The following is a 144179-nucleotide window of genomic DNA, read 5'->3' on the forward strand; positions in this document are numbered from 1 at the left end:
GAATATTAAACAGATTATTTGAAATTAGGCGGAAAAAAACTTTTAGATCAATGATTAAATTTATTTGACTTCAACAAAATTTATTAAATCCAAAGAAATATTTTTTTCTGTATATTAAGAATATCTCTTTAGAAGATTTTCCTCTTAACTTAAGAGGATCCTCTTGGCGCCTATTTTAGTGGTATATATTCTAAAGATAAGTGGCATATTCTTAAGTTAAGAATACAATTTTTTCGGTGTACTCTTAGTGGTACTTAATTTTCAGATCTGATAATATTTATTCATATATGATATCATATATGACTATATTTGGCAAAACATAATTAGATATTGACAAAATCCATATATGGCCAATTTTATATGGACTTTCTTTTCCCGGGCATGATACCGCTATATATAAATTATTACAGAAATATAACATAGCAACATTTAAATATCATTTCTCAAGTATGTTTACGACACTATCTTGAAAAATGTTTTTGTAACATTTTTTAGGATAGTGTCGTAAACATTTTATATCAAGGTGTCTGAATGCGGACTTTAACTGTTTATGCAATGTTTCTAAAACGTTTCTGCATGCATCTCCGAAACATTTCATGTTACAAAGTAATGTTTCCGAAAACTATCTGATATATTTCTTTGTATAATGGGGAACGTCTCTTTCAAATATAGTGCTGGCAGGGTAAGAATCAGTATTTCATTGATTTCCAGTAGAAACGATTATTTTTTGTCACTTTATCTTATATCACGCTAATTATAGTCAGTGAAAGTAACATTTCACTGTAAAATCAGTAATCGCTAGTTCGTTCATTTATCGCTACGCGGTACGCTATTTTTCTCGTACTTAAGCTTTAGACATGAGACCTATATAAAGCTTGCAAAGGGTGACAGATAAAATTAAAAGTATTACTTCGATTTAATTTCTGATACAATCTCAATAGAGGAACTTCAGATATTAAATCGATTTTATAGTCGGACAAGTAAATGTCCGGCCAATAAACGAAAATGATCCGTTCATTATCTGTTTAAGTAAAATAAATCATCATCTTTTAAGATGCATGTTCAATATGCATGTAAATATAAATAAAATTTTTAATTTTATATAAAAGGTAGATAAATTACAATTTAATATTACTGATTAAAACAGTCAATATTACTAATTCTTTTAGTGAAATATTATTGATTTTACAGTGCTATAATAACTTATAACTTGTATCAGTGATTCTATTTACTGTTTTCACTGATAATATACTGATTCACTTTAAGAGAGTGTGTATGAATGCATTATTTTATTAATTCCATGAGAAAACAAACGTTTAACGTTAAAAAAACGTATTTTAAACGTATAACGAACGTATAACAAACGGTTAACGTAAAAGAGAAGACGTATTTTAAACATTTTTTAAATAGTTTTTAAACGTTTTTTTATCAGAAAAGAAACATATCTCTTAACGTTTTTCAAGTGGACATTTTAACCAACCAGAAACGTTTTCAATAGTCGGTTATGAAACGCTTCGAAGAAACATTTGTGACATTTTTGAAACGAATATGTGTTACCTGGGTAGTAAAAAATAATAATTTAAACACTCAAATGTTAACAAAATTTTAATAATGATTAACACCGAGGAATTTTATTGTATAGATTATTAAATTGCGATAGCGCATCCCATAGATTTTTTCGCGATCTACCTCGTATTCTTCATGGTAAATCATTGCGTTACCGCACACTGTTATTTCCGTGACGATAATAGAAAGCGTTGCATTTAGATTAGAACGATCGGAAGATTTTGTTCTCGACAGCGATATACGTTTTTCCACTGCGGTACTCTGTAAGAACGACGAGATTCCGTTTTGCAACAAAATGACTTCGGAGGGTACGTTGGATGATCTAGGCTCGACTAATTGGGCGCCGGAAGTGCCCACTGTACAAGAAATCAGCGAGTCGATGCAGAATTTTGGTGCGTTGGATTATACCGTGTTCGCGATAATGCTAATTGCCTGTGGCATCGTCGGCATCTACTTTGGCTTCGTGAAGAAGTCCTCGGGTGAAGACGAGTACCTGGTCGGCGAAAGGAATATGAAGATGTTTCCGGTCAGCCTCAGCCTGATAGCGAGCTTCATGTCGGGTAGAGCTTTATTTTCGTATTTTATTAGTTTTATTTTCTCTTGCGATTACTAGAGATAAAAAATCAAAACGTGTGTATAATGAACATTTATATCTTGATATAAAATAAGAAAAATAATTCGGAAAAAGTTTGCATGTTGTCAGTTTTCTCCAATTTATTTATTTATTAATTTCTTCGATTTATTTACTTTTATTTCGAATTTATCTGTATTTGTGAAGCATGATAAAAAATATATTAATATTACATAGTGCTTCTCTTTATAGGTTTCTAATTATGTGAGAATCCCAGTTTTTAATGCTGCATCTTTATATATATTAGGTGTACAAATTAGTTCTGACTCCTCCGAATTAATCAACTGTAACTTTATTTTAAATTGAAATCTTTTTCCCGTTGCTTTGGGGGTTCATAATACCAATCTTTAACATAAAAGAAAACCGCATATGAAAACCTTGCTAGACGATATAACCTCACAAATCTCAAAAGTGTGCACGATGTCGTCCGACGACCATGTGAGGCACTGTATTTTGTGCTATACTTTGAGTTGCTAAAACCCGGGGAAACTATAACTTCTGAGCGTTATCAAGAACAATTAATGCATTTAAGTAACGAAATCGAACGAAAACGACCATATACTGGCAAGGGAAGTCGACAGGTAATACTGTTGCACGATAACGCACGGCCCCATGCGGCGGTAGCAACCAAACAAGTTATCGATACTTTGGGCTGGGAAATTCTCCCTCATGCGGCTTATTCTCCCGATATGGCCCCTTCAGATTTCCACCTCTTTCGTTCTCTGCACCATCTTGTTGTTACGCACTTCTGAACATCCGAAGAGATCCAAAATTTTATTACCGAATTTGCGGGATCAAAACCACCATCGTTTTTCCGAGCAGGGATTTGCCAGCTGCCCGAGAAATGACAGAAGTGTATTGAAAGTGGTGGAGATTATTTTCAAGACTAACATGCATTTCGATTTTGTATAAATAAATATTAATTTTTTGTAAAAAAGAGTCAGAACTTATTTATAGACCTAACCCAGACAGCACAAAAAGGCCAAAAGATGTCTTAAAGACGTCTAGAGGAATTTAAGACATCTTTAAGTTGTCTTTTAGATGTCTTTTGGACATGTGTGCTGTCTGGGAATATATTTATATATATATTTGCCATATTATATGTTGCATATGCTTATGCATGATGGAAAATTTCCATCTAATCACGATTTATTATTGTACGTATATATAATTTCGGGGATAAATTCGATTTGAATGAATGTAATTTAAGTCACAATAATTATTCAATTTTGGGAAATATATTATGAGATAAGTTTTTCTAAAATTGATCATTGAACAACACAGGTACCATATTACTGGGAATCTCGACGGAGATATATGTGCATGGTGCGAGTTACCTTTTCAGCGGTTGCACGTTCATCGTTATCGGTTTCGTCATGTCCATCGTATTCCTACCAGTCTTCCATGATCTCAAGCTCACTAGCATATACGAATACCTCGAAAAGCGTTTCGACAAAAGAATCAGATTGCTAGGCTCAGTCCTCTTCGCTATATCTATGGTAAGTAAACCTTCGAGAAAAAGAATTGCACGCATAAATTTTTTTTTTGGCAAATTCACTATCTTGAACAATCCAAATATACAGGGTGAGCCATTTTAATTAACGCACGCAATTATTTCGGAAACAAAGCATTTTAGAAAAAAATATTTCAGACAAAAGTTTTATGGTTTCGAGGGGGCCATAAGATGGTATCATTGGTTTGACCTTGAAGAGTTATTTGAAGGTCACATGAAGGTCACCTTCAATTTCTTAAATGGAACCTACTATTTGTCATTGCATATTCTTGTAGCTTATCTCGAGAGCTTTCCAAAACACTATAATTAAGTACCTTTTCGTTAAGTACTTTTTGAGTTATGAGGCTTGAAATAATTTCTTAATTTTACATAAACCGTAAAATATCTTGTAAAATATTCATTTTTCGATTATCTTACCTTAATACTTTTACGTACAAAATAATGAGAGGAATCAACTGGTGTAAAGAAAACACATAGTTGTTTTGAAGAAAAAATATATAATTTGCAATTAACAATTCCATATTTTTTCTTAAAAACAACTATGTGTTTTCTTTACACCAATTGATTCCTCTCATTATTTTGTACATAAAAGTATTAAGATAAGATAATCGAAAAATGAATATTTTACAAGATATTTTACGGTTTATGTAAAATTAAGAAATTATTTCAAGCCTCATAACTCAAAAATTACTTAACGAAAAGGTACTTAATTATAGTGTTTTGGAAAGCTCGCGAGATAAGCTACAAGAGTGTGCGAAAATATATAGGGTGTTCCATTTAAAAAAATTGAAGTGACCTTCATGTGACCTTCAAATAACTCTTTAAGATCAAACCAATGATACCATCTTATGGCCCCCTCGAAACCATAAAACTTTTGTCTGAAACATTTTTCTCTAAAATGCTTTGTTTCCGAAATAATTGCGTGCGTTAATTAAAATGGCTCACCCTGTATATGATATTTTTTTAGATGACCTGGCTCCCGATTGTCATCTACGTACCCGCATTAGCCTTCAATCAAGGTGCATCTTTCGCAAAAAAGTTTAATAAGAAATCAAAATTAATTGAATTAAAAATTAATTAAATTGACTTGCAAAATATGAGAAACTATGCGTGAAAAATCATTTCCGGCAACTTTATTTTCAGTTACGGGAGTGAATGTATACATAATCACGCCTTTCGTGTGCATTGTTTGCATATTCTACACCTGTGTGGTAAGTAGTCGAGATTTAAGAGAAGAATATAAATGCAAGACAAACTCAGATACGGACGCGAATATTCAATTTAAAACAGAATATACAATTGTGTTTGTCTTGTACATACATTTATTTTTGTTGTAAAAAGAATATATGTAGAGTATTTTAAAATCACACCAAATCTTTTTTAACAGCAGATTCTTTGATCAATTAGTCAAAATGTTTTTCATTTTTTGCAAGCTTTTAACTATATATTTTTTAAGCATTGAATTAAAATTCTATTAAAGAAAATTTTATCTAAAATTAACTGAACAATATTTTTAAAGTATAGTTTATGAAAAATCCCATTTTTCAATCGCTTTTATAATTCGGAAATTATTCCCTCCATATTTTTGCTAAGAAAGAATCCTGTTTAAAATCGATCAAAAAATCTGCTGTCCGGTTTAAGATGTCTTATATGTACATATTTACAGGGTGGCCCATTTTAATCCATCCAGTCGAATATCTCGAAAACCAAGCCCGGGAAAGAAAAATGTTTCAGACAAAAGTTGTTTGATTTCGAGGGAGCCATAAGATGGTACCATTGGTTTGACCTTGAAGAGTTATTTGAAGGTCACATGAAGGTCACCTTCAATTTCTTAAACGGAATCTACTATTTGTCATTGCATATTCTTGTAGCTTATGTCGAGAGCTTTCCAAAACACTATAATTAAGTACCTTTTCGTTAAGTACTTTTTAGTTATGAGGCTTGAAATAATTTCTTAATTTTACATAAACCGTAAAATATCTTGTAAAATATTCATTCTTCGATTATCTTACCTTAATACTTTTACGTACAAAATAATGAGAGGAATCAACTGGTGTAAAGGAAACACATAGTTGTTTTGAAGAAAAAATATGTAATTTGCAATTAACAATTCCATATTTTTTCTTAAAAACAATTATGTGTTTTCTTTACACCAATTGATTCCTCTCATTAATTTGTACATAAAAGTATTAAAGTAAGATAATCGAAAAATGAATATTTTACAAGATATTTTACGGTTTATGTAAAATTAAGAAATTATTTCAAGCATTATAACTCAAAAAGTACTTAACGAAAAGGTACTTAATTATAGTGTCTTGGAAAGCTCTCGAGATAAGCTACAAGAATGTGCAAAAATATATAGGGTATTCCATTTAAAAAAATTGATGTGACCTTCACGTGACCTTCAAATGACTCTTCAAGGTCAAACCAATGGTACCTTCTTATGGCCCCCTCGAAACCAAACAACTTTTGTCTGAAACATTTTTCTCTCCCGGGCTTGGTTTTCGAGATATTCGACTGGATGTATTAAAATGGGCCACCCTGTGTATGTATATATATCCAACTGAATTACATTTCATAGTCAGATTAGATTAATCCAACTAATGAATTCCATTGATAGCACTAGGGAAATAATTTAATCCTTTTACTGAAAGAATTTCTTTATTGCATTCAGGGCGGTCTCAAGGCAGTAGTGTGGACAGATTCCATTCAGACTTTCTTCATGTTCGGCTCCATGTTGTTAATTGTAGTTAAAGGCACAGTCGACATTGGTGGAGTATCTTTGGTGATTCGGAGAAATCTAGAATCCGGAAGAATCGAATTACCTACGTGCGTGCATTCAATGTTAATACAGAAGTCCCCATTATCTTGACATTCGAATAAGTCTAGCTTTATATGAAAGAAAAAAATTGGAGATTTATAAATGATATAAATTACAGTTTTGTAAATATTGCTTAGAGAGACAGATGTTTTTTTTTATTTCATAAAACACCCGAATGATTAAAAATATTGTATGTTAGTTGAAATTAAAAATACACACTCTAGACTAATAATTTGGAAACGTTTTTTAAAAGTCGATATTTTTAAGATTACTCACACAATATCTATATATTTTATTTTATATAACTTTTTATTTTATTTATTATGCTCTTTATTTTGTATATTTTTTGTTTTTTTGTTTTTTGTATATTTTTTGTTTTTTATTTTTTGTATATTTTTTGTTTATGTTTTATGTAAATCAGTTTTCATTAATAAATAAGTCTAATTTAATTTATCTGTATTTATTTATCGATTTCTAAATTTTTGGAGTATACAATTATCTCGCTTAACAGGACAGATTGGAGCCCTTTGACAAGACATACAATTTGGGCGCTCACGATAGGCGGTTTCGTAGACTGGTTGCAAATCGCTACTATCAATCAAAATATGATTCAACGATACTTGTCCCTTCCTACTGTACAATCAGCTAGAAGGTAATATTTTACTTTTTCATAAATTAAAATATAAATAACATTTTTCACAAGAATAACATTATGTTTACCTTTAATTTACATAATTATATATCAATTTAAATTTATCAATTATAATTATTATTAATTATTATAACTATTATATAAAAATTTTTGTGTTTTTAAATTAAATAAATAAATTTATTTAATGTGTCTTATATACAATTGATAATTATAAATATGTATTATACATGACATGTAATAAGTTATATAAATTAATTTCTACGCTTTTTTATATGTGTATACATATAGCTTCGTTTTTGACAACTATGCGTTTTAGAGCACTCTGGTGTTTTATAGTCGGAGTTTTAACTATGATTGGCATGTGCGGATACGCCGGTCTACTGATTTACGCTTGGTATCATGAATGTGATCCACTCACGACCAAGGTAACGTTTATTTAACCCCGAACACTGAACATCGATTAACGTATATAATGCATGACACAGCTAGCACGTGCCAAAGATCAACTGCTGCCACTGTTGGTCATGAACGTTTTAGGAGAATTTCCAGGATTGCCCGGTGTTTTTGTGGCCGGCGTGTTCAGCGCTGCACTCAGGTATTCACATTTATAATTAATCAAAATAAAATAAAAAAATCTATATTATAATTATACTAAAAGATATTAGAAGAAGATATTAAAGAAGATGCTTATAAATATATTAGAAGATATTGAAAGAAGATGTTAAAAATATTTAAAAAAGTCAAGATAAGACGTGTATATTTTTGAATACATATTGAATTATATTTGAATATATATATATATTCAAATATAATTCAATATGTATTCAAAAATATACACGTCTTTTCTTGACTTTTTTTAATATTTTTAACATCTTCTTTCAATATCTTCTAATATATTTATAAGCTAATATATTTATAAGCTAATATATTTATATATATATATATATTAGAGAAGACGTGTAATTATATATATTCTGGAAGATATTAAAGAAACTCTACTAGAAAATAAAAATGTAAAACAAATTATAGCTCTATCTCTTTTGTTTTTAGATGTATATATATATATATATATATATACATATATATATATATATATATATATATATATGGCTCTGACTGCCCGTTTAAATTTAAGTTTATGTTTTAATTTACAGAGCTTAATTTCTTATAGTTACTTAAATTTCACGCCGGCGGAAGATGGCGTTATTCTTCATTTTAATATATATTTGTAGACGACCGAGAAGTATCGAGTTGAAGGGTCTGAATAGCTCAGTGGTAAGAGCAGTCGCTCGGCAAGCGAAAGACTCGGGTTCGATTCCCGATTCAGCGACTTTCGGCCCGATATTTTTCTCGCCTACAACACTACAGGGGGGGGGGGGAAAGAGGGATAATAATTAAATAAATTCTCGAATTGAGAATTATTTAAAAATTTGCTTGGTATCGTACCAAGAAAATTTGTGCCCTGTGTACACAAATAAGTTTCAACGAAAACTTAATTCTCGTTGAACTTACGCACTACCATCCGCGTTTGGCTCTGACTGCCCGTTTAAATTTAAGTTTATGTTTTAATTTACAGAGCCTAATTTCTTATAGTTATATATATATATATATATATATAATATTATTTTGGATTTCTATTTAGCTCGTTGTCAACCGGTTTAAACTCCATGTCGGCAGTAGTACTGGAGGATTTCGTCAAACCTTTCATTAAAACGCCGTTTACACGTAAAACCGCCGATCGCTTCATGAAGCTTACGGTCGTTGTTTTGGGCACGATCTGTGTCGCCCTCGTTTTTGTTGTCGAGCAAGCGGGTCTTCATGTGCTCCAGGTAAATAAGTCGGAGGTAATCTGTTAAGTAATGTAAACCGAATTTTTTGTCTCTTGTACTCTTTTATAGTTAACCACGAGCCTGGCCGCTATCACTAACGGACCGTCTCTCGGCATTTTTATCATGGGAATATTGTTACCGTGGGTTAATGGCAAGGCATGTGTTCTAACGATAATATAATTTTATAATACTTTAACTTAATGAAAATTATATTATCCGAATCTGTATCCCTAAGAATAAAATAAAAAAAGTTCTCCCGCGTTTTCAATTTGCTAGGGTGCCCTGATCGGAGGACTCGCAGGTCTGAGTTTTATGGGTTGGCTGATCCTTTCCGCTGAAGCGGCCATCGCCAGTGGACAAATTAAGTTAGTATTAAAATTGTCATAAAAATGTCCCGAAAAAGTACTATTTGTATGTATATCATGTTGTTTCCTTTCAAAAAATACAATCACACATTTTTTTGCAGATTCGATGTAAAACCCGTCACTACGGAGGGGTGCACCTATTCGTTTCCACAAGTGGAAAATTTATTACTATCTGTACCGCCGGATTCGATTCTGGATGACGCGAATGGAGAGTAAGTTTTAGAGAACGTCATTAAATTTGATTATACAGGATGTTTTATTGATTTCTTACACCTCAAATAACTCCGTTACTTTTACATATACGAAAAAATGGTGAAGGAAGAAGTTGTATGAATTAAAAAGGCAAACACGATAATAAAATTAAAAAATCGTATTAAGATCATTTTAAATGTTATTTCAAGACTGATATTTTTTTTAAATGGAATCATGATTTTAGGTAGCGATGTTTTAACTAATTTCCAAAGGAATCCAACCATGTGTATGTATAATAATAAGCGAAATTTAGGTTTTTACAAAAATCTTTATTTCTTAATTATTACAAAAAGCAGAGTAAGTATCTGATAGATTTTTTGTCGCAGAAGACAAATTTGGAATTTTACAAAATTTCCCTAGCAAGTCAGATTTTTGAGTAATTTGTGGTTAAATAGTATAATAATGGCTATTTCGACCAATTTTATGAATTTATTACGGGGGAACTTAATTTTTTGAAATATTTTTGCCAATTGCATCATATAATACTTGTTTTCATCTTTCAAATCTATTTTCTATTGATTCCGGGCGATTTTTTTTCACTGAGATATACAAGTTATAAGACTGTATAGGAGTGCAATAAACCATTCCAAGTCAACCATGCTATCCTTCTGTCTCATCACGAATCAAATTTTGGGTAGAAGCATAAATTTTTGCACACCGTATGTCATTTTTCGAAATTAAAAATGGCGCATCCAATGTAGGCAGAACTACAATAAAAAAGTATAAAATTTAGAAAAATTCATCAAAAAGTGTAACAACTGTATTAGATATATTTTTATAAAACTTTTTTCGAGAATCGGACCTGACAGAAGTGAACCTGGTCAAATTTCGAAAGGGCGGATTTGCCATATTAATGCCTATGTAAATTTCTTTTAACATAAATTTTCTTATATAACTTCATATCTTATAACTCCATATTAACTTATAGCTTCTATATCTCAATAAAAAAAATTGTCTGAAGACAGAATTGAAAGATAAAGACTAGTACTATACTATGCCATTGATAAATTATTTTAAAAAATTAAGCTCGCCTATAATAAAATCATGAAATTTGTCCAAATAGCAATTTTTGGATCATTTAACTACAAATTATTCAAAAACCTGACATGTTGGAAAAATTTTGTGGTCAGATTCATTTTTAGCGTCAAAAAAATCTATCAGATTTATCTACTCTGCTTTTTGTAACTAATTCTCTCAAACCTGTGTAATTAAGATTTATTGTTCATCCCACGTTATTATGGTGTGAATTTGGAGCATGAGATTATTTGAAGCTTATGTTATTATACATACATGATTGAATTCCTTTTGAAATCAATACAAATATCATCTGCCTAAAACTATATAGTTTCATTTAAAAAAATATCGACGACTTTGAAATATTGTGCTTTCAAGATGTTCGTGTCTTTTCTTTTGATTCATAACTTCTTCTTTCACCATTTTTTCATATGTATAAAGTGGCCGGTAATGACTGTATCAGCTCTCGTGTGTAGAGCATGTTAAACTGACAATGAGTAGATAAGTCCTCTACCATTTTATGATTTTTGCAACAATTAATGAGAAATTAATTTTAAAAAATCGATTAATTCGTACGAATGAGTACAATGAAACAAAAAGAGACAGTACGCTGTTACGTGATTCCTGACGAGAGAATCAAGCATTATGCATAATTTATGTACGTAATTATTGTCATTTGAAAAATGCCTCTCTCATCACTTCGTTATGCGCCTAATAACCACATGACAATGGGCTGTCTCTTTTCGCCGCATGCTAATATTCGTATGAATCGGTCGATGTTTATTATTAATTTCTTTTATTAATTATTGTGAAAATAGCAAAACAGTACAGGACTTCTCTATTCAGTTATTTCTTAATTTGCTCTACCTGCACACGAGAGATGATACAGTTATTACTGGACACTTTGTATAAAAGTAACAGACTTATTTTTGGTGTAAGAATTAAATGAAGTACACTGTATATCAATTTGGCGTAGGTGGATAACTAATAATTTTGTTCAGCTTATTAAGATAAAGAATTAAGATAGGATCGTGCGATTTAGAATAAAATATAAACGTTTTATAATAAAATATATAATAGGGAACCATGGGCATTATACCGTCTCAGTTATCTTTGGTATACCATGACCGGTGCCTTAATGACTATAACTGTCGGACTTATCGTAACTCTCATTACTTCCCAAAATGTTGAAAAGTTAGATCCAATGCTCCTGGCGCCGTTTATGAGAAAATACTTGAAGATTTCGAGGAAAGATGTTCCGTCTGAAGAGCTTCAGAAGGTATTATATTATTTTTTTAAATTAATTTATTTTATCATTTTTAAATAAATCTCTTCTGATTAAAAACAATGTTTCGTGTCAGTCTACTTTCTGTTCAAAAATTCTGCTGATAATTATCAATATATTGCTAGCAATATATTGGTAGTTTATTTACTATCGGGAATATGGATTGTGTGTTTTAATACAGGGCGATCCTGAAAAACGTTATGTCTGTAAAATGACGTATTCCTGACACCATTCTAAGACAATTTTTCCTTTACCAAAATTTGATTTGAAGCGTAGTTTTTGAATTATTAAAGGAAGTAGTTAACGTATGACGGGTCGAATACAAGAGGCAGGCAAGGGTGGCGCGATTCACCGTCAGACGCGGGTGCTTACGCGGGGCGCCTGCTGTGATCGCTATATACATACAGACACACATGCGAACACATACATTCTCTCTCTGTCTGTCTGTCTGTCTCTCTCTCTCTCTCATTCGCTCACTCACCTGTAATTTTTTTTTTTTTTTTACGAGAGAGGGGAAAATGCATTTTATGCATACCCACCGGTCGATCCAGTGAGTTATGTGGGACTCGAGTACCAAATCGAATTACCAACTCGGTACTCCCTATCCACTAAAAACCCCTCTCTTTTCATGAATTTCCTTTGACACACTGTCCCTCTGACTTCCCGAGATCTGTTTTCACATAACGTCAAAAAATAGTTATCATTACCTTGTTCGATGACTTTTGATGTATTGCTGTAATTGCTTGAAGGAGAAATGAATTTTCCGATAGATCGTACGTTCTCAAATTTAATGTAGATATCACGTTGCAAAAGACAAGAAATCCACACTAAATTATTAACTGAAAGTTTTTCTTCTTTCATGAACTGTATTCTTTTATAAACTTTAACGTAATCACATTTATTTACTCACTCGATGAGACGAGAAATTTACTAATGACTCTATCACTAATCACTATTAATCACTGTCGAATAATAACTGTTGGCGATTAAAAATCACTCGATGAAAGAAACACGCGCGGACACGTTACTACACGACGCGACGACGCGACAATGCGACGATAATTATTCCGTGACTGCAAGCAGTTTTTTGTCATGGTAGGTTGCGGTAGGTTAATATACTACTGGCGCTATCGAACGCGATCATGTGTTCGATTGAAGAATGCGGTAAACATAATAAACATTTAACATATTAATATTATTATTATCATGAATGTGTGTGATATCCATACATCGTATGATATCTATTTAAAAATTAATTAGATTAAATAAGTGTTTTTAAAATATTTATTACTTTTACTATTATCATGTAAAATATTAATATTAAATATTTATTTAATATTAATATTTATTTATTTATTTATCTATTTATTTATTTATTTATCTATTTCACCTATTTATTTTTAACTATTTATTATCAATGACCGATTTTCGATCATAAAATAAATAAATAAACAAATAGATAAAATAGTTAAATAAATATTTAATATTAATATTTTACATGATAATAGTAAAAGTAATAAATATTTTAAAAATACTTATTTAATCTAATTAATTTTTAAATAGATATCATACGATGTATGGATATCACACACATTCATGATAATAATAATATTAATATGTTAAATGTTTATTGTGTTTACCGTATTCTTCAATCGAACACATGATCGCGTTCGATAGCGCCAGTAGTACATTAACCTACCGCAACCTACCATGACAAAAAGCTGCTTGCAGTCGCCGAATAATTATCGTCGCATTGTCGCGTCGTCGCGTCGTGTAGTAACGTGTCCACGCGTGTTTCTTTCATCGAGTGATTTTTAATCGCCAACAGTTATTATTCGATAGTGATTAATAGTGATTAGTGATAGAGTCATTAGTAAATTTCTCGTCTCATCGAGTGAGTAAATAAATGTGATTACGTTAAAGTTTATAAAAGAATACAGTTCATGAAAGAAGAAAAACTTTCAGTTAATAATTTAGTGTGGATTTCTTGTCTTTTGCAACGTGATATCTACGTTAAATTTGAGAACGTACGATCTATCGGAAAATTCATTTCTCCTTCAAGCAATTACAGCAATACATCAAAAGTCATCGAACAAGGTAATGATAACTATTTTTTGACGTTATGTGAAAACAGATCTCGGGAAGTCAGAGGGACAGTGTGTCAAAGGAAATTCGTGAAAAGAGAGGGGTTTTTAGTGGGTAGGGAGTACCGAGTTGGTAATTCGACTTGGTACTCGAGTCCCACATAACTCACTGGATCGACCGGTGGGTATGCATAAAATGCATTTTCCCCTCTCTCGTAAAAAAAAAAAAAAAAATTACGGGTGAGTGAGCGAATGAGAGAGAGAGAGAGAGAGAGAGAGACAGACAGACAGAGAGAGAGAGAATGTATGTGTTCGCATGTGTGTCTGTATGTGTATAGCGACCAGCTGATCGCAGCAGGCGCCCCGCGTAAGCACCCGCGTCTGACGGTGAATCGCGCCACCCTTGCCTGCCTCTTGTATTCGACCCGTCATACGTTAACTACTTCCTTTAATAATTCAAAAACTACGCTTCAAATCAAATTTTGGTAAAGGAAAAATTGTCTTAGAATGGTGTCAGGAATACGTCATTTTACAGACATAACGTTTTTCAGGATCGCCCTGTATATAAATATATTGAAATGTTTTTCTATTAATAAAATATTTTTTAAATATAATAATATTTCTAAAAAATAATAAAATAATTTTTTAATACATTTGATTTATTGTTTCTATTATAGATTGCAAAATCTGAAGAGGATGAAGAGACGGCATCTCGCACTATCAATGAAGATGATAAATTATTAGAAGCGAATTTGACATGATGTGTAATATAATTAAATTACATTAATTGTATTATTGAATTTCCGAGTGTATTAAAAAGATAGTACATAATTCGACACTAATGTGGCATATCGTTTTGTGTACTAAAGTGTAGAATTATACTAATAGAAGCTTTGTACAAAGTTTGTACATGTTATCAAGCGACGCGGTAGCGTCGCGACGCCAAGTACATAAAAAAATAGATCCGAGCATTGAGAGTCACTGTTCTCGATAAAAGATTGGATCCGAGCATTGAGAGTCACTGTTCTCGACGCGGCGCTACCAAGTACCTTATCCGGAATTTTGGATCCTATAAACTTTCGATTAAGATATCTCAAGAACTAAAGCTGTAATCATAAATCTAACGGCACTTTTATTATATAATATGAGTATAGACTTTTGATTGCGACCAGTTTGAATAAGATTGGTGCAGTCAATCCCGAGAAATAATGATCGCATATCAGAATTGTGACATTTTTCGTTTTCCATCATGTTCATTTTCAGGTTCAGACTCACGTACATATGCTCGCACGCACACACGTAAAGCGAGTTTGTCCCTCAAGGCGCGTTTGCAGCGCTCATGTCGATTAATCTGTCGAGTGTGCAAATACGCCTTAAGAAATAAGATTAAATGTATATGTGCGTGCATACACGTGTAATACGTGTGTATGTGTGTGTATACGTGGGCGAGATTAATTTATCGTATAGTAATTTTCAAAAATCACCCCTTGGGAGATAGAAATTAATATCTCAGGAACGTAAAAATATGGAACTTATTTGATTAAATAAAATTTCTAAAAAAATAATTGTCATATAATAACAATTTTGAAAAATAGTAATAATTTAGGAACAACCCCTTGGGGGTGAAATCTAATATTTCAGAAACGGTGCACCACAAGAATATAAAACCTGTACTGTTAGTTAAAATTTCTACAAAGATTAATTTAACGTATAATAATAATTTTTAAAAACCAACCCTTGGGGGTGAAATTTAATATTTCAAAAACGATGCACCACAAAAATATAAAATCTGTACTGTTAGTTATGACTTGTAGAAAGACTAATTAAGCGTATAATAACAATTTTTAAAAACCATCTCTTGAGGGTGAAATCTAATATTTCAGAAACGGTATACCACAAAAATATAAAACCTGTGCCGTTAGTTAAGGTTTCTACAAAGACTAATTTAGCGTATAATAATAATTTTTAAAAACCACCCCTTGGGGGTGAAATCTAATATTTCAGAAACGGTGCACCACAAAAATATAAAACCTGTGCCGTTAGATAAGAATTCTAAAAAGACTAATTTACCGTATAATGATAATTTTTAAAAACCACCCCTTAGGGGTGAAATCTAACATTTTAGAAACGGTATACCACAAAATTATAAAACCTGTGCCGTTAGTTAAGATTTCTACAAAGACTAATTTAGCGTATAATGATAATTTTTAAAAACCACCCCTTGGGGGTGAAATCTAATATTTCAGAAACAGTGCACCATAAAAATATAAAACCTGTACTGTTAGTTATGACTTGTAGAAAGATTAATTTACCGTATAATAACAATTTTTAAAAACCACCCCTTGGGGGTGAAATTTAATATTTCAGAAACGGAGCATCATAAAAATATAAAACTTATGCTGTTAAATAAGACTTATAAAAAGACTGATTTACTATGCAGTAACAATTTTCAAAAATAAAAAGATATCCCTAAAAATAATATGCAAATATTTTCCCCCAAAAAATAATTTGTAGAAAGGGTATAAAATTTTACAAAAAGGTGTGAAATCCCTCTAAAAAAAACCTTACAAAGGTAAAAAAAATACGCCAAGTACATAAAAAATATTCTACTTTGTATGCATCTTTAATAAAAAAATTCCTTAAAAATAGTTTTTTACAGTAATTTTCCCTCAAAAAATCATTTTCCTAAAAAACAAAACCTTAACAAATAATTTTCATAAAAAAATATTAAAAAATAAAATATCAAAACTAAATATGAAATCAATAATTACTATTAGCCAAGTACTTAAGAGCAATTTGTAAATTTGATATAATATTTGCCGTGAAATATCAATTTTATACAGTAGAAATATTATACATAAATTCTCCCTAAGAAATTAAAACGCATTTTATATTTATTCAGAGAAAATTGATTTTTAAAATATTTAATGAGAATTAGGATTCTTTTAATTCTTAAAACACTTTTTATATAATGTATATAATTTAAAAAAAAAGTTTTACGCAAGTTTTAAATCGCACAGTCTTTAAATCGAAGTAAGTTATGAAAACTTGGCGTACCCGGATCGTAATCAAATACAGATTAAATATTTAATTACATAATGTCTAATATTTTACATTTTATTGGAGATATATTTGTTTATAATGTAAACAATCCGGGCACGCCAAGTTTTCATAACTTACTTCGATTTAAAGACTGTGCGATTTAAAACTTGCGTAAAACTTTTTTTTTAATTATATACATTATATAAAAAGTGTTTTAAGAATTAAAAGAATCCTAATTCTCATTAAATATTTTAAAAATCAATTTTCTCTGAATAAATATAAAACGCGTTTTAATTTCTTAGGGAGAATTTATGTATAATATTTCTACTGTATAAAATTGATATTTCACGGCAAATATTATATCAAATTTACAAATTGCTCTTAAGTACTTGGCTAATAGTAATTATTGATTTCATATTTAGTTTTGATATTTTATTTTTTAATATTTTTTTATGAAAATTATTTGTTAAGGTTTTGTTTTTTAGGAAAATGATTTTTTGAGGGAAAATTACTGTAAAAAACTATTTTTAAGGAATTTTTTTATTAAAGATGCATACAGAGTAGAATATTTTTTATGTACTTGGCGTATTTTTTTTACCTTTGTAAGGTTTTTTTTTATACTATATATTCTTGATAGTGTGTTGTAACATTTATATTGTAAAAATTGTTATAGGTCGTTGTGCATATTGTTTTTACTTAAACGCTGTAGTAAATAAGGGTACAACGAGAGTGTATATAGTTTTACTAATTATTAATAGATTTCATTAATTTTTTATTTTAAATTATACAATGATTCAAAAAAATACTGGAAAATATTAATATGATAATTGTTTCAGTATTTTCCAAAAATAAATAGAATTTTGAATGATTAAAAACAAGTGTTTTTATTTTTTTCTTTCTCTTTCTCTTTCTTTTAATATATTATTGAAAAATCTAATTATTGCAGATATTAAGTAAATAAGATAATAATAAATAATAATAAATAATATATACTCTCGAAGATGGCTATTTCCGAATTAAAATTCGCGGTTGCATCTTGGTTGCATTTGCGCGCTGTCTTCAATCGACGAATATAACACACGAGTTGTTCCATCTATGTATAATCAGTGATATGTGTTTTACGCATTTTGTGACGGATAGGTTAGTGACAAAGGGAAAAAAAATTTTTTCAGTGTTTATGTATGTATCGATTTAAATTGATAAATGCGTTTCGAATGTATTGGTATTAATCATCGTGAAACAATCGTAATGATAGGTTTTATTATCGTCGCGTATTTTTACGACACGTTATGCAACCGCACGTGATAGAACACTTTATAGGTTATATCCGACATGAAGGTGTTTGTCAATCCCTTTCGGCGGTCCACCCTGCTTCATGGACTTTTCTAATTTTACTCTAGGGCCAAGTGTCATCAAACATTTTTACCAAATAAGTGCCTCTTGACTGCAATCGAGGATCATCATAAATCCATCTCGCGAAATGGCAGACGAAATCGAGAACGTCAATCAAGATTCTGACTTAGATGGTGAGTAAAAAAGAGAGAGAGAAAGATTACGTACATAAATTTAATACATTTATTATCATTTTAATGACACACTGCATTTCATATACATGATGTCTCACTATTTCAGACATGCATTCTATGTGTCGATCTTCCTGTATACATAAGGATTTCTGTGAAGCTAGCCATTAATAGAGTTTTGGCTCCTTTCGCCTAAAAAGTAAGGGTGACGTCCCATGTCGCGTATCGCGATATCGAGCGTATCAAACTCTGTGACCAATCACAGATGTTCCGCTTTTCAATACGCGGGAGTTTGATTTTCTACTATCCTATGGAGCGGATTATGCAGTAGCGGATTCAGTGGATCGCCAATCACGGGATTATTCTGAAAGATTACGTCGAAACAGTCTCATAATTGATTCGCTGATTCCGCTTCCGCGTAATCCGCTTCATGGGACAGTAGGAACCAAACTTCGGCATACAAGCATACATGCATCTATAAAGTGAAGTCTTCAAAAGTTTTTTCCAAATAATTATTATTAATCTTAGTAATCTGATGAAATAAGATTGTTTTTTTTCTATCAGAAACAAAATGAATTCCAAAACTGTGCTACTAGCCATTTTTTATTTTGTAAACAAATTTAAACGAAGTTATAGTATTTTTTGTCAAGAAGAATTACGATACAAAATATTCCGAATGTATGCATTGTATACAATTTTAGTAAATGAAGAAAAATCTAAAAAAAAGCGACGATTTTGGATGCGACCTATATTTACTGTATATCGGCGATTATTACAAGGAGCAAGTAACAATCTCGTAAAAGAAATGGAGATTGAAGACAAAAGAAAATTTGTCAATTATTTTTGAATGAATCCTATCATATTCCAAGAATTACTCAAATTAGTCGGTCCTTTCACAATATGTGGTTCGAGATCCAATTCCTCCTGAAATGCGTTTACATCTTAGCGATCCGCTCGAATAATGAATTCAGCGGATCATCAGCGTATCAAAAACGGCGGATCGTCTGTCATTGGTCGGAGCTCGATATGCCCGATACGCACGTATCGCGATATGCGCCATGGGACGTCACCCTAAGGACCTCCGCACAAGGTGCTCCGTAACGCGTTACGTTAAGTATTGATCGTAAACTTAAACTTCAGTCAACGCACAGAAAAAATCATAACGTAAAGATAGTAGAACTGATTAGAAATATCATTATATATAAGGTAAGTATATGACATTTTGTATAAAACAAGACTTATAAATATTTCTTATATATAAGAAATATTTATAATTTACGTACGGAGTACGTAATTATGTTAAGTTTACGATCAATACTTAACGTAACGTAATACGTTACGGAACACCTTGTGCGGAGGCCCTAACTCTCGAGTTCCTGATAACAACGAATTCTATTAATTAAATATTGATTAAAAAATAGAAGTCTGAAGATGTGAAGTATTAATTTCATGTTTGAAAAAATTTGCGACTTTTTTTATTTAAAGATTTTAGAATCAATTTGAATTCTAATGTTTTTCGATAAAACTCTTAAGATACTGTTTAGAAATTTACAAAAAATATACTTAAAAGAAACTTGATTCGAAAAATGAAAAATGGCAAAAACTTTTTAATTTCGATTTTATACTGATTCAAGCCTGAAGAATAATCATTAAAATTATTAATATAATAATCTAAAATTTTGAAGAAATAATTTGATTTCTTAGAAAAATCCTTTATTTATGGGAGTTTTAAAAATCTTTATTAATAACAAAAAATGATGAGAATATTATAAGTTTCGATTTTATCGGACCAGAATCTTAAAAATAATTATTAAAATTTTTGGGGAGCTATTTAGGATTCCGAAGAATTTGATTTATTCGATTTTCGAGAGAATAATCTTTCATTTATAAAAAATTTTTATCTGAAAAAATGGCGCGAATTCTTTCAATTTCGGTTTTATTAATTCGAACCCTGAAAAAAATTATTAAAAATTTCAGACAATTATCCAGAATTTCAGATAAATTGTTTTCGATTGATGAAGAGAAAGAATTTTCACAAATTTTTTAACTCTTGAAAATTTTTCAAATTTATCTAGAAAATCGGAGAATTTCTTCAGGATGCCAGAATAGAAATGAATTGAAATTAAAAGTCTTAACGATTATTCGTGCTAGAATTGCAGTTAAAAAAATTTTTTTAGAAATTGTCTTTTCCTAAAATTCTAAATAGCATAAACAGAGTTCTACTGAAAAATATCGCGACTCAAATTAATTTCTATTGAAATAAAAAAGTTGGTCAATTTTCGTGCTGCGGAAACGTGAAATTGAGGTACTCCATAGATACTTCACAAATGCTTCTTCAGATTCTTATTTTTGTATGTGTATTTAATCGATAGAACTCTTTTTAAAACATAGGGAATTCTAAATTGTTTGTGGAAAAAGCAAAATTCTATTAATTATAGCGAAATGTTGGAGATGGATGTTAACTTCACAGAAGATAGGATATTTTAAGATATAAGTAAAACAAAGCATAAAAGAATTTGATCATTTATTGTCAATATCATTTTTTGATCTCTTCCATTAGTAGAAAAGTTACATCACTTATGGCCATCACACATAAAATTCCATAAGCACGTAAAACATAAGCGTAAGAAAATCGACCAATCACGGTCGAGTATTGGCTCCTTGGAGGGGCCAATACCCTCCAAGGGGCCAATACTCGACCGTGATTGGTCGATTTTCTTACGCTTACGTTTTACGTGCTTATGGAATTTTATGTGTGATGGCCATTACGGAAAATATTACAATAAAAATACACATATTACAATGTTGCTAATGATCCATAAATCAAGGAGTGACAAGATTCAAGAGAAATGAAATATTTAGAAATTAATGCAATGGCTGATCGATTCAATTTCTGATTCTAAATTTCTTATATACTACAATATACTTGATACATATAAATAAATGTTTATAGATTTTTTGATTAGTTAAATATTAATATTGTCAATGGTTTTCCAACGAGACAGATATGAGAATGGATTCCTCATTTGAAAATTCGTTCTTGTATTATTATATATTTCATATAAAAATGATATCCCATGTGCGAAATTATTCTAAGGACATACCCTTCTTATCATATTCGACAATTTCCGTTTTTACGACACATACATAGTACGATCCACAGTCTATTCCTGCTGTGGGAGTTGAGATTCGCGATTGTGCGAGCTTATTTTTTAAAATTTAAAACATCAAGTATCTTTGAAAAAAGTTTAAAAATAAATATCTATAAAGAGATCGAATCTTTGTGATGAGAATATTCGGCGTTGTTATGTGCGAGTAATAATCTCTTGTCGTTGTAGAAACATGCGTTCGATAGAACACAAAAATGTAAATAAATATCGAAAGGCTATACTGACTACCGATTGAGTACTGCTATGTTGCCCACTCGGGGAACTCCGATAGATTGAATACATATGATCCCCACTTGGAGAATGCTCCCACAGTGATGACGAGTGTAATGATGCTGGGTCCAATACCGGCGATCATAAAGTCCTTTGTTTTTATATGACCTGCGGCACTGGCGATCGCGTTCGGTGGGGTACCTACCGGTAGATGAAATGAGAACGAACAGCAGATAGCTGCCGGCAGCATCAGAAACAAAGGATGTATTGTGATGGCTATACACTGAAAAGAAAAAAAAGAGGGTAAATTTCTATAAAAAGATCTTTACCTTTCGGTAATCTAAACATATATTATGTATCTAGAGCAATAAATTCGGACATTTTAAAAACGAAATAATAGTAGCAATTTAATTGTGTCAATATACTTTACTTTTGTAGGCAAGTTAGCACTGCTATCCGTTCGATTTTTTTAACTTAATTGTTGATCAACAAATTCGATATTATATATTCTTATTGTTAGAGTAACACACAAATTAAGGAAACATTTTAAGACCGAAATAATATATAGCAGCAATTAATTTCGTTAATATACTTGTATTGTTAATATACTTACTCTTGTAGACAAGGTGGCACGGCCACTCGTTTATGTTGATTTTTTTAATTAAATTATAAGCAATAAATTAGGAAATGATTTATTTTGGGAATATTTAACCCATTCAGACCTGAATTTTTTCTGGTAATGTAAACAATTATATATTATTATTATTATTATTATTATTATTTTATTATTATTTATTATTTTTTATTATTATTATTATTTTTATTATTATTTAGTCCACCGAGAGATCGCAGGGAAACTAATTCTAAAAAATAACTATTTCACATGATTTTAAAATTTTTGTGCATAATTATGTACATAGGGTCTGAATGGGTTAATGCAGGAAACAATATATTGTAACGAACTGATATTGTTAGCCACTTTTTTTTTAATAATTTTACTTTTATATGTGTGTAATATGTCATGATAGTGTACTTTTAAAAATGTAATATTTTAAAAATTGATTTGTATCTTTAAGCAACTAATTAGCAACAAATTCTAGTGTATTTGTTTTTTATTTGCGATTCTTTATAAAAGTTTTTCGGAAGTAGAGATGCTAATTTAATGATAAGCTAGTACCCTCATCCTTAATATAATTTTCCTGCTAATGGATAGAAGCAACAAATTTGTGCTTATAGCAACAAATTAGCAACAAATTAGCACTTAATTATGCATTATATCTGAACTTGATTTTTCCCTAAGGGGGTGCCAGATTAATAGGGGGTCTTTTAAAAAGTTTTCCTCATTTTAAGTATTCATTATTAAATTTTATTAAATTTATTTTATTTTATTAAATTTTATTCACTTAGAGATTTAAAAATGTAAATACATATCAGAGAGGGGGAGAGGGGAGGGAGAGAGAGGGAGAGGAGGAGAGAGAGAGAGAGAATTTTCTCATCTATTTCAAAGTTTATATAAGTTAATGTCAAGGTTTATGGAATTGAAATATGGATTCACGATTTTTGTTTTCTTGCAATACTCATTGTCAAACATTGTCCGTGAATTGTATATTATACTACAATAAAAATATAATAATAAGTAAATAAAATACTATATAAAATAAGTAAAAAAAATATTGAGGACTAAAAAATCTGTTAAAGAATATTGCTCGTACATAATATCATTAATAATATACAGAATTCTGTAAAAATATTGATATATTATATATAGATTTTCTGCTATCATATAAATCAAGGTCATATAAATCAAAATTCTACATTTTTTGGATAAAATCTATGTCAATGGTAAAAAATATTTTCCGGAAAAAACATATCAAAATTGGTCGTTTTTATTAAAACTATTAGAAAACTTTTTTATATTTTATATTCATCAATTGAGAGAATATTTTTTAAGCTTTATCCAAAATAAAATCCGTAATAAATTAGGAACTATCGTAACAAATAAAATGATTTATTGTTAAAAGATGTTGAAGGTGACCTATCTATATAATCTATATATCTATATAAATTGGTAAAAATTTTTATATATAATTCTGCTGCTATTATCTTTTTTCTTATTAAACTAAAAATTAGTATAAAATTTAGTAACATTTATGTTTCTAGCTTTTATTTTAAAAACTTTACATAATAATTTGAATTAAAAAAGACTATTATATTATTATATTGATTTCATTTTTTTAAACTATAGTGATTAGTATAATTTATTAATTAAAGCAAAAAATATTAATTATAATTGACATTAATTAGAAATTTTTTAAAAATTATTTAAATATATTTTAACCAGTTCACTAGTAATGGCCCATATATGGCAAAAAAAAAAGTGCCACAATTGGTAATGGCCCATATATATCCACTATGAATAACTTTACCAATTTTCCAATGGATTTGCATGAAACTTGATACACCCACATTTTTCGGGTCGCTGATGACAAATTTGGGATCGAAATTTTAAAATTCAAAATGGCGGATTTAGTATGGTGAATTAATTTTGTTATTCTATTATTATATTTGTTATTCCATTAGAGAAGATTCAAATTCGATATGTTCAAGTTTGAATGTCTTGAACTAATCCGTTATCTGCGACCAAAAAACGTACCGAGTGTGATATATTTCCATAATGGAATATCAAAGTTAATCACTAGAAACCACCGTATTGGAACTGCCAGTTTAAATTTTGCAATTTTGTCTATAGATTCATCATAAGAGACTCGAAAAACGCGAACATATCGAATCTTCTCCATAATGAAATAAAATTAGTCCGCCATATTGGATTTGCCATTTTGAATTTTGAAATTTCGACCCTTGATTCGTTACCAACGACGCAAAAAATTATAGATAAACTTATAGATAAACTTTCATGTAAAATACGAATTTATTTGCTCTCACCAATTTTGGCACAAAACGTTGTTTTCGGGTGTACCAGTGAACTGGTTAATATCATATATATTATTAATTATTTCTATAGTTTTTGTCAGTTTATTTCATTGGATAAAGTCCAGAACAATAAAAACCGAAGTTTACCATGGTTTTTTCTATTAACTGGACTTTTCTGGTTAACTCTGATATAATTTTTTTTTTATAACATAGAAGATATTGATTATTTACGAAATATTTTTCTATTGCTGACTTTGTTTGACTCACCATTTCTGCTAATACTGGCAGTATAATATTCGCGACAGCCACGTTAGCTGTCAATTCCGTCACATTCTCAGCAAAGAAGCAGACGATCAGCAATATCGCCAATTTATTGATCTTCTGCAAACCAATTAAGGACTGACCAAGCATCGCTGATAAACCCGATGTAGTACTACCTGCGGAGATGGCGAATCCACCGCCTAGTACAAATATCAGGCTCCAGTGCATTTTTTGGTTGATCATCTTCCATGTTATCAGGCCAGGAGACGGTTTCGTGGGCCGTTTGTGTGGATTTTTGTCAAACGCATGCAGAAAGTCGAGCTTTGATGGAATGATGAAGAACAATATCGTCACGCACATGGCCGCTGTTGAATCCTTGACAGGTCTACAAATTTTGCAGAAGTTGCAGTTATTTAGTATTTCTTTACTAATTTATTATCTTTCCTTTTTATTATTATATTTTTATTATTTTTATTACATTTGTAAGGTTTCTCTAAAGCTAAAATTGTAAAATTACAAATCTTTGATCTTTGAAATTATAAATCTTTTTTTTACTTTGAGAAATGCGAGAAAAAATAACAAAAAAATTTTCAATTATTTTATGATTTTTCAATTATATAATAATATTATAATATTATGATATAATAATAATAATATATATATATATATATATATATATATATATATATATACTTACTGAAATTATTAATTATAAAATAATTAGGTTATATATAGCATATATAATTTTTTTTATATATGATGTATACAATATGCATATACAGGGTGTCCGATTCATAAGTGACCAAACGAAAAGTAGTAGTAGATTGGGTCAAACTGAGAAGAAAAGCGCTCTACCATTTTGCAAAATTCGCAATAATTATTAAAAAATAAGCAAAAATGTCTCGGTAGATGAGAAGCGGTGAACCGCTTGTAGTGTGTGATTATTAAGTGATCAAACGAAAAGTGGTGATAGATTGGGTCAAACTGAAAAGAAAAGTTCTCTACCATATTGCAAAATTCGCAATAATTATTAAGTTATAGGCAAAAATGTCTCAGAGTATAAGAAGCGGTAGACAGATCGCTTCTCATGCGCTGAGACATTTTTGCCTATAACTTAATAATTATTGCGAATTTTGCAAAATGGTAGAGGACTCGTCTTTCCAGTTTGACCCAATCTACCACCACTTTTCGTTTGATCACTCATTAATCGGACACTGCGAGCGATCTACCGCTTCTCATGCGCCGAAACATTTTTGCTTATTTCTTAATAATTATTGCGAATTTTGCAAAATAGTAGAGAACTTTTCTTCTCAATTTGATCCAATCTACTACTACTTTTCGTTTGGTCACTCAGGAATCGGACATCCTGTATATGTGTGTGTGTGTGTGTGTGTGTGTGTGTGTGTATGTGTGTGTGTATTATGTCTAAATAATATATATTATGTTTATTTAGACATAATATACACATTATTAATTAAACAATAATTAAAATAATATGAAATTATATTTTTATTCTTTTATATTTCAATTATGTACATAACGCATAATAAAGTTTAATTTGACGTATTCGTACGTCATATTTCGTACTATAAATACGATAAATACTCACAAATTCGTGATATAAGCAGCCCAGCCTGGCATGAATCCGGGGCTCCTGAAGAACCATAGGAGCACCACGAGAATAAATAAAATACCCACTGAGGATTCATGCCATGTAATCGATCCGAGTTCCTTGTATCTCTTCTCGATGACCCTCGTCGCGACACGCTCACCCTGCTGACCAATGTCTATAGCGCGGGCATCCTTGCTCTTTGGCCTAAAGAGACCCATGTACATCACTTGCAGCCACAGCCACGTGAGGAAGCTCATTAACAGCATGGGTGGTACTGAGTATAACATCCAGGCAGCGAAATTTATGCCGGGGCTGTTGGGAAAACGTCTGAAAAAAAACGAAAGCAAATCTTACATTTTCCTCAGAGACATTTAAATTTTAAAAGAGATAGAGTGAAAATTCGACAGAAAAAGGAAACATTTAACTCTTATATTAATATATATATATCAAGCGACGCGGTAGCGTCGTGACGCCAAGTACATAAAAAACTGATAAAAAATTGGATCCGAGCATTGAGAGTCACTGTTTTCGACGCGGCGCTACCAAGTAGCTTATTGATCCGGAATTTTACATCAAATTGACGTCAAATAAACTTTCGATTAAAATATTTCAGAAACTAAAGCCGTAATTAAAAATCTAACGACATTTTTCTTATATAATGTGAATACAAGCTTTCGATTGTGACCAGTTTGAATAAAATCGGTGCAGTCATCCCGAGAAATGATAATCGCATGTCAGAATTGTGACATTTTTCATTTTCCTTCATAATAAGGTTCAGACTCATGAACGTATCTTCGCACGCATACATTCAAAGCGATTTTGTCCCTCAAGCTGCATTCATACCGCGCATATATGATTATTCGCTTTAGTGTGCAAAAATGCTTTAAGAAACAAAACCATTTATGTACATGTGTGTGCATACGTGTGATATGTGTATATGTGTGTGTATACGTGTGAGAGATTAATTTATCGCATAACAATTTTCAAAAACCTCTTGGGGGTAAAATCTAATCTATCTCGAAAACGGTATCACAAAAATATAAAAACTGTGCCGTTAGATAAGACTTCTAAGGAGACTAATTTATCGTATTATAACAATATTCAAAAACCACCCCTTGGGAGTGAACTCTAATATCTAGAAAATGAAACCTTGTAAAATACGACTTACCCTTAGTAAAGATTTTTAAAAATGCATATATATTTCTTGCAGAAATAATATAAATTTTTACAAAAAGGTGGTGATATGCCTCTAGAAACAACCTTATAACGGTAAAATAAAATACGTTAAGTATATAAAAAAATATCTTTAAAAAATCTAACATATATTTTCTGTAGAAATAATATTTTTTACAAGAAACAGTGAGATCCCCTAAAAAACCTTATAAAGGTAAAAAAATACGCCAAGTACATAAAAAAAATCAAAAAATCTAAAAGAGTGATAAAAATAAAATATTTAAAAACCGATATGAGATCAATACTATTAGCCAAGTACAATAAATTATGTGATATTAATTCGTAATCGATACTAAATGAGTTAAGATTACTTTAATTCCTAAAGCATTTTTTATATGATGTATATAATTTAAAAAAGTTTTACACAAATTCTAAATCGCATAAATGACCTTCAGGTCGAAGTAAGATATGAAAACTTGCCGTGCCTCCCCTCCCGCTCCGTCGTTTATATATCTTGAATAAAATAAAAAATTTGATTATACAATCTACATATATACAATATATATATGTTAATCCTTTCATTTAGTAAGTACAATTTACATTTTTATAAAATAAGCTTCAGACTACGAATGTGCAACAGGCAGCCTGTGGATCAGAAACGACCTGCGAAGCTTTTCAATCCGACTTACAACAATTAAACTTTACTTGCAGAGAAAATGAAAAAACTCATAAAAAAAGAGATTTCACTTTGTCTAATCTCTATGTGATGATTTCCAGGTAATACAGAGGAGACAAGATATATATGTAAGTTCGAAATTTAGCTACGCGCGTGCGCGGTCCGTAGTGTAATTTTAAATTTTACATTGGGCCCATCAAAAATCTAGCTTTTTCCTGTTTTAAACTATATGATTTAAATACGGGGCACGCCAAGTTTTCATATCTTACTTCGACCTGAAGGTCATTTATGCAATTTAGAATTTGTGTAAAACTTTTTTAAATTATATACATCATATAAAAAATGCTTTAGGAATTAAAGTAATCTTAACTCATTTAGTATCGATTACGAATTAATATCACATAATTTATTGTACTTAGCTAATAGTATTGGTCTCAAATTGGTTTTTAAATATTTTATTTTTATCACTCTTTTAGATTTTTTGATTTTTTTTATGTACTTAGCGTATTTTTTTACTTTTATAAGGTTTTTTTTAGGGGATATATGTATATATATACACTAAAAAGAAAGAGAATATTTTATATATATATATATATATATATATATATATATACAGGGTGTCTCAGATCACCCATACACCTTTTTTAAAATGAAAACAAATGGCTTTTATCAAAAATCGCGAACAATTTTTAAATAAATCGGGTACGCTCTATCAAATGGTGATATTTTCAACTTTTGGTTCCGACCGGAAATACGCCATCCGGAAATCAAAAGTTGAATTTTTTTAGGGGAACATGGTACTTTTTATTACAGATTCGAATTGTACGTGAAAAAATAAGAATTGTATCAAACGTTTTTACACACATCCTTGTCATTAGTTGCGTCACAGGAACATTTGAAGTTCATTATTTCATCACAGTTACTTTCAAGGTCAATTTTAAGATTGACAGAGGCCCTTTCAGAAAAAACGTTTGATACAAAAGTTTCTTATTTTTTCACGTACAATTCGAATCTGTAATAAAAAGTACCATGTTCATCTAAAAAAATTCAACTTCTGATCCGGATGGCGTATTTCCGGTCGGAATCAAAAGTTGAAAATATCACCATTTGATAGAGCGTACCCGATTTACTTAAAAATTGTTCGCGATTTTTGATAAAAGCTATTTATTTTCATTTTAAAAGGGGTGTATGGGTGGTCTGGGACACCCTGTATATATATATATATATATAATATTTTCTCTTTTTTTTTAGTGTACACATTAGTGTGTAATATAAATATTTTAAGATACGCTGTAAATTGCACACTTGTTTGATTTTCGATGTACGTACTTCTCCAGAAAGCCTTTCAAAGTTAAATTGGTGCCGCTGCCAACAATGGTACCGATGCCACCTAGACTGGATGCATAAGCCGCGACGAGATAATACACCATGGTGCTGTGCGTCGGTCTTTTATTTCTAAAAAAAATTTGCGCTCGAATGAAATATATATGATTGTGAGGAGTTTTATTTTTGAATATTTTTGATATTAATATTCAGAAATCAAATATATTTAGAAAATGAGAGAGATGAAGAAAAAGAAAAGAGATGAATATACGATTGTTTACGTTTCCGCGTCTTCCTCGACTGCATTCTCTCTTTGGATGAACATATTCCCGAGTCCTTGCTGAAGTGAATTTATGAAATTATTCTCTTTTGCGTTTCATTAAAAGAAAATGAAAACTTACCGCTTCAAGTTCTATTAGAACCGTTTCTATTATGGGTATCATCATAGCTGTGGCAGCGGTATTCGAGATCCACATCGAGATAAACATTGTCACGAAAAACAGGCCCAATGTTAGCCTGAGAATTTATTTAAAATTAATTAATTGTTTTATTTAATTAAGAATCTTTATTTATTAAAAAATTAAATTTTATTTTGAAATTTTAAATCAAGAAAAAATAAGTGAATAAGTATTATTTCTAGAATTATTAAAAATAATTTCGTATTATACTTTCCCGCGTACTCGTTACTAAATCAAAATAACGAAAACGACACATTCTACAATATTTTTGAGGACTCAATATTCGAGAAATGAATTTTACGGGATTCACGAATGAGCTTGAGAAACCAAACAGTTTCCGCATGATTTAATTAACGAAAAATACCTTCGATGACTACAACCGACAGTCTTGATGATGAGTAGCGCTACTCGCATGTGCAAACCGGAGTTCTCGATGACCACTGCAATTACCAAACTGCCCAGAAACATCATCGTGGTATCGTTCATATAGCACAGGCAGGTCTCATTGGTGGACATGATGCCCATCAGTGGATACAGGACCACCGGGATCATGCCCGTAACGGGCAATGGTAAAACTTCAGTCACCCAGAACATCGCCATCAACGCAACAACATATAAACATTTCATCGCTAGAGGCTGCCTCCGGAAAAAGGGAGAATGATACTTTAAATCTTTTGAGATTCTCTCGGTTCTAACAAATTAAAGTAATAATTTGCACATGCAATTCTTTTTTTTTTTATAATATTGCGTACATATACGCTCTGTTTATCTTTAATTAAACGCGAGTTATAAATTAATAAACATACCTTTTCATTCTCGAATGTCAGTATCGGGATCAGAATTAATGGCCATATTATCACGACAAAGGATCGCCAATAAACGGCTAAGAACTTTAGTAATAATCTGCCAAATCCGATAGTTTTTCTAAAATTACAAAAAAAATGTTGAAGTATTAGATATTAGAATAAGCATTAGATATTAAAGATACAATCATGCCTCACCCTCTTTCTCTTTCCTTTCCTCCGGACTCAGTAATCTCCGGGTATGGATCTTCCGATCTGGTGGCCATTGTCTCTTACTGAAATTAAGTTGCAAAAGTCTTAAAATATGTTTTTTCCCCTTGCTTCTCCCTTTCTCTCTCTCCTCCCTTTCTCTATACACACATACACACACACACACACACACACACAGTGTGCAATTTTAATTGCTCTAAGCAAATATATCGAGAAATATTGGAGATACAGAAAAATTTTTAGATAAAAGACGATGGGTAAAACACCTGATTTTGGCTGTAGCGATGGAACCTTCTTTATGCATGTTTTCTTAATTTTTTGATGTGTTAAATGATTATCAAACGTTAATTTCAAGCTGATCTGATGGGAAAATAGCGAAAATCGCATTCAAAATAACAGATTTGTAAAAATTTGAACAAAGCCAAACAACACCAAGTCAACTGTTAGTTGACTGTCAGTCGGCAGAAGAAGTCAACTTCAAAGTCAGATTGAATTTATGTCAACTTATAGTCGACTAATGAATAGCCGACAAATGACTCGACTATAGTCGGCTATTAGTCAGCTAATAAGTCGACTTAGAAGTCGATTTTATGGATTATAAATTAATTTTCAATCAATTTAATGTCATCTATATGACTCACTCGGTGTGTAATATTTTTGAAACATTGCAATATATATATATATATATATATATATATATATATATATATATTCTATTTAAAATATTAGCAATATTACAAAAATATCATGATTATTTCTGCAATATTTCTGCAATGTTTCAATGTAATTATTTCAAATGCAATCTTACTGAAAGATTTCAGTAATATTTCGATAATATTATCGAAGTATTAGTCTCTCGTATGTGATAGATGAATATTTTTGAAACTTAAAAAAATATATAAATACACTCGTAAGAAGAATATTTTAATATATGCAATAAATGGGCTATTTTCCATCTATCCGTTTAATTTCAAATAATTTGTTTAATATTCTGAATCCGAATAACGGATTCAGATTATTAAAATAATAATGGATATATATTCAGATTATTAAAATAATAATAATAAATTATTTTAAAGTCAGTTTATCAGAAATTAAACTGACTACAAAGAAGAAATATACTTTGGATCTTATGTTAGTCCTTTATATATATTTCATGATAAAAAATTGAATACGAGTCAGTTAAGTTTGATGTAGCGCCGTGTAGCGGCAATACGAAGAAGTATATACAATATTACAGAACATAGAAATATGAAACTTTCTTTAGGATGTATGTTTTCTCTTTTTTATCTTCCTAAAAGATTTCAGAAATATTACAAGTGCAATATTATAAAAAATGCAGGTTTTTTTAAATATATTTCAAATGCAAAGTTACAATTGAAATGTTGACGAAATATTTCTGTACCGTTTTTGAACATTACAATATTTCAGTAATATTATTATATGCCGAGTAGATAACTGTTAAATTTTTATTTTAATAGTGACATTTCTCAAAAAGTTAATCGATTTAATTTTATTATACTTCAATTATATGATATTGTTACATATAATACAATTAAAGAATAGTGAAATTAAATTAACCAAGTCTTTGAAAAGTCCAATTTAATTTAAATAATAATTATTATATTTGTATATACATACATATTAAAAAACGATTGGTTATGGTTGAATTTGTTTTTATATAAGCTACACCACTGCATTAATGAAAATATGCCATCCCATTTACAAAAAATTTTAATGACTTTGAAATCTCGTAAAGGGTAGCTGTAAAAAAAATTTTTGTTTATCAGAATATTAATCCCTTTGAATCAAACAATTTTTGTCCTTTGACCTTTGTCATATCGTCAAAGGAAACAGAAATATTCTAACTACTAGAGTTAGAGGAAACACCCTGTGTGTATATATATTGTATATATGTATATACAGGGTTTTCAAAAAGTCCCGTAACGCTAAAATATCTCGAAAACGATCAACTATAATGAAAAATATGTAAGGAACAAAGTTGTAGGACTAAATAAAATGTACCTAATGATGATAAGAATTTGACCTCGGATGAAGTACTCAAGGTCATATGAAGGTCAAGTTGATTTTTTAAAATGGAACTCCCCATTTTTTATTACATATTCTTATAGCTTATTTCAAGAGCTTTCCAAAACACTATAATAAAATATTTTTACCTCAAGTACTTTTTGAGTTATAAGGCTTGAAATCATTTCTTAATTTTATATAAACCGTAAAATATCTTGTAAAATATTCATTTTTCGATTATCTTACCTTAATACTTTTATGTAAAATAATGAGAGGAATCAATTGATGTAAAGAAAACATAGTTATTTTTAAGAAAAAATATGTAATTGTTAATTGCAAATTACATATTTTTTCTTCGAAACAATTATGTGTTTTCTTTACACCAATCGATTCCTCTCATTATTTTGTGCACATTTGATAGAGCGTACCCGATTTACTTAAAAATTGTTCGCGATTTTTGATAAAAGCCATTTATTTTCATTTTAAATGGGGTGTACGGGTGGTCTGGGACACCCTGTATATATATATATATATATATATATATATATATATATATATATATATAAAACTATTTTATTATATTATAAAAATACTATTTTATTATAAAAGAATTATTCTCTTATAATAGTTTTTTTTAGAAAAAAGAATTCTATTTATGAAACATTTCTTTTTTGTATATAAAAAATTGCGTAGAAATTTAAAAGAAATTAAAAAATGTTGACCTTTTATTTTTTGTTATTTTTAAGTCTTATTGTTCTACAATAAGATTTAAAAGTAATGAAGAATATGTAAAGTTAAAGTATAATCATGTTTAAAAAAAAAACAGCATTCGTATTGAGATTTTAACAGTTTGTTTACAGCGTTATAAAAAAAATATTTTTTTCTTTTCGCTCTAAAAAATTGTATTTTCTTCGAATATTTTTCAATCTACCCAATATTATGTGTATTTTACATAAAAAATTACTACAGGTACTACTACTACATAATATACTATATTACTATATATTATTATTCTATTTTTTTTTAGATCTAATCTAATATTTTCAAGATTTTTGAGACAATAATAGAAAAAATTTATATATGTGTATTTTATTGCACATTAATTACGAGTTTTCAAGAATGCTAAATTTATAGAAAACGTAACGATATTTTTTTCTTCTTACTTTTCAAAATTTAAATGAGGGAGAGAGAGAGAGAGATTTAATTCTATTTTAATTATGTTTTTCTATATTTCCTTCAATACATTTTTGTTTATTTTTTTTTACTATTTTTTACTTTAATAATTTTTTCGTTCAGTTATTCGGCGATAATAATGCCGACTTAATAAAGCTCAAGCACAAAAGGCTTGAATCGGATCGAGGACCCCGCGGCATTGTTCTCCCACGGCCTTCGCGATGTTTGCATATGTATGCAACTACAACGTCGCTTCCGTTTATGCGACGTAGGTTATGCGACTGCCTCTCCTCGTAAACGTTTAATCGAGGTGATACAGTGTCATCCATCCAGATTCTCTTTCATGGTCATTTAACCCTGCGCCATTTACATCAATAATAATATACGACGTCATTTTGGGGGTCATGTGTTTTATTGTGGATTTCTTTGATTATTGTACACTAATATTGAACATTTAAGGGTACATGTTATGCGATATCGAAAATATACTAGCGCACGTTGAATATATGTTTACAGATTTTTCAACCACGCTGTGGAAAATTAGATACATAAAATATTATTAACACGATAAAACAGTGTGCGATATATTTTATTTTTTCCCACAATTTGGAAAAACCAAACATCAAAATTTTAATTATATATATATTTTTTAAATTAAATATATACAATACTCTTTTGTTTAAATAATCTTATAATCTTTAAATAAAGATAAAATATATATAAATGTATTATAAAATGAAATGAAGAAAAGATGATCCTATTTTAAATTTATTTATATTATAAAATATTTTATCTAGATAATTTTAAGATAATAATACTTATATATATATATATATATATATATATATATATATATATATATATATATACATACACATATATAAAAGAATAATTTAAGATATAAAAACAAATATGCTCTTTTACATTATTTTTTACAAATTTTATTTTCTAAAAACCAAAACTTTTTTAAGTATGTTATTTGATAAATTTTATCTGAAAGATAAATTTATAACTGAAAAAACATTGATGTAAAAGCATACATTTAAAAATTTTATATATTTCCTGCGATATGGATTAAATTCACTTCTAAGTTTTGTCTTAAAAGAATTTGAAGAAGATAACACTTTTTTAAATCTTAGATATATTATATATATATATATATATATATATATATATATTTTTTTTTTTTTTTTTTTTTATAATCTGTACAAAGATGGAATGAAGCAATTATACCATCTAGATAATTGTCTGTATTTTATAGATTATCTTTATATAAATAACAGAAAACACGGTGCATATTTCGAGAACTTTTAAGGTGCGATTTACAGAAGATATACATAAATTCATCGTAATTTGGACAAATATTTCATGTAGAAAATTTCAGATCAGTTTCAAATCGATTTTTCCTCCTCTATATGTAATAGACATTAATATATTATTTATAAAGAAATATATTAATTATATTATTATAATATAATAATAGATATAGAATATATTATTTATAAAGAAAGATGTAGTTTTTTCTTTTTTTTATTATTTTATTATTTTTTATTATTTTTATTATATGAGATGATTTTAATTATTTCAATGCCAAGTTTTCGAACTTTAATATTTCTGTGTAATAATGTTTTACGATATGTTTTAATATAGTGTTTTAATGTTTTACGATATGTTTTAATGTAGTGTTTCTGATTGATTGCGGCCAATCTTTATGCGAAATCAAACGGCAATTCTCATGATGTTAATCTTTGAACAATAGAAAAAAATTGATAAGCATTTTATTCTGTAAAAATGTAACGCCATTGCTAAATAATGAATTAAATCTCTTTTATGCGAGTCTTTGAGTAGCCCTGTAAAAAAGAGTGCAGGTACGATTGCAGCATTTATTGTAATAGATCGTGAACACATCCAAAAGATATGGGAAATAATTTAATGCGCTTCGCGATTGAAACGCAATTAAAACGATGATATGCATATTTATGCTTGTATTATTTTTTAAATGATCCTTTTTATTGATCCTCTTAAAACATACATTCATAAACTAATGATTTGCTTTTCATGCTTATTTTAGACTATGTTTATTAAATTAATAAAATTAAAGAAAATTTAAAAACAAGATTTAATAAATTTTCTTTTAAGAAGATAAACTCAATTTCGATATTAATAATCAAGTCAATAGCAATAGACAATCAATGTAAAGATATTTGTCGACAATCTATCTATAATCATATAAGAATAGATTAATGGATTTATTCGAAATTAAGCCAGAATTACATAAACGTATATGTACACGCGCGCACGCACACACGCATGAAAGTATTGAGGTAATCGAAAACTGAATATTTTATGAGATATTTTATAGTTTATATAAAATTGAGAGAGAAATTATTCCAAGTCTCATAACACACACACTCTCTCTCAAAAAGTACTTAATGAAAAAATATTCTATTATAATGTTTTGAAAAGCTCTCGCGAAATAAGTTATAAGAATATGCAATGAAAAATGAGGATTCCCATTTAAGAAATTAGAAGTGACTTTCATGTAACCTTCAAACAACTATCCGAAGTCAAATTAATGTCACCATCAGATGTGCCCCTCCGAACCTTACAAATTTTGTTTGAAATATTTTTTGATAAAGATTACTTTCTGAGCTATCGAGTTGTTAAGAGTTAATGTGGACCATCATATATATACAGAGTGTTACAGAGCGACTATATCAGATATTTTTTTGGAAAAATACACATTTTCGTGAAAAATGTTCCATACAAAAGTTGTAAGGTTGTGTTTTAAAAGATCTATTTACTAGACTTATCAGTTCGACCTTCGATTATCAAAATCAGATCAACTTAATTTAAATAGAACATCAACGTACTTTTTATTACATATTCTTGTACCTCGAGAAAACTTTCCAAGATACTATAATAAAGTATCTTTTCAGTAAGTTCTTTTCGAGTTATGAGGCTTGAGATAATTTCTTAATTTTACATAAAGAGATATTTTAACGAAAACTTAAAAAAAATTGGACATCCTATATATATATACAGGGTGTCTCGAAACTAACGCTTGATATTTTAAAGGCAGATTCTCTGGCCAATTTAAAAACGATTTTTCCTCAGCGAAAATGTCGCGGCACTAATAGTTTTCGAGTTATAAACGATTGAAAATAAAGCGTTTTTCGCAAACTATGGCTTATGGGAATAAAATATTAATAAAGTCACATTCTTTAGTTAATTTTAGGTAGAGTTTACTTTAATAGAATTTTAATTTAAGGCTTAGTTAGAAAGATACATGATGACAAAAATTGGAAATATGCAAAAAATAATGATCTCCCTCGACATTTTCGCTGAGAAAAAATCGTTTTTAAATTGGCCAGAGAATCTGCCTTTAAAATATCAAGCGTTAGTTTCGGGACACCCTGTATATATATATATATATATACAGGGTGTCCCGAAACTAACGCTTGATATTTTAAAGGCAGATTCTCTGGCCAATTTAAAAACGATTTTTTCTCAGCGAAAATGTCGAGGGAGTATATATATATATATATATACAGGGTGTCCCGAAACTAACGCTTGATATTTTAAAGGCAGATTCTCTGGCCAATTTAAAAACGATTTTTTCTCAGCGAAAATGTCGAGGGAGATCATTATTTTTTGCATATTTCCAATTTTTGTCATCATGTATCTTTCTAACTAAGCCTTAAATTAAAATTATATATATATATATATATATATATATATATATATATATATAGTTAATGAAAACAGTACATTAATTCTCTCCTTTTCTTCGAGCATTACATTCCAGAAAGTATTCGCAATAATGTCGCTCATAAATCTGCATGTGTTATGGTAAGAAAACTGTAATGTAATTGCATGATTAAACATTCATGAACACATTGCATTACTGTTTTAATTTACCGATATGTTTTGATACTTCATTAAATAATATTTTGAAAAAATTATTATACACAAAATTCCTTCATATATAAAAAACATTATTTTTGATAATAACTATATATATATATATATATATATATATATATATATATATATATATATATATATATATATATATATATATATATATATATATATATATACAAGGTGAGTCAAAAGTATGTTTTAAAAATTTGTGAGCGTGTTCCTGGATAAAAAGGAAGAACAAATGTTCATATGAACATATGGTCGCAAATGCTTTGTTGTCGAGATAAAACAAAAAAAAACAAAAGAACAAAAAAAACAAAAAAAAACAAACAACAATAACAAAATTGTAAACGTTCAAATAAAGCATTATTTGATACTGCTGATTTATGTCCATTATCTCGACAACAAAGCATTTGCGACCATATGTTCATATGAACATTTGTTCTTCCTTTTTATCCAGGAACACGCTCACAAATTTTTAAAACATACTTTTGACTCACCCTATATATATATATATATATATATATATATATATATTTGACGCTGATTTTCGAATCTGCTTTAAATTTTTTTCTATATTCAAATTAATTTGAGGAGAAATTCAAAGGAATTCAATTTTGTGTCTTGTGTCTCGAAAATAACCCATAGATGCTCGTATTATTTTTAAAATAAATATAGAGAGGAGTTTCGTATAAATCTATTAACGAAAATAGATTCACCGCTAGTTTAACTTTACACACATCAACATATTATCAGGAAAGTCAAAGATCTTCTTCGTATTATTCGATAATTTTATTATCAATGATGCTATTGCTTTTATTTAATATACTATGTATATCAAATTACTTTGGGAATTATGACTTTTTCATTCCATATTTTCTTTTATAATGTCATATATTTTATTTAAATATATGTATATATTAGCTATTTTTGTATTGTTTTTTGTTTTAGTATTCAATCGATAAATTTCAATGATACGAATATTATCGCATGTTTTTATATATGCGAAAAAACTAGATTTGTAATAGAATTAATAGTAAAAGATCGTATCGGATGCAAAAAGAATGCAAAATGATATATTTAAGTAATTAGATAATAATTTTACGCGGAAAAACCGAGAAAACTAGAGACAAAAACTGGACTGACACTTCACTAATGTTATAATTGATAATGACACATAAAATTACGTCATTCAATTACTACTCCTTCTCATCTTCCACATCTTTGTCTTCAATTTCACGATGAATATTTACTCGATACGAATAAAAGGTCGATAATGATATTTATCAGTTTTTAATTATAGGAAAGAAATGTAACGCGTGATAACGAAAACCAATATAATTACATACGTACATATTACGTGATTATATATGCATGCTTTGGATATTCGGATGCGAATACAGAGTCGAGTCGTTATCGTAGGCGATGTTGTCAAATGATGAAAATGTTATGAGTAAGGCGATTACGAAGTAATGTATCATAAAACGTTCAATGTATATAATTCGCAATGGAAGGATTATATCACGATTCCGAGTCGGATTTTGACGTATCTCGAAAAGTGCGATTCTTTTAGAGCCATTATTACACATCATTACTGCTCATGATCTCCCTCGCGTTTCAGACGTGTTAAATATAGAATCGGGAATCGTAGGAAAGGGCGATAAAAATATTGAATCAGCGGCAGTCGTGATCGCTTGTTTTCACTATATTTTGTAACATTTTGCACGCATCATGCGCATTTATATATATAATATGTAATAATTTATATATATAATATGTTAATAATGAATATTTATCCAAAAAATTTCTTTAAAAAATATTTATTTCTTCTAAATAATTTGATTCGGGATTAATATTTTCTTCGGATGGAATTTTCCTTGTAAAAAAAAATATAAAAAGATATTTTTAAGAAGACATTCAAAAATAAGGAAGATTATATATACAATATATATATATTTATCTTTTCGCGAGAAAAATATCATCCACAAAAATATTGATTCCGAATAAAATTATTCAAAGGAGAGAAATATTTTTAAAGAAATTTTAAATAAATATTTATTATGTAACATTCTAAAATATATATTATTCTAAAATATATATTATGTAAGAAAAAATTTTATGTTCCGATTTTTATCGTGTTGTTGATGATGAAAAGATGACTAGGCACGTACAAGATATCATAAAATCGTTTCCGCATCGTTGATTCGTAATAGATATACCGAATGCGAATTATTGAACATGATCGTCTTATTCTCATTGAATCTCTCTTCGAGAGCATCCGTGATTAAATATCGAATGCTCGGATGCATACCGAGCAAATGAATATCAGTGAAAAAAGAAACATTAACTTAGAATTAATAATTTTGCAACAAAAATTATTTTACACAATACAAAGTTTTATGAAAAATTATCTAAAAAATTTTTTTTTTAAATTAGTAATTGACGCTTTTTTTCATGCACGTTAGTGATCGTTCACATTTATTGTTAGTTTATGCTCAGTCTTAACTCAGATTAATATATCGTAATTTACGCGATACCAAGTGTACTTAATCTTTTCGACGAATTGTTGGGGGTTAAATTCTTCTTTTCATTGTCATCAATACTCGCACATAAATTTAATACATAAAAGTATTAAAATATTAGCGATGTCGTCTGTCGTCGTCATGTCAAAAATAGAAGCCAAAGTGTATTCTATTTTGTCCCTTTTCTTCGGACGAAAATACTTAACATCTTACCGTCATTATAAAATAATTTGTGTGATAAGGTTGGGAAAAAAATGTTTATAATATATATAATAATTAAAGTTATTATATTTAAATTTATATTAATATATATAGAAAGTGGCGTTAACAGTTTAATATTTCAAGGACTATATTATTAACTTTAATCATTTTGATTTCAAATTTTATAGATATCAGGAACCTTTAAATCTATGTCAAACTCGATTTCTTCACGGTTCTCAAAGGATAAACTTTAAAATTTTAAATACTTATGTAAAATCGATCATTTCCTGTATTAGATAACAAACAATTTTTATCTAAAACACTATTTTGTTTTTATCTTTTTAAAAGTTACAAGCATTTAAAGTTCAAAATTAGATGATTTGATTAAATCGGGGTTGATTGAAAATGATAGTGAAACACAAAATAACATTATGTCGTTTAATTTATATGTGAAATATAAGAAAGGAAAAGTAATATTTGAATAATAGATTAGAAAGATGATGTAAAATGAAATGTAAAAGAAGAACAAGTGTATCACAGTAATTCGAAATGTTGCCACGAGTTAAATATAATTTTATTCTTAAAATATATAAACAAATGTTTACATATAAACGATCAACATGTTGAACATTAATAAGTTCTTGTTGAGATAAATTCATAATAAGTTCTTGAGATATATTAAATTGTTAATAATTATATGGGTCATATATATTCTGTACAATATAGGAAGAGAAATACACAGATGGATCACGCATACAATTGGTATGTGTCCATCTCCAGTACCTGTTCTGTTGCAGGTAGAAAGAAATGGGCCAAAAATGGACAAAAAATTGAATGGTGTGAGAATATTTATTTTACTATTGATTCATTTTTTTCATAAGTGCAATGATGCACCCGAAAATTGCAATTTCAATTTTTCCTTTAATAAAATTATATATTTCCTTGCATACATAGATTCTTCAGAACATTCTATGTATAAAAATATTGGGGTGCTTAAAAAAGAAATATTTAATGAGGCATATGCTTTGAAATTTCTGAATGAGACATATTCTTTAATATAAAATATATTTAAAAAGAGGTTCAAGAATTCCATCATTATATGGTAAACATTTTGTAACCTGTTTTAAAATGTTATTCATTATAGCATCGAGATAATCACTATTTATGTTTAAAGAATTTCAACTTTGACCTGTATCATTTTTTTCTATCTTCAATGGAACAAGTGCTAAAACTTGTTCCAATTGCATGGTCCACTCTGAATATATTGTAAAAAATATAAAATATTTATAATATTTGTAATATAATGATTGAAAGATGAATTATGTGATACGAAAATGTGATGCGATTTTTTACTTGTAGACTTTGTAGATTTGTAGACAATAATTTTGTTAATGTGAATAGAAATTAGAGTTTTTTTAGCATAGGTTTTTTTAAATTTTATCAATTTATATATATATATATATATATATATATATATATATAAAATTATGATTATTTTAATTATATATATATATATATATTCACAATTCCAGCGCACACTTTAAATTATCATGCAGTTGTTTAAATTCCATGTAATGTAACCTCTTGTAATCACACTATAATCACCCTTTAACCACACTTTAAACAATATATGCCCATATTGCGATCGCGCGTTGCGATAATATAAGTGCTTGTACAAAATAAGAACGAAACGGAATGAATCTGTCACATCGTTACCACTAATTCGAATTGATTATAGCAATAGGATTTCCCGTAAATTACAAGAATAAAATTAATTAATTTTATAATAACTCGACGAAATTTTTCTTATCACACGAATTCACCTCATTTAATGTTAATTTCATTAACTCTCTAGTTCGTCACGAGCGTTTTCGGCCTTACGTTCCACGCACACTGACCGTCCAGGCCGAAGGCACGCGAAGTTAAAGTCTACACAATTCAAGCCTCATCCCTTCTCTTCTTTGACGCATCCTCTTCTCAGTTTGTGTCTTCCTCTCTCTGCCAGCTCTGCCTACTCTGGCTGCAGCAATATCTCGAGCTCCGGGACTTCTTTCAGTGAGGATCTTAACCTGTTAACGAACGGTCGACAGAATTGTGACCGGATCCCTGAAGATCCTCGCGAGAGGTTTACACAACTAATTTTTACTCCTTGAAGCAAAAATACGAGAAGTTGTGGCATAATGCTCGTAATTGTTTGTTGGAGGAGAGTCACTTGGCGCGGTTTTTGACTCCCACAGGATTTTCAAAAAATAATTTTTTGTATTGTATGATCATTAGGAATATTAAAAATAATCATTAGACGAGAAGAAAAATTCGATCCAAAATTAATTATTAGTCTAGTTATATCAGTATGATACTTAAACCCTTTTCATAATTAATAAGTGATTAATAAAATATTTTCGCTCATTATATTGCTCTGCTATCAGATGCTATTAATATCATTTTTAATTATAACATGTGTCATCCTCAAGATAAATAGCTCATAATGAAAAAATTAATTTTTTATTCTTGATATATGGGTAATCATAATAATAAATAGATGGCTGTACATAGGATTCTATTATACTGTATATAGGATTCTATTAGTTGCCTACACACTTAGGCTTCTACATCACGTCAAGGTTGTGATCATTATTGAAGTTTTATTATTTTTTATTTTTTATTTTATTATATTTTTTTATCTTGTTTTTTCTAAATTTTCTTTATTTTTAAGTATATATAGCAAGTGTTTTGTGGTATCTAGACTATTCTAGATATAATTATTATGCTATTTTTTACCTTGAAGATGATATATGATGTGTAATTTTACCTAAATTATCTTGAAGGTGATATATGATATATAATCTGAAATGATATTAATATGATGACAGAGCAGTATAATGAGAATATTTTATTAGTTACTTATTAGTCATGAAAAGGGTTCAGGTATCATAGTGAAATACCTAATAATTAATAAACTAATAATTAATTAATAATTAATTTTGACCTTATGGATCGAATTTTTTTCTCATCTAATAGTTATTTTTAACATTCTTAATGATTATACATAAAAAAAAAATTGTCTGAAAATCCTGTGGAGGCCAAAAAACGCATTAAATAACTCCTCCTTTTTACAGTCCGAAATTCTTAAGAGTGATTGGATTTTTTTCGAAGACCTTTGCACTATTGAAGTTCTAAATATGGGCTTATGGAAAATTAAGTTAACACTTTGGTTCCAAAAACGTTCTCTCGAGGCTCATACGTTCTCACGAACGGCAATCTTCGAATTCGTATCGATACTAAAAAGTCTGAATATACGATTAGTTCTAAATATATGTACGCAAAATTTATTTTTCCTAATGTCAGAGATTTTTTGGCAACAATTATCTTCAGAATGTATTCAGTTTACGTCATTTTGATATTATATATAACGATATTAATGATAATGTTGCAATTTTGTAAAACAGAAATCGAATAAAATAGAGCAATAAAATTATTTTTGTAAAAAATTCAAAATCGGGATTTGTTGATTTATCTTTTAATCTTTCTTCCGTTTATACTTTTTAAATAATTCTCTCTCTCTTTCTCTCTCTTTTTCCTCTATATTTTACTTCGATTAAATCTTAGATGTTTTAGTTTTATTATTAATTATTTATTTAACCTATATAATTAATTTTTTATTTTAATGAATGATCTTAATTATATTATGTATTGAAAAAATTGTCTTGTATTTAATCCTTGCATCCTGAAAGATTAAGTTGTATTGGATGTGGTGTGCATGTACAAGCGAATCCTACTTAAGAAAGCCAGGTTCGCAGATTACATCTTGCCTCGCTAAAAAAAAGAGGAAGAGAGTGACTTGAAATGTGCTATGGCAACAAGAAAATCTACATTTCTTCATCTCTTCGTATACACGGAGAAAGACACGCAACTGTGGATGCGTACGCGTATAAAATGTAGAAAGATGTAAATGTCAAAAAAAAAAAAGATATCGAAACGAATATGTATTTTATTCTTTTATCACGATCCATGTTTTTTTCCTCCGGCAAATATTCGTCCAATAATTAGAGAAAAACTATGCAATCTGATCGCAGCAAATATTTGGCATTTGATCATGTTATGGAAGAATTATTAATTAATCGTAGGTAGACAAATGAGAGGAAAAAATATGCAGGGAAAATATATAATGTAAAAGATTGTTTTTAAATTATTTCTTCTGTATCGCTACATTCACTTTTTTTTTAACAGAGCTTCGATGTGAATTTCAATCACGTTCGATCGAATTGCGATTCTTTATTCGTGCTCTATATTATTCATTCCGTGTGCGTCGTAATGTTGTTTTGCATTCGAGAAAGCTGCGCGAGTTGTACATGTGTATGTGTAAAATCAATACATTTAAGAAATTCATTCATTAAAACCCATAATCATATGATAAAGAGAGCATTATTTCATTTTATTATCTCTATTTATCCCGGGAAAGAATATATGGAGTTTGAAACTTGAAAGTATACTTATATAAAAACATGTATGGTGATATGTATCTTTTATTTTATTTTGATAACGTCAATAATATAAATAACGTCTATATTATTTATAAATAAAATTAACGTATGAAATAACAGCGATGACACTCCGTATTGGAAAAATCCGATAAATAATCGCAGAATAAGCGCAATTATTTGATATTTTTCACAGTGTATTTGTACTTTGTCATAAAATATAGAATGCTAATAATGTCTTAATATGTTGCGTTAATTTATGTTGATGCATTTTTTATGAGTTGATCGCGCACAAATTTAAATATATGTTTTTCCAAGACTCATTTTATCGTTTATTTTATGATATTATTACCGGTTTTGCATTCAAGTGAGTATCTGATGGTAGAAGAAATAAAAGAATTACTCCAATAATTTCTTTAATATTGATGTGAGTTTGTTTATTATTTAAAGTTTTACCGCATCTTAAACTATTTTAATTATGAAATATTGTGTTGTATTTTTTTTAATTAAAAATCGAAAGAAATTTATATTTTGTAACTACAAATATTTTAATTAAAAAAATACATTATATATCTTTCTAGTTTCATATTACTTGCGAAAACTATACGTATTTTTTGCATTTCCTTTACATATTAAAGGTTAAAATGATAAATTAATAATTTTATTTTCATTCTGCTTTAAAACATGTTCTGTGTGGCTTGTTATTCTTCGTAATTTTTCCGTGCAATTTTATCATTACGCTATGTTACAATAATGCTATACATTGATGCATTAAATTAATCGTTATGTAATAGTCTCGTTGCACGCATTTAAAGAAACCAACGTACGGAACTCTCTTTTACCGTATGTTACCGCGAAATAACGCTAATTCAGGTAAACGAGGAAGAGACAATAATTGAGTTCTAATCATAAAACCGTTATAATACTCCACATTTTTCTTGTTTCAAATAATTGGAGCGATTACGCGATTCGTAAGCAGACCTAGAATAAACCACTTGATTGCGAAAGTATCACGCTAGTTATCCTCTGTCGAGAAATATTGTATTGTTCCATGTAATATGATTTGATGATTTGATCTAATTGTAAGAATTATATAAAAGGAAAATAGTAAAAAAAATATATTGAATATTTAAATTAAAAAAAGAATAAAAAATAAAAAAAAAGAATTTTTTTTTAAATATAATCTTTATATCTCATGAAATTGTGAATATCACAATAATGTAAGACTATAAAATTCCTATGTTTTTTTATCATAATTGATACAGATTTCCATTTTGATGAAAATTTAAAGCATTTATGGAATGACAGATGCGTTATAAATAATTGATTATGACAAACAGTTGCGTCAATGTTAATTTTTTTCATATTTAAATTTTTATAATTTATATCGCGCTTTTCAATTTATGCGATTCGTGTATACGTTAGATAATCAATATGCGAAATTTGATTATAATTGAATAATTGTGATATAGTCAAATAAAACATTGAAAGAATCTTTTGAAAAAACGACGTTTAATAATCGTATTTTTTTGTTTTCTCTTTCTTCACATGATTTATGCATAAAGATATTCTAATGTAATTCACACACATGCGCGCGCACTTAGCTAAATAAAAATCGATGATAAGATAGCATCACTTTTGAAAATAAGAAATAAAAATGCTTGTGAGGATAAAAACATTGAGGATTTAAAAAAAAATTATTATGTCAAGAATATTTTTAATACCGAATATTGCGTTTGAATTTATTCACGACAATCATTTTTTAATAATTATATAATTTGCAGATTGCTATTATATATTGTCACTTCGTTGAATATCACCGGAAAATTGTAACGCGCAACGTTATAATTAACGTCACGCATGTCGCAGGATTAAATACGTGTCTTCTTAACACGACATGTATATATGATTCTCTCAATTACATAAAGAACAGTGCATAATGTTTTTTATTCTTTCTGCTTTTGATATAGAATTAACTTGAAAGTGAGCAATTTAATTCTAGTTAGTCTCTAAGTCTTCTATCTATGTTATTATGTGATTTATAATCAAAAGTAAATATTAATTTGCAACTTTTTAACGATTATACTATAGAGAATTATTACACATTAGACAGACTATTTATTATGTAAAAAGAAAGAAATTGATTGTAATGTGTCTTAATCGATTTTTTAGTCAAAATCTTAAGCTAATAAGAAATAAAGTAAATAATAGGTTTCGATCGTAACTGTCAAAGTAACTCGCGTAAGAAATGTGCTAAATATCTCGCATTTTTAAATATTATTTAACATTTCAAATTAACTGATAAAAATTTAAGTAGGAAGTGAGTTAATAAGAACCGAGTGCAATAAGTGAGCGCAATTAAATTATGTACAAATTTTCTTTAACATTGAACGTTTCGGTGTTTCCTTTTTTAGGATCATCTTCAACAAATCCAAATAATAAAAAAGAATTCATGTATCTCAACTTTCAATTCCTATCATCATCGACTTTTGTCAGACTTTTCACAGGTACCGTCTCCTATTGGTTTCCGTTGGCCGTTAAGAATGACAAGATTAATTCGAAAAATTATAGACATTAATAATTGAAAACTAGCAGAAAATATAACATCTTAGATAGAAAAGAGTAAAGGTAATGAGGAAGACTCACTAATAAAATTCATAAAATAAAATCTCTATAATTTTAGCACATGGCGAATCATGATAATTGCATACGATTTTGCAAAATTGAGAGAATTCTTTTGTCGATTTGAAAATTGATTCATATTCTTTACGAAAAAGACGCATAACTCTTGTCATAGAGCACATATTTACGTATTTCCCGACACAGACGCGTTTATGTTATATATAGAGGGAGCAAATTAATTGAACCGTTAAATTCGTTCAAATGCCGATGCGTACGTTTATATGTCAGTTCATTTAACCTGTGTGCATTCGAAATGACAATTTGCAAACGCACGTCATATGATAATAAAACTTCTTCATGCTTTAGAACGCATGTTTGAGAAAATTGAATAAATGTAAAGATAATTGAAACTTATGAAGTGATATATATATATATATATATATATATATATATATATATATATATATATATATATATATACAGGGTGTTTCATTTTAATCGCCCCAGGCAAATATCTCGAAAAATATGGAAATTATGAAAAAATGTTTCGGACAAAAGTTGTATGGTTTCGAGGGGGCCATAAGATAGTAACATTGGTTTGACCTTGAACAGTCATTTGAAGGTCACATAAAGGTCACCTTAAATTTCTTAAATGGAATCTACTATTTGTCATTGCATATTCTTGTAGCTTATCTCGAGAGCTTTCCAAAACACTATAATTAAGTACCTTTTCGTTAAGTACTTTTTGAGTTATGAGGCTTGAAATAATTTCTTAATTTTACATAAACCGTAAAATATCTTGTAAAATATTCATTTTTCGATTATCTTACCTTAATACTTTTACGTACAAAATAATGAGAGGAATCAATTGGTCTAAAGAAAACACATAATTGTTTCGAAAAAAAAAATGTAATTTGCAATTAACAATTACATTTTTTTTTTCGAAACAATTATGTGTTTTCTTTACACCAATTGATTCCTCTCATTATTTTGTACGTAAAAGTATTAAGATAAGATAATCGAAAAATGAATATTTTACAAGATATTTTACGGTTTATGTAAAATTAAGAAATTATTTCAAGCCTCATAACTCAAAAAGTACTTAACGAAAAGGTACTTAATTATAGTGTTTTGGAAAGCTCTCGAGATAAGCTACAAGAATATGCAATGACAAATAGTAGATTCCATTTAAGAAATTTAAGGTGACCTTTATGTGACCTTCAAATGACTGTTCAAGGTCAAACCAATGTTACTATCTTATGGCCCCCTCGAAACCATACAACTTTTGTCCGAAACATTTTTTCATAATTTCCATATTTTTCGAGATATTTGCCTGGGGCGATTAAAATGAAACACCCTGTATATATATATACACATATTAAATGTGAAAATATATAATGTGATATAATATATAGAAACAATATATTTTCTAATGTTTATTTTATGCAACAAGAAGAGATTATATATACAAATCAAATTGATATTTTCATATCGATGCTCTAGTTAATAATTAATTTTGTATATCTGGTTTAAAACACACACACACACACGCGCGCGCGTGGGTATGTGTGTAGTATTTAAATTATAACACTGGGGAATGTTAAGACAAAAAATTTTACATTTGTTATACAGGTGTTCATTTTAAAACTTTCCACTTATTTCACAATTGATTATTTTTTGCGAAAAATGCCAAGAGATATCAATTTTGTTTTTGAGAGGGATTTAAGTACTTTAAATGCAACGAAATTTTTTTCTTTTCTTTATTAGGATAGCTACCTCTTCAAAAATCTTAAATGGCAATAGTCAAGTGATATATCATTTTAAAGATCTTTTGATTCTTTGTACAACTCTCTTTCTTTTTTTTTATTTAAGTGAATATTTTTCAAGAAATCGCACTTGGAAGTTTTAGGTGTCAAAAAAACTTTACATAAAAAAATACAATTTGGAGTAGAATTTATTTGTCATTTATTACAATAAATGGTTTCCATTATTTTCTAAACAATAATATAAACGATTCTCAAATTCTGAACGAACATTTTAAAAAGTTTCTACAGGAATAGCATTCTTGTACAATTCTTGGACGCAAATCGTTTACATTTTCCACTGGTGTTTCATAAACAATGGATTTTAAGTGCCCTCACAGAAAAAAGTCTTCTTTAAAATGTTCGTTTAGAATTTGAGAATCGTTTATATTATTGTATAGAAAACAATGGAGGACATTTTGACATTTGTTATAATAAATGACAAATAAATAATAATTTAAAAATATAATTTTAAATTAAATTAAATATAATTTTAAATTATGATTAAAATTGCGAAAAGCTTTATAAAGCCTTCGTAAATGTCATTGAATCATAAATATTTGCGGTAAAATTTGTTCGCCGCAGTTTTACACACTTGTAACGTCGAGTGGTTTCACATATCAGTGGTTTCGCATATCTCACAATAATGGACATCGTAAAGATGCTCTTTGGCTTTATATTGAGAACTGAGAAATGTATGAATATATTTCAGTAAGTTGATTAAATTTTTATAATATTGTGTGTGTATATTAGTATTTATATTTTTTTAGATTATTTAGTCATTATAATAGGCTATGTAAAAATATTAAAAAAGAATCTGTAAATACCATATAGTTTGTTTCATGAAAAAAGTCCCGCACATTTTATATAAAAAAGTGGGTTGGGTCAAATTGGCTGAAATTGGCTGAAATTGAAATATGTTGTAGTTTAGGTGATGCTGATAAAAAGTTTCCTCCGAGCAAAAAGTCTGAAAATCAAAAGTATAAAAGATACGATGATTTGAAGTGGTATTGAAGTTTAAAAAACGTCTTTTTTTGAAATAATTTTGACATAAATTAAATTAATATATAAATGTTTGAAAAAAAATTTATATATAATATATACCACTTTTTTCATGTAAAATGTGCGGAGTTCTTTCCCCTTTTTTTAATTTTGATTTTCTTTTTTTTCCCGCTATGATAAAAAAATATAATCTTTACATTACTCTTATCACCTTTAGCATTGAAAAATACTTTCGTATTATAATAACACCGGCCTGCGAGGATCAATTACAAAAAGCAGAGTAGATAAATCTGATAGATTTTTTAATATGGCCGCAGAATTTCTCCAGCATGTCAGATTTTCGAATAATTTATAGTTAAAATCCAAAAATGGCAATTTCGCCAAATTTCATGAATTTATTATGGAAAATTTAATTTTTTGAAATATTTCTGTCAATGGCATCGTATAGCACTAGTCTTTCAAATCTATTTTCGATTGCCACTGTACGATTTTTTTCGCTGAGATATACAAGTATGAAGTTATAAGAAAATTTACGTTAAAGAAAATTTACACACATAGGTATCAATATGGCAGATCCGCCATCTTGAAATTTGAAAAGCTTCACATCTGTCAGATTCAGTTGTCGAAAAAAGTTCTGTAGAAATACAGTTGTTACATTTTGATAAATTTTTCGAAATTTCATACCTTTTTATTGTGATTTTGTCCGCCATATTGGATCCGCCATTTTTAATTTTAAAAAATGACAGGCGACGTTCAAAAATTTGTTTTTATTCAAATTTTATTCGTGGTAAGACAAAGAGATAACACGGTTGACTTGGACATGACTTATTGGACTACTATCAGTCTTACTTGTATAGCTTAGCGAAAAAATATCGTGTGGTGGCAATCGAAAGTAGATTGGAAAGGTGAAGACTAATACTATACAAGGCCATTGGCAGAAATATTTCAAAAAATTATGTTCTCTCATAATAAATTTATGAAGTTGACTGAAATAGCCTTTTTTGGACTGTTTAACCATAAATTACTCAAAATCCTGACGTGCTGAAGAAATTCTGCGGCCAGATTCGTTTTCAGCGCCAAAAAATCTTTCAGATTCACCTACTCTACTTTTTGTAACTAATCAAACCTAAAATTTTTCAGGTCTATGTAATTAGTTTTAGTAAATTATCCAATCAAAATAGTTTAATACAAATCTAATCAATTTTTTAAATTTCCATATATATAATATATATGTATAATATAATAAAATTAACAAAAAATTTGATTAAACTATTTTAATTAGATAGATACATAATTGATGAAGACTAATTATTATGACGAAAATATTTCTCATTGCTAAACCTTATAAGAATAATGATCTGTTTGCAGCTGACTGAATTAACCAAAACCAAAAATAGAAGTCCAGCTTTCCAGTTCTCATTAATTCGCTCTACTTGATTACATTTCGATTTACTTTACAATTAGCGAATATTGTCGGACGACGAGATTCACCGTTTTCTAATTAGGATCTATTGGATGACGAATAAAGCTTTTCGTATTTTAAACTTATATTTATAATTAGAGATGTAAATACAAAAGAAACAAAAAATGTTTTTCTTCCCATAAAGTTTTGATATTTTTGTAAAAAAAGCAAGTCTCGTTTTTATTTTCCAAATTTTTTTCCCCAGATATTTAACATATTTTTGATTATTGCAAGTTGATTTTTTATTATAACTTTTTAGATGACAGATTTAAATTAATCATTAATATAGATCGCATTCCAATTGTCTATATGTTATGACGCTAAAATATGTCTTAATGTTAAACCTTAAGAAGAATGATGGTCTGCTTGCGGTTGACCGAGTAAATCGAAACCAATAGAACAACAAAATTAGAAATTTTAATAGGCTTTAGAGTTGTAAAGTTACTATTTTTAATTAAATAAATTCTTTAAAAACAAATCAAAATTAAACTTGAATGAGTTGTCTTTATAGATAATAAAAACAAACGGTTTATATAATTTTTAAAAATTTACTTTCGTCACTATTTTAATATAATATAAAAAACTAAAGTTCTTATATTTTTAATTTTTTTTTCGAGAGTAATTTTAATAGATTAAAGAGATTTTTAGGATTAAAATAATATTAAATACATATAATATAATTCGGATAATTTTCACTTAAATGCATAATAAAATTTGTTGTATAATTGAAAATTATTCAAATCATATCGCATTTGATGTAATTACTGCAAAAATTAATTTAATAAAATTACTTCCGAAGATAGATAAATTAAAAAATATAACTTTATTTTTTTTATTATATTAAGAGAAGAATATAAAGAAAAATAATATTATTATTATATTTTATATTATTATAATATTTTTCACAAATAATGAAAAAAATCAAATTTTCTATTAGAAAAAAAAACAGTTTTTAGAAGAAAAAAAACAGATCTTTACAACTTTACTCACAATCTTGCTGACAGATAAAGATGAATAGTACTGATTGTGAGTGGCCGAGAATACGATAGATTTTTATTTGATAATAATTCGTACGTACACATGATATATGTATTATATGTATATATCAATATTGCACAGCCATCATCCGTTTCAGCCGAGGATGTAGTCATCGATCAATAATGATGTCTATCATTCCTAAGTAGGTTTTGTATTCATTGGTGATCGAAATGAAAACTCAAAAGACACGATCGATAATCACTGATCAATCAGCCCCAACATCTGTTGCAAAATGCTGTTTATAATTCGACATAATATTTAGATCAGATATCTTTTGCCATGGATTATTTATCATTTTTACGACGCATTTTACATTTTATTTTAGAGATTGAATTCTCATTAAATTCGTTTTTATTCTTGAAAAATTTCTTATAGGATAGGTCGCATTACTATTGTTCAACGTGCATAACAATTGTTATATAATTTGGCACCATTGTTTGGTATCGTTGGCATCTTTCCTTTCTTTATCAATCGATAATTCTATCTCGTTTCAAATTTTTCGTATCTCGTCATTGAACATCAGTGTAATCATGGAAAACGAAATCGATGACTCGGTCACGTTGAATTCCGGCGATTAATAATCCTCACAATCGCGATATTGCGCGGCCGCGAACTTAACATTGAACTAACGTTTCATCATACTTGCACAGCAGAATACGAACTACCAGCTTGGACTTGGTTCAATTTTATCTCGAAGGCTAAGAAGGCGGGAAAGTGAGTCCACTGTTAATAACATTTCAGTCTCGCGAAATAGAAATCGCCGAATTAATCTGACAATTTGCTTTAATAATTCAGATTACATAAATTTGTGTTTTGTATATCATATTAATATCATATATTAAATTTATATTAATTACTACAAGTAACTAGTTGTTTGTATCATATATTATATCATGTATTAAATTTATATTAGTTACTACAGATACTATTATACTATTCATATCAAAAACGTAATAAATATAGGAGAAAGCTGGAGGAGATAAGATGATGATATTAAGGTAAGGAAAGAAGCTCAGTCGATGATTTTTCTTCATTTCAGTGACGTAAAAATAATAATTTATTTTTTTCTCAGATTCACTAAATTCTTATTTATTATAAAAATTGAAAAATTGACAACTAATTATAATTTAGAATTTTTTTAAGCATGTCAATTTCATTATCTTGCCGCTATACATATACAAGTAAGACTACTTTTATCAATAATTAAGATGACAAAAGATCAAGTCAGATTAAAGTAAGTTTTTTTATAATTAAAAAATTTATTGTAATAAACATTTTATATCATTTTAATATATATATATATATATATATATATATATATATATATATATATATATATATATATATATATATATATTAGGTGCGCAACTAAGTTCCCGCTGTTTGTCAATAGATTGCGCCACCAATAAGTGTTGGTCGATTTCGACATATCCAAAACGTCATGAACCAAGCTTAGACATATGGTAAACAAACCGTTTTGACACAGTAGTGATTTTGTTTTGGCGTCATATACTTTTGGTTGTGTGAAAATGTCTGATTTTGTGCTAAATAATCGTCATTTGCGGGAAGTGTTGATTTTCTTCTTTCATTCGAAGAAAACGGCGGCTGAAGCGCATCGAGAGCTCCACAAAGTTTACGGAGATGCTGCTCTAAGTGAAACAACGTGCCGTGATTGGTTCCGTCGCTTTAAAGACGGTGATTTCGATGTTGACGACCGTCCGCGTGAAGGAAGGCCAAAAATCTTCGAAGACGCTGAATTGGAGGCATTGCTCGATGAGGATCCATGCCAAACGCAACAAGAGCTTTCATTAGCATTAGGAGTTACCCGCCAAGCCATTTCCAAGCGATTGCATGCGTTGGGAATGATTCAAAAGCAAGAAACTTGGGTTCCTTATGATTTGAAGCCAAGGGACGTTGAGCGTCGTTTTTTCGCCTGTGAACAACTGCTCCAGCGGCAAAAAAGGAAGGGTTTTCTTCATCGCATCGTGACGAGTGATGAAAAATGGATTCATTACAGCAACCCAAAGAAAAAAAAGTCATAGGGACTGCCCGGTCATGCTTCTACGTCGTCGGCTCGGCCGAATATTCACGCTGCGAAGGTTATGCTGTGTATTTGGTGGGACCAGGTCGGTGTTATTTATTATGAGCTGTTGAAACCGAACGAAACCATCACTGGGGAACGGTATCGACTTCAATTGATGCGATTGAGCCGAGCACTGCGCGAAAAACGGCCACAATACGAGCAGAGGCACGAAAAAGTGATTCTACAGCATGACAACGCTCGGCCTCACGTTGCCAAACCCGTTAAAACCTACCTGGAAACGCTCAAATGGGAAGTCCTACCCCACCCGCCATATTCCCCAGATATTGCGCCGTCCGATTATTACTTGTTCCGTTCGATGGCACATGGTCTGGCTGATCAGCAGTTCCGCTCATATGAAGACATCAAAAAATGGCTTGATTCGTGGATAGCCTCAAAAGATGAACACTTTTACCGTAACGATATTCGAGCTCTGCCAGAAAGATGGGAAAAAGTTGTAGCTAGCGATGGGCAATACTTTGAATGATTCATTTGTAACCATTTTTTCACAATAAAGTTGCATTTTCATAAAAAAAACAGCGAGAACTTAGTTGCGCACCTAATATATATATATATAATATTTAAATGATATATAATATTTAAACTATAATATTTAATATTGTTTATACGTGCATTATAATTTACGTACATATAAAAAAAAACAAAAAGAGAACAAAAAATGTTATTAATATAACTTAAAAAAAACGAAAATTATTAAAACATTAAAACAAAGACAGTTATTTATAATATATTTATTATATATAATCTATAATAACAAAATTAAATATCACATTAAAAATTAGAGATCTATAAATAACATTATATTAAAAGATATTTAATCTTAATGAATAAGACATTGACTAGTAATCTGTTATTATCTTAGAAAAATTTGCAACTGGTCATCTTAGCCTCTTTTCTTGTATGTGTGATTAAAAGAATTATAAAATTTCAAATATTATCAAATAAAAATTTAGTAGATAATAAAATTAATCTCTTAAAAATCTCTTAGTAGGATACAAATATATATATCAACTTAGACTGTTTATTAAGGAATAAGTTTATTAAGCAGAGATCCAGTGTATCATGATATTATGTATGCGATCAGCTGTAGCTTGCGCTGCGTCATATGCGAGCCAAACAAAACGTCCATTGATGGCGAGAGTATCTGAACATAAAACACTTTCGTAGGAAAATGTAGTATTGAGTCATTATAGATCACATTTTGCAAGTCACTCGTAATTTTGAACAGCAAAGTGCAAAGATTTTACATCATTATAAATGAATTTTTTCTTTCGAAAACATTTTATATAGAACAACAAAAAAAATATTCTGATATCAACTGCTTAATCGCGCATGTCTTTTATATAAAGAAAATTCACGTAAATATGTACAATTCTAATTTGCACTAAAAACACATAATCTCATATCCGCATTAAAAGATCCCAGAAATATAAATATACGTATTTTTTCGATTTATTTATTGAACCATTATTGACCATTGAGATTTTATCGAACTTATTTAAAAAAACATGTATTTTTATTTTAATCAGCAGCCAATAAACGGTTGAGAATTTGAATAAGATTTGAAATTGGTTGTGAGAACGAATTCTGAAGTAGGTTGGCAGCAGTCAGGAGTAAAAAGTACCGCATCGCACAAACGTCTTATTTTTAATTGAACTTGTTTCTGATCAGTTTGTTACTTACATTTTTATTTGTCATCTGAAAGCCATTTCTATAAAACTTTCATGGACAATGTTGAATATACTTTTTCTTAAAAAACAATTATATGTTTTCTTTACATTAATTGATTTTTTTCATTATTTTGTTCATAAAAGTATTCAGATGAGATCATCGAAAAATGAATATTTTATGAAATACTTCATAGTGTATGTAAAATTATGTGCCAACAATTAAAATATAAAATATCTCAATTATTCAATTTTTAACTATTCTATTCTTATAATTTTTTACGTCGAATACTACAAGGAATCGATGTATAAACAAATTTGGATAGTTCTATTTAAAAAAGGAGGTTTATCTTCACATGATTTTGAAAAATGTTAAAATTTATAATTATTATTAAGTGTGTCTGCGTGCATGCGTGCATATATGTTAGAATTTTATTTTTTACACACATGTTTCTATACATTTAAAAAATTATACACATGTTGATAATTATATTGTTTTTGTTACAGAGAAGTACAGGGTGTACGCGAGCGTATCATTCGCGGTGTTGCTATTAGGAATCGGTTTACCTCTATGGTGGCACACCACGGCGGTGCCCCGTGTCGCACTTCCCTATACCGGAATCGATGAGTTATCACAGCTGGACATCAAGATCACCACGAGGATCACACTCGCGGCACTCTCACACACTCGCGCGGAGCTACTCGCGCATGAAATTAGACGTGCATTCGCGAATGCCGGTGAGCACCAATGAAACATCTGATATCAACTCATTCATATGTAATGTCATCTAACAATAAGAAAGAGTGAGTTGACGAAGGCAGATTTTCTTCATTTCTCATTGCAATCATATGAATTAACGTTGAAGTGAACAATCATATTAATTCTTTCCTTACAATATACAGGGTGTCCCAGGTATCTTCCGTCCAAAAAAAAGGCAGATTCTCTGGCCAATTTAAAAACGATTTTTCCTCAGCGAAAATGTCGCGGCACTAATAGTTTTCGAGTTATAAACGATTGAAAATAAAGGGTTTTTCGCAAACTAAGGCTTATGGGAATAAAATATTAATAAAGTCACATTCTTTAATTAATTTTAGGTAGAGTTTACTTTAATAGAATTTTAATTTAAGGCTTAGTTAGAAAGATACATGATGACAAAAATTGAGAATATGCAAAAAATAATGATCTCCCTCGACATTTTCGCTGAGGAAAAATCGTTTTTAAATTGGCCAGAGAATCTGCCAATTTAAAAACGATTTTTCCTCAGCGAAATCTTTAAAATATCAAGTGGTAGTTTCGGGACACCCTGTATACAGGGTGTCCGGAAAATCGTTCGAAGTACTTCGGGAAGTGATTCGGGACCCAAAAAGAAGAAAAAAAAGCTATATAAACATAGGTCCGAAAATAAGTCGTTTTCGAGTTCATAGTCACTTTTATATTAAAAAAATCGTAATTATTTAAATTTAAAATTTTAAAAAAATTTAAAAGAGGGATGCCAAGCGGACTATAAATTACGATTTTTTTAACATAAAAGTGGCTATAACTCGGAAATGACTTATTTTCGGACCTATGTTATACAGGGTGTCCGGAAAATCGCCCGCAATACTTCGGGAAGTGATTCGGGACTCAAAAAGAAGGAAAAAAGCTATATAAATATCTACTTATGAATTCATTAATTAAAATTAAAGGTTTTTTGATATATTTTACCAACCTCTATACTAATTGAAATAAACTAACTAAACAAATGATAGCGAAAGATTAATTTATTTTGACGTATAATGTAAAAAAGATTTACATAATTTCTCGTTTCTGATGCTATACTGATAATACAATACAGCAAAGGATCGGAAGCTTTAAGAGTTTGATGTCATTGTTACGCATATATGGTTACTTGTGCGATTTGATGTAAAATAATTTTGCATGTTTGTGAATTTCGAGTGTGATTTGAATCTTAATAGTTGACACTGACCTGGATATATCTATTGTGATTGACAAAGTAAACAAGGACCTTCAAACCATTCAATGATACAATGCATATGGATTAGCAGAGATTTACGTCAACGGTCTTACGATTGTGACGTCAAAATCAAGAAAATAAGCACCGATTTATGCTATATCTGAATTAGAAATACATAGTTATAATCCTTCAAGAAAATAAGAGCGAAAGTAGGGAGAAAACAAAAGATAATACTTTGTTAAAAGAATATCTAGATTAATAAAACATCGATAAAGAGTAAAGGAATAGTAATAAATTAGAATTGTATGTAAATAAAATTATAATAATATAATATTAATACAATTTTTTTTAACTTTTACGCACGTTTATTCATAGATTACATAGTTTAAAAAGATGTACAAACAAGAGATTTTATTCTTTCTTTTATGGTCGAAAAATTGCTTTCTGTTGAACTCTTTTATTCTCCATTTAGCGAATTAATCATTTTTCATTTTAATCTTAATCTGCAATTTTCAGAAATCTACCAGTTAAATGTGGAGCACCAGGTGATCTCCAACAATTTGTTGGCATCTGCCTTCACGTATCATGAGCTCGAGAAAGTGGCCTCAACTTTCGAGCTAAACGTGGGTGACTTGCTGTTACTGGAAGCGACAAATCTAAATGACGCTGTTCTAGTTGGCTCCAACAGAACATTGTACTTCTCTACCGAAACCAGTAAGGCAATTAGAAATCATTAGAAACACTTGAATTGTATCTACCTGAGACTGCATCAATTTATTAGCTAGACCTATCTTCACTTCAAAATGATTTAGAAATGCATATTGAGATCTGCTTAACACAGAGCTACGACGTACGGCAAAGATCTTTATGGTCTCTTACATTTTTTGTATGTAAACATCATCACCTCTAGGCGCCGCTAAATTGGTGCAAGTATTATCGGAATGGATTCTTCACGACAAGTCGTTGGCATTGACAAAGAATGCACTCGCCGAACCCACCGTGTATAGCTTGGACGAGGAGAACAGAAGACGATTTCCAGTCAGTCCTGCATACGATGTTCTGGTCACTCTAGTTAATCCTGATCCCGAGAAGCTGAAGATCGTTTGGAACTTAAAAACAGTAACTGAAGGTACGAGAGAGCGAAATAATCATGTTATAAAAAAAATTTATTAAACTTTATTTATTATTATCAGGCATCTCTATTCTGATTTTTAATTAAGAAAATGTAGTATAATTCATTAAAACAGCTTAGAATTTAAATTTCTTTTTGTTATAGAATATATACAGCCGTTTCTAGATGAGCTGTCCATTTTGAGTAACTTCTCGGTCAAATCGCAATGGCTCTATTTATTACCGTTAGACGTAAATCCCAGACGTGTTCCCGACAGCAGTCTAAGCCGCAGACATTTCGCACTACGCGAGAGCGTCTTGCCGCAGCTGGTGACACCGTTGGAGAAGAAACTAGGTATGTAACACGTATGTACAAAGAGTTACGTGCACAAAGCATTTCTGATTGAATTTTAGCGTCGCAGGTCAGTCTTCATCCGTGCATCAATCTGGTCGTCTATGCGGTACCGTGCAGCAGCGCACCCCTGCATATCTACACCCGCAGCGGACATAAGTCACGAACAGATAGCAATGTGGAAGCCTTTCTCTCCCCGAGGTACTCCCTTCGTTTTCAGACAATTTATTTTTTTCATTATAATTGCATTCTCCTATTTTTACTTTAAACGCATGAATATTATGGTAGGACCGTTTATGTCTATTACTGTGTTTATTAATTTTTTTAAACTCAACGTACAATTATTAATATTACATATTAATATTGGAATAAATCAGGGTCAGTGATTTCGCACTCACTCTGTGGTTTCGTATGCACTTCTTTTATTGTAATTTATGTACATGTGATAGATACGAACTTTCTTTACGATTTTTATGAAATGTTACTCAGCGAATTCTTCGTGATAACGCCTCGGGTTACGTTCTGAGTCGCCATGACGCCTGGGAACGTATCCAGATAACGAAATTATGTTCGTATATGTTCGCTTTTTTGTCTTATGATCGTTTGGTTGTCACGCTGCGACTGACTTCGCCGCTGATCCCCGATCATTCGAGAGCGGTAAGGACTGGTTTCACAACTCGAGTTAACCCGAGTTTAATACGTTAAACTGGGTCCTGATTGGTCCATTCGCCACTTAAACTCAGGTTAACTGGATTGTGGAACTGGGCCTTAGGCCTAGTTCCACAATCCAGTTAACCTGAGTTTAAGTGGCGAATGGACCAATCAGGACCCAGTTTAACGTATTAAACTCGGGTTAACTCGAGTTGTGGAACTGGGCCTAAGACCGCTCTTCCACTAATCGGCAGTGTAAGGCCCAGTTCCACAACTCGAGTTAACCCGAGTTTAATACGTTAAATTGGGTCCTGATTGGTCCATTCGCCACTTAAACTCGGGTTAACTGGATTGTGGAACTGGGCCTAAGCAATCGAAGATAACGGAGGCCGCGGACGAAATCATCAACGTTTTAATGTAGTCGCTTATGCCGACTTTAATTACGACCTCCCTGGCGAAAATAAGAAACTTTATAAAGCGTTAACAACCGTTGAGTGAGGGTTTTCTGAGAGTTTATATGCTTTTCAAACTTTGTAAGAGCACTTACATAACGCTGTTGGGTTTTGAATGCTTATCAAACGCTGCAGTGTTGCAATTTTTGTTCTACAAACTCTTTATATAATGTTACATGAAAGTTTTGCAATGCTGAGGTAACATTTTTCAGAGTACGTTCAGTAAACGTTGATACATCTTCGTGTACAGAGTTTACTCAGACTTTTCAAACGTTTACGATTACGCTATAACGTACAAACGTCTTTTAAACGCTAAAGTGTTGCAATTTTTGTTCTACAAACTCTTTACTAATCGTTTTTAAACTCTCGACGAACTTCCACAAACGTTCATGTAAACGCCAAACAAACGTCTCATTTTTGCCAGGGCTTACGTAGGTAGGCCGCGATCGTGCACGATCTATCGAATACGCCGTTACAAATATATTAATATTAGCTTAATTAATTTTTATCATTGATATCGTATTAATAAATGTAGATGGGGTGGTGTAGTTTTGATCAACCCATTAAACGAAGATTGTGAAAATGCGCGTGAGGGTGAAGCCGTCACTATTGTTCCTGAGGAAACTGCTGTGATGGGCACGTTCCTGGCTCAGCTTAGATTATTGTTGGGCATTGCGGAAACGGTAAAGGCAATTTCTTACAATGTACTAAAAGCTTTTATTAAATTAAAAGTTAAGCTTCCTCGAGCAATTTCTTTCACTGATTTTTAATTGCAGAGAGAGAGAGAGAGAGAGAGAGAGAGAGAGAGAGAGAGAGAGAGAATCGTTCAAATATAAAAAAATCATGACACATGTAAATTTGCAGAAACCTATCAATGGAGTGACGATGGTGCCGTTAATAGGGCTAAAATCGCGCGACTGGGAGATTGATTCTCTTCTGAGATTTCGCACCGTCGAGCAATTGACTTCGGCGAAATTGACCCTCCAGTCATTGGCGCGGCTGCTGAAAGAAATCAGCAACATCGTCATAACGGACGTGGTCGGGAACAGAATTAAGAGCGCGCTCGAGCTAGTTCATGAATCTGCGGAGTACCTTCGACGTGGAGATCTCGAGCGAAGTTTTATTCTCAGTAAGGAGGCCTTCGTCATTGCTGAGGCGGCTTTTTCCGACCCGACACTTTTGGCGCTCCTCTATTTTCCAGAAGATCAGAAGTGAGCGCAAAATTTTTAATTATCTTCAAAGAATGTAGAAAAAAAAAACAATTTCAAATATTTTACAAATTCTCATAATTAAAAAGTAGATAACATTATTGATTGAAGCAAAAATTACTGTTATTGCATTCAATTTATATAAAAGGAAAGAAATATATATACAGTGTTTCTAAATATGTGCGAAAAAATTCGTGGTGATTCCTTGAATAATTTCTTGGAGAAAAGTTCATACTAATATCCTAAATGGCAGTTTTTGAAATAAAAGTGTATTCTAATCTTTGGATAAATCGAGCAGGATCTCAAACCTTGGCCCCTTTGATCTCCAGAATTGAATCCTTGGATTTTTTCTCTGGGATCACCTTAAATCCTTGGTTTATACTAAGAATAAAATTGGTTTATTACCTGGATTGAAAATATTGAAGATTTAAGATTTAATTGCATAATTGCAAAACAATATCTGTAATACACTTGATATTTTTGAACGTATTTGCCAATCAATGTGAAGAACTTAAAAACTATTGAGGACATATTAATGTATATTTTTATTTATCCAAAAGAAAGAATCACCCTCCGTAATTTTTTACACATATTTCGCACACTCTGTATAATTATAATTAATGCAATATTTCTATACACTACGTAAAAGTTCGTCGGTTATTTCTAGATTTTATTTTGTTTAAAATTAATAGAAAGGAGACATTATGGAAAAGAGGATGAGATAATTTTGTAATAATATTGCAGATATGCAGTATACATTCCCTTGTTCCTGCCAGCGATGATACCGGTGTTGTTGTCACTCAAGAATATACGGAGATACTACTTCCTCTAGAAGAAGAATAGCAAGAAGCAATGAAAAAGAAGACAGGATATAAAGAGAAAGTAAAAATGACAAGGATAGTAAATCAAAGATCGAATAATGAAAATGCATTTATCTAATCGATAAGACATGATTACAATCAAATGCGATTCCAGATTATTCCTCGATCAAGAGATAATGTATAACAATAATAGACATGTAATTTCATACGTTTGTTACTGCTTATATATACCAAGTTTTGTGCAATGATCTTTTATTGTGGAAAAAGCTCTTATCTATGTTTATTATTCATTGCGTATAGTTCAAGAACATGACTATTGTACTTCGAGTACCATTTAATCAACGATTGAGTTATATTACATACATAAATTTAGGCGCATTAAAGACGGCTATCCGTTAAATCGTGTAACAATCATTAAGTACGACAATAATTATAAAAATTTTTATTCGCGCATAACTGACAATATTAAATCTTCTCTCGCAAAAAAAGACGTTGAAAAGAAAACAAGAAAAATAATTGTTTTATTTTAAAGAGACAATGATCTAATGAAATATGAGTGTATGAAGCTAAAATTTATGCAAAATTATAATCAACAATTTCTTGAGACACTTTCTTTTTTTCATTTCAAACGATGAGGTCTCTGAGCAAGATTTCGAATGATTCGCAGGCATTAAATAGCTTAATATTTAATTTTCGTTCTCTTTCTCTCACTTTCATTCAATCATTCATGTATTATATATTGATTTGGACGTAAGTTAACTTACTGAAATTCTCGCAACCATCATAAATTGAATTTCATGTGCACCAAGTGCACGCGAGTTTCCGCGCAATACATTGATAATTGATATAGGTACAATTGATTCGGCCGAGATACGCATGAACATACGCAAAAAACCGCAGACGAATCCCGCACGACATTCTTCCTCTCGCATTTCCTCTCCGATCAGATTTTGAAAGTTAATAATCGATTAGATCGTTAGAAACAACTACAACTTTTATGTATGTATGTACACATATTCAACTCAATCCTCAACCACATTACCAAAAAGTTACAAAAAGAACTGTGAACGTTAAGTTACTATAAAAGAAGAAAAAAAAGACTAACGAGAGAAGAAGAATGGTGTATGTCCATCTACCGAGAGAGACCGCTTTTTTTTCTTTACTGATTTATATAACAAGAGGTCTAATGTCATTCGTTAAAGAGAAAAACATAATAATAAAAACACTAAACAATAATAAAACAATTAGCTGCTCGATGCATTTAGCTAGTGTACGGTATATGTATATGTAAATACTTTCTTTAAAAAAAATAAAAATAAAAAACCGTATATTTGACCTATAAAATAAAAATAATTGCTCAAGAAATGTCCTGTGCTCGTAATAAATAATAATAATAATAATAATAATAATAATAATAATAATAAATGTGGAATATATTGATGGAAATAAAAGATCTTGACTGCTTGTGTTTTAACATTGTCAAGAATTTAAAAATAAATAATAATAATACATATAAACAAGCAATATTTTATAACAATGTAAGTAGCATGAGAGCTTCTATCGATGATATAAGATTCATTATAAAAAGAAGCATCTCTTGTGTGTGTCAAGACGAGACGATTTACTACGAGTAGCGTGTAGTTACTCTTTATAGAAATAATAATGGCAATGCAAGCATCATCAACATCATCATTATTATACCTATGATATGTACCATAGCATGGATCTCAAATGGTAGTTGGACATTGTTAAAAATAAAAATAAATTAGTCATTGAACCATGGAGCTTATTTGTATGAAAATAATAGAAAAAACAGTAAAGAGCAATTAAGTCAACAAGGACTTTGAACTAACTGTATCGCATGTTGCAGGGCATCAGCGATATTCTGAAAAACAGGTACACCTTCGCGCGTTGCATAATCCGATAGGTACATTCTTCCCCGATTGTAATCTTTTCTGGCTTGTTCAGTCAACTAAATCAATTAAAGAAAGAAAATATATTACATTTTTATCGTAAAAAATTATCTTCATAAATGTTTAAAAAAATGTCTTTATAAACGTTTTATATATATATATTCAAACATACTTGTTCACCAGACACAATCGAATCCTCGGGAAGAGTTTGGACACAAAGGACGAGCTTAGCGCGCAGTCCAATCAAATGAGCTGCCAACGCCATAATGGCGATGCCGCGCGAGTGCTGCGGCACTATCAGCAGGATCAGCCGCGAATTTTTCATCTTGTGTAATTCCTGCGGCAATATCCTTACATTGTACTCATTCAGGCTCGATCGATATAGAGACAATCTCATGGATCTGGAAGAGAATGAAAAGGAGATTATTGATTACTATGGATAGATGATTAGAAGTCGATACTCACTCTATCAGCGGCACTGCAGAAGATTCCAACCAAAACAGATCTTTATTGACCACACCGATATAAATATCTCTTTTCTCAGACTCTTGTGTGAAGGAATTGGTCCAGTCTAAAAAGATTCGAGTTTTGTTACAGATCTATACAAAATAAGCGAAATCAATTACGTGTTTAATCGTGATGTTCCATTTACATTTGAAAAGTGATAGAATAAAGGATTCGGAATAGAGGCATAGGAATTGTTATAGTAAGTGCCAGAAATCGCGAGGGAATTCGATCGAGAAATTAGAAATACCTAGAAAACGATTAAAGGGATGTACAATAGCTCGGCGCAGAAAATTTGAAGCCTTCCTACAAAATATATTCCATACTGAAGGTATCTCACTTTCGCAAGAAACGCCATTACTCTTCATCCGCGTCCACGACGTCTCGCTAGCCAGAGCGCAGAACTGCTCGAAATTGATTCGAAATTCTGTCGGATCGCCTTTCGCCGAAAATTCATCTATCAATGTCCTGTACATCTCTGTGCGACAAACGTGTTTACAATTATTTTCTTTTTCATCAATCAATACACAAGTCAAATCTGATATATGAATATGTTACCGGATTTATTCACCATGTTGAGCAAATCCGAAAGAGGCATGTTGTTACACATTGTGTTTGTCTGCAACATTACCCAAGCCTGGAAATGAAGAATAAAAATATTATCATATATGTCAGTAAATTTTTTAAACGTTATTTCTTGCATTATAAAAAATATATATACATACTTCTCCCAATTTTACCGTATCGCTGTCATCAACGTTCATAGATTTGAAAATCTCTCGCAATGTTCTGAAACATAAACATGATTTCAAATGCATGATTTGTAAATGCTCTCTTTTATCCTATTTTGTTCACACACGCACACAATTTATTTTTCAGAATCGACAGAAACTTACACTGTATCTGTCCCATTCTGGGTAAGCGAGATTCTTATAGGTCTAATGCCATCTTCAGTATACAAATCTGTACAATCCTGCACATTGATCTCTTCACGTAACATCTGTGCATATGTATAATATACATGTATTAATTATTAGTTCTGCTATATAATTTGCTCGTTACTTAGAGACTATTACCTTGGATGTGCAATGAAGAGCAACTGAAACGCTCTCGAATATCGGTATCCTTTGCCTCTCCATTAGATACTGAAGTACCAGTAATCCATTCATCAAATCATAATATTCTCTAAAGAGTAAAGAAATGCGTAAGATGAGGAAAATATTGCAGTAGAACAAATGTTTTAGACCGATTAATCGTCAATTAACGTACTGCGTAGAAACGGTCTCTCCAAGTATAGTCTGTCCCTGACGATACGGATAAATGACGAGGACTAGGGATTCACTGCGTGTAGCTGCCAGTTGAGCCGCTTCGATGATACCCGCGCTATTGCGCGTCTGATTATCGATAACAAATAACAACACCCGCGCCGTCTGCTTCGCCTCGTACTCCTGGGCTATTAGCTCAGGACCCCATTGCGACACTTGCTGCAATACAAAATCCATTTATATTATTTTGTAAGCGAGGACAAAGAGACGATGATAGTGAGCAACCTACAGGATTGTAGTAAGTAATTCCGAGGTTCTGAAGGGTCGGGATTGCTATGTCTGACCTCCAGGTGGTTGGATTGCAAGACCCGCCCAAAAATACCTCATATGCCATCCTTTCTAAGTGATCGATTGATAAATAAATAATTGAAGAGAGACTTGCTGAGACAATCTTATTTGATAACTTACTTGAACCAGTTTTGTGATTAGTGTCCTTTCCATTACCGTATAATGAACGAGATGCGTTCATAGGAACAGCTGCCGTTCTAAAGATAAATAAGAATAAACATGTAATACAATAATTCCAGGATCTGTATGCTGATCCAATATTATCACACTCGATACTATAATAGTGACTATTATATTTGTGATAAAATTTGATATTTAAGAGTATACAACTGATGTCTGTTCGTTCGACTATATATACTGTATATGTCATTCTAATGCTTTGAAAGAATATGCTAATAATTGTTATCAAATAATTGTTAACAAGATTTATTATTCAAAGTGATTGTAATAAATGTCTGCTAATTTTCATTGATGGTAAGAAAATGATAGTTATCCTGAATCTGTGAATCATTCTGTACAGCAGAGAAGAGAGATGTCATCAATTACAAATATATAATCAGCAAATAAAATTTTATCAGAGTGTGGTAATAGGATACGCTAGATAGTAGCATCAATTATCATTTTTTTAGCTGAACATACTTCCAGATATCAAATAATTTTGCAACAATCGACATCGCATTGCGTTTCATCATTGCTTAAAAACATTCCTCTACTATAATCATAATCAAATGTTCAATACTTTTGCCTGAAACATACAGATCCCGTTCACCAAATAATCGCGTATACGTAGAGGAAAAAAACTGCGGATAATTTAGCTTACGAGAGAAAAGTGAAAATTTTTATTATACTGCACAAAGCGAATATGTAATCTTTGAAAAATACCTAGCAAAATCAAACCTGTATATATTATAAAATTTTTATGTTACCCTCGCTCGCACAGACGTGCCAGTTCTGTGGCAAATATACAGAATTCTTCTAACATTATATAGACACCGGTACATTCAGGACAGTCCTCAGTGTCGTGCTGCAGCTTGTTGCGCAGCTGTAAACAGTTTAGGAACAACAGCATCACGTATATTTCTTGTATCTGGAATTAGTCAAGCAATTCCCTTTTATTCTGTTTCAATTCTGCTGATTAAATGGGAGCTATATAAATACAGATGTAAAGTTTGCACACTTACACAGGATACACAGGTGACTGTTGAATTTACATTTAGTTAAGATCTGGCGATAAATATTCCTCATCATTTAAAACTATACAATCGATTTAAATTCCTGCTTCCAGAAGTATGAATGTATCTATAAATTTTTCGATCTGGACTTTCATAGTTTCCTATGGAAAAAAGTATGTAAGATAATAACTTCTATTAAGAAAAATGTCAAGTATACAATTTAAATATAAATTCACTTTTGATATAATGTAACAAATAATTAAGAGACCTTCCCTTTTACCTATTTTAAATATAACAATTATACCAACCTCGACGACATTTTTGTTAGACATGCTAGCATGTTTACACCACCAAGAGAGTAACAGTTCAACCTCTTGTCTTTTCAAATTAAAAGTTTCACCTGAGGATAAAACACAAAGAACTTTTAACAAACCTTGAATCTAAATATATTTGTGACATTAGCAATACTAGAGGTGACATAAAACCCAATAGCGGTTTTATAAAATCTGATTCTTACTCCATACCAATCATATGGTATGTCACGATTACTCACTAACATTCTTAAGAAATGTATACTGTCACGCAATCATGATTTCTCGTAATTTCCAATTACTAAATCGTTAAAATCGTATGATTCACTTGCAAAGTATTTCAAAAAGATACCTACAAGCATCGAAAAAAAAAAAAAGACAAAAGAAAGTCAAATGCGAAGCGTCTTGTCAACAAATCGCAGTCACAACAAATCGCGAGCGAGCTACCGCGCGCGCGCGCGCGCGCACACACACACACACACACATTCATACATACACACCACGCAATCACCTTGTACCGCGTCGTTTATTCTCTTACGAAAGCGCGGAATCGATCAGATTCATAGTTTTATGCCAATATTCAAATGTGTACAATTAAATCTCCATTCTGTCACAATATTACGTAAAATTGATAAGACGTCTAATTTTTTTCTAGACGAAGTTTCATACATCCATACATATATTCGCTAGAGAAACAATTTGTCTCTCTCTCTCTCTTCCGTATCACTACACTGGAACTTTACCGAAACCCCGAGTTTAGAACTGGCGACTTTCTCTCTCTCTCTCTCTCTCCTTTCCTCTTATCGTCCTCGGGTTTATCATCCTTGTCGAAGAGAAGCGCGCAAAACAAGGAGCAAACATACTAACCTTGATGAGGTTCGGTGGCGTTTGCATGCACAAAGGGCACACAGGAAAAAAGTCACGGTGTCGAGTGCATCCGACGCTCACTTTCTTTCTCTCCCTCTCTCTCTCTCTCTATCACTCACTCACTCTACGTAGATCGTTTCTCTCGTGCGCGCGCGGAGAGCGCGTGGATAAACAACGCGCGAACGGGAAGAAAAATCAGCCCCACCACGCACTCCCGCTATTGCTCATACTTATTTATATATATAAACGTTATATTTTTAAAATAAAAGAGAGGCGCGCCGCGTATCGTACGCACACCGACCTGGAGAGGAGATGGTAAGAAAGGCCGATCTTTCAATTACATCTTCGACTGGTGATTTGCAGCGAGCAATGACCAAGTTGAAGTCGAATTGCACGAAAATCTTCGCTAGAATTTCACTTGTAAAATGTATGTCAGTGAGAAATCTTAGCGTCTTCTCGCAATCTATAACTGTGTACACGCTCCCTCCGAAGCGAGTTTTGACAGTGAAAAAACACTAGAAACTCTATTCGTTGTCGTTTCCGATTTAACGTCGGGACAGCATGCGATTGAAACTCGCACAGGTCAGCGACGACGGTGTGGGCGACATTTTATCGCTTGTTGTCTTTTCCGCGACGAAAAGGAGGTTGTGCGTGCGTGCGTGCGTGCGTGCGCGCGCACGCCCGTCCGTTATCTCCGCGCACCGCGCACACTCTCCTCGCTGAACGGATTCAGGAGAATGACGTAAACCTCCAACAATGAAGCGTGATGTCACACACGGTTAGATGAAGTTCGCACGCGCCGTCGCTTCGTGCGCATGCGCGCCTCCGACCTTGAATTTCGTGGATGTCTGTCAGTACGCGCATCCAGCGAGTGTGTGCGCGCGCGCGCGCGTAGCGGTGACGTCATCGTCCGTCTTCGCGATGAGGCGTGCGCGCGCCATGGTTCAAAAAATACTGCCGAGTCGATAAAAGCTATGACCGATGCGATCACGAGCGATTTTCGATCGATATCATCATACATAACGGACAATTTTTTATTGTTTCACGCACGCGTGCGCGCGAGCATATTTGCGGGGAACGATCGCGCGGATCAGTCGAGACGAAAGTGTCACTCTTTTTTTTTGCGCTCCGGCTGACGTAAGCAAACGCGCGCGAGACTTTTACGCAAAAGCATTGCTGACTCGTTTTTATTATTGTTACATTATTTTAGAAAAAACTTAGGAAGCAAGAAAGAAATTCTAAATTTTCAAGACTAGTTAAATATATTGAACGTATTAGTTTTTTTTTTTTAATATACTGTACGTGATCTTTATAAGTACGTTCCAAAAAAAGTAATTTTTTAGATAATTTTATGAAGAAGAGTTTATAAATATTTTACCATTCCAAATCTGTTCTTCTATCGAAAATCCGATCTCAATAGCTCCTTGCCATTAATGATACTAAAATTTTTCAATTATTAAAGTTGACCCATTAGCTACTACTAATACACAATAAATTTTAAAATAATAATTAGACTTCAAAATCCTCGAAATTTCAAAAAAATATTTATTTTTTTGTAAAACATCCTATACTTCTAAACTTATTGTCTAATTCCATAGACATGGTAATATTAGATCGAGCATGAGGCACCAGGCTTGAAGTATAGATAGAAAAAGACGGAAAGTAGATGCTGTCCACCTTTCTCTTTCTAATGAGGAGAGAGTGGGGGTAAGAAAAAGTGAGGGGAAAGGTGATTGTCCCTCTTTCGTACCCCCATTCCGTCCTCGTTAGAGAAAGAAAAGTAGACGGGATTTACTTTCCATCCTTTTCTACCTGAGTTTCAATGCTTACAAAAGGACACGCTCGGTCTAATATTACTATGTCTATGTCTAATTCTGAACTTATATTGTCAGCTGTTTATACAATGATATATATAAATTCTTCTTCATAAAACCATATAAAAAATTATTTTTTTTTTCGGGATATACTTAAGAGGCTACTCTGTATTTTATGCTTGATTACTATAAGATACATCAATCACAAAATAATTGCGTCCTACGCATCAAGTTGATATTAAAGATGAGAAAACGGTCAATAATACATAAATATTGTATTTACAAATTTCATAAATATTCGAAATTAATAATATATTTGTAGCGAATAATCAAAATAATCGCCGTTATTAGCCATGTAATCGATTGCGTTTTGAATATACTTGAAGTCTCGAAACGCACTTTATTTGCGCGAGTTTCAAATTCGAGCGATTGTCGCAAGTCACGGCGAAATTTCGTCGCCTTAAGAACGGTCGATGACATCAGTCCGGTCAGATTCGTCGTTAGGTTTCGCGCGCACTCAGATCGTCCTTAAGGTTCCTTTCCTTGCGTCTAAAAGAGCCTCCCCGCGAACGCTCGGTAAGCTTTTTAGAATGTGTCGAATGCGCGAGCGAAGTAAAAGGGAACCAGCCGGCCGTCGTGCACGACGTTTTTGATCAAATATGGTATGAGAGTTCGAGCGCGACATATTCGAGAATTCTCAAGTTTATGTCGTGTGTGAACATGGGCATTTATTTTTCGATCATTCATCGAATTCTTTCGGTCAAAAATGGATTTTAATTAATAAGAGAAAAATGTTTTATATGTTAATAACAACTAAGATGTTTCAAAAAAAATAAGGTTCTCTGTTTTATCACGGCTTTTATTTACAATTTATGCACAAGTTGGATTTATTGTATTAAAATTGAAGTTAATGTCTGTTTTTTAATATAGTCTTTGAGAAAACTGATACACTTGTCCTTGGCATGAGTTTGAAGCATTGAGTTTATTTTTATTTATTTATTTAGAAACGGAATAAATTGTTTTGGCAACAAAAGGATAATTACATGATTAGTATTATAATAAGAATTACAAAGTTATAAATAAAGCAAACTAATAATAAAAAGGGAAAAGTATATTAAAAACAACTTTAATTTAATAAGGATAATGGAATAAGCAATTTTTAAATGAGTTGGGTCGCATATGGAAAAAATTCCGAAAATTTATTAATGTATCATAATATGTACAAACGATTGAATGAGCGCGCGGTCCTGCTCTTGATGAAATAATGAATTAAATTTTAATAAAAAAATTCTTAATAAAATTCTCTCGGAAAAGATCCTTAACGTTTGAATCATTCTTCAATAGCATTTTGTATTGCTGCATCATATATATCAAGGAAGTAATTTGAAGAAAAAGAGCTAGGCTTCTCTGCAGAAAATATTCTTCAAGATAATGCAGATATTATCGTGCACATTGAATTTAGGAACTTTTGTAACCATTTGATTAGAACATTATGAAGCATCCTTCTTACAATCTGATCTGGCTCCTTTCGATTTCCGTTCGTTTAAATCCCCAAAAAAACATCTTGAAGGAAGACGATTTCCAGATGATACAGAATGCTGTTCAAGAATAGTTTAAACATCAAGAGGAATTTTTTTCGAGAGAGAATCTTCAAACTCGCGTTAAGATGGGATAAGTATATCTATCTTCACGAAGACTTGAATTGAAAAATAGTCATTATAACACAATAACAGCTTATAACACAATAAATTCAATTTATGCATAAGTGATAAATAAAAGTTATAATAAAATAGGGAATCTTCTTTATCCTACTTTTTTATCCAGATTATGAGAGTTAACCTTTAACATTATTACATTACAAAATAAATATTTCTATGATAATGTCGGCATATTTCTTGACATGTTCGCGACTTAGTTATTTCGTCGAGATGTTGGAATATATTGATCAAACATCATTATTCCCAGGCTTTATTTTTTAAAAAGAGATCGGGGACTGTGAGTTTTGATATCGCACACGGTATGCAGATCAATAGAGATATCGAATTAGTTAATAATTCGAGATGAACTGGTCAAATTGAGCAACACATGTAAATTATTCTTTCGTTACACTTCGTCTTTCTTCTCTAAAATGTAAATGCATGTTGCTTTATCTTTAAATGTAGCAGATATATAAAAATTCAGCTAGGAATAACATCAGATTGATACAATGTAGGAAGGAATTATTAATCGATTTGCAAAAATAACTAAACGTAAGACACACCTTAAGTAATTACAACACAGTATAAACAAAAACATACTCACGATAAAAATTTCGTGGTGATGTCGAGAGATCGCGGAGGCGCGAATCGCGCGCCGATCGGCAAAATACTAGATTACTATAGAGTTCCAGCTATAGAGGAGTTTTCATGGAGAAGTTGCGCGTGCGCGGCCTGTAATTTGACAGTTGGAAATATTTGATAAAAGAATAAGCATAAAATTAAAAAATAAAAATGATTATAACAATATATTAAAATATAAATATTTGGGGTCATAATTAGAGATGTAAATAGGAAAAACCAAAATATATTTTTTTTTCATAAAATATGATTTTTTGTGAAAAAATATAATAAGCCTCGCTTTTTCCAGTTTTAATTTCTTTCAGATATTTAACATTTTTATATATATTTTGAATATTGTGCCAGTTGATTTTTCATTATTTTTAATTTTTTAAGTGGTAGATTTGAATTAACCAGCACTATTTTAAATTTATCATATTTTAATTTTGATTATATACTTGTGATTATTATTTTTAACTAGAAATAAATTCTTCAAAAACAAATCAAAATTGAATTTGAATAAATCTTTATAATATATACAAAATATGTATAATTTTTAAAAATATACATTAATCATTATTTTAATATAATAAAAAATTAAAGTTTTTATATTTTTAATTAATTTTTTTTTAAAGTAATTTTAATGGAGAATTAATGAGATTTTTGCGATTTTGCGAAAATAATATTAAACATGATATAATTCAGATAATTTTCAATGCATCCCAGGTAGCAAGCACACGTCATTCTGACGTTTCAAATTGGTCATTCAATGACTATTCTTGACGTCAAGAGTTGACGTTTTTATGACGTAAAAGTGACGGTCTAACGTCACAGATTGTTGATGTCATGAAATGTACCGCATTTTGACGTCATAAAATGTATCATATTTTGACGTCTTTTTTTTAGCATAATAAAGTATTTAATAACGTTGTTGAATAAAGCAGATTAACTGATTCGAGAGCATCATTAAACATAATTACAACCATTCTATTCTTCATAAGAATCTCGGATCGATTAAACTGCTTTATTCGAAAACATTGGAAAACGCAAATATGATAAGAAAATAGGTCAAAAGTTTTATATTTGTTATTATTATTTTATTTAAACGTAAATAAAAACTTACATCTAATATCATATAAAATTTTAACAAATAATGTCTTTCGTTACCTGCGTTTTATAAAAATATATTTTGCTAATCAACTGTATTATAAAAAAAATATCTTTGGCACTTTAATTACTCAATTGATATAGCTAATATTTCCACTGTGCACTAATTTAATGAACACTTAAGTGGTTAAGCAACATGAATCGTGTACAGATAAACGCATGCGTCGAAAGAAAAATTGTTAAAGTCTGATCGCGAAAGTCATGTTATATGAAATTTTAAAAAAAGGTAAAAAAAGGGCGCCAAGTTCATGCACTAATTGTATCCAACTGTCATATTGTCTACAAAAGTAGTGATATAAAAAAATTGCGCCAACTAAGAATAAAAATTTGTACAAGATAAATAGAAGTACAAGGAAGAAAACTTGTACAAGTTAAATAGAAATATTTTAATTGAAAACATTGTTATACAAAAGTTGTTTTAATTTTCAAAAATAATAATATTAAAAAATTAAAAATTTATTTAAAAATTGAAAACTGAAAATTAATATAAAACAAAAAAATAAAAAAAATTTAATTAAAAAAATGGCGCTGCCAATAAAATTGGGATATATTCCAATTAAATATATATTTAACAGCAAATATAATTGCTGGACATTTATTATTAACTCTCTTAAGATCTTCTGGATCTTCAATTAATAATTTAATTATTATAATTCTTATATTATTTTCACAAATTATACTTTTTACTTTAGAAATTTCTATGAGACTTATTCAAGCTTATGTTTTTTCTATTTTATCAACTTTATATAGTATGGAAATCTAAAAGATTGGAACATATTCCAATTATTAGTCTAACATTTAAATTTAATGACCTAATTTCTTTAATTAATTTATATTGATTTACATTTGAAAATTTAGACTTTTAAGCTGAACAATATATTAGTAAAATTGGTAGCGCCAAGTTTTTTTAATTAAAATTTTTTTTACTTTTTTGTTTTATATTAATTTTCAGTTTTCAATTTTTAAATAAATTTTTAATTTTTTAATATTATTATTTTTGAAAATTAAAACAACTATTTTGTATAACAATGTTTTCAATTAAAATATTTCTATTTAACTTGTACAAGTTTTCTTCCTTGTACTTCTATTTATCTTGTACAAATTTTTGTTCTTAGTTGGCGCAATTTCTTTATATCACTACTTTTGTAGACAATATGACACATTGGATACAATTAGTGCATGAACTTGGCGCTCTTTTTTTACCTTTTTTTAAAAAGGTAAGTTTTTGGGGATTATATCACTTCTTTTTTTAGTCTAATTTGCTAAGAAATATTATATTAAAAAAATATATGTATATACATATATACATATATATATATATATATATATATATATATATATATGTATGTATGTATGTATATATTTTAAATATATAAGCAAATTATATAAAAATATATATAGAATAAGTATATATAATATATATTTTATATATATATATATATATATATATATATATATATATATTATTATTATTATTATATTATATATATTTATATTTGGCTTGTAAAATAGATATATTTATTAATCTTGCGTTCCAATTATCATACCTTACTGGCTCTTGCGAATTTTTAATTAATAATTTAATTATTTATTATTTAACTTGCACTTTATTATTTATCACTACTCAAAATGCGGTTAATGATACATGTCACTAATGACACATATGACACATGTCATTAATATCGCAAATATCGCAAAGCGTCATTAGCGCAATCTTCTGTCGAGGAAATGTACGTTTTCTCTTTCTATGTGTTGTGTACATGTGCGTTGATGACCATGATGATGATAAAGACGTTTCTTAATTGAAAATTTTCATATTTCGACTTTGCGTTATGATATCTCCGTTTATAGATCACGCAGCACAAAAATAAAGATACTTTCTTTATACAATTCAAACCCGCTCTATCGATTAAGGCTAGTAAGAATTCAATCCGTTCAGCCGTTATTGAAATCCGATAATCTGAGTTACTCTCAACTGTCCGACTCACGTATAGATACACGGAGTGCCGCGCTAATGCTTCGCATGAACTTGGCGCGAGACACTACCGTGTCTCTTGAAATTTTAAAAGATTTTTTTATGAGATCGATGTACTAACTAATCACATTAATAATAAAATAATCGTCAGTTCATGATTAAAATATGACGTCAAAATAATGTTATATCAAGACGCGCGCGCGCGCGCGCGCGCGTCAATATAAAGTCATGTAACAAATCAGTCATTTTGACGACATATGACCAAAAATGACTAGTTTGAAATGTCAAAATGACGTGTGCCTGGGATAATAAAATGCATTATAAATAATAAATAATAAATAATAAATCTACTTAACAGCACACATATCTAAAAGATATCCAGAGGATAGTCAGACAGGATGTTTTATATTCTCTGGATATGCTTTGGATGATTTCTGGATGTTTTTTGAACATGTGTGCAATTAGGGCTAATAGTAAAATTTTTATTATATATAATACCTAAAATAAAAATCTTGATTATCCATCTATTTAAAAATTGTCCAAATCATGTCGTTTAATGTAATTTTTTACAAAAATTTCATTAAATTATTAAAATTATTTAAAATAAATTAAAATAAATTTTGAAAAAGAGTAAATTAAAAATATATAAGAATTTTAGTTTTTTAATTTAATTAACAAAAAATATGAAGAAAAATAATATTATATTAAAAATATATATATATATATATATATATATATATACCTTGTTTGTTTCCTATTAAAAAAATATTTCCTACATCTTTAGTCATAATACATACACGAAATTCTAGATATGACGTTCGATCCGGAAATGTCCAACTTCATACATGCCAACTTATGCTGTTGCGCGAAATGATACAATCGTCTATATTTACTTTATTTGTCGTTTCTTTCCCTCTCTTTCTTTTCCCCTTTGACTGATCCCTTCTCTCCGTAAGAGAATATTATCGAAACGAACGTAATTGATAATGCGGAAATCATTCAAAATGATATAATCGTTATTTTCATTGCGCTTTCCAAATGCGCATTGACGTCGAAAAGTGTACATAGTGCACACTTTTGTTACATATGTATACAGTGCAATTTTCTAATCTGTTAAGGCTGGTTTATAGAGGCCATAACTGTTAACTTATGCCGGAACTGGTAAAGTTCAATATCGGAATTTCAATGCTTTTGTTCATGCTTTCGACATCGAAATGTTTCGTAGATGAGATATTTTTCCGTTCCGTATGAGTCTGCAATGCTACAATATAAAATAAAGAGCAATGTCGTCAATGGTATGTTATTATATGTGAAAATAAAATATATTATTAAAATACTATCTCACATTAAGTAATCTCACATATGCACGTGAAAACACATATATGTGTTTCCACGTGCATATGTGAGATTACTTAATATTAAACATAAGACTTATAAAATAGATTATAGGTTAAATTGTTCTTATCACAAATTTAAAAAACAAATAAAATCGACTGTATAATGTATTTTGTTGATTAGGAGAAATTCAAATATGGATATTGTGGCTCCCTGACGAAAATAAAATGTAAACCGAGCGTTAACAAAGCATGAATTGGAGAGTAAATCTAATGTAACGGAAAAGTGACGGAAGCATAAACGAAGCTATTAAAAGGCGTAAATTGAAACATCGGAATGTAAAGAAAGCGGCTATTAAGTGTTAGAAAAGCGTTAACGAAGCGTCATCAAACTCTCCGACAAGCGTGAACGAAATATCCTTCAAATGTAAACGGAGCGTCATCAAACTCCTTAAGGAACGTAAACAAAACGTTATCGAACTCTCCGACAAACATGAATGAACCCTGGCGAAAATAAATAACGGAGCGTAAGTCGAATGTAAGGAATGAGTAACAGAAGTGTAAACAAAGCTTATAGGAGGCGTAAATTTAAACAACGAAACGTAAACGAAATGTTAACGCTTCATTTACGTTTTGTTGTTTCAATTTACGCCTCCTAGAAGCTTCGTTTACACTTCTGTTACTCTTTCCTTACATTCGACTTACGCTCCGATATTTATTTTCGCTAGGGAAATATCTAATATAATTTTTAAAAAACGTAAATGAAATGTCATCAAACTTATTGGCGAATACGAATGAAATGTTTATACTCTACTATATTTATACTGTACCGTTAATATTGCACTTTACATTTTAAATAGGTAATAAACGGATTATTTTCGTTTATTCGCCAGACATTTACTTGTCCGACTTATAAAATCAGTTTAATATCTGAAGCTCCTGCATCGAGATCAGAAATTAAATTGAAGTATATCTTTAATCTTATTTGTTACTCTTTGTAAACTTTATATAATTTTCTTAACTAAACTTAAATACGAGAAAGATAGCGCATCGCACGTCGCGTAACGGTAAACAAACGAACTAACAGATCCTTGCGTGCTCGCGCAAAACTTTGACGTCCTTAAAAGTATTTCTTTAAATTGTTAAAGTGTAAGGAAAGTATTTCATACATGTTTTGTGCAGTGTTTAAGCGTTGAAGAAATGTGGATGAAGAGTTTCTAAGTCAATCAATCATTGAAGTGTATATGAAGCGTATTGGAGTGCTTCATTAACATTTTATGGAGCGTTTAGGAAGTGTAAATGAAGAGTTTGAAATGTCAATCATTGAAGTGTGTGGGAAGCGTATCGGAGTGCTTCGTTCACATTTTATGGAGCGTTTGGGAAACGTAAAGGAAAACATGAAATATTAAAGCGTAAGGGAAGCGTAACGGAATGCTTCGTACACACTTTATAGAGCGTTCGAGAAATATGCATGAAGATTTAAAATCGCGAAGAGTTAATGGGAAGTCAATGAAGCTTCTAAGAAGCGTTTATTCTGTTCGTTTACGCTTCTTTGACACTTCGAGAAGCGTTTAATTTTCACCAGGGCTGGATTATTTGGCGATGTTTTCTTTCTCATTGGCAGCGCTTTCTTCAATATAGGCAATGCGGTTTTCATCAGTCTCATTCTCGACATGCGAATGTGTTCCTAAAGAATCTAAATAATTCAGGTTTAGTTTCAATAAATGTTTGTAAAAAATATCGTATATTAATAATTATGTATTCTAAGCATTAGTTAAATTGAATGACAATTGTAAAAAAATGAATGAAATTTGTTAAATATATTGTCTCTCTTATACACAAATATGTACATACCATTTTTAAAGAGATTTCTATCATTGTCCATTATTAATTCTCTACAGTTTCTAAAACAGCCATGTGAAATTTTTCCGTCTTTATCACATCAAATAATCCAGCCACAATATCCATATTTGAATTTCTCCTAATTAATAAAATACATTATACAGTCGATTTTATTTGTTTTTTAAATTTGTGATAAGAACAATTTAACCTATAATCTATTTTATAAATCTTATGTTTAATATTAAGTAATCTCACATATGCACGTGGAAACACATATATGTGTTTTCACGTGCATATGTGAGATTACTTAATGTGAGATAGTATTTTAATAATATATTTTATTTTCACATATAATAACATACCATTAACGACATTGCTCTTTATTTTATATTGTAGCATTGCAGACTCATACGGAACGGAAAAATATCTTATCTACGAAACATTTCGATGTCGAAATGTTTTGTACGTGAGACATTTTCCGTTTCTTTTCCGTTCCGTAACAGTTCCGTGCCATGGGGAACCCGGCTACGAAAAAGCGGAACGGAATTGAAACGGAATCATTCTGATTGGTTAGCCTTCCACCTAGTTTCTTTTCCGTTATTGTTCCGTTCCGCTATTTCTTCTTTATCGAGATGCACCCTTACGTGAAATCTGAGAAACGTTCGTGACTAGATTGCTGCGTAAAAGGCTTTAGAGATCAAAGCGAAGAAGGTTTTCGTTTAATTATTTCACACCTCAAAAAGCGAAAATAACAACGAAAGACGCGAAGAATGGCTGAAATTAATTGGCAAAAATACATTGCCATCAAGGGTTCATGCAAATATATAATTTGAATGAGCCGCTCGTTGGAGCCAAAATGGCGAATGATTGCGGTACTTTGTGTAGTGACTTTAGAGGCTATTCGACATTGAACTATATGGAAACTAAACTGGAATGGGAACTGCTATTGTAAATACATAATGGCCATCACACATAAAATTCCATAAGCATGTAAGACGTAAGCGTAAGGAAATTGACCAATCACGGTTGAGTATTAGCCTCTCCAAGGGGCCAATACTCGACCGTGATTGGTCGATTTCCTTTCGCTTACGTTTTACGTGCTTATGGAATTTAATGTGTGATGGCCATAACTCGTTAAAGGAGGATTTACATTGCGTCCCAAACCCATTGTATCCAATCGGATGTCGTACACAACGAAGATATCTGGCAGCATGGGCGAAAAATAATATTGCCCAGTGCCACAACAGAAGAAGAAGAAGAAGAAGAAGGATGTCATACATCGGACATTGAACGCAATGTAAATCTTCCTTTAACGAGCTAAACTTCGGTCAGAATAAGTTGTGAAACTGGGCCTTAAAAATTTAATTTTTTTAGTGTTATGAATATGAACTTTAAAAAATATAAGAATCTTTTTAGAAGATATTTTCTGCTAACATTCACCGAGAAAGAAAGGTCATTACCTTGATTAAATACATTTAATCATATTTATACGATAATCATTTCTTTAATTATGGTTTGTTTAAATAGTAGGTAATTTAAATATAACGTATTTATTTAAAATATTTAATTATATAAAAATTTAATTAAATATTTTAATTAATATAATGATAACAATTAAATGCATTTAATCAAATTGATTTTTTTCTTGTCATTATGTAAGCATAATTAATATAGTAAATATATTAAATATAATAAAACGAAAAGTAAAAATAATAAATAATTGTGATGTGTGATACAAGACATATTTTTGAAACATATATAAAAATTATATTTCGAGAGAAATATATCACAGGCTAAATGAATAAAAATTATATCAATATTGATAATTTTTAAATTAGCAAAAAAAAGACGGTGCCAACAGTACATGGTATTCCCAAGCGGTCACCCATCTAAGTACTAACCATGCCCAACGTTGCTTAACTTCAGTGATCGGACGAGAACTGGTGCTTTACAACTTGGTATGACCGTTGACAATATTAAGTCTTTCGGTTGCTACTGATATATATATAATTTACAAATTTTTAGAATATAATTTATAAATTTTCAAATGTATTTATTCTCTTTCTTATTAAACTTGTATATAATAATTGAATATCTAAAAATATTTTTGCATTAGTATTTATTTGAATTGTATCTTGAAACAAATGAAACAATTAAAACAAATATCAATATATATAAAAAATATTTTTAGATTCAATCAATATATACATAAGAGAATAAATGCGTTTGAAAAGGACTCCGCATAAAACTTATGGAAAAATTGTTTCAGTGAAATTGTCTAAAAGTTGGATATGTTTTAGTTTATGACTTCCTGATCAAAAGTTCCAATAGGCACGGCATTTCTTAAAAAATGGATAGATATTTTTTATTATAGATGTTCAAAACGGACAATTATAGCGTTTTCGAATGGTCGGGTTTGATCCGACCCGGGGTATAAAGGGTAAGAATGTAACCATATATTCTTCAGAAGAATGACTGTGATTGGTCAATAACGTCTAGTAAACTACCCCGGAGCGATTGAACCCGACAAGTCGAAAACGCTATAAGTGAGTGAGTGAGTGAGTGTGTGTGTGTGTGTGTGTGTGTGTGTGTGTGTGTGTGCGCGCGTGTGTGCGTGCGTGCGTGCGTGCGTGCGTGCGTGCGTGCGTGCCTGCGTGCGCGCGTGCGTGCGTGCGTGCGTGCGTGCGTGCGTGCGTGCGCGTGCGCACGCATATACAGGGTGTCCCGTTTTAATTATGCACCCCGATTAACATCGCAGAAAGTAGTTGGATGATAAAATGTTTCAAAAGTTGTAGGATTCGGAAGGGGATATCTGATGGTAACATTGATTTGACCTTGAGTGAACGTGTAAAGGTCCTATGGAGTTCAACTCTGTTTTTTTAAATGGAAAAAAACATATTTACCGTCTTTAAAAAAATTTATGCCTTTAAAAAAAAACATCTATTAGTGTTTTTTATTAAATGTTTCTTATTAAATATTTATCTCAATAATATACATACAATTATTTTACATACACTCGACACCAGAATATTTTAATACGTGCAATAAATGAATTATTTCCCATTTACTCATTTAATTAAGAAAAATCTGTTTAATATTCTGAATCTCAAAACGAGGGATCCAGATTATTAAACAAATAATTTGTTCCCTTATTAGGATTCAGAATATTAAATAAATCAAGTCAGTTTATCAGAAATTAAACTGACACAAGACAAGAAATATAATTACTACATTAGTCCTTTGTAGACCTTATATCCACTTTAGATGAAAATTCGAATACGAATTAGTTAAGGGTCGGCTGGAGTGACGGGCAAACTTCGAATTGATATTGAAGACCTCACGCGGTGACAATGCGAAACTCCGGTTTCAGAGTTACCAATCTGAGAAATAAATTCTTGGTCTCTATGGCCGGTATTCATAGTCCGGCCTTATATTTAAGATCGTCTTTAGTTCATCTTCAGATAATCCATAGCCAATAAAATGATGCATACAATATCTAAAGATGAACTTAAGACGATCTTAAATACATATAAGAACGGACTATGAATACCGGCCTATGTAGAGGTGTATGTCCGTATATGTACAAACGCTATTGCATTGCTTGCGCGAACGCACCGTAGAGAAGAAAGAGAGAAAAGGATCGACAATCATGCTATCCTTGTTCCTCTAGCATATCGTTTTACGGCCAAGATATGGCCTGAAAATGCTTTTTGGCTTCTCGTGGCAGAAAGCAGTAATGTAACAAGACTAACGGGCGCCTACTTTTTGTGAATTTTATATTTGCATATATACATATGTGTATACAGGGTTTGTCAAAAGTGTGGAAACCCCTAAATATCTCACAAACGGTGCATTTTAGAAAAAAATGTTTCAGGCAAAAGTTGTTTGGTTTCAAAGGGGCCATAAGACGGTACCATTGGTTTGACCTTGAAGAGTCATTTGAAGGTCACGTGAAGGTCACTTCAATTTTTTAAAATGGAACACCCTATATATTTTTGCGCTCTTTGTAGCTTATCTCGAGAGCTTTCCAAAACACTATAATTAAGTACCTTTTCGTTAAGTACTTTTTGAGTTATGAGGCTTGAAATAATTTCTTAATTTTACATAAACCGTAAAATATCTTGTAAAATATTCATTTTTCGATTATCTTACCTTAATACTTTTACGTACAAAATAATGAGAGGAATCAATTGGTGTAAAGAAAACACATAGTTGTTTTTAAGAAAAAATATGGAATTGTTAATTGCAAATTACATATTTTTTCTTCAAAACAACTATGTGTTTTCTTTACACCAATTGATTCCTCTCATTATTTTGTACGTAAAAGTATTAAGGTAAGATAATCGAAAAATGAATATTTTACAAGATATTTTACGGTTTATGTACAATTAAGAAATTATTTCAAGCCTCATAACTCAAAAAGTACTTAACAAAAAGGTACTTAATTATAGTGTTTTGGAAAGCTCTCGAGATAAGCTACAAGAGTGTGCAAAAATATATAGGGTGTTCCATTTAAAAAAATTGAAGGTGACCTTCACGTGACCTTCAAATGACTCTTCAAGGTCAAACCAATGGTACCGTCTTATGGCCCCTTTGAAACCAAACTACTTTTGCCTGAAACATTTTTTTCTAAAATGCACCGTTTGTGAGATATTTAGGGGTTTCCACACTTTTGACAAACCCGTATATTATGTTTAAATTATAGTTAAAATTATATATGCGATTAGATATTATATGTTGATGGATAATAACAGTAGAATTATAGATAATAGGGTGAACAAATATATAATATGTAAGATACGGGTGTCTATTAGACTTGGTAATTCATTGCTTTCTCACATTATCGATACTTCGTACATCATATTAATGGTAGCATAGAGAGGTAGCGTGATGTCAATCTTTATTTGATATTATTTTTTAGCAACCGTAACCATAATTTTATAAATCAATAATGATATTTTTTTCAATTATATTGATATATAAACATATATATACTGGCACATAAAAATATTAGTAATATAAAATCGCAAGTGAGTAACACGTATAATGGCGAGGTGCAAGATGTTCAGCCTATCATCCTATAGACCAGTGCTGGGATTTACTTGCAACTTTCGGCCGGATTTCTTAGCTTACGCCTACTGTTCCCCTCTTACCGCTCGCGCCGCTCGTAACTAAGGAGCGCTCAGGAACGTGCGCACAAATGTAATGTGACAATCTATCTAAGTTCTCTTTATTGTAATTACGTTTCAAAACACAAATATTTTAAATTGTTACAGAACATATACGTAATTAATAACAGAATACTTATTTTTATTATTAATAAACAATAAAGAGAACTTAGATAGATTGCTACATAACATTTGTGACGCGTACGTTCCTGAGCGCTCCTTAGTTACGAGCGTCCGGTGGCGCGGTCGCTAAGGCGCGAGTGGTAAGAGGGGCACAGTAGGCGTAAGCTAAGAAATCTGGCTGAAAGTTGCAAGTAAATCCCAGCACTGCTATAGACTCAAGTTCGAGTCCATGTACGTTAGCAATTTTTTTGTGTAATGTTTCATTTAAAAAATATTACATTTTTTGTAAATTTAAAAATAATTTTTAAAACATCGAAAGTATATTTACTTATATATATATATATATATAACTTTATTTTTTGAATTACATTAATCTATCTTTTTAAGGTAATAAATTGATAGCAACTGTAAAACGAAAAAGATATTAATATTATAAATATTCTTTTTAAATTTATGGTTTTTCCAGAGAGAATACCTTAATATATTTTATATATATTTTTACCCTAGTAGCACACTTTATTGGAGCAATATTGGCTAACAATATATATCCAATATTTCCAATCTTGGTCCAATATTGCAAAGTAGACGCGATTTCATTTTGAGCCAATATATATAATTGGATGAATATATTATTTTCATCTTAACCAAGATTGACTAATTATACATACCCAAATATTTTTACATTGGATATAGATCAGTTTCTAATATATGACGGAATTCGCCATTAAAAAAAAAATTAACCGTCTGTGGTTAATTTATGGAGCTCTGGAGCTCCTCGCAAAAGCTAGAGGAGGTGCGGCTATAATAGTCCGCACTTTTTGACTAATAAGTCGCGACTCGTGGGACCTGTGCCGCGGCCTTATATACAGCTTTAGATGGAGTCCCACTCTCGGGTTAGGTGCTTTCCTTTTCGCCACCTAGTGGCGACGCGCGAAGCTCACATATAATGTGTGAACGTGCAATATTGGCAACACATTTATATTTATTTAGTAGCCAATATTGGTCATCATGAGCATTGCAATATTGGCAGAACACTTGCATTTTGTTAACAACCAATATTAGTTTTACATTGGGAAGTATTGGCCAAGACATTTCCAATATAACCAATATTGAGCCAAGGTATACCAATATTTTGCCAATGTTTTGTGCTACTAGGGTATATATTTCATATATTCAAATGTATTATTATGAAAAATAATTATATGCTGATTAAACTGTTATTTATAATTATATAACTATTATTTATATCTTATACATATATGCAATTATAAATAAGTAAAAATATTTTTAATGTTTTTCAAAATTATTCTTAAATTTATAAAAAAACATTTTTTTAATAAAATATATATTTAAAACTTGCTAACGTGCACGGACTCGAATTTGATTCGAGTTTACAGGATGATAGACTGAACACTTCGCTTTACGCCATTACATGTTACTCATTTACTAATACTTATATTTTATATTACTAATATTTATGTGCCTATATATATATATATATATATATATATATATATATAAATTTATATGTTTATATATCGATATAATTGAAAAAATATCATTGTTGGTTTATAAAACTATGATTATGGTTACTAGTAGGAACAAGGATAATAGCCGATTCTTGTCAATTCTTATCTGCCATTATCTTTCAATAGTCATCTGTGTACACAATATATTGGTATTTGTACCAACACAGACATTACATATATATGAAATGCAAGAGAAACAAAGACAGAGCAATAATCTCTCCTTGTCAAGCCGCCAGTATATTACCACGGAAATTTCCCCATATGTGCGTTAGATATAAATCTAGTAATATCCGCTAAAGCGTTATTTCTCCTTGAAAAAGTTATATTTTTCCATGAATTTTTTTTCAATATATTCCTTATAGAATAAAGTCGGGCGCTACAGAGCCAGATTTTGCATTTTGGCTCTTAAAAATTTATAATAAATAAAATACGCGAATTCTCGTACCTAGCTGCACCTAACCCGCTACTAGGCGCGCATCTACCATTTATTAGCAATTTTATTTTGACTTTTTATCCAAAAAATCGCTCTGTAGCGACCTGCTTGAGGTTCTACTGATTACAAATATCATAATTTTAATACAATTCTCTCTGTATTTTGACTAAAATAACGCTTTTGCGAATTGATAGTTTCCAACTCTCCGCGGGAGGTCTCCACCGTTTCTCCAGCCTAGAGACACTGTAATCAGAGACTGGACTGGACTGGACACGAGTTAGCCACTTTTAATTGGTCCGCCATTTTTAGGCTATTCCCGCCGATTTTTAAATTTATTAATAAAAAGTACAATAGAATAAAATAAAATTTTAATATTTTTTTACAATACTTTTTTATTGATTATTATTATAAATAATAAAATTATTATTATAAATAATTTACATATTATTCATTAATATTATTTATCATTAAGTAATGGATTTTGTACTTAAATAATAATAATTTTGCATTCAAATAATAATAAATAATTTTATATATTATTATTTATTATTATTTAAATGTTAAATGCATAGCCATAGATTTGCTATCATATACATTTTTTAAATCAGTTTCGTTTTTCTTATACAAAATTTTTAATCTAAAAACTATAAATCTTTTTATAATTTTAAGTAACAAATTGTGACAGGATAATATATGTTCCGCTTTTATATTTTTACATTTTTTTATTAGAAATAATTTTAAATTAGTATTTTTTATATTATTAAAATCTTTACTATAGTATTGAAATATTTGTTCTAATTTTAAAAATATTTGAAACGTTTTAATATTAATATAATATAAAGAATTTTTTGTGTACGATTTAAATTGAACGAATTTACTGAAAGAATATTTTAAAACTGATTTGGTTGCTACTGATTTGCTGCTGAACTGCTACTTAAGCAATTATTGCATATTGTGCAGGTTTTCATAATAGAATGTAAGATATATCCGGCAATATTATATAACGCATTTAAATCAAGTGTTGTCATTTTTATGTGATTATAATTATTATAATCTAATATTTCATTTCTATTTGATGTATTATCTTGCATTATACTTTCTCTTTTTTTTAGTTTTTTCGTTAGTATTCGATAAGTATTCAAGGAATCCCGATAAATATTCTCGATTATCACCATAATTGCTACGTACATATGCTTCATATACATAGCAATAGAAATTAATTTTAAATTATTTGTAAATTGTAACGGGTCAGGTGTAACATTTTTTCTTCTTATTTGAGAAAAAAGATTTTCAACACAGTCTTGAGTGAATCTAGAAGTTAAAATAAATTTAAAATTTCTTTCTTTAATTAGATACTCTGTTAAATTAATTATTGACGTAGTGCTAATTATTATACCTCTTTGTACTGGTTTCAATTCGCCTTTACCTATTTGCAGTTGAGTGAAAATATCAATAACTTCATTTAAAAATTTCATATTATCATTATATATATTTTCATCTTTTATACCAAGTGCTAAATTACAAGTTCTAGATGTCATAAGAGAAAACCATTTCCATAATGTAACCTTTTTTGAGGAATTATTGCAAAATGGAGCTGAACATCCACCCATTTTGCAATCAGTCACAATGTATATAATGTAATTAATAAGTATAATAATGAACTGATCAAACGCACGTTATGTTATTTACACGTATGTCTCATTACGTTACATTAGGTTAGGTTAGTGAAGTTAGAGAGAAATAGTTTATATATCTTTCTCTCTCGTAGGATTTAGCCAAAACATGGCGAACTTCCGGCTTGTGTCCAGTCTCTGATTACAGTGGCCGTGTTCCAAAATTACTGCCAGTACTGCAAATTCTATAGTGCACGTTAGGCCGGCGTCCCATGGAACGGAAATATTCAGCGGAACGGAAAGTGCGGAGCCAGGGCGACCAATCACAGCCATTCCGTTTTTTTTGCGGTGCTTTTTCTATGGCTGTGATTGGCCGCGTTGGCTCCGCGCATTCCGTTCCGCTGAATATTTCCGCTCCATGGGACTTCAGCCTTACGTATATTATATATTTTCAGTGCTGGCAGTAAACTGGCAGCAATTTCGGAACATGGCCAGTGTCTCTACTCCAGCCGACCCTTAAGTTTGGTGTCGCCACGTAGCGGCAAATAAAGAAACACATGTTATACATTTTCACTATGGCCCATATTCTGAATCCTCTTTTATCGATAAAAGTGCTCCTAAAAGCCTGTAGCCAATCAGAAGGCTTATATGCCACTTTTAGAGACACTTTTATCGATAAAAGAGGATTCAGAATATGGGCCTATGTTAAAATGTTGCTGTAACATTGCCAAAGTAATATTGCAAAATAATATCTCTGCAATATTTCTGCAGCATTACACTGCAATGTGCAATGTTGTAACATTGCAGCAATATTGATGCCATAGACATAGTAAGTATAGACCGAGCATCCATTGTATAAGCGTTAAGTATACGAAAAGAAAGACAAAAGATGTAAGATGAGTTTCTTTCTCTTTTCAATGCCGGAGGAGTGGGGAGCACTTCTCCTCATCTCAATAGGGGAAACGACGAACCGGCGCGAGGAGACGTCTATGGTTGATGCAAACTTCTGTATGGCACGAAAGAGAGAGAGAGAGAGAGAGAGAGAGAGAGAAGGGGGAGAGAGAGAGAGAGAGAAAGGTCAAAATTTTGACAAAATCGTTATTTTTCACTAAAGTATACCATAATTTTTACAATGTTATATATTTTTCTTATTTTTTTTAGTTCATCGACGATAGAATTTTATGACAATTAAAAACATTTTTTGTTTTTTGTTTTTTTTTGTTTCAGACAACAATTAGAAGCATTTCTTGCCAATTCACAACTTCGGTCACGAGGCACAACTATAATCATTAAATAACTTAATATTAATATCATTATTTTTTAATAAAATAATTTTTTTATATTATTCAGATATATAATAAATTATCCTTAAAGTTTTGGAAAAATCAGTTTTATTTTTAGTTTTTAAAAATACTCTCAAAGAGCATCTTATTTTCAGTGTTCTAAATCAGGTATTAGGGTGCGTCCCGATGGAGAAAGAAATAGCGGAACGGAATAGTAACGGAAAAGTAACTATATGATGGCTAACCAATCAGAATGATTCCGTTCCGCCTTTACATGGCCGGGTTCCCCATGGCAAACATTTTACAGAACGGAATGAAAACGGAAATTATGTACTACATAATGTCATCATGTATTAATATAATATAATGAATATAATGAATATTTACCATGTCGCGTTAATAAGAAAATTAATTAAAAAATAATTAATGATAATATTAATTTTAAATTTAAACAGGCCATAAGAGCTAAACGCGGATGATAGTGCGTAAGTTCAACGAGAAAATAAGTTTTTCGTTGAAACTTATTTGTGTGCACAGGGCACAAATTTTCTTGGTACGATACCAAGCAAATTTAAATAATTCTCAATTCGAGAATTTATTTAATTATTATCCCTCTTTCCCCCCTGTAATGTTGTAGGCGAGAAAAATATCGGGCCGAAAGTCGCTGAATCGGGAATCGAACCCGAGTCTTTCGCTTGCCGGGCGACTGCTCTTACCACTGAGCTATTCAGACCCTTCAACTCGGTACTTCTCGGTCGCCTACAATTATATATTAAATTGAAGAATAACGCCATCTTCCGCCGGCGTGAATTTTAAATAACTATAAGAAATTAGGCTCTGTGTATTAAAACATAGAGGGATAATAATTAAATAAATTCTCGAATTGAGAATTATTTAAATTTGCTTGGTATCGTACCAAGAAAATTTGTGCCCTGTGCACACAAATAAGTTTCAACGAAAAACTTACTTTCTCGTTGAACTTACGCACTATCATCCGCGTTTAGCTCTTATGGCCTGTTTAAATTTAAGTTTATGTTTTAATACACAGAGCCTAATTTCTTATAGTTATTTAAAATTCACGCCGGCGGAAGATGACGTTATTCTTCAATTTAATATATAATTGTAGGCGACCGAGAAGTATCGAGTTGAAGGGTCTGAATAGCTCAGTGCTAAGAGCAGTCGCCCGGCAAGCGAAAGACTCGGGTTCGATTCCCGATTCAGCGACTTTCGGCCCGACATTTTTCTCGCCTACAACATTACAGGGGGGAAAGAGGGATAATAATTAAATAAATTCTCGAATTGAGAATTATTTAAATTTGCTTGGTATCGTACCAAGAAAATTTGTGCCCTGTGCACACAAATAAGTTTCAACGAAAAACTTATTTTCTCGTTGAACTTACGCACTATCATCCGCGTTTAGCTCTTATGGCCTGTTTAAATTTAAGTTTATGTTTTAATACACAGAGCCTAATTTCTTATAGTTAGATAATATTAATGTTAATTATATAATATAATGTTAATTATTGATAACAATGTTAATTATTTTATTACACGTGATTTCAGTAAATTGCTTCACCAGGTTATAGATTATCACAGACATGTATTCGTATTAAGTTAGCCGGAAATTTTTCAGCCAACCAAAAATCTCCTTATGGAATCGTTTGTATTTCGTATGAAGATGTTTGAAGTGTGATTAAAAACGTTTGTGAGTAATTAGAATAATTATAAAAAATTAATCATTTTCACAGTATGTAGTTAGCCAACATAACTAAATATTAAAAATTCTCCTTATGAATCGTTTGTATTTCGTATGAAGAGTTTTGAAGTATAATTAATAAGGTTTGTGAGTCATTCGTTTAATTTTAATTAAATTTTTTTATATTGTGAAGTTAGCCGGAAGCTATATAAAATGGACGCCGTCCTGTGATTGGTCGATTTGCTTATGGTAAATACTAAAATTTTCTCATGTGTACTGACTTTAAGTGTAAGCAAAACGAGCAAATTTATCTCTTTTGTAACTTTTAATCCATAACTAATTTATTATTAATTCCGCATAATCGCATAATATATCATGGATCGTGGATAAGCGTAGATAATTGAAATATGTTTTTCTACCAATAAATAAGTAAATCTTTTATAATTGTTTTATAATGTAGTCATCATTCAGAAAATGATCACAATTTGTGATTATGTATTTAATTGTTATTTTATATTCGCTTTCAAATAATAAACTATATAATAATAAAATTTATATAAAAAGATGGTAATATATGTAATCCAATTAATTATAATTGACAAAATAATTTCTTGTGAAAAAATAAAAGTAAAAAATATAGAAGAATTTTTTTTATAGCTTGTATAAAAAATCAGTTTTATGCTAAGTATATTATAATTTTCTGGACTGTAGTAATATTTAATATATAATTTTTGCTATATAAATATATATTTCTGATATAAAATCTATTTCTACAGATAGTAAGATCGGCTGAGTCATGTCACAGAATATCGGAAGGCTTACATCAAAATGCGAGAGAGAGGAGATGGTATATATCAATATGAATCCATTGCTGATGTTGTAAGAGCAAAAATAGATATCTCTGTAGATTTTATTATTTTTGCATCCGAAAACTTGAAAGTTGCCCATGCCTTATCGGAAGTAAGTCTTCTTTTGTATTTTCAAATATATATAAGCGCACATTTTTAGCATATTCTTTTATGTTATCATTTTTTTTGTTAATTATTATTGATTATTATTGATTACTTTGTTAATTGACAATAATTAACAAAGTAATCAATAATAATCAATAATAATTAACAAAAAAAATGATAACATAAAAGAATATGCTAAAAATGTGCGCTTATATATATTTGAAAATACAAAAGAAGACTTACTTCCGATAAGGCATGGGCAACTTTCAAGTTTTCGGATGCAAAAATAATAAAATCTACAGAGATATCTATTTTTGCTCTTACAACATCAGCAATGGATTCATATTGATATATGCCATCTCCTCTCTCTCGCATTTTGATGTAAGCCTTCCGATATTCTGTGACATGACTCAGCCGATCTTACTATCTGTAGAAATAGATTTTATATCAGAAATATATATTTATATAGCAAAAATTATATATTAAATATTACTACAGTCCAGAAAATTATAATATACTTAGCATAAAACTGATTTTTTATACAAGCTATAAAAAAAATTCTTCTATATTTTTTACTTTTATTTTTTCACAAGAAATTATTTTGTCAATTATAATTAATTGGATTACATATATTACCATCTTTTTATATAAATTTTATTATTATATAGTTTATTATTTGAAAGCGAATATAAAATAACAATTAAATACATAATCACAAATTGTGATCATTTTCTGAATGATGACTACATTATAAAACAATTATAAAAGATTTACTTATTTATTGGTAGAAAAACATATTTCAATTATCTACGCTTATCCACGATCCATGATATATTATGCGATTATGCGGAATTAATAATAAATTAGTTATGGATTAAAAGTTACAAAAGAGATAAATTTGCTCGTTTTGCTTACACTTAAAGTCAGTACACATGAGAAAATTTTAGTATTTACCATAAGCAAATCGACCAATCACAGGACGGCGTCCATTTTATATAGCTTCCGGCTAACTTCACAATATAAAAAAATTTAATTAAAATTAAACGAATGACTCACAAATCTTATTAATTATACTTCAAAACTCTTCATACGAAATACAAACGATTCATAAGGAGAATTTTTAATATTTAGTTATGTTGGCTAACTACATACTGTAAAAATGATTAATTTTTTATAATTATTCTAATTACTCACAAACGTTTTTAATCACACTTCAAACATCTTCATACGAAATACAAACGATTCCATAAGGAGATTTTTGGTTGGCTGAAAAATTTCCGGCTAACTTAATACGAATCAGACATGATATATCTATGTAATACATGATGATATTATGTAGTACATAATTTCCGTTTTCATTCCGTTCCGTAAAATGTTTGCCATGGGGAACCCGGTCACGTAAAGGCGGAACGGAATCATTCTGATTGGTTAGCTATCATATAGTTACTTTTCCGTTACTATTCCGTTCCGCTATTTCTTTCTCCATCGGGACGCACCCTTAAGCCGACGGCACACGGTACGATTTTTCGTACTGGATTTGATAAGATTTAGTAAAATACTAAAAATGCACCAATCAGAATGCAGCATTTCTAATATTTTACTAAATCTTATCAAATCCAGTACGAAAAATTGTATCGTGTGCCGTAGGCTTTAATCAATCCCTCCTTAATCAATCATTCTTCAATTATTCTTTTTACATTCAGCTGTGATTGGTCGATATCTTACATTTTAAGGCCCAGTTCGACAGTGGCCAGTTACCTTAAGTAGTAGTTAAGTAGTGATGCCAACCACTGAAACAAAATTCGGTAAGCTATTTACAAGGTTAGATTTTGACAAGTTTACTCGTCCAATATCTTTAGCCAAGCCTCTTCTTTGTCTCTAACACTCACAGCATCAGTCCGCTTATTTTCTATTATCAATTTGTATTTTTTTATTAATGATACAAGTACCAGTTTTTCTTCATGACAAAAATTTGGTGTTCGTATACGATTTGTTTTGATATCCATTTTCGTTTTGCGATGAGGTATCGTAATGAGAACGAAGCTGAATATTAATTAAAATAGCTTGTAAATAGCTTACCGAATTTTATTTCAGTGGTTGGCATCACTACTTAACTACTAGTTAAGCTAACTGTCGAACTGGGCCTTAGGCTTACTACCTATTTTGATGAAATATACATATACATACGTTACTACGCTGCACTATTGCGCATGTGCTTGAAAATCCTACGATCATTGGTTTATGATTGTAGCTAGTGGTGGCACAGAAACGACTCAACAGAGTTGGTATAAACATACGGTGATATGTCTTGTGCCTGTAGTAATTTTCCAGCCTGTTCGGTGAGAGTACAGTAGAACGCGATAGAACAGTCTAGATGCATCGCGAAAATGCTTGGTATAATCGTGGCTGGGCGACTTGTAAGTGTAATTCAGTTAATATATCGTGTTTTACTATTGTATTTATTAATTGTAGTGTGCGAGAATTATTTCAATTATATGTGACGAGAGAAAAAAAAAGTGTAGCGTCTTTTACTCTTCTTAGGATAAAACTCTGCTTCTACTTTATCTGTTATCACATTTTGCATGCATGTTACAATTGCAATTCATTCATTTTTTATTTAATTTTATAATTTTCGTTTTATAAATACATTTTTTGATCATATTAAGCAAAAAAAATGATGAGATATATAATTACATAGACTTTCCATAGATATAATATATGAATATTTTTCCATTGATATAATGTTACAATTAATAAATAAATGAATTAAAATTAACTTTCTGATTGATTCTCTATCAATTGATCTTATGCAAACAGAAACTAATTGCAAATTTGATTATATATATATTATTGTCCGTACACTAATTGCAAAAATGCTCTGCACATTTATTTTTCTGTGTATTTAATATTAATTGTAACTGTACAGAAAACTGTACAAACCAGTATACATTATTAGTGCACACATAGTGTAGTTCACAAAAATCAATTTAAATCTTAATTATTTTAAATAACATTTATATAAGAAAAAATATACAATATTTAATGTTATAAAAGTATAGTATAGTAACTCTTTTTGTTCTGTTAATCTTTTTATTTTTATTATAATCTATCGTTATATCATTATATTAAATTCATTATTATATTTATTTTTATTCTATTTTTATAATTTGTTTGCTTAATATTTAATATATAAGACATTTTGTTTTGTTTAATAATAATAAAAACATGACTTTTGTTTTTCAGGTTCAAACTGATTTCCAACAAATTGGAGAAAACCAATTCTTAAATACTGTGCCTGATGCGGACAATATAAACCATATAGTAGTCTTTCTCACTGGCATTATACCATTTCCAGATGGCATGGGAGGTGCAGGTAGGATAAAACGCACTATTTTCTACATTTAAAGATTATAAACATTAAATTTTTCCATAAATTTTATTAAAAGTTGCAATAGAAATTGACCATTAATACAACAAACTATATAAATATATTTGTAGTGTATTTTAGTTGGCCAGATCCAAATGCACCACCCAATTGGCAATTTCTTGGGTATGTTTCAAATGCTAAACCATCAGCCATCTTCAAAATTTCGAATCTGAAGAAAAATCACGAGTTTGAGAATAGTAACGTGGGAATTTTCGGGATCGGTAAGATTTCGCATGTCGCGCAGATCGGCGTATCGGTAGAACCTCTGGCGATAATCGAGCAGCAGGCAGCTACAGTTGCTGCCACCACCACTAATACCTTTGTGGACTTCGTACAGAAAATGCTGACGAGTTTTGTGAATTATGTGACAAGTTTCACAGTGACACAAACGCAAATGACACCAAATCCTACAGAGAACTTTGTACCTTTATCCACGTTACATAGCTGGTATGAGACTTTTGAGAGGCGGTTACAGCAGAATCCGAATTTCTGGAAATCGTGATTATGGGGATTGCATGTAACATGGAGCTCTAGATCCTTTGTATAGTAAAATATTTGTGTGTATACACATATATATGTATATATACACACAAATTTTACAATAATGATCAAGCATGATTCTGGTGTTTGAATATTGTTATAAAAGATACTGAATTATCAGTGTGAATAAAAGTGAATTTGTCGCTCTTAATAATGTCAATAAACTATGATTTTGCATAAGAAGTTAGGTTTGATATTGATATATATGTTCAAGCTGTACTTTCAATATATTTCAGAGAAAATATATTAAGATAGCATTATCATATTTATATGTATTCCATTTACTTGGTCTTTACCACTTTTTCTATCAATATTTAAATTTAATTGTTGATAAACTCTTGTAGGATAATATTGAAATTAAAAATTTTTATTTTAGATATACATATATGATATTATATTACATTAAAAATTTTAATGTCATTCTCCAAATTAACAAATTTAAGCTATAAAGTAAGATATATTTATAATTTATTGTTAAGAATAATAAAAAAAAAATAAAAGTAAGCATGTTATAAGTTTTTTTGTGTATATGTGTATTATTATAATTTATTTAGCGAAAAATTTTATTTTATATTTTAATTCATGTCGACATTAACTTTTTAAAATTTTATATATATATATATATATATGGTAATTGTGCAGAATAAGGGTATCCTCACCGATTTCGCTGAAACTTGATATATTGACGTATTTTAGTCCGTAGAACATGAATCTGTTAATTAAAATTGTCGCTTTTACTTACGAAAAAAGTTATGAAGGTCTAAAGTTGACAGGTATTTAAGGTTAGGAAATCCGTCATAGCGACTAAATGTAGTGAGGCAAACATGTTTCTTGAGTACGTGCGCATGCGTTTTAGTTTATAACAGCATGAAGCTGACACACACACACGGGGGGGTGCAAGGGGGAGCTTTTGGCCCCCCCTCCCGCACCCATCCCGTCCCCCTCGCTTCGCGTGAAAGTTGCAAAGTGGAACCTCGCTTCGCGTGGAAAGTTGCACCCTACCGTAGGCACCCCTACCGGCGGGGTGAGTGCAGGAAGGTGCAACTTTCCACGCAAAGCGAGGTTTCACTTTGCAACTTTTCACGCAAAGCGAGGGGGACGGGGTGGGTGCGGTAGGGGGGGCCGAAGGCCCCCCTTGCACCCCCCGTGTGTGTGTGTGTGTGAAACATGTTCGCGTCACTACGTTTAGTCGGTATGACGGATTTCCTAACCTTAAATACCTGCCAACTTTAGACCTTCATAACTTTTTTCGTAAGTAAAAGCGACAATTTTAATTAACAGATTCATGTTCTACGGACTAAAATACGTCAATATATCAAGTTTCAGCGAAATCGGTGAAGATACCCTTATTCTGCACAATTACCATATATATATGTAGAGAGGGAGGGAGGGAGAGAGGGGGGAGAGAGAGAGAGAGAGAGAGAGACATGAATGAGAATAATATATACGTATTATTTAACACCACTCCATTCTAATATTCTGGTTAATCATCTCTTATCATTAGGCTTGACAGAGACGGTGCGACTTTTCGTACACAGTCTAGTAACTTATCAGAAACGCGCCATACATGGCGTTTTCGATTTATCGGGTTTGACCCGACCCGGGGTAGTTTACTAGACGTTATTGACCAATCACAGCCATTCTTCTGAAGAATGGAACCGTACATTCTTCAGAAGAATGGCTGTGATTGGTCAATAACGTCTAGTAAACTACCCCGGGTCGGGTCAAACCCGATAAATCGAAAACGCCAACAGTGTGCAGCATTTCTGGTAACTTAACCGAAAAAATTGTACTCAACGTTCGTTATCACGTGACATGCGATATCCCATAGAAAGGTACCTTTAGATCGCGCGTGTGCGTGCATGTATATCGTACATACATACGTATCTGTCAGTGATCGAGTACGGCAGCTTTCACGTTGATGATACGGGGACTTTCGGGGCTCACAGGGAGATCTCGCACGAAACTTATCGTTTATCACATTACCGCGGACGTTCCGTCTTGGCCGCGACAAGATTGACACGCGGGCATGAGGTCCAGTTGCAGGAATGACAACTGATGGTTGCCGCCGCCGTCGTCGCCGTCGTCGTCGTCGTCGTCCTATACTCGCTTATCGAATCTGTGTCTTTGGCGCTTCGTCGCGGTGGTGTCCGTGAGGACGATGCTCCGCGTCGCGGAGCAACATCGTTAATGCGTAACGTCTCTCCGCGCTTTCGGCTTATGGATTCCGCGTGAGAAAATTACACGGACTAGGATAGAGCGAGAAAGAGAGAGAGAGAGATTTTGACGACATACAGATCGACGTGCGTTGTCGTCCATCGCGTGGAACATCTCTTACCAGTCTCCAAGTGAGTAGGAAGCAAAGTCTGATCATTCCGAACTCTTTCTCTCTCTCTCTTTCTCTTTGTCACACAAAGTAAAGAGGGAGAGAGAGGGGGAGGGGGAGAGAGAGAGAAAATAAGTAATCGCGCGAGTAATTACGTGCCGTATGCGACGCGCGTCTCAAGGTTGACACATGTCGCTTGGCTCGATCGCATGACAAGAGGAAAGCTGTTCGCATTTGTTGGAACGAAACGAAATAAAGCGTAACGAAATACTTGCACGACTGCACACTTCACGATTTCAATCGGGGAGACGCGCAATGGATGGATTTTATGTGCTCGTCTTGTTCTCTCTCCTTTTATTTCTGTCTCTTTCCCTTTCAGCTGCGCTACACACAACATATTACGTATCTTTTCGCAATAAGATGCTGCGTCTTGTCTAAAGAATTGAGAAGAATTAGTTTCCTAAAGCTCTATGCAAGTGATGATTGTGAGACAAGTATTATTTCTTCTCTGGTAAAATATCATCTATTTTAAGAGCGCTATAAAACGTTGGAAGGAAAAAGAAGAGGCGTTCGGCTTTTCGAACGCGTCTTCCCCTCCCCCCCCCTCCTATGCCCGGAATCGGACTCCGACGCGAGTCGGAATTAATTGATCTCTCGGTCGCTGTCCCTGTCTACGCGCACAGTCTCACCTATGTATACATGTATGTACGTGCAATCTGAACGGGGGAAAGAGAAAAAAAAGTCGGTCGGCCGGAATTGGTGATAATCGACGTCGGTGTCCGGAGCGGGATCCGCTTTCCCCGCGCTCACGATGACACTGCGATTAAATCGCGATGTATATGCAAAGCACGCGTTGCAGCAGAAATGTGAGATGAAAAATATGCGAAAAAAATGCTTTGAACGAAAAAGATAATTCCCCCTCCCCCCCCAAGATAATTCAAAATATAACTCTTGCTTGATTCGCATTTCTGTAGTTCAAATGGGAAATGGATTTAAGGTGACAAATCAAAATAGATGCGCGTAATTAAAATAAACATGAAAAGAGCTATTGCGGGAAGACAGTCACATTTATAATACTATTAAATTATATCATTAATAATGTCAGTACAATGTAAAATTAATCTATGTATAGCCTGAATGACGAGATATGGAAAAATGTTGACACTTGTTTATTTTGAATGTATAGTTGTATAAATATTCACATCATCCCATAGAGGATTATTTAGATTTAAGTACAAATACAAAAAATATTTTTATTAAAGAATATCAATAATTTCAACCATATTAATAAACTAATAAATATAATGTTTCTCTCGTGTTTTAATTTACATTGCAATATTATAATTATTTTTAATCTTGCAACATTATGATATGCTGCAAAATATTGACAATGTAAATATTGATGCATTATATATTTGCGCAAATCAAAGCATATACATTTTTATAAATTGTTGATACGTTACAGGAGACAGGATACCTTGTAATTTCGGGATATCAAATACTTACTGATAAAGTTTCTAAAAGTAAGTTGAATTAAATTATTGATGTAAGAAATAATGTAATGATAGAAGATAAGACAATTTTTATGTATGCATGAGATATATGAAGAGTTAATTATCAAGTGTTTAATACATATAAATCTCTATTGTAGAAAGCACAGAAATGGAAAGTTCAGAGGAACCGACCAGTTTGCAATCCATATGTCATCTACATGCCTCAGAACTGTTCCCCAAGCATACGCATTTTGAGTGCGAGGATGAAACGCTAACAATTCCATTCACGCCATTGAGCGGAGAATCAGTAGTAGCATTGGGACGAACAACTGATGGTGTTTTAGCACTTTCAAATTATAGACTTTATTTGCAATTAAGCCAAACGTGTTACAATATACCTCTAGGTCTCATTGAGCAATTGGAAGTCAAAGAGATTTTCTATCTGCATATTGGATGCAAAGATGCACGTTCTTTAAGGTACCATGAATTCAACTTTTTATTTTTCTTTTGGAATAGATTTAATATTTTCACTTTTTACGTTATAAATTCATTGAGGATCGTATGTAACAGATTTCTGTAGCTGTTTTAATTAAGTGAATACTGTGTTATATTTTAGTTGTGCATTTACCACAAATGAACACTGTTTAGAGTGGTTTAAACGATTACATAAAGTGACCTATCCACGAAAAAGTATAGAGGATATATTCGCGTTTGCTTATTATGCATGGTCCATAGAAGAAGGCAAGGATTATCCTAGACTTGGAAAAGATAATAGTTCTTATATTACTACTTTTAATTCAGAGGTATATAAAATTTTATAATATATAAAATTTTAAATCTTTCTTTTTTTTTGATTACGAACGCAGAAAAATTTTTTACATGATAAAAAAATGTCTCCATAAAACTTATATTTTCTCAGGTCGAGCGATTGAAGTTCAATTTACATGGTACATGGCGTATAAGTCAAATAAATAAGGATTATCGCATGTGTCCATCCTATCCGCCACAACTTTTGGTTCCTGCTTGCATTTCTGATGAAACCCTTGAATTTGTTGCCAAATTTAGAAGTTCCAGACGTATTCCAGCTATTGTGTGGAGGTATATGGTTTCTTCTTTTTTATGTGTGACTTATAATCGAGTATCACATTTTTTGTGTTTTATCAAAACGATTGCGTATTTTAAGGCATGTGAATAACGGTGCCGTAATAGCTCGCAGCAGCCAACCAGAAGTTGGTTGGCTCGGCTGGAGAAGTTCCGAGGATGAAGACCTTCTGAAGGCTCTTGCAGACGCGTGTAGCTACGATAAGGGCGAATCTACGATGGTAGACTCGCCTATTACATACTCCGACGTTGGTGATGATACTATAACACAGAGCGCTGCCAAGGTAAGAATTTTAAAGTACAGTCCTGTGGAATGTATCGCACGCATCGAAAATTTGACCAATCGCGGACATTCTGCTGTTTTCGGCAAAAATTTCGTTTCTATGGAGCGGAATTCGTGTAAGCGGATCAGCAGCTCGCCAGTTACAAGACTGTTAGATGAAAGAAATAACGAAAATCGTTTCGTGATTGACTACCCGCCTGATCCGCTTACGTGAATTCCGTTTCATGAGACCACGAAACTTTCGTGTACCGAAAATAGCAGAACGTCCGCGATTGAGTCAGATTTTCAATATACGCAATCCGCGATACGCGCAATGCGTTTTATAGGATTGCATCCTTGGTCAAATATTTAATCAAGTCGACGAACGAAAAATTTAATTACTAAAAAGAAATTCAAAGAAGAAAAATGACAATCATGAGTATTAATTACATGTAATTTAATTTAGTATCATTATATTATTTAAGCATGATGTGAAGTTATCTTGTAAATATTTTGTAATTTTTCTTCTTATACGTAGAAAGTTTTAATCGTCGATGCAAGATCGTACACAACAGCCGTAGCGAATCGAGCACGTGGTGGCGGCTGCGAATGTCCAGAATATTATCCGAGTTGTGACATACAATTTATGAATCTGCCGAATATTCATTCGATACGGAAAAGCTTCCACGCCGTACGACAGCTTTGCGCGTCAGATGCGGATCAACCAAAGTGAGTTGTTCTCTCAGACTGTGCTATGTACATCTCATCTATTCTTGATATTCTTAATTAACTATAATTTTTTTTTATTGTAACAATCTCTCTCTTACAGTTGGTTAAGTTTGTTGGAAGGTACGCGATGGCTGCAACACATGTCGGGTTTATTGCGAGCGGCGGTCACCGTGGCTTCCGCAATTGAGAGAGATGGTCGACCAGTATTAGTACATTGTAGCGATGGTTGGGATAGAACGCCCCAAATTGTTGCGTTAGCGCAGATACTACTTGATCCATATTATCGGACTATGGAGGTATACAAGAAATTTTTAGAATAATTGAAATTAAATTCGATTATTGTCACTACTTCTGTTTTAGGGGTTCCAAATTTTGATTGAGAGAGAATGGTTAGACTTTGGACATAAGTTCGCAGATCGATGCGGTCAAACAATCGGTTGCGACGATCCCAATGAGCGTTGTCCGGTATTTCTTCAGTGGCTTGATTGCGTCCATCAGTTAATTCTGCAGTTTCAATGTAGTTTTCAAATGTCGTCGGCATATCTTGTAAATATATAATAAACAGTTCTATTGCGAAACCGAAATATGTATTATCGAGAAAAATTCTTTCTGAGCAATGCAATAATAACAATAACGTGTTTCAGGTGAAATTAGCCCAACATACATACTCACAATTATTTGGTACATTCCTGTGTAATACTAGGCAGGAGAGGCTGCAATTGAGAATACGTGAACGTACATTCTCCGTTTGGCGTTTTCTCAACTCTACTGCATTCGTCAATCATTTATATTCGCCGTTAAAAAATCAAGTATGTCACGTTAATCAAAAATATATCGCGTGATCAAAACACATTTCTTCAAATGTAAAATAACAATTTTAATTGATTTTATTAATGTCAGGTATTATGGCCAAGTTGCAATGTGCGTGATCTTGTCCTATGGTCTGAAGTGTATTTAGGTTCTATGGAATCGTCGCTCGGTATGAAAGATGATAAGCAGAGAGTGACGTTGATTGACATCGAGGGTGGTGAGAGCGAAGAACCACAAGGACAGATGACGAAGACAAGATCGTATGGCGATCTCATGCACGCTCCCGATCATGCGGTTTATTTGCACCGAAGACGTAGCGATCCGAGTATTTCTATGGAGAAGTATGTAATCTCGATGATAGTTGAGTCTTTGCGATAAGTGTGTTCTTTTTAAATTTATGCAGAAGCCTTTTTTCTTTGCTGCAGAAAATTCGACACTTTAACGCTTGAGACTGAAACAGATCAAAAGAGCGCGAGAACTACGGACGATAATAAAAATGAAGCTGTGAACGAGAATTCATTAGAGACTGAAACCAAGACGAAACGATGTACTGTGAACCAAACATCCAACGATTCACCCGCCAATCCCTCGGTAGATAGTTCTACCGACACTTTGATACCTAACAATGATTCTGCCGTTGCAGTCATCAACGGAGAAAAGGAAGTGTAAGTATTTGTTGCTTTATATTTTTATGTTTGCATATTTTTATATTGTTAGTGAGAATTTTTATAAATTTTATTGAAATTTTCAGATCACAGACGAATTCATCGCGGGATATCGTATCACCGTGGATTGAAACCGGCACCACCACAACTGGACGAATTGTTTGCTCATCATGTAATCGCAATCACAACGAGGGTAGTGATGTGAGTGATACTAGCGCCCCATTGATATCAAGAACTCCCAGTAGCATATGTCCGGCTTCTCCAACCCATCAGGACGTTATGCTAGATAATCCTGACTGGCTGGATGATGTTGACGGTCTTCCTGTCATATGTTGTGACGTCCAAATGCGAGTACAACAAATTATCGTAGAGCATAAGGTACTTGAAGCAGCAGTTTTTAGTGTTTTATCGCACTTTACATGAAAATTCTCCGAAAATATAGCCGGCGACATAGAACGAAAATGTCCTGCTCTCTGAAGACCTTTAAAAAGCGATGGTCGTGTCATAGTTAATATAATTTTCAATTAATTTTTTTTAGCTTAAAGAAGAAGCTCTAAGGAAGGAATTACATACAACGAGGCTGGCACTAATCAAACAAGTTTGCAATCACAACGCTGATACTGATCGTATCGACGATATTGTGAGTAGAATTTTTAAATTGCTGGTTCCTGTACGAATATGTAATAGTGTAACGAAAAATGCATGCATCTATCGATTCGCAGGGTTCATTACCGGATTCCGTGGGTAGTACCGGTGAACACGGAGAGTCATTACCATCAGATATGTCTTGGGAAGCTGTGGAGGAGCTGAGTCCCGCTCCCACCCTTTGGGTGCCCGATCATGCTGTGACTCGATGCATGGGTTGTAACACGGAGTTTTGGCTTGGTAGACGTAAGCATCACTGCAGGTATGCATTTTCCGCGGCAAAACTGCGATAGACCATTAGACCCATTTTGCTGCTAAAAAATGAGAAGGGACACGCAATGAGAAAACAAATTTTAAGCATAATCTTGTATTACATATGATTAGATGCTGTGGCAAGATTTTCTGCGCCGACTGCTCCGAAAACTCCACCCCTCTGCCCAGTGAACAGCTATACAATCCCGTGAGAGTGTGTAGCGACTGCTATGCACGGCTGCACCATCATCATCATCAGACAAACTCCTGTCCATGCAACGCCCGCCACCAATGTACTAAAGTGGAGAACGAGATGGACTCCTCTGAAGTGACTCTTCCGCAACCAGCAACATGTCAGAAGTCGAGAAAGCTGCCGCCCGCTATAACGAAGGACACTTGCTGCGACAATTTGTTGCAGGCGACGCATCAGAAAACTCAACCATCCGTCGCAGCGGCTACGGCGAATTGAAGAGATAGATCTGAAGAATCGACCGAGAGAGGGAAAGCCGAGGAAAGGCAATGCATTGGGGATAACGTGATTTTCTCCTTCATCGATTACCGATCAACATCACTTAACTCTGCGCGGCGCGCATTGCATCGCCGGATTTATACATAATTTGTATCGGATATATAGCATACGGACTAACTCATCTAGAGTGTCCTAAGCGATTTAATATATTTATTGCTAGATTAATAATTTGTACGCGAACAAGAGTGTATAGCAGATATGCAGAAAAAAATTGCAGAAAGAGGGAGAGAGAGAGATAGTATACGAGGTTGTATATACTCTGGGAGTGATCTCGAGCTAAAATTTCTAGCTTCTTCTGAGAGATACTCCTCTGAGAAATTCAGGGAGGTCCTTCAAGTTTATCCGTTTCTCTAAATATCTCCACGCTTAGCACGATGAGAAGTGGTGAGTGGCAAATTTTTGGATAGGCTGTGATCGACGTCTAACTTTGTTAGACGACTATACTACGGAGCGAAGTGCTAATTAATTGTCAATTTGATCACGACGATAGCATTATTTCGTTAATTAGCAATCGAAGTTAGCGATCGAGCGAAACGAACGAGATCGTATTTCTTATATCGCCACCGTATGTACGAGAATTGGGATATTAAATGTCATTACCGCACGCGTCTGATGTCGATCGGATTCACATCCAAGACCCATATTTTATCCTGTATCGCGATCTCTCCTTTATCATTAAACTTATCTTGACGAAAAGATCATTCGTCATTGTATTAATGAATATTATGTTTAATTGAAGAATTGGTTTTTGCACTAAGTGTGTTATATATTTCGCGTGTGCTCTATTGATTTCATCATTTTTAAGTCTCTGACATCGCATTTGAAATCTGCATCTTTGTGTATTGCAAAATCAAACATCCGTTTAGACCGTATTACACTACGGATTACGAACTCGGTTGCAGTTGATATAGTTGATAGTTGTGGATTGACCAATCAGTCAACAAACTGCTTTACTCTGATTGATCAATTCATAATTATAAACTACGACCGCAACCAAGCCCACAACGTAATGTAATACGGGTTTTTCGACATAAAGCGGGAAACAGATTTTTGCATAAGCGCATAACCATAAGCATAAGAAAATTGATTGGTCCACAAGTATATGCATAAGAAAATGAACCAATTTCAATTTTTTCAATTTTCTTATGCTTATGGTTATGCGCTTATACAAAAATCTGTGCTTCCCGCTTAATTCTTTCGATCATGGATATTTTAGAAATAAATGCGTGGGCGACATGTATTAAATTTTAAAAGCTTTATTATTATAGATTCAAGAACATAAAAAAACAGGAACGAAGAGAAGCATAGTTCGTCTTAATTTATAGGCCCAATCTTCCCGCTGTGATATTGTGAAGTGTCGTCGCGTTTTTCAGCATTTGCGTGGCATTCTTCAATATGTTGTCGTAATTGCCCTTTGTATCGTCATCTTTTTGGAATTGCATGAGTATTACAAGATATGTTGTGACTGCACCAGCAATCTAGAAATATATTATTGTGATTTTTTTCACCTCCAAAATTGGCATGCAGGAAAGATAAAAGTTATTTACTGAGGTTACGAGAGTACGATCCAAAGTGAAGAGTCCGCATGCTGAAAACTCCAAAGGACGATGCAGAAGCTGAAGTGAGAAGATTTCTAGTTGTTTTGTACCTTCTCTGTCATGATCCACGGATAGTAATTGGCTTACCAAAACCGCTGTTTTCTTTCCCTGAAGATAATCATACAATTGATGGAATCGAAATATAAAATAATTATTAATCCACAGATCTACAAAAATGTATTCTAATTATTACTTTCAAGAAATAGGAAACGATTTATGATTTTAATCTGTCTGAGTTTTTTTTGTTTTATTTTTATCAATATGTTGATAAAAAAGAACTTGGCTCTAGATCTTTATTCTGATATATATTAAGATAAAGATTATTGAAGAATTTCCTATTATCAACAATAATCTTTCTACCTTATAATAAATTATTGTACATGTATTTTATATATACGAGAGCTGTATGATAAGTACCCGTGTTTAATGACTGATAGCACCACTGACTCAAAATCTGTATACTTACTGTATACCATCGTTTAACGCCATCTTTCGAACGTTGCCTGTCAAAATTTCAGACAGATTTATCGAGTTTTGTTTTGATAGCTGTTAAAAGTGGGTAAGTTTGTGTTTGTTTGCAACTATGGAAAAAGAACAATATCGGTCAGTGATTCGATTTCTTTTTTGGGAAGATGTGTGAGGAAATCAAAGTGAAGTTGCATGTCGTTTACAAGGATCATGCACCTTCGATGACTACAAAAAAGGAATCGAATCATTAACCAATATTGCTCTTTTTCCATAGTTGCAAACAAATACAAACTTGCTCACTTTCAACAGCTATCAAAACAAAACTACTCGATAAATCTGTCTGAAATTTTGACAGGCGACGTTCGAAAGATGGCGTTAAACGATGGTATACAGATTTTGAGTCAGTGGTGCTATCAGTCGTTAAACACGGGTACTTATCATACAGCCCTCGTGTATGTGTGTGTGTGTGTATATGTATGTATGTGTGTGTGTGTTAATTAATTAACTATTTAAATTAAATCATTACATATACCTGCATTATAGTAGTATATGTGGGCTGTACTATCAGGAGTAATCTCCAAATGTGGAAGATACACCACAATCCTTCTACTGCAACGAATCGCCATTCGCATCTTCCGTCAGCTTCTAATATCAAAACGTACGGTGTGATGATCAGATGTATTAGGCAGGTAATTGTAATTACGAGTACAATGACGCCATAAGCAGTATTTATAAGTGATACTGTGTCACACAGTGTCGCGTGTACTGTCACCAGTTGGGATATGCTGTCTATAAAACTTTTGCCATCTAAAAAAAGATTTTACTACAGTTTTAAATATATATATTTGTTATTTTCTAATATATTTAGCATTTATTCTTTCTTGCTATTATTCATATTGTATTATTTATTACGTGATTAGTGCTTTTATCAGATTTTTCATATGATGAAAGTTAAAATCGTACCATTTGCAACAATGGAATCCATGATCTTCGATTTACGAAACATTCGAGTATTTCCTACCATTTCTTGCCGGATGTATGTAATGAATTGTCCTTGATCTCGAAAGTCGCCAGCTAAGAAATTTGTATGTCGCTTTAAAAGCATTTAAAAAATTTAAAAATAATTAGTGATCATTAGAAGAACATACCTAATCCAAGATCCTTTCTGAATTGATTTGTGATTTTGCTGCTTTTAAGGATATTTTCAAGAGTCTTGTTGATTCTGGAGAACCGTTGGCTCACATTGTATACGATGATGGCATATTGAACTTCCATCATAATGATAGTTATATACATAAAGTACAGGGGAAGATAATTAAGCGGCCCTTTGCTGTCTGGTCTCTTATCTAGCTTCACCTTGTAATTCCACGAGCAGACATCGAGACATGAGAGAATGATGCAATAGGAGAGGCTGCAAAACGTTAAGAGGATGGTGTGCCGTTGCAGCTTCTTCGGCGAGAGGATTCCCAGCTTCTCATCGCACTTGAGGCGAATGAACCGATGAATTCGAATGCAATAATCTCTGCGATAAAGATAATTAAACGAGACTTACATCGATCAATTTATTGATGATAGTTTGCACCTGTTGCCAGTGTAGAATTGAATCGATGATGGAGACAGCCGTAAGACTCATCAATCCCGACAAATCACTTCCGGTGAAAATTACCGCGTTCTGCGAGTTAAGTCGAGTGCTATTCTCCCATCCATGTCTGAGATCGTGCCAGAAACCCCAAATTTGTGCGCCTATCAGGCACGCCATTAAGCATAGGCTACGATATATTATTTTAATTATATTTTGATGTAGCATATTATACAGATATTACTTATATATTAAAGTTAATTTAATAATTTAATAACCTCCAGGCTTTCATATATTTTTTTATATTCGGATGAATAAAAAAATAAAGTCCCCTGTTTTATTATCAATACACTTTTATTTATGTACAAATTGGTCTTATTGTGTTAAAATAAAAGCTAATAATTACGTTTCAATATAGTTTTCAAGAAGATGCACTTGTCTCATCTTGACACGAGTTTGAAGATTTCCTCTTATTAAAAATCTGGCTTTTGATCATTCTTGAACAAGATTTTATACTGCTGTATCATCAAAGAGACTTTTTCGAAGAAAAAGGTCTGAACTTCTTAGAAAAGCCTCTTTCTTGTGAATTTTTCTCACGATAATGTCAGATCTTATTCTGCATCAAATTCTTGCGATTACTTTATTAGAATATTTTACTGCAATATTCTCCTTCAAACCTGAATTTGGCTATTTCTAATTTTTATTTGTTTAGATATTTAAGAAACATCTTGGAGAAAGACAAAATGCAGTTTTCTCATAAATTATATTGAAAAATGATCATTTTATATTTTAATACAATAAGTTTAATTTGTGCATAAGTGATAAATAATAATCGTAATAAAACAGGAAACCTCTTACTTTTTGATTCGCTCTAGTATAATAGTCACTTCTTCTCTCTTTATCCCGTTGTTTATAAAACAACTGTATGTTTTCTTTACACCAATTGATTACTCTCATTATTTTGTACATAAAAGTATTAAGATAAGATAATCGAAAAATGAATATTTTACTGGATATTTTATGGTTTATGTAAAATTAAGAAATTATTTCAAGCCTCATAACTCGAAAAGTACTCAATGAAGAAATACTTTATTATAGTGTTTTGGAAAGCTCTCGAGGCAAGCTATAAGAATATGCAAAAGTATATAGGGTGTCCCATTTAAAAAGTTGGAGGTGACCTTCACGTGACCTTCAAACGACTTTTCAAGGTAAAACCAATGACATCATCTTATGGCCCCCTTAAAACTATACAACTTTTGTTTAAAACATTCTCACCGAAACCGCCATGGTTTCGAGTTACTTCGATGTCTCAAGTTAAATGGGACACCCTGTATATATTAAAAGATTTAGTTAAATTTGATTTTTATCTATACATCGGAAAGATGTGAATCGACTTGATTGTTCATTGTCACCTGTAAATGCTATCGATGATGCTCAATCGGCCTTGATACCTGCCAGACACCTGTCGGACAAATCTCATGGGAAATACACCGGACAGTTTGCTGATATGATAAATCGGAAACACGGATTGGTATAAATCACTGTTTACCGACTTGTTATTACTCGTCACATCGGGATTTGCCACGTCGTCGTCCACATTTGAAGGCTTGTCTACATACATTTATTCCAGATTATCGATTTAATTCGTCCACATTCACGATTATACATATACATATAACATACATATCATATCAAACATATAAAGTACCACGAATTTCTTTACGCGACATGATTGTCAAAATTTTGTGTATGTCATGTTTCATAATTTTTACAAACTTTTATAATTGTGCAGCATCAGATTTTTTAATATATTTAAATATTGATTTTAAATAATGATTTTTAAACAGTGATTTTATTTTATTTTTCATAAATATAATTGATTAAATGTAATATTTCAAAAATATTTAGATATATTTATTTTACCAAATGGAATATATTTGGCACGATTTTGCCAATTTCAATAAAAATCATAATCTTGATCAAATATTTCAAAGTCATCAAAATCGATAAAGTTATTTATTTTTTAAAAATGACTACAACAATCATTTTTATACCTATTATAAAGCGGACCTGTAGCGTTACATTTTTTCCTGTAAAGGCTATCGAGAATTAAATCGCCATATCTACTTACATAACATAATATAAACATAAGTACGATGCTCATCGATCCACGGTCTTATGCTATGCATGTGCAGCTATGCAATTTCATATGCGATGGCCCTAACGGTAACCTATTACCGTATACGTTAGTTACTTTTTTTAATAACAATAACGAATTTATGTTATTTTTATCGCTATTTTTCATATTTTGAAAATATTTATGACATCGACAGATATTTTTATATATTCAATCTTCAGTTATCATATACATATATACCGATATTCATATAACGAATTCGGATGATACAAAGAATATTGAAAATGAATATTAAAAAGAATAAGAATAATTAAAAAAAAGCCAGTTGTGACTCTCAAAAATGTAAGTAAAAGGAATAGTGTTTTTTGTAGATTTTAACCTTCTGAATACGATAAAACTATTAAAAAATTCGTAGGGCTTAGGGAACACTCTGAAAATTAAACAAGATCATAATGTATTTATAGAAATTTGGACGAGCTATCACAAAACGAATTCGTGTTCGTGAGTTGTTAGGAGAGAAGAGCGAGGAAGAAAGTATGTTTTGTGTTTGTATATATGAGAAGCAACTGAATGCGGGTGGAAGAGAGTTAGGGGATAAATTAAGATGAAAGGACTACAAAAACCCAGTGTAAAATGGAAGACGTGTTTGGAGTGGGGTGTTAAGAAGTGAAATAGAGAAGATTGTTTCTGTATGTTTAATTATCTAAACTGAATCATTTTACAATGCTTCTATAAATCGATTTAACTGTCCATTATATAATCTTATTATTATGTCATATAACAAAAAGATTCAGTTGATTTAACTCTCATTAATCTTTTGCTTCTTTTAATCTCGTTCTCTACCGAGCCCGGAATCATAATGAAAAGGCGACGATATGTTGGTCTCATTTTTTGTTTCTTTTAAAAAATTTTTTTTTATATATTGTTATATTTTATATTTTATTGGATTTTTTATTTAATTTACTTTTTACTTATTTTAGTTTTTATTTTATTTATTTTTTATTTGTATTTTATTGGATTTTTTATTTTTTGTTTTAATTTTTTTTCTATTTGTTTTTACATTCTAATTAATTAAAAAAATCAATTAACTTGTTAGGCTATATGCTTTAAATCGATTTATTTTTCAATCTGTGTTATAATCAGAAACACACATTTTCCAGAAAAAGGATGAAGAAAGAATGGTGAAGCATTTTGTATGCGCTTTTCAACAAGATCCTAAAAATTCTTTTTATTGTTATAAAACATACTTCCTTTCCCGCTTCCTTTTTCAGAAAACTCGCATGGATACATTTTGTACCCATACAGCACAGAATATTTCAACAATATTGCGGCAATATTGCAATGTCATTGTAATGTTATAACAATATTAATAATATTGCTGCAATATTCTGTGCTGTATGGGTAGTAGCTTCATACATCGTCCGAATTTCTATAAATACACCATATGTGTTTGCTCAATTGTCAAAGTGTTCTTTAAGTCCCATTAATTTTTTAATAGTTTTATTATATTCAGGATATCAAAATTTACAAAAAACACTATTCTTCTCATTTACACTTTTAAAAGCCAAAATCTTTTTTAACATCCACTTTTAACATACATATTTTGTGATTTAAATACTTCTATGTACTAATCCTAAATTGTCCTTGTAGTTTCATATATTTTTAAAACAATTTAATTTTTAAGAACAAATAAGTTTAAAATTAATATAAAAATTTTTAAATATAAAATTGAAAATACAAAAGGAATATAAATTTGTGTAACTATATTCATAAATTTAATAAAAATCAAAATTTATTTGCTTTTATATTTTACAATTTTTCTTCTAAACTTTTTATAGTTTTGCAAATTTAGAATACAAAATTTATTGCTTTTATTAATATTTTATAATAATAAGAAATATGACAAAAGTAAATTTTTTATTAAAAAATTTTTTTTACTCTTATCTCGCTTTAGCATTAAAAAAACAAAAAAAGGAACGAATCGTTACTTTTCAAATAATGATAACGGTAACTAGTTACTTTTAAAAACCAATAACTAATAACGGTAACTATTAATTACTTTAACTCGGTAACGAGTAACAGTTAATTAGTTATTTTTAAAAAGTAACTTTCCATTCTCTGATTTCATATCAAATAAATTTCGAATTTTATCTAAAAACGATGTAAAATAAAGACATATATCATCTTACTGTTTGTCTTATTCGCCATTTGTCCATTATCCAAATCGTTCCATCGCACATGCATTTTTCTAGACATGAGGATAGTTTCGTTGATGATATTCATAGACGCGCTCGCAAAATAATTCGCAAACTGTATTGAATGGACTCCTACGATCACATGTAACAATTAATTTTACAACTTGTTAAATCTTTCCTTTAAAATTTTATTATTAGTATTAAAATGAAATGTAAAGTAAGTGTACAAACTGTATGTATGTAACATTTAATGTTAGTATGAAATGAAATGTAAAATGTGTGTATAGTGTGTAAAAAAAAAAAAGAAAGTAAGAGCTAATATGTGTGTAAATTTTACCTTTTCATCACATTCAGCGGAATGAAGAAATGAAGTCACAAGATCTTTTACAAAAATACCGTTCCTTCACGCAGAATATATTTTATGAGAATCATCGCATTTTTGTCAATTGCATCATCGATTACTGGAAAATCTATCGTTGCAAGATTTATCGAAAATTCACGAGAATTCGAGGCGCAACTTACGGAATGAAATGTGACGCAGCTGAAGTCCTCTATGCGCTTTATGTCTCGTTCTCCCCATTCATACTCGTCAGATTGTCGACGGATAATTGTTGTTGACGATCGAGCGCTCGCGAGAGATGCATATCCTTCGAAAAATATATACTTATCTATCTCCTACATGTTTACTCAAACACACGACAAGATTTTCGCGTGCAAAGATACCGGAATCTATAAAAAAGGCTCTACGATCTCAAATAGATTGGTAATTTCGCTCATATAATGGTTATCTCATTGAAAACAAAGGAAAGAATTCTTTTCAAAACGATAAAATCTCTTGGATGTTTATCGCGCATGATCAGATCACACACACACAATGGAATAGAACATGATTCTCCCAGCATATTATCTTCTATCGTGCTACGTATTAAGTAAATATTAGCTGAGAATATTAAATGAAAACCGTGGCGCATTATTATTGTTGTTGTAGCACACGTGCATTTTTTTAACACGTGCAACTTTTAACATGCAATATTGCACACAATACTTTTAATACTTCATATGAAGAATATTTAGGTCTTTTGTCTAAAATTAAGTAAAAAAAAAGATAATTTTTGATTAATTTTCGCTAATTTTTGTGTCTTATTTTCTATTTTTTTGTAACAATTCCTATAAAATATATATAAATATATATATATAAATATAATTACATCTATACACACACACACACGCGCGCGCGCGTGTGTGTATATATACGTATATATACATATTTATACATAAATTGTATATATTTATTGTATATAATTATATATATATATATATATATATATATATATATATATATATATATATATATATATATACATATACATATATATATATGTACATATAAAAAGCATATCAATTTATACATATATATAATAACATATAAAGCAAATCAATTTTACACACATCGCGCACGCACGCACGCACGCATGGACACGCGCGCCCATACATATGTGTGTGTATGTATGCATATGTGTATGCCTGTATATGTATAACATATATTCAAAGAAAGTTGCAAGTAACTTTCACATTTATATGTAAAAAAGTGTGTATATAAATATTTTTTAAATAATTAAATTAAATATTTTTTTATTTATAATAATATAAATAAAATAATGTGTTTGTGCTTTATTTTGAAAATATATTCTGATAATATATACATATAGAGTGATCCATTTAAGTAAGGCCACCTAAGACCTAAATATTTCTTCGAGTTATGATGATGCAAAGAATATTTTTTACATAATGTGAATGGTATCGAAAGACCATAATATCCGGTAAGAATTTTTTTTTCAAGGTCATTTTTTTCGAAAACTTTCAAGGACATTGATGTTTTTTTGCATACAATTATATATTTTTTTATTGCTGATTGTGTAGTTAATCAAAAAATATGTTCAGACTTATATAATAACATGATCTTAAACTGACTTCGATCTAAAAAATTAAAGTTTTACGTAAAAATTGGTAATTATGCATAAAAAGGGCCTACCTCGCACAAATGTGTCATTGACATATGTTGTCAAGGTCATGTCTCTAATTAATATTCTGAAGGTTTTAGCCGGCGGTCGTTCTTATTCAAAGGTTGTTAAAATATTCATGCATAAAAGGAACCTCCTCTCCGATTTGCTTTATTTTTAAATATGTTATAGGGGAGATCTTCCCGAGTAATTTCGTATATATATATAAGGGTCGGACTCAAATAGCTTTGGAGATATAGACTGAAAAAGGATAAAAATAATAAATACAAAAACAAGGTAAACCTTCGGAAAACCCACCTATATGAAATAATGGATAAAAATACCCAATTCCTACGTATTTTTACCTCCTGAAGACGAATATGAAACTTAAAAATGGCGGTCGAACTCGCAAGTTGAAGAAAAATGCAAAAAAAGGTAAATTAAAGGTAAATAAAAGAAAGGTAAACAATTTAAATTTATATAGAATTTAATACAATTTAATACAATTAAAAAATATCACAAATGTATGTGTACACACACACACACACACACACACGCGGGGTGCAAGGGGGGGTCTTTGGTCCCCCCTCCCGCAACCACCCCGCCGGTAGGTAAAGTGGTTCTCGCTTTACAACTTACAGCATATATCCATTGTGATTGAACTCTTCGCAATGCGTCCCCTACCGGCAGGGTGGTTGCGGGAGGGGGGCCTTACCTCTTTTGCGTTTTTCTTCGACTTGCGAGTTCGATCGCCATTTTTAAGTTTCATATTCGTGTTCAGGAGGTAAAAATACGTAGGAATTGGGTATTCTTACCCATTATTTCATATAGATGTGTTTTCTGAAGGTTTATCTTATTTTTGTATTTATTATTTTTATTCTTTTTCAGCCTATATCTCCAAAACTATTTGAGTCCGACTCTTATATATATATATATATATATATATATATATATATATATATATATATATATATATATATACGAAATTACTCGGGAAGATCTCCCCTATAACATATTTAAAAATAAAGCAAATCGGTGAACAAATAAAGTAGAATCTTTATGTCAATATTTCTCACATTTATCTGTTAATAACTTTTGAATAAAGAACGACCGCCGCCGGCTAAAATCTTCAGAATATTAATCAGGGATAACATCTTCACAACATACGTCAATAACACATTTGTGCGAAGGTGGGCCCTTTTTGCATAATTATCTAAAATTTATGTCTATTGAGATCGTAGGCTTTGGCCAAGACGCAATAATCGAGAGCCCATGAATGTAAGTAAATATATTTAATTACAATACTGGTGATCCCTGATGGTTTAAAGGTTTTCTTCATTTTTCTTCAATCTTAATTTGTTAGTGTATCTACGTCCAGGTAGCACACGATCGTTTTATATACGTTTCTTAAACGTATATAAAAGTATCCAATATTTTTTAACCGTAAAGCATTAATAAGAAACGTTTCTATAGAAACGCTTTTAAAACCATAGTTAAGGAAACGTATTTTTCACGTTTCTATAGACAAAATAAAAACTAATTTTTATTAATTTCAAATTCATTTTAACCTATATATACATATGTACATACATATATATATACATACATATACAGGGTGTCCCATTTTAATCGATCACCCCGAATAACTTTTTTAACTTTGATTGTAGAAAAAAACGTTTCAGACAAAAGTTATATGGTTGCAAGGGGAACATAAGACGGTGCCATTAGTTTGACCTTGAAGAATCAGCTGAAAATCACGTGAAGATCACCTCCAACTTTTTAAATGGGACACCCTATATGCTTTTGCATATTCTTATAGCTCATCTCGAGAGCTTTCCAAAACACTATAATAAGGTATTTCTTCATTGAGTACTTTTCGAGTTATGAGGCTTGAAATAATTTCTTAATTTTACATAAACCGTAAAATATCTTGTAAAATATTCATTTTTCGATTATCTTATCTTATTACTTTTATGTACAAAATAATGAAAGGAATCAATTGGTGTAAAGAAAACACATAGTTATTTTTAAGAAAAAAAATGTAATTGCAAAATACATATTTACAAATTAGTTAATTAGTTAATTACAAATTACATATTTTTTCTTCGAAACAATTATGTGTTTTCTTTACACCAATTGATTCCTCTCATTATTTTGTACATAGAAGTATTAAAGTAATATAATCAAAAAATGAATATTTTACTAGATATTTTATGGTTTATGTAAAATTAAAATATTATTTTAAGCTTCATAATTCGAAAAGTACTCAATGAAAAAATACTTTATTATAGTGTTTTGGAAAGCTCTCGAGATAAGCTGTAAGAATATGTAATAAAAAATAGGGGGTCCCGTTTAAAAAATTGAAGGTGACCTTCACGTGACCTTCAAGTAACTATTCAAAGTTAAATTAATGACACCATCTTATGTCCCCCTTAAAACCATACAACTTTTGTCTGAAACATTTTTGCTGAAAATGCTTCGTTGAAGAATTATCGAGCTGTGTTTTTTAAAATGGGACACCCTGTATATACAGGGTTGGGAAGTAACGCGTTACTTGTAACGCCGTTACCGTTATAGTTACTTTTTTTTGGTAACGGACTGGTAACGGCGTTACATTTTTTTCTGTAACTGTAACGATAACGTAGTTACATTTTTTTAGTAACGATAACGAATTTAACAGTTACTTTTACCGTTACTTTTCATATTTTGAAAATACTTATGACATTGTATTTGTCATATATCATGTCATATTCAATTTTTAATCATCGACCGACATTCATATAAAATTCGATAATACTTCGGATGAAAATTGCTCCGAGAGGTGTCTGTGAAGCTGGTACGACAATCTACGAATTTTAAAAAAATACTAAGAGTTTTGATAGCACTTTTCATAGTTCTACAGTTCCTGATAAAAATTAAAAAGAGTTCCGCATTCCTTATATTAAAAAATCGAAATCGAAAAAATGTGCTAACTTCGCGAATCTAGCACAACACTCTTCCCTCTAAAGTACCAAAACGCGTAGAATATTATTATTTTTAGCAAGAGTTCCCGATAGTACTGCTATAGTTCAGCCTATATATGCAATTTCAGACCGATATGTCAATAATTAATAATTTTTTATGAATTTTTAATGTCCTCGACCAGCACGACACTTAGTAAAAATGTATTGTGCTGATGATTTTCCGTAGTTTTAACGGCAGTTATGGACAGTTCTATAAAAGTTCTATTCTTTAGAAACATTTTTTACGCAGAGTTCTGACTATTTACTATTTTTTAAATAATTATTTATAAAATAGTAAATAGTACTATTTTTTAAATAATTATTTATAAAATAGTAAACGGTCCGAACTCTGCGTAAAAATGTTTGTAAAGGATAGAACTTTTATAGAACTGTCCAGAATCACCGTTAAAACTAGGGAAAATCATCAGCATGACACATTTTCACTTTGTAAGTGTCGTGCTGGTCAAGAACATTAAAAATTCATAAAAAATTATTAATTTTTGGAATATCGATCTGAAATTGCATATATAGGCTGAACTATGGCAGAACTATCGAGAACTGTTGTCAAAAATAGTAATTTTCATCGCGTTTTAGTACATTAGAGGGAAAGTGTCGTGCAGGGTAATTGTAAAAAATTGTATCGTGATATATTCGCGAAGTTAGCACATTTTTTCGATTTCGATTTTTTAATATAAGGAATGCGGAACTCTTTTTAATTTTTATCAGGAACTGTAGACCTATGAAAAATGCTATCAGATCTCGTAGTATTTTTTTGAAATTCATACATTGTCGTGCCAGCTTTACAGACACCTCTGAGAGCGATTAATGACATTATTGGTCAATCACAGTTATTCCATTCTTCTGAGGAATGGATGTGATTGGTCACCTTTTAAGTTTGACGTAATATCGGACGAGAGCACAAAAGAATGTAAATTTAGCTGTATTTATAAATTTAATGGAAATTAAAATTTTTTTATTTACATGTGAAGTTACATGTTAGTGCTTTAAAATCTATATCTCTTTAAATTTTTTACGGTTTTGTAAATTAAAAATAAAAAATTTGTTGCTTTTATTAATATTTAAAAAAAAATATTACCAAAGTAAATTTTTTATTTAATTCTATCTTGTTTTAACATTAAAAGTAACGGGAAAAGTAACAAATCATTATTTTTGAAGTAACGGTAACGGTAACTAGTTACTTTTAAAAATAAGTAACTAATAACGATAACGAGTAACGGTAATGAGTTACTTTGGTAAATGTTTACTTTACGTCACACAGCTCGAAAAATTTTTATTTTCACATATGTTGTAGAGGATATATTTCTAAGTAATACACCGTTTGAATTTTGTGGCGCTCTCTCTTCGTTCCTGAGATATGCAATTTTGAAATTTTATACTTACTTGTATCATCTTTTCGTTACTTTCTAAATATGTTTATATTTTTCTGTTTACATTTCCTGAGGTCATCTTTCTGAATAACTTTCAGAAGGTTTTAGCCGCTTATTGTTATTTATTAAATAGTTATTAACAAAAAAAGTTTCAAGAATACAATATAATTTTACCACATCATGTATGTTTAAGAAGAAATGTAGGCGCGCGCGCGCGCTCACACACACACACACACGCGCGCGCGCGCGCGCGGGGGGTGCAAGGGGGGCCTTCGGCCCCCCCTCCCGCAACCACCCCGCCGGTAGGGGACGCATTGCGAAGAGTTCAATCACAATGCATATATGCTGTAAGTTGTAAAGCGAGGTCCACCTTGACTACCGGCGGGGTGGTTGCGGGAGGGGGGGGCCGAAGGCCCCCTTTGCACCCCCCACGCGCGCGCGCGCGCGCGTGTGTGTGTACACATACATTTGTGATATTTCTATAGCTTAGCGACATGGAAGTCACAACGAGCAAACGTAAACAAAAAAATATAAACACACAAGGAAAATATAATATTGTCACGTACGGCGACCCCTAGACACAGATATCTATACTATAACTAGATCGCTAACTCCCATTGATTTTGTACATAAAATGTGTCCCCGAAAACCATGTAATATGGCGGTCGCGCATGCGTAATATTGGTGGAAAACTAATATGGTGGACACTTGTAGCCAGCTACTATTTAAGTTTTCACCTTAAAACTTTGTACTTTTTACATTATAAACTTTTAATTTTGTAATAAAATAAATATAAATATATATATAAATGTTATATACATATATTTTTAATCTTTATATATTTTTAATCTTCTATATATATTTTTAATCTTGATTTTAATTATATCATATACCTTTTAAATATATTTTGATATATTTTATCTTTAAAGGCTGTGATAAATTTTAATTAAAAACGAAGAACATTATATATTATTTAAAAATAACTTATATTCAACTGTAAGTTTATACACAAATTACATACTTATGTACATTGTACATAACATCAACCAATCACAAACGTGACTGCTGTCCACCAACGTTACGCATGCGCGAGAATTTAGTACATAAATTTCGTGGACATGTATTTGACGCAAGTTAGCGGTCTAGTATATAGTATAGATGTCTGTGCCCCTAGATCCAGCAGAAATTTTTCTTTTCTCACTATCTTCCATCCAATAAGCTACAAGCACAAACTAACATGAAACTAAGAGAGACACACTTATATGTCACCTATAATAAAATGTGAATCTGAGAGAGAGAGACATATATGAATCATCTATACGAGCGAGATAGACTTATATGTAATACTTGGGAAAGACAAGGACCGATATAAGGAAATCCTTTTAAATATGAACTCCTTTTATTATACAAACTATATAAAATAATGTAAAATATGTCTAAAAGATTAAGGAGAATCTATTTATGTAAAAATCATGATAAATGACCAATATTCTAAATAATCAATTATTGTAAATCTTTGAAAAAGGTCATTTATCGTAATTTATTATAACTACTATAATGTATGTAGGACACGACCTTGCAAGCAATGCATTCAGAGAATCAGTTAATGCGTATTCCTAGAAAACTTTCTCTTAAAGACCACCCAAGAAGTTCGCAAAAATCCATTTCATAGAATAAGCCAAGGAATTTGTTCTTAAAACTCTGTCATAAATTACCCCTACCACTCAATTTCAAAAATGTATAAAAACACTTCCAACAACGGAAGAGCGGGCATTCTCGTAGATTCACTCTAGACTTAGACTCACTCAGATTCTTACTCGCACTGTAAAACGCTAGATCAAGTCAATTCAGAATAAAGAATTCAAATTTTAAACAAGAGTATACTTCTTTAATCATCATCAGCGAAGAAAATCCAATTCAAAGCAATTAATTATCCTGGGGTTTTACCCCCTTAACCGCAAGAAGAACCCACAACTAAAACGTTCTGTCGAACTCGTAAAACTGTTGGAAGATCCTGTCTCACTGAACCAACTAATCGAAGTTACCAGAACGTGACAACAAAAATTTGGTGGCAGCGGTGGGATACGCTGATTCCTTTAAATAAACCGGACTGAGGCCTGGATCCTGTCTACACTCCAAGAGAAGAGGAATACCTTGTCCAGAAGGAACACGACAGCGGGGATAAGACTGCAAACAAGGAATCAAGTCTTCATGGATTTGCGTATTCTCATACTTTTCTTCACTGCGTGCTATATGTAAGTGCTACGAGCATCATATTTAATTTCTTTCGTGCGATATTTATTAAGAATATTTTACAAATATGTCTCATACTGGGGAAGTAGATGCGTTGACTAGACAAATAGGAAACATGAGCGTAGCCGACGATATGAGCGCTAATCGTAGACCTAATAATACTGTACCATATGTAAGCTTGCGCGATGCAGCCGAGACAATTCTCCCATTCGATGGAAAAAATATGCCAGTATCACAATTCGCTAATAGCTGTTTACATGCAAAAAATATGGTCTCTCCCGGAGCAGAATATGGTTTGGTACAAATGATTAAAAACAAATTAGTAGGACCTGCTTTAAGAGTGGCTTTGAGCGGAGAATATAACGATATAGAATCTTTATTAGCCGTCATAAAAACTAGATTTGCACCCGTTTATTCTTCATCACAATTACACGGAGAGCTTTCTAAAGTGACACAGCATCCAGATGAATCTGCGGTGGATTATGGTAGCTGCGTATCAATGATATTGCAATAATTGAAATCCTGTTATCAGACCGAAAATCCAAATCAAGCGATCCAATTTATTAATTCTGCAGAAGCTAATGCCATCAAAAATTTCTTAACAGGATTAAAAACTGACATATATACTAGACTTTATCCGCGTGATCCTGTCAGTTTAAATCACGCTATTGAATCAGCCATAAAAGCCGAAGCTGAATATAATGAACATGCACAACGAATGAAAATTACTGAGGGACTTATGCAATCAATACGCTATAATAATTGTCTGGGATATGGACACAATGCTTATTCATGTAGCACCATTAATCCACTGGCTCAAGTAACTCATGTCCAGTGGCAACCTAAAGTTTGTACATTATGTAAAAATCCGGGACATACACGTGCAGAATGCAGAACCCTTCAATTAAGAGGCCTAAATTATGGAAACACCCCGATAAACAATATGAATCGAAATATGAATTATAATCAAGTAAATCGACAAAATCACACAGTTTCCAGAAATTTTAATTTAGTATGTCGTTATTGTAAAATATCAGGACATAGCATTGAACAATGCAGGAAAAGACAATATAATAACGATCCACGAAATCAATTAACCCGATCCAACAATCAAGAAACTCGAATCAGAGAAAGTCAGGAAAACAGGGAGCGGGTGCAGCGAAATGGCGCAGCGCTGAACGAACACCCGCGAGTGCGCCTAGTGACTCCCGAACAAACTCACGAAGAATCGCAAGAATAAACCTCGCGTGTAACAAAATCGGTAAACCACCTTCAGTCATTCTACCCAGCAAAGATTTGATAGAGGAACGCGCTAATTTTATGATAGATACTGGTTCTGATATAAATTTGATAAAGAAGAATTCTCTTCATGAGAATGTGCTTATTGATAATAAAGTCGTATTTGAATTAAGCGGAATAACAAAAGGTCGAACTCGCACGTTAGGTGTAGTTAAAATACGCATTTTCGGCACCGACACATTATTTCATGTAGTTCCAGACGACTTTCCGATTCAACAGAACGGAATCCTGGGCACAGAATTCTTCAAAAATCAACGAGCAACTATCGACTACCCGAGGGCTAGTCTAGTTGTAAACGGAATCCCATATTATTTTCATAATGATGAAACTATCATGATTCCAGCGCGAACACGAAAACAAATTTTCATACGAGTAGCTAATCCCGAAATAAAAAGCGGATATGTTCCGAAATTAAATGCAGGGCCGCAGGTGTACTTAGGTAACGCCGTCGTATCCAATCATCACGGAATTGCATATCTATATGCTATAAATTCATCAGATGAGGATATAAAGTTAGCGATCCCTACAGTAAAATTATATCCGTTTGAAGAAACAAAGAATAACAATGAAATAAATAAAATCAACGAATCTGAGTCAAGGAACTTAGAATCACGAGTCAATAAGGTATTGCAGTTACTACGTCTCGATCATTTAAACGAAGAAGAAAGGATAAATGTCATTAACTTGGTAACGAAAAATGCGGAAAGATTCCATTTACCAGGAGAAGCTTTAGGAGCGACTAACGTGTTAAAACACCGTATATTTACTAACGATGACCGTCCAATTAATGTCAAACAGTATCGATATCCTCAAGTGCATAAGGAAGAGATACAACGACAGATTGGGGAAATGTTAGAAAAAGGTGTTATAGAACCATCAAGTTCACCTTATAATTCTCCTTTGTGGATTGTTCCAAAGAAAGATGATTCATTAGGCAATAAAAAATGGCGTTTAGTCATAGATTTTCGTGCCTTAAATGAAAAAACAATCGGTGATGCATATCCATTACCAAATATTGTAGATATACTCGATCAATTGGGAAGTGCAAAATATTTTTCAATATTTGATTTAGCATCTGGATTTCATCAAATTTTAATGGATAAAGATGACAAACATAAAACAGCTTTTTCGACGCCTTACGGATATTTTGAATATAATCGCATGCCATTCGGATTAAAGAATGCTCCTGCTACGTTCCAAAGATTAATGGATCAAGTACTAACGGGATTGCAGGGAATTGAATTATTTGTTTATTTAGACGACATTGTTATATACGCACGATCGCTTGAGGAGCATGAAATAAAATTTCAACGATTAATGAAACGTCTATCAGAAGCAAATCTATTCCTACAACCAGATAAATGTGAATTTTTGAAAAGAGAAGTAACATATCTTGGACATATAATAACCGAAAATGGAGTATAACCAGATCCAAAAAAAATAATGGCCGTAAAAAATTTTCCAACACCATAAACCAGAAAAAATATTAAGCAATTTCTTGGACTTGCCGGATACTACCGAAGATTTATAGAAAACTTTTCTAAAATAGCCAAGCCATTATCAAATTTAACCAAACAATCAAATACGTTTGAATGGAAGGAAGAACAACAAGAGGCTTTTGATAAACTGCGAGAAGTTTTGTGTTCAGAACCCATATTACAATATCCAAATTTTAATGAGCCGTTTATTATAACAACAGATGCATCCGGATATGCAATCGGAGCAATTTTGAGTCAAGGAAAAAAAGGATCTGATCTCCCTATAGCTTACGCATCTCGAGTATTAAATAACGCCGAAACTAGATATTCACCTACCGAAAGAAAATTATTGGCTCTTGTGTATGCAGTCAAACATTTTCGTCCTTACATTTATGGTCGTAAATTTACACTTATTATGGATCATAAACCTTTAGAATGGCTAAACTCAGTATCAGATCCTACATCGCGATTAATGAGATGGCGATTAAAACTCGCGGAATACGAGTATGAAATAAAATATAAACCTGGAAAGAAAAATAAAAATGCAGATGCTTTATCTCGAAATCCTATCGAGGATATAAAAAATATATATCCACTACATGCTAAACGCGCATTCTCCATATCTAGTAATACGTCAGAAAAAGATCATAAGAAGATGAAAACGTCACATCCTATTTCCAAAAGACAGTTAACGACGGATAGCGACGGATCTGGTAACCCGGCACCATATAAAAAGATAAGAACTGATGATTTACCAACTTACAATGATTCGGACAAGGAAGAGCGTGTCGAGTTGCATGAAGCATTGTCAGACAGTGATAGCAGTACCATATCTTATTATTATGACACCGATATTGATAGCGACGATAATTCTGAAATAAATTTCAAAAAACAAAAGAGAAAACATGAAAGCAGCTCATCTGGTCAAGGGCGACGCATAAAACGAAAAAATCGAAGGAAAATGCATAAAAACGTCGAAAAATCAAATTCATCAACCGAAGAATGCGTTAATCTCGATACCACATCTGGAACATCGCCTATAGAAATAGCATCCCCTGTCGAACATCCACATAAGAAGGTAGTAAATGAAGATTTCGAAAGCGAACAAAATTATCAGCATATAGAATTACATAATAAGAAACACAAGCCGATGGAAGATTTATCTGACGATAGTTTTAAAGCTGAAACTAATATTAACGTGGAAGCACAAATTCACGTACCTTATGGTTCTGTGAGAACACCGCAAAACCTAGAAAATATGCAAACATCGCAAAAAATCCCTGATAACGTAGATACAATTCAAATCATAGAAAAAGATATTCCATTAAAAAAGGAAGAGATGGAAGCTATGAAAATAGATCAAGAAGAAAAAATGGATTATGAAATAAATTACAGTCCTTTAAAATATCGTGAACAGAAAAAACCTGAAAGTACCTCAATTGGAAGCAGCACCGAAACTGCTTCTTCACCCTTTCATGGAATAAATCCCAAATTAATAGAAATGACTAAAAGTAAAACAAAAATAAAAACTCCCCTTACTAACAGAAAACGGAAAAAACAAACAAACATAAAACCTAAATCTCCTAAAAAACAAACTAAAAAACTAATGAAAAGGAGTAGTTCATTTTTGCAAGTGCCAAGAATTGAAAAAGAAAGAAAAATTCCCACTAATATTTTATATACACGCGATCATATTTGGATGAAGAAAGATCATATAATATATTTTATAGACACAAAAGGCAATCCAGTAGACGAAATTGGAAAAGAATTGATGTGTAGAAATATCTGTCAAATACCTGAAAATTTTAAGGGTACTCTAGGACATGTATTTACCGCAGGCAAACCTAATAAAAGAACTTTCGGCATAATTATTAAAGAAGAATTAAAACAAGAAATATCTGAAGAAATCATAATGCGAGGATTCAAAGAACTGAAAAATGAAATGAGACAATTCAACATACTACATGCTAATATATCTGAAAACAAAAGTAATATAAATATATCCTGGTTTAAAATCCGCAATATGATACGCCTTGCATTTCTGAGAACTAATCTACAGATAACCATATGTCAAGGCCGAGTATGCATACCTAAGCACGAAGATAGACTACAAATTATTCGCGAATATCATGAATCAAGTATAGGAGGACATAAAGGTATAACTAAAACCATGACACGCATACGTCATAAATATTATTGGGATAATATGAAAACACAAATCAAAAATTTTATTCGTACATGCAGTAATTGCCAAAAGAAAAAATTAGTTCGAATAAAAACAAAACAGCCTATGGTTATCACCGATACACCGCTTGATGCATTTGACAAAGTTTCTATGGATATTTTTGGACCATTACCTGTGACAAATTCTGGTAACAAATATATACTGACAATACAAGACCAGTTAACAAAATATTCAGTTGCAGTACCGCTAATCCAAGCAAATTCAGAAGAGACCGCAAAGGCATGTACCCGACGATTCATATGTCAATTTGGAAGTCCTAAAGCAATCCTAACAGATCAAGGGACAAACTTCACTAGTATTGTAATGAAAAGATTTGCAAAATATTTTAAAATAAAACAATATCGTACAACGGCTTTCCATCCTCAATCCAATGGTTCTTTAGAAAGAAGTCATCATGTATTAACCGAATATTTAAAACATTATATTACAAATGAATGCGACTGGGACAATTGGCTCGAGCATGTCATGTTTTCATATAATACTAGCGTACACGAAGGAACAAAGTTTACTCCTTTCGAACTAGTATATGGTAGAATAGCTCGTTTACCTTCGCAATTAGAACCAAACGATTCTTTAGAAACATACAACGATTATGTAACCGAACTCGTTGACAAACTAACAGAATTAAGAAAATTAGCCGTTTCAAATCTTCTAAACGCGAAAGATCGGTATAAACATTATTACGATAAGAAATTAAAAATACAAGATTACAAAATCGGTGACTTTGTTTATTTATTAAAAATGACTAAGAAACACAAGTTTGACGACGAGTATACCGGACCATACGAAATCATAGAATTATTAGACAATAATAATATAAAAATTTTAATTGCGCAAAATAAGACGAAAATAACACACATAAATCGGACAAAACCTGCTCAAATTACAGACCCGGGATGACCAAGAACGAATACACTATAACGCCGTTAAGAGATAACCCTGGGATATTCTACGAAACCATCGGTGAATTACGCACGACTAAAATCTATTGAAAAATAATTACTTATATAGATATAACTGATATTTTTGGCATCTTAGGAAAAATTCAGAAGAAAATAGAATTAACCATACAACAATGTGATAACATTTCAGAAATATGCGTAGCACAAAAACAACTCGTCCTATTACTTGCAAAATTACATAAAATCGTCCAATATCAAAACCACATTCGCGAGCTTATCGGAGACTATCGAATAAAAAGAGCACCTTTTGAATTTATTGGACAAATCAGTAAAGTATTATTCGGGACAATGACAACCGAAGACGCTTATCATATCAACTCTGCCAGCATGTAGAAAATAAAACCAATGACCTTGCTTCATTGTTGATTAATCAAACATCTGCAACGGGAATTCATTTCGGAGAACTATACGAAGCTACTTCGAAGATACAAATGAGATTATCTAATCTTAGTCAGCATGTAAGGGATAATATCAGCAAAATAAAAGAACAACTTATTCGAAACAATATCCACTGGCAATTCGAGGAAATAATCGAAAGAATTGACCATGCTTTAATAGAACACGAAATAGATCTAAATATTTTAATAGATGGCATCCTTCTTGAAAAGCAAGGACTGATACATCCAAGAATGATATCCCCACAACATTTAATTCAAAATCTCAAACTCATAAGAAAACAAATACCATACGCAGAATTTCCTATTTCAATTAACGAAGGAGAAATAGACAAATTAATAAAAATATCACATTTACAAGTCGCCTATGCTCACAATCGTTTAATTTATATTTTACACATACCATTGCTTACATCAGGAAAATATACTTTATACAGACCGATACCATTACCAGTAAAACAAGAATTCGATGCAACAAAATTCGCCATCATTGAACCTAACGTAGAATATATCGGGCTGAATGAAAACGCTGATAATTTTTATCTATTTCAAGGAAGAGAGCTAGACGAATGCATCGCACATGATGCAACTTTTATCTGCCCAACGACCTTCCCTTTAAATAAATTGCGAGAAACGCCTAATTGCAACGTAGAACTTCTTTTAAACCACCGAATAAAGCCAAATTATTGTAAAATAATAATGAAAGAATTAAAAAGTATTTATTGGAAAATTCTTACAACCACCGGAACTTGGATTTATTCGACCCCGACGGAAGAGACTATATCAATAGAATGTCCTAATTAAGTGAAGCAAGTCATGATCAGTAATTCTGGAATCATTACAATATAACGTGGCTGTAAAATTAATACGAGGACCACTGCTATAACTCATCCATCTGTACACGAAACAAAAATCTTGCAATATTATGCGCCTATCAGCAATCTCAGCATATTAAATTTATATCAACCTACATATGAAAAATATAATGTCGAATTGAAAGAAGCTGCACATGAATTATGGCAATTGAATAATAGCCAAATAGAAGCTACATTCGATGACATCATTAGGAAAGCTGAACAAATAAAAAATAGAAAAACGCAGCAATGGAGAACTACTGTTCATTATACTTTATTTTATGTTACCGAACTTCTTAGTACTCTCTTCACTATCGCTTATTTTTTCCTGCTAAGTCCTTGGTGCATGTGCATCATAGAACAGCTAAGCAAGAGACAAGAGAAGAACTCACCCATGAGGAATCTAGGACAAAGAGATATGCACCCTATAAATATTAGCAAAGAACCGCCCCGCGTTCAGTCAAATACGACCAGTGTGTATGAAAGTAGTTCTGACAGACAACAATAAGAATCAAAAGCATTTCATATGGGTGAATATCAATCCCGGCAAAGACTTGTACGATTCATACAAGCCTCAATGGACATGGCAGAAGGTATTTATGATGGAATATCTTTAATATATCTTGTAATTAAAATCTTCCTCATAAATTCAGACTCAGTCACTACCGAGCCGACGGATCCTGAAGTTTATAGTAGATCCGAGCAACCACCTATGCAAAGGGAATCTACGATCTATCTACGATCATCCAAGACCAACTTCTTGTCCCGTGCCTGCGACAGACGATATCAGGGAAATACTAGACGATCTCGTGGCATACGAGCGACAGAGAACGAGTCTACAAGATAACAATGCGCGGATCACATCATTCTACGATACCTTTGGCACGCCGACAATGACAACGACCATTACAACGAGTGATCCAATATCAACGGCAACAGTAAGTGGATCAACCCGCATATCTACTTCGCAATTTCCATCACCGCCGGCAGCATCAACCCTCTCAACAGCATCCGTGCCCGAATCGCAAGTTCCGAGGACACACCACCATAGGACCGTAGGAATAACCGCGCCGATTCCCCAAGGTTCACCCCCTGTAACGCCCTTGCAAAGTGTGCGACCTCCTGTATATTATCGAGATTATTTAAATCCAAACGCGGCACAAGCGTATCATTTCATTTGTCAATCCGCGTGGTATATTCAAGTGAGTGCAACCACAATTTATTGCGATAGTTGTGCTACAGCCGACATATCTTTTGCGAACGACAAGTATCACCAGTGTGGCGACACTTACAAAATACAACATTACACTGCGGGCGATGCTATAATTTATTACTTCGTACTCGCAGAACCATCGATTGTTTTCATTGCAGACAACATATCATGGACAATATCCATCGCGTAAATCATTTGGTAACACAAATTTTGTGCGACGTAACAATTTTCCCGTAACTATATATGTATTCAACTATATATATATGATTTCATACACTATATATTTTATACTCTTTACATGTCTTATTATTATATATTCTACATATTATACACATATTATATATATATTCTATACACTCTCTTTTTATATTGTAACTACGATATAACTACATTTAAATAAATATGAACACTCCAGCTTATAGGCGTAATATAAAATATATATATGAGGAAGCAATACTTATAGAATTTTTAATAAACAATATTGCGCTAAATATTATATAATTCAATATCCTTCACATATGCGTAAAAATATATGTCAAAAATATATGTCACCGACTCCACTAATGTATTTGCGTTTCACATTGGCAAATTGTATCGTAATTCAAGCATTTGTACGAACTAAATAATCGTAATTTAGGAATAACGAGTTTTCGTTTTAACTTTTGCTTTAGAAAAATTTTGTAGTAATAAGTATACAATTATATCTCTCTCACATTCCTTTAAAAATAAAATAAAAAGGGGAAAAGAAACTTTTTAATATATAGGATATATTACATTTCCTATAGAATGGTCAAAAAGAAAAAAGAAAAGAAAAATTAAAAAAAAATCCAAAAATTAACATGCCTCTGTTTCCTATAGGAAGCGCTATATATATACAAAATCAAATAAATCCATTATTCATATTAACTAACAATTATTATTATTGTTCTCATTATCAATCCCTTTCCGTGATCTCCTGATATTACATACACATCTTATATTAATAAAATTACTAGCATTTCTTCAACTAACAAATTATTCATTATTCAAAAGCATCTCTTATAAGAAATAGTATTTTAAATTCGGGGACCGAATTTCTCCAACGGGGGAGATGTCACGTCCGGCGACCCCTAGATCCAGCAGAAATTTTTCTTCTCTCACTATCTTCCATCCAATAAGCTACAAGTACAAACTAACATGAAACTAAGAGAGACACACTTATATGTCACCTATAATAAAATGTGAATCTGAGAGAGAGAGACATATATGAATCATCTATACGAGCGAGATAGACTTATATGTAATACTTGGGAAAGACAAGGACCGATATAAGGAAATCCTTTTAAATATGAACTCCTTTTATTATACAAACTATATAAAATAATGTAAAATATGTCTAAAAGATTAAGGAGAATCTATTTATGTAAAAATCATGATAAATGACCAATATTCTAAATAATCAATTATTATAAATCTTTGAAAAAAGTCATTTATCGTAATTTATTATAACTACTATAATGTATGTAGGACACGACCTTGCAAGCAATGCATTCAGAGAATCAGTTAATGCATATTCCTAGAAAACTTTCTCTTAAAGACCACCCAAGAAGTTCGCAAAAATCCATTTCATAGAATAAGCCAAGGAATTTGTTCTTAAAACTCTGTCATAAATTACCCCTACCACTCAATTTCAAAAATGTATAAAAACACTTCCAACAACGGAAGAGCGGGCATTCTCGTAGATTCACTCTAGACTTAGACTCACTCAGATTCTTACTCGCACTGTAAAACGCTAGATCAAGTCAATTCAGAATAAAGAATTCAAATTTTAAACAAGAGTATACTTCTTTAATCATCATCAGCGAAGAAAATCCAATTCAAAGCAATTAATTATCCTGGGGTTTTACCCCCTTAACCGCAAGAAGAACCCACAACTAAAACGTTCTGTCGAACTCGTAAAACTGTTGGAAGATCCTGTCTCACTGAACCAACTAATCGAAGTTACCAGAACGTGACAATATGAAACCGTGTCGAGCAAATGTAAACAAAAAATGTAAACACATAAATAGGATATAACGAAAAGATGACATGAAAGTATGAAACTTCAAAATTGCATATCTCAGGAACGAAGAGAGTGCGCAAAATTCAAACGGTGTATTACTTAGGAATGTATCCTTTACAACATATGTGAAAATGAAAATTTTTCGAGCTGTGTGACGTAAAGTAAACATTTACCGTTACTTTTAAAAAGTAACTTTCCTATCCCTGTATATATATATATATATATATATATATATATATATATATGTATGTATATGTATGTATGTATGTATGTATGTATGTATATATATATATATATATATATATATATATATATATATATATATATATATATATACATACATACATATACATACATATATATATATATATATATATATATATATATATATATATATATATATATACATATATATATATATATACAGGGTGTCTTATTTTAAAGGATCCACTCATATCTCAGAAACATTGCGCTAAATCGAAAAATGTTTCAGACATAAATTGCATGGCTTCCCAAACAGCACCAAGTCGACTGTTAGTTGACTGTCAGTCGGCAGAAAAAGTCTAAAGTCGATTTCAAAGTCAGACTGAATGTCAACTTAAAGTCGACTAACTGCCGACAAATGACTCGACTATAGTCGACTGTCAGTCAACTAATAAGTCGACTTAAAAGTCAATTTTATGGCGATTATAAGTCAATTTTCAGTCAATTTAATGTCATGTCCATTAACTACTAAATTTTTATTTTAATGTCATTTCTCAAAAACTTGATCAATTTAATTCCCATACGGAAAATAATTGGTATTAGATATCCACTAGATATTCTTCATAGGCTTAAAGATATCCACGAATATATGAACAATAGCTATTATAGATGCTGTAGATATCCAAATGTCCGCAATTCGAGGTTTCATAAATATCTACAAAATATATAAACCAACATCCTGTAAATATCTGTACAACATTCAATGGATATTTATCATATATACACTCAGTTCCAAAAAAAGCGGTACACTTGAAATTTGGAAAAAAATCACCAAATTTCAAATGACGATAACTTTGTAAATAATAAAGATAGAAAGGTCTATAAAAAATGAAAATAAAGCTTGAAATCTCTACTTTAAAACTAGGTTCTTCGAAATGTTGCGAGATAACATTTTTAAAAATGACGGATGACGAAACGAGAACATACAAAATTGAAAAATAATTGTTTGAGTTTGCCATGACACGTGGCGAAAATCAAATGTCGCAGGTCAATGGGATCAAAAGCATATGATAGTACAGAGATTCCTCTTTAAAATGCTTTTTTGTTCATCTCGATACGATGATTTTTCACCGAGTTATACGCATTTGAAGAAAAAAGCGGCTTTTTACTCCATCGCATGAATGAGGTAATACGCGCACGAGGTCATACCCACTATTAACACACACACACACACACACACACACACACACACACCACAAGGAGAATTTGGAGTCTTAAAATACTGTGGAGTTGACGAACCACGGGGTCCTCATCCTTGTGGTATACAAACACACACACCACAAGGAGGGTTTGGAGTCTTAAAATACTGTGGAGTTGACGAACCACAAGGTTCTTATTCTTTCAATTCAGCGTTATTAAAAATTCAAAATTGAATGTTTCAGCATCTAATATAGCTAGCAAGATTTTTAAAAAAGCATTTTAAAGGTCCGGATGTTTACTTTTTGAAATTTTATATCGCAATTGTGTGTGACAATTTTTTAAAAACGACGGATGACAAAACGAGATCATGCAAAATTGAAAAATAATTGTTTGAGTTTGCCATGACACATTGGAGTAAAAAGCCGCTTTTTTCTTCAAATGCGTATAACTCGGTGAAAAATCATCATATCGAGGTGAACAAAAAAGCGTTTTAAAGAGGAATCTCTGTACTATCATATTTTGACCCCATTGACCTGCGACATTTGATTCTCGCCACGTGTCATGGCAAACTCAAACAATTATTTTTCAATTTTGCATGTTCTCGTTTCGTCATCCGTCATTTTTAAAAATGTTATCTCGCAACATTTCGGAGAATCTAGTTTTAAAGTAGAAATTTCAAGCTTTATTTTCATTTTTTATAGATCTTTTTATCTTTATTATTTACAAAGTTATCATTTGAAAATTGGTGATTTTTTTCCAAATTTCAAGTGTACCGCTTTTTTGGAACTGAGTGTAGATACATTTTTTATTACCTATACAGGGTGTCCCATTTTAATGTCCCACCCCAAATAACTTTCCTATTTTTAATTTTAGAAAAAGATGTTTCAGACAAAAGTTGTATGGTTTCAAGGGGGACATAAGGTGGTGTCATTAGTTTGACCTTGAATAGTTGCTTCAAGGTCACGTGAAGATCACCGTCAATTTTTTAAATGGAACCTCCTATTTTTTATTGCATATTCTTGTAGCTTATCTCGAGGGCTTTCCAAAACACTATAATAAAATATTTTTCCCTCAAGTACTTTTTGAATGATAAGGCTTGAAATCATTTCTTAATTTTACATAAACCGTAAAATATCTTGTAAAATATTCATTTTTCCATTATCTTACCTTAATACTTTTATGTACAACATAATGAGAGGAATCAATTGGTGTAAAGAAAACACATAGTTGTTTCGAAGAAAAAATATGTAATTTGCAATTAACAATTACATATTTTTTCTTCGAAACAACTATGTGTTTTCTTTACACCAATTGATTTCTCTCATTATGTTGTACATAAAAGTATTAAGGTAAGATAATGGAAAAATGAATATTTTACAAGATATTTTACGATTTATGTAAAATTAAGAAATGATTTCAAGCCTTATCACTCAAAAAGTACTTGAGGGAAAAATATTTTATTATAGTGTTTTGGAAAGCCCTCGAGATAAGCTACAAGAATATGCAATAAAAAATAGGAAGTTCCATTTAAAAAATTGACGGTGATCTTCACGTGACCTTGAAGCAACTATTCAAGGTCAAACTAATGACACCACCTTATGTCCCCCTTGAAACCATACAACTTTTGTCTAAAACATCTTTTTCTAAAATTAAAAATAAGAAAGTTATTTGGGGTGGGATATTAAAATGGGACACCCTGTATATTGATATTTATTTTTGGATGGGTATTCATTTAATGTTCTGTATATAGTGCGACGTTTATATTTTTATTATCCTCGGATGTTAAGGAGGATGAGAGGGAGCGAAAACGTCGTCAAAAACACAGGTACGAAAAAGAATACTCGCGCCCGGAGGAACAAGGATGGAGGGTGTTCCGTGCGAGCCGCGGCGAAGCGAAGGCCATATCGAGATCACGAAATTGGGCACCAGATACGGTCTTTCACGTATCAGTTCGCTAAATGCCAAAATAACGCGACAAACGCTTGCCTTTTTCGCCACGGGCCGACTTGCTCGCCTAACGGTAGAGGGGCAGAGTCTATGGAAAAGGGTGTTGTAATTATTCTACACGAGGCTTCAAGGAAATTCACGAATTCGACAAACACGACAAAATTTAACACTCACGAAAGACTAACACTCAAATAAATGACGCGAATTTAGTATGAAAAAGAAATATAACAAATTTATTTAAAAAGAAAATAAAAGAAATAACAAATTAAAGAAAAATAAGAATAACAGAAATTAGAATATTTGAAGTTACGAAATATAACAAATAATAAGTTAACAGCGGTGATCATAATCAATACGATAATCTATTGAAATTCGCCAAACGTGAATCAGACGGATTGAATATTCACGTGAAATCGAAAATCTAAGAAAGCGCTAAGACATTCCTTGTATTTATTCTAGCCTGTTTTTATGGTCAAACTTCGCGAGGCTGAATGGCGTTTCGAAAACGTAACGATAATTTGACCGTCAAATTGTCGTCTTACTTTACGGGATCTTTCCCACAAACGCACCTTTACTCTAACGTTTTAATCTCGATACTCTCATCAATAGCAATCGGTTCGAAGAAATGCCTAATGATCTAGTGAGAATAATTAATTAATTTGCGAAGACGATAGAACTCGCCGGCGACGAGCACGGTCAATGCGGTCGATAATCGATAGCCGTCGGATGCCGCAACCGCTTACACGGTTCGCACTTTACTTTTTGGCGTAACGGTCTTTACCTACGCGAATCTCTCGAATTTCGGCAATCTCGCAATCTGTCGTAATTTATTATATTTATATATTATATTTATTACATACCGCGACGTACTCACACACACGACAATTACCCACGAAATAGACACAAATGAGACGATGCAAAGGGGCGCGACAATGACGGAAAAATACTCGCAAATTCACTACACGCAACATTCACACACACATGCTAATTACCACACGAAAATCGTACGAAGATCGATTGCGGGGACGTCTTACGCGGTTTCGACAACTCTTTACGATCGCACGTATAGCGAACGCATTCCTCGCGATTTATCGCGCACGTCGATATACGAGAGCCGGTCACTACGCGTTTCGCGACACCCCGAATCCCGGAGAGAGACGAACGGTTCCCTATCAATTAAGGTCCCCGACGCCTCAGTCGCTTATTTCCCGTTGTCCGAAACTCACGAAAATCGAATCCTCAGCGCCAAGCCCTCGCGAAACGAAACACGAAATGGCGACGGCGACAGAACGGCCGGGAAACGGAAGGGATCGCGTACGTGGCTCACAGATTAAGGATGGGCAACCTCACCGATACTCGCTCCCGAAGGCAGGGGGATGGTCTTCGGCTCCGTCCTCTCTGAAAGTCTTTTGCGACAAACTATACACGCGACCACTACACCGACAAAACTAGCGACTATCTTCTATGAGCGCCCGCGCCAGAGTGTCTGTCTGGATCTTGCGATCCAGGGTCGATAACGGCGTCAATTCTGCGCGCAAGAGTGCGCGAATGCGCGACCAATCGAGCCGTTACACGAAAAGTTTCGCGGCGCCCCGCGACAACGCCGTATCGGGGATCGTAACGACCCCGATAATTTAGATCAGAGCTGTCCACGTTTTGCACTTTTCGGCCGATTTCCGTGAGTCAACGCCTATCGCCCCCTCCTTACGTCTCGAGACCTTAGCAACGAGTCATCTAACAACCGTAACCAAGACGCGCGGTCTTGGTTACGGTTGTTAGATGGCTCGTTGCTAAGGTTTCGAGACGTAAGGAGGGGGCGATAGGCGTTGACTCACGGAAATCGGCCGAAAAGTGCAAAACGTGGACAGCTCTGATTTAGATCTTCCAAATTTATGACGCTCCTTTTATCGATGGTCTTCTCCAGCCGATCGTTCGCCCTCCGTCCTCGAAGGGTCGACCGGGCCCTCTAGTCCCGGACCCAGACAGCCGTTATTAGAGATGTTCTTCCTCTCGTTGCTGAAGCGAACGTCACCCGTTACTCTGCGCTGTCCTAACTCGAAGATCCTTGGGCGTTATCGCAACGTTGGCAATTACTGCTGGACTTAAGACGCCGATTTGTTTGGCGAAGGATTCCTCCTCGTCCTCTTCTCGATATATTCCGACGGGCCCAATTACAAAATGATATACAAAAAAAATAATAATTAAGGACGCGAAATAACAATTATCGCTCGTTTCTCCGGAGATCTCGATACGGCTCTCGCAATCTTTATCTAGCGCGGCCGCTCGGCTCGCGTCCCGTCAAGATTTTCGGGGCGGATGGACGCGCGTCGGGACGGCAACATCACAATAGATACATATATGATCGAATTAAAAAATAATTAACCGTCTGCTGGAGCTCTGAAGCTCCTTGCAAAAGGAGCTAGCCTTTGCTAGAGGAGATGCAGCTATAATAGTCCGCGCTCTTTGTGATCGACGTCTAACTTTATTAGACGATTATACTACGGAGCGAAGTGCTAATTAATTGTCAATTTGATTACGACGATAGCATTATTTCGTTAATTAACAATCGAAATTAGCGATCGAGCGAAACGAGATCGTATTTCTTATATCGCCACCGTATGTATGAGAATTGGGATATTAAATGTCATTATCGCACGCGTCTGTCGATCGGATTCACATCCAAGACTCATATTTTATCCTACATCGCGATCTCTCCTTTATCATTAGACTTATCTGTTGACGAAAAATATTATTCGTCATTGTATTAATGAATATTATGTTTAATTGAGGAATTGATTCGCATTAAGTGTGTTATATATTTCGTGTGCGCTCTACTGATTTTATCATTTTTAAGTCTCTGATATCGCATTTGAAATCTGCATCTTTGTGTATTGCAAAATCAATTATCCGTATTACACCGTATTACACTACGGATTACGAACTTGATTGCAGTTGGGATTTACAGTTGATAGTTGCGGATTGACCGATCAGTCTACGAACTGCTTTACTCTGATTGGTCAATCTATAATTGTAAACCATAACTACAACCGCAACTGAGTCTGCAACGTAATGTAATACGGGCTTTTAGACTTGATTCTTTCAATCATGGATATTTTAGAAATAAATGCGTGAGCAACATGTATTAAATTTTAAAAAGCTTTATTATTATAGAGTCGAGAACATAAAAGGAATGAAGAGAAGCATAGTTTGTCTTAATTTATAGACCCAATCTTCCCGCTGTGATATTGTGAAGTGTCGTCGCGTTTTTCAGCATTTGCGTGGCATTCTTCAATATATTATCGTAATTGCCCTTTGTATCGTCCTCTTTTTGGAATTGTATGAGTATTACAAGATATGTTGTGACTGCACCAGCAATCTAGAAATATATTATTTTGTGATTTTTTTTCACCTCCAAAATTGGCATGTAGGAAAGATAAAAGTTATTTACTGAGGTTACGAGAGTACGATCCAAAGTGAAGAGTCCGCACGCTGAAAACTCCAAAGGACGGTGCAGAAGCTGAAGTGAAAAAATTTCTAGTTGTTTTGTACCTTCTCTGTCGTGATCCACGGATAGTAATTGGCTTACCAAAACCGCTGTTTTCTTTCCCTAAAGATAATCGTACAATTGACGGAATCGCAATATAAAATAATTATTAATCCGCAGGTCCACAAAAAAGCATTCTAATTATTACTTTCAAGAAATAGGAAACGATTTATGATTTTAATCTTTCTGAGTTTTTTGTATCTGTTTTTATTTTTATCAATATCGTTAGTAAAAAGTAAAAGCAATAGAACCAATGACGCTGAAAGTAGTGCGTGGGAGAAATTATCAATTATATTGCATAATAATTGGAGAATGTAAAATTTACATGGTAAAAAACGCAAATTATATATGCAAGAGGTCTGTCTGTCGACAGACGTTTCGACCTTATTCAAGATCCTTTTCAATGTCAAACAATCAAACATATGTATTATGTCTAGAATTATTCAAAAATTTAATCAACTAAAAAACAAAAAGTCAATGTAATAAACTTTAGACTTGAAAGGAGCTGGTATCCCTTACGGAAAAAATACTCAAATATTGAGTGCAAACATTCAATATTGGGAATATATTCTCCAAATTGGGAGTATACATTCAAATATTGAGTGTATACACCGAAGATTGAGTATTCCCAGTAAGCAAAATGTTAGCAAGTTGGCAGCAGATTGGCAGCAAATTCGATTAGAATCCCACACCAGAACCGTAGCCATCTGTGTCTGCATTAAGCTTTTGTCTGTCAACAAACTGGCGGCAGAAACCTAGCAGAATCTGTGCGATGCAATTTGATGTCAGATTTCCAGCAGAAACCGAGCAGAATCTGTGCATGCAACTTGATGGCAAATTAACAACAGAAACTGAACAAGATTTGCACTTACTTTTATTAATGTTATAAATGCAACAAAATTGATTATTACAGGTGCTAAATAAGAATATTCCCAAACAACACCAAGTCGACTGTTAGTTGACTGTCAGTCGGTAGAAAAAGTCTAAAGTCGACTTCAAAGTCAGACTGAATGTCAACTTAATGTCGACTAACAGCCGACAAATGACTCGACTATAGTCGACTGTCAGTCAGCTAATAAGTCGACTTAGGCCCAGTTTCACAACTTATTCTAACCGAAGTTTAGCTCGTTAAAGGAGGATTTACATTGCGTTCAACCGCAGACGGTTAATTTTTTTTAAATCCATTATATATGTATCTATATACAGAACATTAAATCGATCAAGTTTTTGAAAAATGACATTAAAATAAAAACTTAGTAGTTAATGACATGACATTAAATTGATTGAAAATTGACTTATAATCGCCATAAAGTTGACTTCTAAGGCCCAATTCCACAACTTACTTTAACTAAAGTTTAACTCGTTAAAGGAGGATTTACATTGCATTCAATGTCCGATGTATGACATCCGATTGGATACAATGGGTTTGGGACGCAATGTAAATCCTCCTTTAACGAGTTAAACTTCAGTTAAAGTAAGTTGTGGAATTGGGCCTTAGAAGTCAACTTTATGGCGATTATAAGTCAATTTTCAGTCAATTTAATGTCATGTCATTAACTACTAAATTTTTATTTTAATGTCATTTTTCAAAAACTTGATCGATTTAATGTTCTGTAATATATAAATATGTTGAGACGGCAGTCAGATCAAAGGAAATTATTTAGGTAATTAGATTGTATGAATATATTTATTCAATTAATAAGATGCAGACAGATTTAGCTTATTACAAAAACTAATGTGATTTATCACGTGCGCACTCGATAACGAACGATATACAAGGTGTCTCATTTTAAAAAACGACCTCAAATATCTCCTAAATAATACGTTTTACAGAAAAATGTTTCAGACAAAAGTTGTATGGTTTCGAGGGGGCCATAAGATGGTACCATTGGTTTGACCTTGAAGAGTCATTTGAAGGTCACGTGAAGGTCACTTAAATTTTTTTAAATGGAATACCCTATATATTTTTGCACATTCTTGTAGCTCATCTCGAGAGCTTTCCGAAACACTATAATTAAGTTAGTTTTCATTAAGTACTTTCCGAGTTATGAGGCTTGAAATCATTTCTTAATTTTACATAAACCGTAAAATATCTTGTAAAATATTCATTTTTCGATTATTTCACCTTAATACTTTTATATACAAAATAATGAGAGGAATTAATTGGTGTAAAGAAAACACATAGTTGTTTCGAAAAAAAAATATGTAATTTGCAATTAACAATTACATATTTTTTCTTAAAAATAACTATGTGTTTACACCAATTGATTCCTCTCATTATTTTGTACATAAAAGTATTAAGGTGAGGTAATCGAAAAATGAATATTTTACAAGATATTTTACGGTTTATGTAAAATTATGAAATGATTTCAAGCCTCATAACTCGGAAAGTACTTAATGGAAACTAACTTAGTTATAGTGTTTTGGAAAGCTCTCGAGATGAGCTACAAGAATATGTAATGAGAAAGAGTAGGTTCCATTTAAGAAATTGAAGGTGACCTTCATGTGACCTTCAAATAACTCTTCAATGTCAAACCAATGGTACCATGTTATGTCCCACTCGAAGCCATACAACTTTTGTCTGAAACACTTTCTAGTGAAATTCTTCCTTATCGAGATATTCGACCGTGTCCAGACTTTTTTAACACCCAATATATGTTTGATTGTTTGACTTTGAAAAGGACCTGAAATGAGGTCGAAACGTCTGTCGATAGATCTTTTTGCATATAATTTGCATTTTTTACCATGTAACTTTACATTCTCCAATTGTTATGCAATATAATTGATAATTTCTTTCACTCACTACTTTCAGCGTCATTGGTTCGCCTTTACTTTTTACTAGCGATTTATAACGTATGAAACTTTCATTACTGGATTTATTATAGTTCTTTATCAATATGTTGATAAAAAAGAGCTTAGCTCTAGATCTTGATCCTAATATATAGTATGATCAATATTATTGAAGAGTTTCCTATTATCAACAATAATCTTTTTACCTTATAGTAAATTATTGTACATTTATAATATTGTAATTTAAATAGTTTAAGTTAATAAATATTAACATATATATATATATATATATATATATATATATATATATATATGTATGTAAATGTTAATTTATTAATTATTTAAATTAAATCATTACATATACCTGCATTGTAGTAGCATATGTGGGCTCTACTATCACGAGTAATCTCCAAATTTGGAAGATACACCACAATCCTTCTACTGTAACGAATAGCGATTCATGTCTTGCGTCAGCTTCCATTATCAAAACGTACGGTGTGATGATCAGATGTATTAGACAGGTAATTGTAATTACGAGTACAATGACGCCATAAGCAGTATTTATAAGTGACACTGTGTCACACAGTGTCGCGTGTACTGTCACCAGTTGGGATATGCTATCTGTAAAACTTCTGCCATCTAGAAAAAGATTTTGCTACAGTTTTAATTATATATATTTGTTATTTTCTAATATATTTAACATTTATTCTTTCTTGCTATTATTCATATTGTATTGTTTATTACGAACGTGATTAGTGCTTTTATCAGATTTTTTAAAGAGTGAAAGTTAAAATCGTACCATTTGCAACAATGGAATCCATGATCTTCGATTTACGAAACATTCGAGTATTTCCTATCATTTCTTGCCGGATGTATGTAATGAATTGTCCCTGATCTCGAAAGTCGCCAGCTAAGAAATTTGTATGTCGCTTTAAAAGCATTTTAAAAATTTAAAAATGATTAGTGACGTTTAGAATAACCTACCTAATCCAAGATCCTTTCTGAAT

General features: G+C 31.6%; 8 protein-coding genes, 2 long non-coding RNA genes and 1 other non-coding gene across 26 annotated transcripts in view; 4 read left to right on the plus strand and 7 right to left on the minus strand.

Annotated features, from left to right (window-relative positions):
* Nucleotides 1–1512: 1512 nt before the first annotated feature.
* LOC145972480 (sodium-coupled monocarboxylate transporter 1-like) lies at nucleotides 1513–14911 on the plus strand. Its single transcript, XM_083101143.1, has 14 exons — nucleotides 1513–2126; nucleotides 3482–3696; nucleotides 4678–4729; nucleotides 4854–4921; nucleotides 6385–6539; nucleotides 7043–7183; nucleotides 7500–7608; nucleotides 7669–7778; nucleotides 8826–9012; nucleotides 9082–9168; nucleotides 9289–9377; nucleotides 9479–9589; nucleotides 11724–11922; nucleotides 14690–14911. Exons 1-14 carry the CDS (start codon nucleotides 1862–1864, stop codon nucleotides 14771–14773), a joined length of 1872 nt encoding a protein of 623 aa, XP_082957269.1. The 5' UTR covers nucleotides 1513–1861; the 3' UTR covers nucleotides 14774–14911.
* Nucleotides 14912–18171: 3260 nt separating this feature from the next.
* Nucleotides 18172–65753, plus strand: Pig-s (phosphatidylinositol glycan anchor biosynthesis class S). The gene is made up of 9 exons (XM_083100168.1): nucleotides 18172–18580; nucleotides 57935–58165; nucleotides 59899–60096; nucleotides 60293–60511; nucleotides 60659–60847; nucleotides 60907–61045; nucleotides 62483–62630; nucleotides 62812–63158; nucleotides 63900–65753. Exons 1-9 carry the CDS (start codon nucleotides 18535–18537, stop codon nucleotides 63985–63987), a joined length of 1605 nt encoding a protein of 534 aa, XP_082956294.1. The 5' UTR covers nucleotides 18172–18534; the 3' UTR covers nucleotides 63988–65753.
* LOC145971998 (protein I'm not dead yet-like) lies at nucleotides 21085–54308 on the minus strand. Of its 7 annotated transcripts, none has more exons than XM_083100156.1 (10): nucleotides 53700–54308; nucleotides 31393–31469; nucleotides 31198–31315; nucleotides 30756–31027; nucleotides 30335–30449; nucleotides 30215–30273; nucleotides 29940–30065; nucleotides 26759–27088; nucleotides 25156–25534; nucleotides 21085–22240 (listed from the first exon to the last, which is right to left on the minus strand). In XM_083100156.1, exons 2-10 carry the CDS (start codon nucleotides 31458–31460, stop codon nucleotides 21989–21991), a joined length of 1719 nt encoding a protein of 572 aa, XP_082956282.1. In that variant the 5' UTR covers nucleotides 31461–31469; nucleotides 53700–54308; the 3' UTR covers nucleotides 21085–21988. The 7 variants fall into 7 exon arrangements, with proteins under 7 accessions (XP_082956282.1, XP_082956281.1, XP_082956279.1 ...); XM_083100155.1 differs by lacking the exon at nucleotides 53700–54308 and adding an exon at nucleotides 42861–43598; XM_083100153.1 differs by lacking the exon at nucleotides 53700–54308 and adding an exon at nucleotides 42837–43598.
* On the minus strand, nucleotides 64073–78498 carry LOC145971999 (uncharacterized). Of its 9 annotated transcripts, none has more exons than XM_083100160.1 (16): nucleotides 78425–78498; nucleotides 74472–74599; nucleotides 69487–69578; nucleotides 69188–69339; nucleotides 68933–69093; nucleotides 68127–68203; nucleotides 67948–68057; nucleotides 67663–67877; nucleotides 67470–67578; nucleotides 67290–67393; nucleotides 67119–67182; nucleotides 66952–67030; nucleotides 66644–66871; nucleotides 66355–66460; nucleotides 66062–66290; nucleotides 64073–65948 (listed from the first exon to the last, which is right to left on the minus strand). In XM_083100160.1, exons 5-16 carry the CDS (start codon nucleotides 69073–69075, stop codon nucleotides 65808–65810), a joined length of 1605 nt encoding a protein of 534 aa, XP_082956286.1. In that variant the 5' UTR covers nucleotides 69076–69093; nucleotides 69188–69339; nucleotides 69487–69578; nucleotides 74472–74599; nucleotides 78425–78498; the 3' UTR covers nucleotides 64073–65807. The 9 variants fall into 9 exon arrangements, with proteins under 9 accessions (XP_082956286.1, XP_082956288.1, XP_082956284.1 ...); XM_083100162.1 differs by lacking the exon at nucleotides 78425–78498 and adding an exon at nucleotides 77200–77288; XM_083100158.1 differs by lacking the exons at nucleotides 74472–74599; nucleotides 78425–78498 and adding an exon at nucleotides 70658–71096.
* Nucleotides 78499–79092: 594 nt separating this feature from the next.
* LOC145972008 (uncharacterized) lies at nucleotides 79093–81288 on the minus strand. Its single transcript, XR_014439017.1, has 3 exons — nucleotides 81166–81288; nucleotides 80816–80942; nucleotides 79093–80657 (listed from the first exon to the last, which is right to left on the minus strand). It is a non-coding gene; the product is annotated as an uncharacterized LOC145972008 (long non-coding RNA).
* A 1367-nt stretch (nucleotides 81289–82655) lies between these two features.
* On the minus strand, nucleotides 82656–82775 carry LOC145972587 (5S ribosomal RNA). Its single transcript, XR_014439224.1, has one exon. It is a non-coding gene; the product is annotated as a 5S ribosomal RNA (ribosomal RNA).
* Nucleotides 82776–88631: 5856 nt separating this feature from the next.
* Nucleotides 88632–89920, minus strand: LOC145971839 (uncharacterized). The gene is made up of 3 exons (XR_014438983.1): nucleotides 89564–89920; nucleotides 89453–89482; nucleotides 88632–89367 (listed from the first exon to the last, which is right to left on the minus strand). It is a non-coding gene; the product is annotated as an uncharacterized LOC145971839 (long non-coding RNA).
* Nucleotides 89921–95853: 5933 nt separating this feature from the next.
* Nucleotides 95854–97833, plus strand: LOC145972005 (protein OPI10 homolog). Its single transcript, XM_083100172.1, has 3 exons — nucleotides 95854–96018; nucleotides 96845–96974; nucleotides 97100–97833. Exons 1-3 carry the CDS (start codon nucleotides 95989–95991, stop codon nucleotides 97528–97530), a joined length of 591 nt encoding a protein of 196 aa, XP_082956298.1. The 5' UTR covers nucleotides 95854–95988; the 3' UTR covers nucleotides 97531–97833.
* Nucleotides 97834–100014: 2181 nt separating this feature from the next.
* LOC145971997 (phosphatidylinositol-3,5-bisphosphate 3-phosphatase MTMR3) lies at nucleotides 100015–106984 on the plus strand. Its single transcript, XM_083100149.1, has 16 exons — nucleotides 100015–100405; nucleotides 101360–101417; nucleotides 101546–101864; nucleotides 102004–102190; nucleotides 102307–102485; nucleotides 102571–102772; nucleotides 103289–103479; nucleotides 103580–103775; nucleotides 103840–104025; nucleotides 104124–104288; nucleotides 104380–104630; nucleotides 104715–104954; nucleotides 105041–105332; nucleotides 105493–105594; nucleotides 105677–105861; nucleotides 105984–106984. The coding sequence occupies exons 1-16, from the start codon at nucleotides 100214–100216 to the stop codon at nucleotides 106318–106320; spliced, it is 3282 nt and encodes a 1093-aa protein (XP_082956275.1). The 5' UTR covers nucleotides 100015–100213; the 3' UTR covers nucleotides 106321–106984.
* Nucleotides 106985–107620: 636 nt separating this feature from the next.
* Nucleotides 107621–115157, minus strand: LOC145972002 (gustatory receptor for sugar taste 43a-like). 2 transcript variants are annotated; one of them, XM_083100169.1, is made up of 10 exons: nucleotides 114880–115157; nucleotides 114695–114827; nucleotides 114352–114489; nucleotides 111438–111636; nucleotides 109999–110215; nucleotides 109595–109928; nucleotides 109410–109520; nucleotides 108979–109253; nucleotides 107928–108086; nucleotides 107621–107858 (listed from the first exon to the last, which is right to left on the minus strand). In XM_083100169.1, the coding sequence occupies exons 3-10, from the start codon at nucleotides 114443–114445 to the stop codon at nucleotides 107700–107702; spliced, it is 1548 nt and encodes a 515-aa protein (XP_082956295.1). In that variant the 5' UTR covers nucleotides 114446–114489; nucleotides 114695–114827; nucleotides 114880–115157; the 3' UTR covers nucleotides 107621–107699. The 2 variants fall into 2 exon arrangements, with proteins under 2 accessions (XP_082956295.1, XP_082956296.1); XM_083100170.1 differs by lacking the exons at nucleotides 111438–111636; nucleotides 114352–114489; nucleotides 114695–114827; nucleotides 114880–115157 and adding an exon at nucleotides 110432–110696.
* Nucleotides 115158–140013: 24856 nt separating this feature from the next.
* The window catches only part of LOC145972003 (gustatory receptor for sugar taste 43a-like), a 56868-nt gene continuing 52702 nt past the window's right edge, over nucleotides 140014–144179 (minus strand). The window contains exons 11-15 of the mRNA XM_083100171.1: nucleotides 144157–144179; nucleotides 143972–144082; nucleotides 143537–143811; nucleotides 140287–140445; nucleotides 140014–140214 (exon numbers count right to left, since the gene is read on the minus strand). The exon at nucleotides 144157–144179 is cut by the window's right edge and continues 311 nt beyond it. Coding sequence (XP_082956297.1) covers nucleotides 140056–140214; nucleotides 140287–140445; nucleotides 143537–143811; nucleotides 143972–144082; nucleotides 144157–144179 — 727 coding nt within the window. The 3' untranslated portion in view covers nucleotides 140014–140055. The remainder of the gene's footprint in view (nucleotides 140215–140286; nucleotides 140446–143536; nucleotides 143812–143971; nucleotides 144083–144156) is intronic.

Source organism: Camponotus vicinus, unplaced genomic scaffold (assembly GCF_025532165.1).
Source record: "Camponotus vicinus isolate PSW18456_S1 unplaced genomic scaffold, iyCamVici1.0 SCAF_5, whole genome shotgun sequence".
Lineage (NCBI taxonomy): Eukaryota > Metazoa > Arthropoda > Insecta > Hymenoptera > Formicidae > Camponotus > Camponotus vicinus.

Coding starts and splice junctions, on each gene's coding strand:
- LOC145972480 (XM_083101143.1), top strand. CDS start 1,862: ATGACTTCGGAGGGTACGTTGGATGATCTAGGCTCGACTAATTGGGCG. Junction 6,540..7,042: donor GGAAGAATCGAATTACCTAC/GTGCGTGCATTC, acceptor CTCGCTTAACAG/GACAGATTGGAGCCCTTTGA. Junction 7,184..7,499: donor ACTGTACAATCAGCTAGAAG/GTAATATTTTAC, acceptor TATGCGTTTTAG/AGCACTCTGGTGTTTTATAG.
- Pig-s (XM_083100168.1), top strand. CDS start 18,535: ATGGCAGACGAAATCGAGAACGTCAATCAAGATTCTGACTTAGATG. Junction 60,512..60,658: donor CTTAAAAACAGTAACTGAAG/GTACGAGAGAGC, acceptor TTTTTGTTATAG/AATATATACAGCCGTTTCTA. Junction 62,631..62,811: donor TGTTGGGCATTGCGGAAACG/GTAAAGGCAATT, acceptor GTAAATTTGCAG/AAACCTATCAATGGAGTGAC.
- LOC145971998 (XM_083100156.1), bottom strand. CDS start 31,460: ATGGCCACCAGATCGGAAGATCCATACCCGGAGATTACTGAGTCCGGA. Junction 30,066..30,214: donor GTCGAGGAAGACGCGGAAAC/GTAAACAATCGT, acceptor AATTTTTTTTAG/AAATAAAAGACCGACGCACA. Junction 27,089..29,939: donor TTGAAAGGCTTTCTGGAGAA/GTACGTACATCG, acceptor GTTTTTTTTCAG/ACGTTTTCCCAACAGCCCCG.
- LOC145971999 (XM_083100160.1), bottom strand. CDS start 69,075: ATGCTGTTGTTCCTAAACTGTTTACAGCTGCGCAACAAGCTGCAGCAC. Junction 67,183..67,289: donor CAGAATGGGACAGATACAGT/GTAAGTTTCTGT, acceptor TTTATGTTTCAG/AACATTGCGAGAGATTTTCA. Junction 66,291..66,354: donor TCTGCAGTGCCGCTGATAGA/GTGAGTATCGAC, acceptor ATTCTCTTCCAG/ATCCATGAGATTGTCTCTAT.
- LOC145972005 (XM_083100172.1), top strand. CDS start 95,989: ATGCTTGGTATAATCGTGGCTGGGCGACTT. Junction 96,019..96,844: donor TAATCGTGGCTGGGCGACTT/GTAAGTGTAATT, acceptor TTTGTTTTTCAG/GTTCAAACTGATTTCCAACA. Junction 96,975..97,099: donor AGATGGCATGGGAGGTGCAG/GTAGGATAAAAC, acceptor ATATATTTGTAG/TGTATTTTAGTTGGCCAGAT.
- LOC145971997 (XM_083100149.1), top strand. CDS start 100,214: ATGGATTTTATGTGCTCGTCTTGTTCTCTCTCCTTTTATTTCTGTCTC. Junction 101,865..102,003: donor AAAGATGCACGTTCTTTAAG/GTACCATGAATT, acceptor GTTATATTTTAG/TTGTGCATTTACCACAAATG. Junction 104,289..104,379: donor ATTCGCCGTTAAAAAATCAA/GTATGTCACGTT, acceptor TATTAATGTCAG/GTATTATGGCCAAGTTGCAA.
- LOC145972002 (XM_083100169.1), bottom strand. CDS start 114,445: ATGAATATCATCAACGAAACTATCCTCATGTCTAGAAAAATGCATGTG. Junction 110,216..111,437: donor ATCATCGATAGCATTTACAG/GTGACAATGAAC, acceptor AATATATCGTAG/CCTATGCTTAATGGCGTGCC. Junction 109,929..109,998: donor TCATCAATAAATTGATCGAT/GTAAGTCTCGTT, acceptor ATTCGCCTCAAG/TGCGATGAGAAGCTGGGAAT.